This window comes from Pan paniscus, chromosome 9, assembly GCF_029289425.2.
Source record: "Pan paniscus chromosome 9, NHGRI_mPanPan1-v2.0_pri, whole genome shotgun sequence".
Lineage (NCBI taxonomy): Eukaryota > Metazoa > Chordata > Mammalia > Primates > Hominidae > Pan > Pan paniscus.
Genome location: NC_073258.2, coordinates 63,540,129 through 63,641,385, shown reverse-complemented (window position 1 = coordinate 63,641,385; position 101,257 = coordinate 63,540,129). Strand labels below are relative to the sequence as shown.

Below are 101,257 nucleotides of genomic sequence, written 5' to 3'. Positions count from 1 at the left end.
GACCCTGCAAAGCCCCTGCTCTTCTGACCCTCTGCTTGAGATAGTGAGGCAAAAAGTGTGTTAGTCAAGGCTTGGAACTCAGAGCTTTTTTTTTTTTTTTTCTGGAAACGGAGTTTCGCTTTTGTTGCGTAGGCTGGAGTGCAATGGCACGATCTCAGCGGCTCACTGCAACCTCTACCTCCCGAGTTCAGACGATTCTCCTGCCTCAGCCTCCCAAATAGCTGGTATTATAGGCGTGCGTCACCACGCCCTGTTAATTTTTGTATTATTAATAAAGATGGGATTTCACCATGTTGGCCAGGCTGGTCTCCAAATTCTGACCTCAGGTGATTCTCCCGCCTTGGCCTCCTCAAGTGCTGGGATTATAGGCGTGAGCCACCATGCCTGGCCAGAACTCAGAACTTCTTAAACTCTAACACCTGCTCCTCAAATCCTTAAACTCTATACACTGTGAGTTCCAGGCCAGAACCCTCAAGCCTGACTTAGCATGTGGAGAGGACTGGGACCTGCTGTTTCTGGCCACATGTGGTCAGTTACCTACCTGGTCACTGTGCAAAGACAAACTGTTCCGAGGGAAGATAAGCCATGTGGCTATTAGTACCATGAGGATGGCAGTGAATCGGAACAGCTCCTGCCAAATCCTGCACCCCAAACCCTGTGTTGGCTGTGCCTAGATCTGGGGGAGCCCTGGTCCTTGGGTGGCTGAACCTTCCAGCTGGGGCAGTGGCTGGGGAGCCTGCTCTGAGCTCACCCCTTGCCCAGGCTCCAGCTGGGATGACATGAGCACCTTTGGCCTGGCTCTGGCCTTTGAGAACGGAGCAGGAGAAAGAGCCTCTCCAGAGCCAGAAGCGGGAGGGTACTAAGGAGCCTGGAAGCCTCTCCTGGGTATTTGGACTACAAGGCCCTGGATCTGCTGGCCCCTCCTCCATGTATGGGATATGGTGGGTGCACATGTGGGTGCCAGGTTGTTGAGCCATGTTCAGTGCTCCTTGGGGAGCCCTGCCCATGTCCCCAGCTAGAGGTCTGGTGGCAATGGCAGGTGGGAGGGGTTGGGCCAGCAGCAGCCCCAGCCCATACTGCCAGAAGGCATTGGCTGAGGCCAGGTGCTCGCCCCCAGGTTCAGTGCTTGGTGTATTGTAATGAGCAGGAAGCTGGGGTGCAGTGTGCTGGCAGCTGGCTGGCTGCAAGTCCCAGCGTGGCCCAGAAAACAGGTTGGCGGCCTGTTCCGAGCCTATCCATCCGGCTGGGCTGCTGGGGGAGGACTAGTCGGGCCATGGGCTTGGGTCAGCTCCCGGGGCAAGCCGTAGAGGTCAGCTTCCTCCCTCCACCCTGAGTATCCAGCTCTTCTAGTGCTCAGGAAATAACTCTTGAGCAGAATAGGTTTTTCCTTAGGGGTTTGGTTCATTCTCTTCTGCCTTGGCAGCTCCTGGGGCTGACGCCTGCATTGATTGACCCAGGGACCTCCTAGGAGGAGCCTGGCAACTTCTGGACATTCCAGCCTTTCTGTACACCAGCCACAATGCCTAGGGCCTGTGAGCCTTTAGATGGCCTCAAAAATGGTCATGTATCTGCTGGCTGCAAAACACAAAAAGAAAATCTCAAAATTGTAATTAATGGATATTGATAACAATTTCAACGAGTAAACTGCATTTTAGTTCAACTATTATGTAGTTGTATGCAAATGTAATAAAGTTTAAATTATATGTACCAAATGCATAATCCGTTTTTAGGGTCAAAATTATTATTTTTATTATTTTTTGAGACAGAGTCTCGCTCTGTCACCCAGGCTGGAGTGCAGTGGCATGATGGCATGATCTCGGCTCACTGCAACCTCTGCCTCCCAGGTTCAAGCGATTCTCGTGCCTCAGCCCCCTGAGTAGCTGGGACTACAGGCATGCACCACCACACCTGGCTAATTTTTTGTATGTTTAGTAGAGATGGGGTTTCGCCATGTTGGCTAGGTTGGTCTTGAACTCCTGACCTCAAGTGACCCGCCCGCCTCAGCCTTCCAAAGTGCTGGGATTACAGGTGTGAGCCACCGTGCCCGGCCTATTATTATTTTCTGAGACAGGATCTTGTTCTGTCACCTAGGCTGGAGTGCAGTGGTGTGATCACGGCTCACTGTAGCCTCAAACTTCTGGGCTCAAGGGAACCTCCTGCCTCAATCTCTTGGGTAGCTGGGACTGCAGTTGTGTGCCACCACATCCGGCTAATTTTCTTTTTCTTTTCTTTTTTTTTTTTTTTGAGATGGAGTTTCACTCTTGTCATCCAGGTTGGAGTGCAGTGGTATGATCTCGGCTCACTTGTAACCTCCGCCTCCCAGGTTCTAGTGATTCTCCTGCCTCACCCTCCCAAGTAGCTGAGACTACAGGCAGGCGCCACCATGCTTGGCTAATTTTTTGTATTTTTAGTAGAGACGGGGTTTCACCATGTTGGCCAGGCTGGTCTTGAACTCCTGACCTCAGGTGATCAGCCCATCTTAGCCTCCCAAAGTGCTGGGATTATAGGCATGAGCCACCGTGCCTGGACACCTTTGATTTTTTTCATGCTGTGGGATATCCCTTTTCATGGATGTAATGTCATCTTTGCAGGGATATAATGTAATTTAATTTTCCAGTGCCTTATTGATGGACGTTTCAATTTTTTTTTTTTTTTCCAGTTTTTCTGCTGTTACAAACCACAGAGCAACGCGTGTGCCTCCTCCCGCCCTGGGGACTCTTTCTATGGGAGAGGTGCCTGGATTTAGAGGAGCGACCACTCTTCATTTGTAGGGACTCTCCCTAGCCTGGGAGCCCTTCAGCTCCCACTCCAGAGTGGTTGTTGGTGGTAATACGCCAGGCCTGGGGAAGCAGGAGTGGGAAGGTGTGAGAGGTGGGGGAGTGTGGTTGTCAACTGTTCTGATTTTCCACCAGGATCTTGGTCACTTTCCCAGTTGTCACTCGGCCCACAAACTAGGATGTGAGCAGCATATTGATAATCTGCAGAGATGTTCCCGTCTGCCCGGCATATGGATGTCCTTCTGGGCTGCGAAGTGGCATCCTGTGGGCAACTCCCCCCACAACAACCAGCTGTGAGCTGTGCCCAGGCACAGAGGGACCTGGCTTTCCCTGTTTCTGCAGATGGAGCCCAGGGTTTCAGGGAGGGAGGGGGCAGGCTGGGACCTGTTGGGGATCTGGGCACTTTCTCATGCTCCTTGAGCTGCAAGTCATAGAAGGAGTGGGGTGGGAGCTGGGAATGTACCTTCCCAAGGCCACTGGCAGAACCAGCAGGCCCTTTGCTCTGGGATGAGCTCCCTCTGAGGGGTGGGGACAGTAAAGCGGACCGAAGTCCCTGTTCTGCGGGATGGAAACTGGCTCCCCTCCATTGTACAGGCCAGCTCTGGGGATTTGGGCAGCAGATTTGGGGTTGACAGCAGAATGACATGATCACCAGTTGACCTTGGCCAGGATGCCAGCTTACTTTCTCGCTTACTTCTGCAGGTTCTTTGTTCTGCGGGTGAGTCACCCAGGTCCTGCCCTCCGTGCCTGTCTGCCCTCTCCCACTTTCCCTGCCCTGAGCTTGTTCCCACTTGTAGATTTGGCAGGTCACTGCCAAGGCCCCTCTGCCCCCAACATGGCCAGTGCCCTAAGGGTGGGTTGTACAGGGAGGAGCTGGCGTGGTCAGTAGACTTGAATCAGGGACAGCTCGGCTGCTGAAGGCTGAGGGGGCCTTGCAGGGCTGCAGGTGCCTTGTGCACACAGGGAGTGGGTAGAGAAGGCAACCAGGGGCTCCTTCAGGCCTTAATGCTCTGCAGCCCAGTGAGGCTGTGCCCAGAGAGTCTGGCGAGGCCCTGGTCTGCTCCCCCAGCCAATGGCCTGATGCTGTTCCATCTGGGCACCCTGTCACTTTTCGTTCATCAGGGAGTACAGGGTGATTCAGGGTCTCAAATGCAGGTGTTCACAAAATGAAATAGAACTTCCCTTTATCCCCGTGCTTCTTTTTATTTTTATAACAAATATACATCGTTATATTTTATTTTTATATTTATGTATTTTATATATATGTGACATCTACTACATGACAGAAAATATTTATGGCCAGGCAAGGTGGCTTACACCTATAATGCCAGCACTTTGGGAGGCTGAGGCAGGCGGATCACCTGAGGTCGAGAGTTGGAGACCAGTGTGACCAACATGGAGAAACCCCGTCTCTACTAAAAATACAAAATTAGCCGGGGGTGGTGGCGCATGCCTGTAATCCCAGCTACTCGGGAAGCTGAGGCAGGAGAATCGCTTGAACCGGGGAGGCGGAGGTTGTGGTGAGCCGAGATTGCACCATTGCACTCCAGCCTGGCAACAAGAGATAAACCCCGTCTCAAAAAAAAAAGAAAAAAAAAAGAAAAAAAAAAGAAAAAAATATTTATAATGTAACTAATATAGCTAAAATAAAATGTAATTTCAGTCTCAAGCCTTCATTCTGTTAAGGGGACAGAAACTTAATCTTGGTCATCTTGGGTTCTCCCTCCCTGGGGCTGTGCCTGACTTCCAGGGGGCTCGGCGTTGGCAGGATTTCTGGTGCTTGAGGTCACCTGTCAGCCTGTCTCTTGTCATTGGCTATCCGCCGTGCCATCTGCTCCTGTGTGTCCTTGGCACTGTTCGCATGTCTCCAGCTCGCTGGCTTTCTCTGCCACCTTGGAGCCACTCCTGGGTGCACAGGAGTCTTACTGCTCCCACGCTGTGCTGGGGCCTGGGAAGACTGCTGTGGCCTACCTGCCTCCGTGTAGCACACACACCCATTTCTTCTTCTTCTTCTCCTTCTCCTTCTTCAGACAGAGACTCACTCTGTCACCTAGGCTGGACTGCAGTGGTGCCAAATTGGCTCACTGCAACCTCCGCCTCCCGGGTTCAAGCGATTCTCCTGCCTCAGTCTCCCGAGTAGCTGGGATTACAGGCACATGCCACCATGCCTGGCTAATTTTTGTATTTTTAGTAGAGATGGGGTTTCACCATGTTGGCCAGGCTGGTCTCGAACTCCTGACCTCAAGTGATCCACCTGCCTCAGCCTCCCAAATTGTTGGGATTACAGGCGTGAGCCGCCATACCCAGCCTGTTCTTGGAGGGCTCTTCTCTCTGTTCTCAGACTCTTCAAACCCACTCAGGAGCTCTGCCACCTCACTAAGGCTTGGTCTCTCTGGTAGCTTACCTGGAGAATTGGACACCTGGGGAGGATCATTAAAATGATCCTCCTGAGTAGCTGGGACCACAGGCAAGTGCCACCATGCCCTGCTATTTAAAAAAAATTTTTCAGCCTGACCAACATAGTGAAACCCTATCTCTACTAAAAATACAAAACTTAGCCGGGTGTGGTGGCAGGTGCCTGTGATCCCAGCTACTCAGGAGGCTGAGGCAGGAGAATGGCGTGAACCCGGGAGGCGGAGCTTGCAGTGAGCCGAGATCGCGCCACTGCACTCCAGCCTGGGCGACAGAGCGAGACTCTGTCTCCAAAAAGAAATTTTTTTTTTTGTGGAGATGGGGGTCCCACTATGTTGCCCAGGTTGGTTTTGAACTCCTGGACTCAAGCAATCCTCCTGCTTTGGCCTCCCAAGGTGCTGGGATTACAGTCATGAGCACTGTGCCTGGCTGATTTATCCAATAGTTTTTATATTTACCTAACCAGATTTTGATATTTTGGTTATCATCTGATATAGTAATATTTTATGTAAATAATTATTGAGTAACGCCGGGTGTGGTGACTCACTCCTGTAATCCCAGCAATTTGGGAAGCCGAGGCGGGCGGATCACCTGATGTCGGGAGTTCAAGACCAGCCTGACCAACATGGAGAAACCCTGTCTCTACTAAAAATACAAAATTAGCCGGACATGGTGGCGCATGTCTGTAGTCCCAGCTACTCGGGAGGCTGAGGCAGGAGAATCGCTTGAACCCGGGAGGTGGAGGTTGTGGTGAGCTGAGATCATGCCATTGCACTCCAGCCTGGGCAACAACAGGGAGACTCTGTCTCAAACACAAAAACAAAAACAAACAAACAAAAATTCTCGAGTACCCAATAAGTAAATTTTTTTGAAACCAAAATGTCTATAAAATCTATAAAAGGTAAAATTTAGGCAATTACTAAATGGTACCATTGATGTGATGTTTTACTTTTTTGAGTTGTTCTTTAGTTCTAAAACAAATGCCATTGGGAAGGAATACATTTCAACTGTAAAGATATTAAAATACAGTAAAATATTTCCTGTATGAACGAAAATGTTCGCTTAACAAATATTATATCATACACTCTATCATTATTTTGAATGTGTTTTTTTTTTTTTTTTTTGAGACGGAGTCTCGCTCTGTCCCGCAGGCTGGAGTGCAGTGGCGCGATCTCGGCTCACTGCAGGCTCTGCCTCCCGGGCGCCCACCACCACGCCTGGCTAATTTTTTTGTATTTTTAGTAGAGACGGGGTTTCACCGTGTCAGCCAGGATGGTCTCGATCTCCTGACCTCATCATCCGCCCGTCTTGGCCTCCCAAAGTGCTGGGATTATAGGCATGAGCCACCACGCCCGGCCCATTATTTTGAATGTTAAGCCCACATAGAAACTCTAAGTGGTCTCATAGAAGAACAGAATTGGAGTCCAGGTGCGGTGGCTCACGCCTGTAATCCCAGCACTCTGGGAGGCTAAGGCGGGTGGGTCACTTGAGGTCAGGAGTTCGAGACCAGCCTGACCAACATGGCGAAATCCCGTCTCTACTAAAATTACAAAAATTAGCTGGGTGTGGTGGTGCACACCTGTAGTCCCAGCTTTTTGGGAAGCTGAGGCAGGAGAATTGCTTGAACCTGGGAGGCAAATGTTGCAGTGAGCTGAGATCATGCCACTAAACTCCAGCCTGGGTGACACAGGGAGACTCCGTCTCAAAAAAGAAAAAAAAAATAAAAAGGGACACAATTGAAGCAACTCAAGTTCTACTTCTTGGTCTTTGCAGTCACTGTGCTTTTGCTGCTTATGTTGAATCTGTTTACACACAGGCATGGGTAGCACCCAGGAGGAGTTGAGATGAGAACCAACTCTGAAGCCGCCTCCAAGGATTCTAGACCTTCATGAATTTACTCATGAAATGAGTTAGCTGGGCAAAAAAGTGAGTAGGCAAAATGATGGCATTGTACCCTATAAATATATAGAATTATTACTTGTCAATATAAACAAATAAATCTGTATTTTTAAAAGACAAATGAACCTGTTGGGGATCACCCGTATAAGTGGGAGTTCTGAGAAATAATTTCCATGTCAAATATAATGTCTACTTAAAAATAAGTAATAAACATGTTAATTTCTAGCTTGCATATATTATTATTATTATTTTGAGACAGGGTCTTGCTCGTCGCCTAGGCTGGAGTGCAGTGGCGTGATCATGGTTCACTGCAGCCTCAACCTCCAGGGCTCAAGCAATCCTCCCACCTCAGCCTCCCTAGTTGCTGGGACTACAGGCATGTGCCACCATGCCTGGCTTTTTTTTTTTTTTTTTTTTTTGGTAGAGACAGCGTTTTACCATGTTGCCCAGGCTGGTCTCAAACTCCTGGGGTCAAGCAATCCTCCCGCTTCAGCCTCCCAAAGTGCTGGGATTACAGGTGTGAGCCACTGCTCCCAGCCTTATCATTGTTTTTAAAGCCTTTTACAGAAGGTCACTGGTCTCAGCAGGGACCAACACTTAGTAACTCTTGCTCTTTACCTCCTGGCCACCCTGGGAATCCTTTTCTTGTCTGGGGGTGGGGTGGGGGTTCTGGAAGCCTGGCTCTTACACAAAACCAGCACCTGCAGGTCTTTCCATTCCTCCAAAGGACTGGGCTTTTGAACTGTACAGCCAGGAAAAGACTCCCTCTTCCTCTATCCTTTCCCTGGGGAAAGCAGCCTTTCCCTGGGGCTGCCTTGGCTTCCAGAATCAGGGGAAGCTCTAAGAGAAGAAAGAAAAATAAGGCCAGGCCTGGTGGCTCACGCCTGTAACCACAGCACATTGGGAGGGCTAGGCGGGAGGATCACCTGAGGTCAGGAGTTCAAGACCAGCCTGACCAACATAGTGAAATCCCATCTCTACCAAAAATACACAAAAAATTAGCCGGGCATGGTGGCGGGCGCCTGTAATCCTAGCTACTTGGGAGGCTGAGGCAGGAGAATCACCTGAACCCGGGAGGTGGAGGTTGCAGTGAGCTGAGACTGTGTCACTGCACTCCAACCTGGGCAACAAGAGCGAGTCGACTCCATCTCAGAAGAAAGAAAAAAAAAAAAAAAAAGAAAAAGAAAGGAAAATAAGAGGAAAGATACTATGGGTTAATGTTTCCAAAATTTGCCAGTGCAAGAGGAACGGCTTGGATGGTCTCGGCAGCTGCCTCTGGCTTGCCCCAAATCTGAACTCCTGGGAATTCTATCCTCTAGTCACTGCCCTGGAAGAAAGTAGGGAAGAGCTACTCCACCCTCTGCTCTGGAGAAGAGATCTCAGGCCTAGAGAGGAGCTGTAATTGATGGGAAGTCGCATAGAGAGTTAGGGGCAGAGCCAGAAATGGTATCAGGTCCTAGGGTCCTCACTCTAGGAGTCTTCCTGCTGTTCTGAGCTGCAGAGCATAGCTCTGTCCCTGCCGTTTATTGCTCAGCTGTAAATGCACGCAACATCTTACCAGCAAACACAGTTCAATGCATTTATGCTCTGAACTTGATGCAGCTGTGGGGCTTATAAAAGCTGAAAAACAAGCACTACTGGCTGCTATTTGCTTTCCTCTAAAATCACTTGTGGGTCTTTCCTGGGTGGATTCATAATGCCAGAAAATATGATAACTGGAGAACATGCATCCCCCAGCCCCAAGGGCTGGAAATGGAGATGCCCTGGTCAGGCAAGGGGCAAGTGTAAGCAACCTGTTCCCCAGGGTACTGGGAGGGGACTGGGCCTGGGTGAGGGGGCTACCTCTGGCTCAGCAGGGGATTCATGTCCAAGGTCAAGGTTGCCATCCACAGTGGCCCCATGAAGTCCGTTCTCCCGTAGCAACCACGGTGATCTTTTTTTGTTTATTTGTTTGTTTGGTTTTTTTTTTGAGACGGAGTCTCGCTCTGTCACCCAGACTGGAGTGCAGTGACACCATCTCGGCTCACTGCAAGCTCCGCCTCCCAGGTTCATGCCATTCTCCTGCCTCAGCCTCCCGAGTAGCTGGGACTACAGGCGCCCGCCACCACACTCGGCTAATTTTTTGTATTTTTAGCAGAGATGGGGTTTCACCTTGTTAGCCAGGATGGTCTTGATCTCCTGACCTCATGATCCGCCCACCTTGGCCTCCCAAAGTGCTGGGATTATAGGCGTGAGCCACCGTGCCCAGCCAGTGATCTTTTAAAAATGTAAATCAGGTCATGTCCCTTCTCTGTGTAAACTCTTCCTGGCTCCCCATAACACTTAGAATAAAACTCCAGACCTCATGTGACCTGTTCCCACCTGTCTCTCCAGCCTCATTTTGTGTCACTACCACCATATCCCTCTAGCACCCTGTGGCCACACTGGCCTCCTTACCTGCAGGGTACGGGACACCCTCAGAGCACCTCCGGCCTTCACTCTTGTTTCCCCTCTGCCTGCCCTCCCTCCTCCAGTTTATTTCCTGATTGCACCTTGTTCTCATCATAGGTAAGTCTTCTCTGATTACCGTGGGGCACCCTCCCCCACCCCCTGGGATCCCAGGGTCTGGCTTTCTTCCCTTCATCACCTTTGTCACCGTCTGAAATGATTTTGCTTCTGTGTTTCCTTGTGTAATTATCTACCTCTCCCTCTAGAATGTAAGCTGCATGCTCACCTTCGATTCTCCAGGGCCCAGCTACCTGGTAGGTGCTTATGAAATATTTATTGAATGGATGATGGGCTCTGAGCCTTTCACCCTACAGCCGCATTTCCGGGTGTTCTGGGAGCATCAGTGGGAAGGACGTGTCCAGTGCTCAGAGCAGTGTGTGGTACATACTAAATACTCAGCGTCCCACCGTGACAACAGCAGCGATAACCAACACCTCCATTCTGCCAGGCCCTGTGCTAAATGCAGTATCTCATTTAACCTTCGCAGTGATCCTCTGAGGTACTGCTCCTGTCCCCATTTTAAAGATGGAGAAACTGAGGCTTAGGAAGCTGCCCAAGGCCCTACAGTCAGCAAGGAGAGGAGCTAGGATTTAAACACCAGGAGGCTGCCCAAACCCACTGTCCATACCTGCCTGCTGAGTTCACTGTCCAAACCCACTGTCTACACCTGCCCTGCTGAGTCCATTGTCCAAACCCACTGTCTACACCCGCCCTGCTGAGTCCGTTGTCCAAACCCACTGTCTACACCCGCCCTGCTGAATCCACCATCCTCCAGCCCTACCTCACCTCTCCCCTCGCTTGCAGCACCGGTCCCTGCTGGTTGCCTTCCATTAAGCATCCTCATCTTGAGGCTGAGTCCTTCTTGCTGTTCATAGAACCTCTGTACACCCTGAGTCTCACAAACTGTTGCTGGGTGAAATGGAATTTAATTCTGGCCCTTCTTCCCCCCACCTGAAGCCCCTTCCGTTTTGGTTCCCTTCTTTTCTTTCTTTCTTTTTTTTTTTCTTGAGACAGGATCTCCCTATGTTGCCCAGGCTGGAGTGCAGTGGCGCAATCTCAGTTCACTGCAGCCTCTGCCTCCTGGGCTCAAGCGATCCTCCTGCCTCAGCCTCCTGAGTAGCTGGGACTACAGACATGCATCACCACGCCCAGCTACTTTTCGTAATTTTTTTGGTAGAGACGGGGTTTTACCATATTGATCAGGTTGGTCTTGAACATTTGAGCTCAAATGATCCACCTGTCTCGGCCTCCTAAAGTGCTGGGATTAACAGGCATAAGCCACCGTGCCTGGCCTTTTTTTAAAATTTTTATTTTAGAGACAGGGTCTTGCTCTGTCACACAGGCTGGGATGCAGTGGCTTGATCATAGCTCATTCACTCCTGAGCTCAAATGATCCACCCACTTTAGCCTTCTGAGTAGCTGGCACTGCAACAGCACCTCACCACCCCCAGCTGATTTTTTATTTTTTATAGAGACAGGGTCTTACTATGTTGCCCATGCTGGTTTTAAGTAATCCTTCCATCTCGGCTTCCCAAAGTGCTGGGATTACAGGCTTGAGCCACCGTCCCGGCCTTAGTCCCCTTTCTGAGGTGGTGATGGAGTTGACAGGGTGGTGACGGATGGGGTGGTAATATCATCCTTTCTTATATTATTCTTGCCAATAAAAATTGGCTTCATAGAATCAGATATAAAAGTTTTGAAGGAAAAGATCATGCCATGGGGGGACTGATAGAACTTTGACAAACAGAAAGCAGTTGCTGTAAATGTCATCTGAGCATTTTCATGAAATAACAGACTTCTCTGTAGTCTAAGCTGCTAAAGAGTAAGTTTTAAAATACGATCCTCATTAAAGTAATGAAGTCCTCTTTGTCTCTCTTTCTTTCCTTTGAAGGGTGGGACCTTAATGTGAAATGTTCAGGCCCTAAGGCGGGCACTTCTGGGACTCTGTCCCACAAGAGTCTACATAGTGCCAAGTATGTGGACGTTTGGAAGGATGCTGAACTTTCTGCTTTTTTTCTCTAAGCCTCAGAGGTCTTATCTGTAAATTGGGGCTGATGGAGGCCACCAGCCTCCACATCAGAGGGGTGGGCTGTCACAGCTTGTTAGGTGATGGGAAGAATCAAAGCTCCCAGAGGGTATGGACTGGTGTGGCTGAGGGGCTGGTGTGGGAAGACACTGTTGTGGGTTGGGCCCAGGGGCTTGGGGCTGCCTCAAGGGTCTCACAGTTGAATGGGGAGGCAGATGGACAAATCTGGCCATAGTTCATGGGAGGTCCCCTAAGAATTGCTCAGAGGAAAAAAAACACAACTTCTGGGAGAGTGCAGAAGGCTTCCTGGAGGAGGTGTCTTTGGGCTGGGTCTGGTGGGGGCTGGGATAGACCTCATGGGAGGAAGCAAGGTCAGAGCCGGGAGAAGCCAGGAGCCTCTGTCTGGTGCTTTTTCATCCCACACACATAAGAAGGCCCTACTATGCACCACGCCTGGTGCTAGCACTGGGCCACTGTCTAGAGGGGGAGACAGATGCTTACTGCAATGGTGACCGTTTCCAGGAAGGAGAGATTCAGGGGTGTTGGAGGGATCACCAGGTGAGGGGGTCGGAGGAGGTGGCCCTGAGTGAGCTGTATCGGTGTCTGAAGTGGGGAGGAAGAGCGCTGTGGGCAGAGGGAAGAGGGTGGAGCTCGGTGGTGGGAGGAAGCGGAGCACGTGGCACAGAGGCGCTGAGCACTCACAAGGCTGCGACCCCGGGGAAGGGCCAGACCATAGCTGTGAGTGCCAAAGAGGCGTTGAGGTTTCACTTGGGAGTCCATGGGACACTACGAAAGGCATGAAAGTGGGGTCAAAGGAGGCGGGGCTGGGGAGGTGAAGGCAGCGGTCATGGGAGGAGGAAGTGCCCCCAGGGACTGGAGAATGGGGTTTGTTGGGGGGTCAGAGGGAGGGGGACACAGCCAGGTGCCAGGGCCACAGTTCAATTCAGGGTCTTTTTGAACTCTGCGTGCTGAGCTCTCCTGGCCAGCAGCAGGCGGGTTAGGATTGGGGTGGAGTTTGCTTTCATTGTTATTTCTGCTTTGTGGCCATGGCTGTTGTTATGTTTGTTAAATGAATGTGAATGATCCCTCTGCCTGGGCTCATGGACTTGGATCCCACCCCACACGCACCCACGCAAGCCTGAGCCCTGCCACGGCCTCCCCTTGCTCCACACAGCCTGGCTCTGCCCTCAGCCCCACGGGCCTTCCTGTAGGCAGCAGCACCTTGTACACTGGGCCAGTGACTTGGGGGCCCCCAGGTGTGTACTCCTGTATCCCCCTGTTCTGTTCTCAGCTTCTCACCACCCCCACATTTGCTCCCTCCACCCCAACTCTCGTTCTCATGGAGCCCTGCCCTCTCTCTTCCTGCAGGCCCTGACCTGCTGGGGACCCTCCCGTAAGAGCTTCACCAGTGATTGGGAGCTGAGCTCTTGTCCTCAAAGGCAGGGGAGGGAGAGAGGGCAAGGGGACCCCAACCCTGTGAAGTCACTGGTGCAGATGGAGTTGCCCTGTAGGCTGTGGGGTTAGGAGGGGTGGTGGGCAGGGCTGGCTGTGTTTCCCAGGCCTCAGGGTGGGCTTGCCTCAACCAGGCACCTTCGCAGCCAGGGCTGAAGCACCTGTAATCCCGCCTTCCTCAGGACAAGTGAAGGATGCATCTAGGGATTCATTCTTTCATTTCACAGATATTTATTGCACATGGTGCCGGAGAATGGCTATGAGCAAGACAGAGGTGGTCTCTGTTCTCAAGGCAGCTACAGAGGGACAGCCACTCCCCCAGCCCCCAACTATGAGCTTCCCAGAACTGGCCTGAAGGTGCAGCTGCAATGATACGGGCTCACATCCTGGCATCCTCATTTGCTAGCGTGAAAATCGCATTTCTCCAAACCTTGGTTTTCTCATCTGAAAAACAGGCACAGCACCTAGTTTGCAGGACTGGGAAAGTTACAGAGGGTTAATGGCAATGCGGTTGGCCTTGGGCACTCCTTGTTCTGACCTCTGGAGTTCGGCTGCCCTGCGGTCTGGCCCTGGCTCTGTGGAGAGGCTTTCCCAGGCCGAGGGGCTCACCAGGCCTTCCCTAGTGAGGAGCTCTTTCTGCCAGAGCTGAGCTCATGGGCAGGGCGGGGCGCAGAGGCCACATATCAGCCAGCTGTCCTCCCTTTCCTGGGAGCTGGTCCAGAGACGAGGGGCAGGGCGTCTGGTTTTCATTGTGCGGCCGTCTCTAATTCCTCTGGCATCTGAGCTACTTTTCAGAAGGAGGGAGACGCACTTAACTGGTTGTGACCCAGCTTGGTGCTGAGGAAGAAGCCCTGGGCCTGGGATCAAGCAGAGTTGAACTCGAAGCCTGCCTCAGCCACTTACCTGCTGTGTGACGCGGGTAAGGCACTCCACAGCACTGAGTGTCAGGGGCCCCGATTGGAAAATAGCAATGATGATTTCTGCCCTGGCTACTCCACAAAGTAGAAATAGATGCAAACGTGTTTCATAAAACATAAAATATGAAGCTGGGGTTCTCCTCTGTGTTAATAGCATGGAGGGTTGGGGTTCTGCCCAGTGCCCAAGCCCTGCACAGAAATAGCCGCGCCCCTGCTGGTCCATGTGTCCAAAATGGTTAAAGCAACTTTGGGTCCATGGAACAGAGGTGCATTTCAGAAGCTGCTGGCTGGTGACCATGAGGAGGGCCAGGGCTCAGAAAAGGAACGGCTCACTCTGGTTGGTATGGTTAATAAAATAATAGCTAACATTTACCGACGGCTTATGAAGGGGCAGGCACACTTCTGAGAATTTTCCAGTTGTTAATCAATCCTCATAACAACCCTCTCAGAGAGGTTACTATTGTTCCCCCTGTGAGGACCTTTGAGGGAGGAAAGGCATTTCTGGAGAGGGAATTGGGTGTGCAAAGGCCTGGGGAGCCCCTCATATCCTGGGGGGCAGTGGGGGACCCGGCCTACAGCCAGGAGGGGCTGGCCTATGGGGCCTTGAAAGTCGGCCAAGGCGTTTAGACTGGATCCAGGCAGCAGGAGGAATCCCTGGAGCCCCCTGCGTGACCTCATTCTGGAGGATGGGTGGGATAGCGCTTCTGGGAGGGGCTGTGATGGACTGGCGTGGGTGGAGAGTTCAGGGAAGGAGGTGGGATTTCCTTATTCTTGGGTCTTCATCCTTGAGCACAGGCCCAGCTGCCACCCTAGTGGCCGCCACGGGCAGCCTCGATGCTGAGATGGGCTCAAAAGCCAGGCTGTGTGTGGTATGGGGTCTCAGAGCCCAGGCAGGGCCAGGGTGGCACCAAATGGCCTGCAGCTTAGTCCTGATGCTGCTTGTGCCCTAGCCCTCACAGGTAGCTCTCCAGGGGCCAACTGTACCCCATCCTGGGAGCTGACCCCAGGAAGGTCAGGGCAGTGCTGCCCGCTGGGTCCCAGAGGTGCCTGGAACATCTTGCTCACACCAACAGGACACTCATGCCTTCCCCATCTGAGCCCGCTGCAGGAAGACCCTGGCCAGGGGCTGGCTGAGTTGGGGAGGGGGCAGGAGGGCCGTAGCCATGTTGGTTAGAGACAGGAGCAGTGTTGGTACCCTTTCTCTCAAATAAAATGAAGCCCCTTGCCAGGGAGGCCACTGTAGAGCTGGCAGGAAGGAGGCTTCCTGTCCGAAGGAGCTGGTGCAGACACACCGGTGGGGCACCCTGCAGAACAACAGCAGAAGATCTGCAACCACACGAACTGGCTGCCTGTTCTCTACACGAGTCCAAGTGAGAACTCTGGGCTGGGAATGCTAAGGAGGCAAGTGTGGGGAGAATTCTCAGTTCTGCAGGGTGCCTTGCCCTGAGTCCTGACCCTTTGTGCTTGAGAGCAGTGGACAAATATGTTGGAAATTCTTTTTTTTTTGAGTTGGAGTTTTGTTCTTGTCACCCAGGCTGGAGTGCAGTGGCATGATCCTGGCTCACTTCAACCTCTGCCTCCCGGGTTCAAGCAATTCTCCTGCCTCAGTCTCCTGAGTAGCTGGGACTACAGGCATGTGCCACCACGCCCAGTTAATTTTGTATTTTAGTAGACACGGGGTTTTGCACCACCACGTCCAGCTAATTCTATATTTTTAGTAGACACGGGGTTTCACCATGTTGGCCAGGTTGGTCTTCAACTCCTAACCTCAGGTCATCTGCCTGTCTTGGCCTCCCAAAGAACTGAGATTACAGGCATGAGTCACTGCGCCTGGCCATATATTGGAATTTCTAGGGAAGACAGGGAAAGGGCTTGGGGAAAGTGATGGACTTTTAGTCATGAGGCATCCAGGGTGTGATATTTGTGCCAGAGCCAGAGATAAGACAACAAAGATGGCCCGGAAGATTGTGAGGCCTGACAGAGAAAGGGCAGATCTGGGGTGAGGTCACCGGGGAGACACTCCGGCCTGCAATGAGCCGCCGCGCCGCCGCTAGGGCGGAGTGGGCCCAGGGGAGGGGCAGGGAGCAGATGGGAGGAGGAAGGGAACTGGCCTTGGTGTTTCTTACTTTTAAAAAAGATGAAATACTTGGTGTCTGCAAAGAAAGTTGGGAGAATTTGGGGGTTCGAGCCCCCGGGGATCTTCACTGGGTAGCCAGGGAATGTGGTTCTATGCCCGAGGTAAATGTTCCTGGATTTGGTGTGAGTGGCCTCCACCTGGGGTAATTTGTAAACACTTCTGAAAGTGGCCCTTTGGCCAACAAGCACGTGGGGTAGCTCTGGCTCCTAGCTGTGTGGGAAAGGCTGAGGTGAGGGGAGCTGGGAAGGGAGCACACACGCTTTTTGTATGAGGGGAAGTGACCTGGGAAGAGGCCGCTGAGGAAGGGTGGGGGCAGGTCCTTTCCTGGTGGTGGCGCAGGGTGGACTTGCTCCCCACCTGCTCTTCTCCCTCCAAGTCACCCTTTGCCAAACTTCTGGGTGGGGCCTTGTGCTTTGGTACAACCCATATTTCCCTTTCCAAACCCTCCCCAGCCCACAGGCCAGCGCTGCATGGCTCCTGCGGTGGCAGGGTGTCGACATTTCTGTTTGAAATGGTTGGCCTGGCCCCCAGCGCCTGTGGCGGTGGTCAGCCAGGTGCTTCCCTCACTCAACGAGGGGCAGCCTGACAAGCAGAAGATGCGACGCCGAGGGGCCCGGGGCCCTAACTACCCAGCAAGCAGTGCCAGTAAGAAAGGTGCCGGATTTGAACAATTCTGCTAAAAAGACAATTTTTGAGAAAACTGGGGAAATTTGAATATTGACCAAATATTAGGTAAGGTGAACATTTCTTGGCAAGCAATGGTGGAGAGTGTTAACTGAAACATACATGGCATGGTCTCACTTTTGAAAAAATAATTATGCATATACACACCCAGAAAAAGATCTGCAAGAATATACAGTAAGATTTTAATAGTGATATTCACTGGCTGATAGGAAATTTTTCCCGTGTTTTTTTTTTTTTTGAGACGAAGTTTGATTCTTGTTGTCCAGGCTGGAGTGCAATGGCATGATCTTGGCTCACCACAGTCTCCACCTTCCGGGTTCAAGCGATTCTCATGCCTCAGCCTCTCCAGTAGCTGCGATTACAGGCATGCATCACCATGCCCGGCTAATTTTGTATTTTTAGTAGAGACGGGGTTTCTCCATGTTGGTCAGACTGGTCTCGAACCCTGACCTCAGGTGATCTGCCCGCTTCAGCCTCCCGAAGTGCTGGGATTACAAGCATGAGCCACCATGCCCAGCGTCCCCCATTTTTTGTTGTTTTTTTCTCACATGTGCTTTACATTTTTCATTATTCTTGGCCGGGCACGGTGGCTCACGCCTGTAATCCCAGCACTTTGGGAGGCCGAGGTGGGAGGATCACGAGGTCAAGAAATCAAGACTATCCTGATCAACATGGTGAAACTCCATCTCTACTAAAAATACAAAAATTAGCTGGGCGTGGTGGCGCGTGCCTGTGGTCCCAGCCACTCGGGAGGCTGAGGCAGGAGGAGACGGAGGTTGCAGTGAGCCAGGATCGCGCCACTGCACTCCAGCCTGGGTAACAGAGTGAGACTCCGTCTCAAAAAAAACAAACAAAAAAGTTTAATAACAAACTGCTGCCCTGCAAGGTGACAATCCAGGGCCAAGGCGGGCAGGCATGAGGCCGGTGGCTGCTGAGAGGAGCCTCAGTATTACAGAGACAGGACAGGAAGACTCAACCTCTTTTCTCCTTGGCTGCCTGCTGTGGATAAGAACTCTAACACTTATCTGAGTTCTGCACATGATCCAGAAAGTGCTGATAATTGCATAGCAAAAAAGTTAACTCTTGAGATGATCAGTGATTAAAAAAAAAAATCACCCCAGGCTGGTTTCCCCTATCAGCAGAGTCCATGGCTGGCCCCTACCTCTGTCACTGAAAATCCAACTTCATTTAAATAGTGGTTTGTAAAAATCCCAGAATTTTGAAAGCTAGAGCTGTCCATGTGTGCTGGTCTTTCTTGCTTTTCGCCTGGGGCCCTCTTGGGGCTGCCTCTAGATCTAGGAGCAGCAGCTTAGGGGTGAGAGCCGGAGGATTTGAAAATAGGGAAGGCTGAGTTAAACTTCACTTTAACCTGAGAGGGACAAGAGACTGGGGAAACTCCAATTTTTCTAGGCCTTATTTTCTCATCTTCCAAAAGGGTAGAATAATTCCTATGCCTCCTCCTGCATATTTTTAACTTCTCAGAAGAGATGTGCTATGGACGGCTGTGGCTCAGCTCTTTGTGGGGGTGTGGATGTGGGGTGGGGTGAGGTGGAAAGGCTGGTTTTGTTTAATGGCATTTACACTCTGGATGCAGCCACTAATGGGCACCCCCACCACCTCCCCCAACCTCCACTGTGTTCCAGGCCCATACTCCCACCCCCATTCCTAGGCCTGGTTCTGCCTCTGTCCTTCTGCCCATCCCCATTCCTCTCTGGGTCACGCCTACACCTATGCAAAAGGGAGAGGACACCTGCATTTTTTTTAGCCAGACAAGGTTGATGGGGCCACTTCCTTGTTCCCATGAAACAGCTACAAAGGCCGGGTGCGGTGGTGCTGTAATCCCAGCACTTTGGGGGGCCGAGGCGGGCGGATCACTTGTGTTCAGGAGTTCGAGACCAGCCTGTCCAACATGATGAAACCCTGTCTCTACTAAAAGTACAAAAAAATTAGGCAGGCATGGTGGCGGGCGCCTGTAATCCCAGCTACTCGGGAGGCTGAGGCAGGAGAATTGCTTGAATCTGGGAGGTGGAGGTTGCAGTGAGCTGAGATCGCGCCACTGCACTCCAGCCTGGGTGACAGAGCAAGACTCTGTCTCAAAAAAAAAAAAAAAAAAAAAAAAAAAAAAAAAAAAAAACAACAGCTACAAAATCCAAATGCAGTGATGGTTTTGTGCAAAGATGAAGGCTGATGGGAGGACTTCAGAGGAGCAGGTGGGGGGCGGGAAGAACAAGTGTCCCTTCCCAGCCTTCCCCACACACCATCACCTCTGACAACAGGACACTGAAGGGGACTAACGTGTGCCCCACTCCTTCCTTTGGTCTCAGAGTTTACAATCCCTCAAGCTAGAGAGGAAGAAGTCTAGGAATATTATTTGAGAAAAATGTGTATTATGCAACAGCTACGAGATCAAGGCCCTTCCTTACCCAGGACTCTTCTCTGCAGCCCAGCAGTGGGGCTGAGTCCTGACTGCAGCACCTCCTGCTTGGGGACACTTGGCCTTGGCTCAGGGCCCGTCTTGTGCTCCTTATTATCCCACCATTTTGGTGGGTGAGCCACATGACGATGTATCTGTCTTCCTGGCTGGAAGGAGCAAGTGGGGGCGGGGCCGGGCTGCCAGAGCTTGTTCACCGTGGGATCTGGCATCCAGCATCTGGCAGCGCCCAGGGCAGAGCGAGCTTCCACTGTTGATCTGGGTGGGTTCTTCGGGCCATTTGCTAGCGTTTGTGTTTTGGACAATTCTGCTCTAAAATAAATTGTAGTATTTGGACGAAAATGAAGGTCAGGAAGAGGAATGTTCTTTTGGTTCCAAATTTTCTAAGTAGACTGCTCTGATCCAGATAGAGTACCTTCCCTTTGGGCGGCTGAAGCCATGGATAGTTTATAGTTTGCTGCCCTCTTGTGGCACAGAAGTGATAAAAAGATTGTCTTCCCCTTTCAGATGCTGTCAGGCTCATTTCTCTGTTTGACAGTGAGCCATGGACAAGCTGTGGGGCAAAAGCAAGAACTGTACGTGGTCTCCATTTACAGAACTCCCAGGCTGGTGGAGGTGGCTTTTGGTACAACTCAGGTCTGAGGGCAAAAATACACACTTTGGCTTTGCACAAAGGGGCTGACGACCCCGTACGTACCCTAGCACCTGGGCTGCCCAGCTAAAGAGGTCAAGTGGCCACAAGCTGAGCCTACAGTAATCTTTAATACTAGAGTAAATTTCCTTGTGAACTGGAGAATTGGTAAGACAAGCTCAAAACCAGATCTTTCAACTGGCCTCCCTATCCCCCAGCTCCCTCCTTCCTTTTTTCTATCTCCTTAGCGATTGTTGTCTTCTCCAAAGGGTGTCCCCTTTCCAAACCCCAACATGATTCTGTTTTGCCTCCTGTTATGGGCTGAATTCTGTCCTCTCCCAAATTCACATGCTGAAGCCCTAACCCCCAGTACCTCAGCATGTGAGTGTATTTGGAGACAGGGCCTTTGAAGAGGTGATTAAGGTTAAATGAGGTCATTAGGGTGGACCTTAATCTAATATTATAATTTACATATTATATATAATATATATTATAAATTATAAATTATATATCATATATTTTTATATAATATATAATATATACAATATATGATATATAATATATAGTATATAATATAATATATAACAAATTATATATAATACATAAAATATATAATATATATTATATATAATTATATAATCATAATATATAATTATATTATATATCATATATTATATATAATAGTATATAATCATAATATATAATTATATTATATATCATATATTATATATAATAGTATATATATTTATATGTGATTTTTAATATATATGTATTATATGTTATATACTTTATTATATATAATATATATATGTAAATTATAATATATATTATATATTGTATAAATTATAATATAATATATAATAAATATACCATATTAGATATATTGTAACATATATTATATAATTTATATATTATAATATATAAATTATATCTAATATGGTGTCCTCATAAGAAGAGGGGATTAGGACATATAGAGACAGATGGCAGGGCTGTGCACGTACAGAGGAAAGACCATGTGAGGACACAGTGAGAAGATGGCCAGCTATTACACAAGCCACGGAGAGAGGCCTCGGGAGAAACCAACGCGGCCGACACCTTGATCTTGGACTTTTAGCCTCCAGAGCTGAGAAAATATTAATAAATTTCTGTTGGTTAAGTCACTTAGTCTGTGGAATCGTGTTGTGGCAATCCTCAACTAATACACCTCCTAATAAAATACTTGTTTCTAAAGGGGGAGTTGTTGCATGTTGAGGTTTTTACTGTGCACCTCTGTCTGGGGTGAATGCTGGCAAACTGCAGGAAGACTGCGCCATAAACCCTATCATGGTTTGTCTTCTTCCTTGACCCACTCAGAAAAAGTTCAGTTCTTCTGAAAAACTCATGAGTACTCCACAAGGCGGCACATATCACCCTCCACACCATCCTCATCTCCAGGTCTCTGTAGTACACCTGAGACCAAGCGGGGAGCTCGTGTACATTCTGGTCTTTGTCAACAGTGACTCCCAACCACACCCTTATTCTTTCAAAATATATTTTATTAGCGGCACATGGAATGTCAAGTTAAGCAAATTCTTTCCAGAGAGAAGGTGAGCCTGACAGACTAAAACGTTGAGCACGGATGATACAGCAGAAATAACATTTCCAGTGTAATGAGAGATAAAGAGGAATACTGTCCACCGAGGAAATGACTTTCTTCACCATGCTGACCACACTGCACAGCTCCCGATCCGGCTGGTGAGGATGGGGAGGTGGGAAGAATCTCAAAGCACTGGACAGGGTGAGGACTCAGGAAGTCACGGGGTCAGCCCTACAGCATCAGCTCCTCTCTGTTGTTGGAGAGGCCCTGAGCCCCATTACTCACTATACGAGGACCAGAGTGTCTTTGGCAGGTGGAGGCTGGCTTACGGGAGAACACCAAGTGAGGGGGCTCCTCTGTGAACCCAAGAAACTTCAAGGAACCCCACAGCGTCTCCCTTATGACCTCCCATCTCCAGATTAGGAAGCTATGGATTCCCAGAGGGTCCTTTGGAAGTATCTAGAAATGTCCAGGTAAGTCAGAGAAGAGCTGAACTTTCTTAGAAAAATCACTTTAGTCTCTCATACATGAAGAACATTTTCCTTAAAGGATTCTGGTTCTTTTCCCTGATGTTCTTGTGCAACGTTCTGAGGGTCACCTGGACTTCGACCACCACTGCTTCTACTGCTGCTGTGTCACTTTCAAACACCTCCACCTCCACCGGCCCCTCCCTTCCCACCTTCCAGCCCACAGTGTCTGCAGGCTGTGGGTCTCCCACATCTGTCATGTCAGGATCATGCTGCTGCTTTCTTTCTTCCCCCCCACCCCTTTTTTTTTTTTTTGATACAGGGCCTGGCTCTGTTGCCCAGGCTGGAGTGCAGTGGAGTAATCATGGCTCACCTCAGCTTTGACCTCCAGGGCTCAAGTAATCCTCCTAATACGGGCATTTCTCTCATCGCTTCAGAACCCGCCCCACAACCAAACATTCAGATGCTTATTAAGGCAACAAAACAAGTGACAGACGGGATAATTTTTCCAATTCTAGATCTAATTGATTAGGCTATGTCTCATGAGGAGACTGTACTTGACCTCTAAGCTAGCATCTGGAATACAATCTTCCAGCGGCTTAGGGAAGGTCGGTGATAGTAGTATCGTCAGGATCAATTCCGAAGTGCAGCTTGCCGTCCTTGGCGGCTGCCCAGGGCATGGAGGTGGAGGTCCACTTTGCCACCCAGTCTCCTGCTTTGCTAACCATGATGAGGCCACCTAAACCTTTAACCCTTGACTTCATATAACCCAACGATAGGTCCGCAGCCTCTTCTACCGTCTTTCCTGAAAACAAGGAAGGGTTGAGAAACAACACACATTACTGAAAGGAATCTCATGGGAAAATCACTTGCCATTTGAAATGCCAAAGTGAGCTAGCAAGGATTTTTGGTAAATGAACGCCTGAATGCTTAAAAGGAGGGTCCTCACCTCCTTGCCCTGAGACAGCGCCCTAGCATCAGCCCGAGCAGAGGGGTCTTCCCTCCCACATCCAGGCTCAATGTCTCTCTACTGCCCCCTTCTCCTGAGATGTGGAAGATAACAGTACTCAATGCTCTCCCATTCCAGACCTAAGGGAAGGCAGAGAGTCAAAACAAGGTGTTAACGGCCTGAAAGCAACATCTGTAGCCAACAGGAAAGGGTTTCCTACACTTCTCCATGTGCTTACTTATCAAATACCTTCTACGCACTTATCTTCACAAATTATTTTACTTGTCCTGTGGTCTGTGTACCTTGTTCTATGTGGAACAGGGTGAGTCTAGCCAGGTTCACCTTCAGGATGCTTTCCCCATGCCCTGTGGTTGAGACGGCTCCGATGTCATTGTCGGCATAACCTCCAGCTCCTGCTCAAAAAGGGTGATTGTTCTGAGCAGTAACAGTCAAGAAATTCAAATCCATATTAGAAGTCGGACACTACATGAAAGTTAAATCGCGAAGGGTGCTCAAGTACAGACAAAGGTCAGGTTAGCAGCCATGATCTGCGGAGGCAAAGGTGGACTAGAAAGCGTCATGTAGATGCCCCAGAATTTAGGAGGATAAAGGGAGCCTCAGAGGGGCAGGCCTGACCTTTCACAGAGCAGCTACAGCAGGACAGCATCTCCTTGGCCCCAAAGCATAGCCATTCCTTTTTGCTCAATGAAGCCACCCTCTCCCTGTCTCCTCCTCATGCCCCACACACTATGGAGGAAGAAACAGCATGACTGCATTATATGGATCTCTAGCAAGGCCATCATGTTCCAGTGATTTGGGGAAAACGATACCCACAACCTAACATCCATGCACACTGTCTAATGGAGGGCAGTTGTATTTGTTGAGGGTGGGCATAATTGGACCTGAGGGAACTATTCTGGGCTACCCACTTAAGTGGGGGTCTGGAGTGAAAGCTACTTTGATAAGATTTCTTCCTTATTTTGGGCTTGGATTAAGCAACCTTACAGCCTTCTCTGAGTCATTCTTGTATCTGTTCACACACAGCTACCAGCCTCAGAGTCCTTTAGCCTTGGAAGGATTCGCCTTTACCCTCCCACAGTTGATACAGAAGCACAGAAGATTGACATTTGCCTTACTTATTGATGCTGGACATGGGGCAAGGACTCAGGAGTTGAGATGCTGCATTGGATTGTCACAAGGCCCCAGAGGTTCTCAAAGGCAGATAATCCCTGGCTCTGGTTCTGGAGGGAGCTGACACTGGGCAGCCAATGAACTGCTGCAGTGGGAGGAGGCGCCTTTACTTTTTCTTATAAGCTTCTGCTGGGGAATTAACTGACCAGGTTCCATGGTGTCAATGTGCCCTAATATTTGGAAGCAGCCAAGTCTTTGCTTACTTTTCAGTTACTCTAGGACCACAGAAGGCCAGGTGTCTCCAAGGGTGGTCCTGGCACAGGCATCGGGCGTGTGAAGCTGTCCTCCCTGCCACATGCACTTCTCAGGACAAGTGCATTGCCTGAGGTGACCGCTGCTGAGCCTAGCACCCTCCCCCCTGACTGTCCAGGCAGGGGCCTGGCCAGTGGCAGTGCTCCTTGGGGAGGCTCCTCAGAAGGCCAGGCAGAGCACACCTGGTGCTCACAGCTGGACAAAGAGTTCTGAGAATTTAGCTTATGCCTTTTCTTGTCAAGATTTACCACTGTAACTCAAGCTTAAAATTAATTTCTAGGATCTAACCTGGAGTGGCCCTGTGGCCTGGTCTGAACGCAGCTGAAGCAAGCTGCACTACTGACCAGGCACAGTTTGGTGGGATTTTTGCCAAGGAGAAAGAAAGGTAGACTACTTCACATCTCTTGGGTGATATACCAAGGAGAAGAGGAGTTACCAAGCCTCTACTCTTTTTAAGGAAGCTTCCAGTGTCTCTGAGTTCATGACAGAAAAAGGGTATCAAGAATTGTCGAGAGTGTAGATTATTACTAAAGACTAGAGCAACACATTAAAAAGGGAAGGTAGGGCTAGTTTTCCTCTAAAAGAATAAGCTGCTTTTTAGGGCAGATGGAACAATTTAGCTGCTTCTCAAAACTTCAGTCACCTGCGGGGGTTCATGAGGATTCCTGCATGACAAGTGTGAAAGTCTGCACGGAGTGAAACATACAGCCCCCCAGCCCTGCCTCTCACCCACTCCTGGGAATGAGATGGCGTGCTTCCCCGTTAATGTAAACAACATCTCAATCTATAATGTGTCTGTAGAAGTATGTCACTTTCATGCTGCTCAGATCTAACAACTGCAGTCTCAGATTTCTCAGATTGCTAATCAGAGCCCATGTCTCCGGAGTAAGTCTTACTCAAGTAAGTCTGCAGATCCTGAAACTGTGGCTAAAGAGAAGACAGAATCACGACAGGGTAGACTGGGGGCAACGTTAGCATCCCTGTCTCCACTTCTCTCCCCAAGTTGTTCCAAAAAGGCATGCAATCTAGTAAAAACAGTGGCGCCAGATACAAACACCCTCTCAAGGCAGCACCCCGAACAACCCCTTCCAGCCCCATTGTCACTCCCAGACATCCTGGAGCTGCACCAAAAGCAGAAAGGGAACGCAGCAAGAAACGGAGAGGGGCAGGGAATAGAGAGTGAGGAAAGCCTGAGGGTGGGAGAAGAGGGGAAGGGGCAGGAGCCATCCCTTGGTCCTACCTAGACATGGTGAGTCCCCAACGCGGCCGACCATTTTATTAACGATACCGCCTGTGGAGGTTGCGTAGGCTACATTCCCTTTGCAGTCCAAGGCAACAGCACCCACGGTTCCCAAGTTTCTGCCAAAAATAAACAGAAAAAAAGTGACAGGCTGAAAATGAGAATGAACACCATAACCAACAATGTACCTTAAAACCACTTAAAGTTTCATGTTATATGTTGATGGGGCACCCATTTAATTCCAACATTCTAGAGAGAACCTGCTTGCTTCTCATTCTACGCCTGTCTTGGCCTCCCAAAGTTCTAGGATTACAGGCATAAGCCACCACACCCAGCCATGAATGTTTTGATATACATAGTGAAATTATGATTACAGTCAACTAGAATAACATACCTATCATCTCACAATTACCTTTCTTTATTTTTTTGTGGTAAGAGTACCTAAAATCTACTTTTTAAATTTTTTTGAGATGGAGTCTTGCTCTTTCACCCAGGCTGAAATGCAGTGGCGCCATCTCGGCTCACAGCAACCTCTGCCTCCCGGGTTTAAGGAATTCTCTGCTTCAGCCTCCCAAACAGCTGAGATTACAGGCGTGTGCCACCATGCCCAGCTAATTTTTCTGTATTCTTAGTAGAGATGAAGTTTCACCATCTTGGCCAGGCTGGTCTTGAACTCCTGACCTCATGATCTGCCTGCCTTGGCCTCCCAAAGTGCTGGGATTACAGGTGTGAGCCACTGCGCCCGGCCTTTTTTTTGTTTTTGAGACGGAGTCTTGCACTGTTGCCCAGGCTGGAGTGCAGGGGTGTGATCTTGGCTCACCGCAAGCTGACAAACTACCAATGATGACTTAACTTAGTTATTAGTGTGCATACCAGGGTCATTTGTTAATCGGCTGGTGATGGCAGATGAATGGCAAACACACACACACACACGCACACACGTGCACACACACACATGCACACACACAGACGCATTTAATAAGTTATGTATTTATTCCATTAAAATATTTTTTCTTGGCTTCATTCCAGGGAGTACTGATTTTTTTTTTTTTTTTTTTTGAGACCGACTCTTGTCCTGTCGCCCAGGCTGGAGTGCAGTGGTGTGATTTCGGCTCACTGCAACCGGGTTCTAGCAGTTCTCCTGCCTCAGCCTCCTGAGAAGCTGGGACTACAGGTGCACACTGCCACGCCTGGCTAATTTTTTGTATTTTTTAGTAGAGATGGGGTTTCACCATGTTGCCCAGGCTGGTCGTGAACTCCTGAGCTCAGGCAGTCCACCCACCTTGGCCTCCCAAAGTGCTGGGATTACAGGCGTGAGCCACCAAGCCCGGCCTGATGATGTTCTTATACTTAACGTGACTTCTATTGACAAAATGGCAAAAGACAAGCTTTCTTGAGTCAACATAGTTTTTAGCAAGTTTTTAATTTATTTTAATTTGGAGAAGCTTCCTTCTGCTGAAGCAGCAGCAACTGGAATTACCAACAAAATTCTCAAAACAGTACTTAGATTTAGAAATGAATACTGACTTTTACATTATCACACTCAAGTACTATATGGATTTGTGGGGAAACGAAAGAGAGATCAGGCTGTTACTGTGTCTATGTAGAAAGAAGTAGACATAAGAGACTCTATTTTGTTCTGTACTAAGAAAAATTCTTCTGCCTTGAGATGCTGTTAATCTGTAACCCTACCCCAACCCTGTGTCGCAGAGACGTGCTGTGTTGACTCAAGGTTTAATGGATTTAGGGCTATGCAGGCTGTGCTTTGTTAAAAAAGTGCTTGAAGGCAGTATGCTTGTTAAAAGTCATTACCATTCTCTAATTTCAAGTACCCAGGGACACAATACACTGCAGAAGGCTGCAGGGACCTCTGCCTAGGAAAGCCAGGTATTGTCCAAAGTTTCTCCCCATGTGATAGCCTGAGATATGGCCTTGTGGGAAGGGAAAGACCTGACCGTCCCCCAGCCCGACACCCCACCCATAAAGGGTCTGTGCTGAGGAGCATTAGTAAAAGAGGAAGGCCTCTTTGCAGTTGTGATAAGAGGAAGGCATCTGTCTCCTGCTTGTCCCTGGGCAATAGAATGTCTGGGTTTAAAACCCGATTGTATGTTCTATTTACTGAGATAGGAGAAAACAGCCTTAGGGCTGGAGGTGAGAGGTGCTAGCGACAATACTGCTCTTTAATGTTTGTATACATGCACATCAAGGCATAGCACCTTTCCTTAAACTTATTTATGACACAGAGACATTTGTTCACATGTTTTCCTGCTGACCCTCTCCTCTCTATTACCTTATTGTCCTGCCACATCCCCCTCTCCAGATGGTAGAGATAATGATCAGTAAATACTGAGGGAACTCAGAGACTGGTGCCGGTGGGGGTCCTCCGTATGCTGAGCACCGGTCCCCTGGGCCCACTTTTTTTTCTCTATACGTTGTCTCTGTCTCTCCTGCCTCAGCCTCCTGAGTAGCTGGGACTACAGGCACCCGCCACTGGGCCCGGCTAATTTTTTGTATTTTTAGTAGAGATGGGGTTTCACCCTGTTAGCCAGGATGGTCTCGATCTCCTGACCTCGTGATCCACCGGCCTCGGCCTCCCAAAGTGCGGGGATTACAGGCGTGACCCACCGCACCCAGCCTCTTATTTCTTTTCTCAGTCTCTCGTCCCACCTGATGAGAAACGCCCACAGGTGTAGAGGGGCTGGCCACCCCTTCATCTGGTGCCCAACGTGGGTGCTTTTCTCTAGGGTGAAGGTAAGCTAGAGCGTGGTCGTTGAGGACAAGTTGATGAGAGATTCCCGAGTACGTCTACAGTCAGCCTTGTGGTAAGCTTGTGCCCTCGGAAGAACCTAGGGTAACAATGGGGCAAACTGAAAGTAAATATGCCTCTTATCTCAGCTTTATTAAAATTCTTTTAAAAAGGGGGGAGTTAGAGTCTCTACAAAAAAATCTAATCACGCTATTTCAAACAATAGAACAATTCTGCCCATGGTTTCTAGAACAGGGAACTTTAGATCTAAAAGATTGGGAAAAAATTGGCAAGGAATTAAAACAAGCAAGTAGGGAGGGTAAAATCATCCCACTTACAGTATGGAATGATTGGGCCATTATTAAAGCAGCTAATTTAGAACTGTTTCAAACAGGAGAAGATAGCGTTTCAGTTTCTGATGCCCCTGAAAGCTGTGTAATAGATTGTGAAGAACAGGCAGGGATAGAATCCCAGAAAGGAATGGAAAGTTCAAAAGTTCACATTGTAAATATGTAGCAGAGTCTGTAATGGCTCGGTCAACGCAAAATGTTGACTACAATCAATTACAGGAGGTAATATATCCTGAAGCATTAGAATTAGAAGAAAAAGGTCCAGAATTAGCGGGGCCATTAGAGTCTAAACCATGATGGCCAACTCCTCTTCCAGCGGTTCAGATGCCTGTAACATTACAACCTCAAATGCAGGTTAGACAAGTACAAACCCCAAGAGAATATCAAATAGAGAAAGAGTCTCTGTCACGGCAACGCCAATCCAAATACAGTATCCACAATATCAGCCGGTAGAAAATAAGACCCAACCACCAGTAGCCTATCAATACTGGCCGCCAGCCGAACTTCAGTATCGGCCGCCCCCAGAAAATCAGTATGGACAGCCAGGAATGTTTCCAGCACCACAGGGCAGGGCGCTATATCCTCAGCCGCCCACTATAAGACTTTATCCTACAGCACCACCTAGTGGACAAGGTAGTGCATTACATAAAATTATTGATAAGGCAAGGAAACAAGGAGATATTGAGGCGTGGCAATTCCCAGTAATATTAGAACCGATGCCACCTGGAGAAGGGGCCCAAGAAGGAGCGCCTACCCTAGTTGGGGCCAGATATGAGTCCTTTTCTATAAAAATGTTAAAAGATATGAAAGAGGGAGTAAAACAGTATGGACCCAACTCCCCTTATATGAGAACATTATTAGGTCCTACTGCTCATGGACATAGACTCATTCCTTATGATTGGGAGATTTTGGCCAAATCATCACTCTCACCGTCTCAATTTTTACAATTTAAGAGTTGGTGGATTGATGGGGCACAAGAACAGGTCTGAAGAAATAGGGCTGCCAATCCTCCAGTTAACATAGATGCAGATCAACTATTAGGAAAAGGTCAAAATTGGAGCACTACTAATCAACAAGCAATAATGCAAAATGAGGCCATTGAGCAAGTTAGAGCTATCTGCCTTAGGGCCTGGGAAAAAAATCCAAGACCCAGGAACCACCTGCCCCTCATTCAATACAATAAGACAAGGCTCTAAAAAGCCCTACCCTGATTTTGTGGCAAGGCTCCGAGATGCTGCTCAAAAGTCAATTACCGATGAAAATGCCCGTAAGGTCATAGTGGAGTTGATGGCATATGGAAACGCCAATCCTGAGTGTCAATCAGCCACTAAGCCATTAAAAGGGAAGGTTCCCACAGGATCAGATGTAATCTCAGAGTACGTAAAAGCCTATGATGGAATTGGAGGAGCTATGCATAAAGCTATGCTTATGGCTCAAGCAATAATGGGAGTTGCTTTAGGAGGACAAGTTAGAACATTTGGGGGAAAATGTTATAATTGTGGTCAAATTGGTCATCTAAAAAAGAATTGCCCAGCCTCAAATAAACAAAATATAAATATTCAAGCTACAACAACAACAACAGATAAAGAGCCACCTGACTTATGTCCAAGATGTAAAAAAGAAAAACACTGGGCTAATCAATGTCATTCTAAATTTGACAGAAATGGGCAACTATTGTCAGGAAACAGCAAAGGGGCCAGCCTCAGGCCCTGCAACAAACTGGGGCATTCCCAGTTCAGCCCTTTGTTCCTCAGGGTTTTCAGGGACAACAACCCCCACTGTCACAAGTGCCTCAGGGAATGAGCCAGTTACCACAATACAACAATTGTCCCCTGCCACAAGCGGCAGTGTAGCAGTAGATTTATGTACTATACAAGCAGTCTCTCTGCTTTCAGGGGAGCCTCCACAAAAAATTCCCACAGGGGTATATGGCCCACTGCCTGAAGGGACTGTAGGACTAATCTTAGGAAGATCAAGTCTAAATCTAAAGGGAGTTCAAATTCATACTGGTGTGGTTGATTCAGACTACAAAGGTGAAATTCAATTGGTTATTAGCTCCTCAATTCCTTGCAGTGCCAGTCCAGGAGACAGGATTGCTCAGTTGTTACTCCTGCCTTATATTAAGGTTGGAAACAGTGAGACAAATAGAAAGGAGGGTTTGGAAGCACTGATCCGGCAGGAAAGGCTGCATATTGGGCAAGTCAGTTCTCAGAGAGCAGACCTGTGTGTAAGGCCATTATTCAAGGAAAACAGTTTGAAGGGTTAGTAGACACTGGAGCAGATGTCTCTATCATTGCTTTAAACCAGTGGCCAAAAAATTGGCCTAAATGAAAGGCTGTTACAGGACTTGTCGGCATAGGCACTCCTCAGAAGTGTATCAAAGTACTATTACATTGTTTAGGGCCAGATAATCAAGAAAGTACTGTTCAACCAATGATTACTTCAATGATTACTTCAACCAATGATTACTTCATCTGTGGGGTTGAGATTTATTACAACAACGGGGTGCGGAAATCACTATGCCTGCTCCATTATACAGCCTCAGGAGTCAAAAAATCATGACTAATATGGGATATATACCAGGAAAGGGACTAGGAAAAAATGAAAATGGCATTAAAGTTCCACTTGAGACTGAGAGAAATCAAGAAAGAAAAGGAATAGGGTATCCTTTTTAGGGGTGGCCACTGTAGAGTCTCCTAAACCCATTCCATTAACTTGGAAAACAGAAAAACCGGTATGGGTAAATCAGTGGCCGCTACCAAAACAAAAACTGGAGGCTTTACATTTATTAGCAAAGGAACAATTAGAAAAGGGACATATTGAGCCTTCATTCTCGCCTTGGAATTCTCCTGTGTTTGTAATTCAAAAAAAATCCGGCAGATGGCATAAGTTAACTGACTTAAGAGCCGTAAATGCCGTAATTCAACCCATGGGGCCTCTCCAACCCGGGTTGCCCTCTCTGGCCATGATCCCAAAAGACTGGCCTTTAATTATAATTGATCTGAAGGACTGCTTTTTTACCATCTCTCTGGCGGAGCAGGATTATGAAAAATTTGCCTTTACTATACCAGCCATAAATAATAAAGAACCAGCCACCAGATTTCAGTGGAAAGTGTTACCTCAGGGAATGCTTAATAGTCCAACTATTTGTCAAGCTCTTCAACCAGTTAGAGACAAGTTTTCAGACTGTTATATCATTCACTATGTTGATGATATTTTATGTGCTGCAGAAATGAGAGACAAATTAATTAACTGTTATACATTTCTGCAAGCAGAGGTTGCCAATGCAGGACTGGCAATAGCATCTGATAAGATTCAAACCTCTACTCCTTTTCATTATTTAGGGATGCAAATAGAATATAGAAAAATTAAGCTACAAAAAATAGAAATGAGAAAAGACACATTAAAAACATTAAATGACTTTCAAAAATTGCTGGGAGATATTAATTGGATTCGGCCAACTCTAGGCATTCCTACTTATGTCACGTCAAATTTGTTCTCTATCTTAAGAGGAGACCCAGATTTAAATAGTAAAAGAATATTCACTCCAGAGGCAACAAAAAAAATTAAATTAGTGTGTGGGGAAAAGCAAGAGAGATCAGATTGTTACTGTGTCTATGTAGAAAGAAGTAGACATAGGAGACTCCATTTTGTTCTGTACTAAGAAAAATTCTTCTGCCTTGAGATTCTGTTAATCTATAACCTTACCCCCAACCCCGTGCTCTCTGAAACATGTGCTGTGTCAACTCAGAGTTAAATGGATTAAGGGCGGTGCAAGATGTGCTTTGTTAAACAGATGCTTGAAGGCAGCACGCTCCTTAAGAGTCATCACCACTCCCTAATCTCAAGTACCCAGGGACACAAAAACTGTGGAAGGCCGCAGGGACCTCTGCCTAGGAAAGCCAGGTATTGTCCAAGGTTTCTCCCCATGTGATAGTCTGAAATATGGCCTCGTGGGAAGGGAAAGACCTGACCGTCCCCCAGCCCGACACCCGTAAAGGGTCTGTGCTGAGGAGGATTAGTAAAAGAGGAAGGAATGCCTCTTGCAGTTGAGACAAGAGGAAGGCATCTGTCTCCTGCCCGTCCCTGGGCAATGGAATGTCTCGGTATAAAACCCGATGGTACGTTCTATCTACTGAGATAGGGAAAAACCGCCTTAGGGCTGGAGGTGGGACATGCGGGCAGCAATACTGCTTTGTAAAGCATTGAGATGTTTATGTGGATGCACATCTAACAGCACAGCACTTAATCCTTTACCTTGTCTATGATGCAAAGACCTTTGTTCACGTGTTTGTCTGCTGACCCTCTCCCCACTATTGTCTTGTGACCCTGACACATCCCCCTCTTAGAGAAACACCCACAAATGATCAATAAATACTAAGGGAACTCAGAGGCTTATGGGATCCTCCATAGGGGATCCTCCATATGGGATCCTCCATATGCTGAACGCTGGTTCCCCGGGTCCCCTTCTTTCTTTCTCTATACTTTGTCTCTGTGTCTTTTTCTTTCCCAAGTCTCTCGTTCCACCTTACGAGAAACACTCACAGGTGTGTAGGGGCAACCCACCCCTACATTAGTGGAAGAAAAAATTCAATCAGCACAAATAAATAGAATAGATCCCTTAGCCCCACTCCAACTTTTGATTTTTGCTACTGCACATTCTCCAGCAGGCATCAATGTTCAAAATACTGATCTTGTGGAGTGGTCATTCCTTCCTCACAGTACAATTAAGACTTTTACATTGTACTTGGATCAAATAGTTACATTAATTGGTCAGGCAAAATTACGAATAATAAAATTGTGTGGAAATGACCCAGACAAAATAGTTGTTCCTTTAAACAAGGAACGAGTTAGACAAGCCTTTATCAATTCTGGTGCATGGCAGATTGGTCTTACTGATTTTGTGGGAATTACTGATAATCATTACCCCAAAACAAAAATCGTCCAGTTCTTAAAATTGACTACTTGGATTTTACCTAAAATTACGAGACACGAACCTTTAGAAAATGCTCTGACGGCGTTTACTGATGGTTCCAGCAATGGAAAGGCAGCTTACACAAGGCCAAAAGAGCAAGTAATCAAAACTCATTATCAATCGGCTCAAAGAGCTGAGTTGGTTGCAGTCATTACAGTGTTACAAGATTTTAATCAACCTATTAATATTGTATCAGATTCTGCATATGTAGTACAGGCTACAAGGGATGTTGAGACAGCTCTAATTAAATATAGCATGGATGATCAGTTAAACCAGCTGTTCAATTTATTACAACAAACTGTAAGAAAAAGAAATTTCCCATTTTACATTACTCATATTCGGGCACACACTAATTTACCAGGGCCTTTAACTAAAGCAAATGAACAAGCTGACTTACTGGTACCATCTGCATTCATAAAAGCACAAGAACTTCATGCTTTGACTCATATAAATGCAGCAGGATTAAAAAACAAATTTGACGTCACATGGAAACAGGCAAAAAATATTGTACAACATTGCACCCAGTGTCAAGTCCTACACCTGCCCACTCAAGAGGCAGGAGTTAATCCCAGAGGTCTATGTCCTAATGTGTTATGGCAAATGGATGTCACGCAGGTACCTTCATTTGGAAGATTATCATATGTTCATGTAACAGTTGATACTTATTCACATTTCATATGGGCAACCTGCAGACAGGAGAAAGTACTTCCCATGTTAAAAAACATTTATTATCGTTTTGCTGTAATGGGAGTTCCAGAAAAAATTAAAACTGACAATGGACCAGGATACTATAGTAAAGCTTTCCAAAAATTCTTAAATCAGTGGAAAATTACACATACAACAGGAATTCCCTATAATTCCCAAGGACAGGCCATAGTTGAAAGAACTAACAGAACACTCAAAACTCAATTAGTTAAACAAAACGAAGGGGGAGACAGTAAGGAGTGTACCACTCCTCAGATGCAACTTAATCTAGCACTCTATACTTTAAATTTTTTAAACATTTATAGAAATCAGACTACTACTTCTGCAGAACATCTTACTGGTAAAAAGAACAGCCCACATGAAGGAAAACTGATTTGGTGGAAAGACAACAAAAATAAGACATGGGAAACAGGGAAGGTGGTAACGTGGGGGAGAGGTTTTGCTTGTGTTTCACTAGGAGAAAATCAGCTTCCTGTTTGGATACCCACTAGACATTTAAAGTTCTGCAATGAACCCATCGGAGATGCAAAGAAAAGTGCCTCCGCGGAGACAGAAACACTGCAATCGAGCACCATCGACTCACATGATGAACAGAATGGTGATGTCAGAAGAACAGACGAAGTTGCCATCCACCAAGAAAGCGGAGCCACTGACTTGGGCACAATTAAAGAAGCTGACACAGTTAGCTAAAAAAAAAAAAAAAAAAGCCTTGAGAACACAAAGGTGACACAAACTCCAGAGAGTAGGCTGCTTGCAGCTTTTTTTTTTTTTTTTTGAGTTGGAGTCTTGCTCCATCACCAGGCTGGAGTGCAATGGTGCGATCTCAGCTCATGGCAACCTCCACTTCCCAGGTTCAAGCAATTCTCCTGTCTCAGCCTCCTGAGTAGCTGGGATTACAGGCACGTGCCACCACGCCCAGCTAATTTTTCTATTTTTAGTAGAGACGGGGTTTCACCATGTTGGTCAGGCTGGTCTTGATCTCGTGATCCACCCGCCTCGGCCTCCCAAAGTGCTGGGATTACAGGCATGAGCCACCATGCCTGGCCGCTTGCAGCTTTGATGATTTTATCAATGGTGGTAAGTCTCCCCATGCCTGCAGGAGCAGCTGCAGCTAATTATACCACTGGGCCTATGTGGCTTTCCCGCCCTTAATTTGGGCAGTCACATGGATGGATAATCCTACTGAAATATATGTTAATAACAGTGTATGGGTACCTGGCCCCACAGATGATCGTTGCCCTGCCAAACCTGAGGAAGAAGGAATGATGACAAATATTTCCACTGGGTATCGTTATCCTCCTACTTGCCTAGGGAGAGCACCAGGATGTTTATTTTTTATTTTTATTTTTTTTCAGTAGATAATGATGTCATTTATTTAAAATGTTTACTCCAAGAAATATATATATATATATATATAAAATAAGACAATTACAGCACTAAACCAGGCACCTTCGACCAAATCACAACCTCCTCTTTGATTCCCCTTCACACTAAGCCTCTTTCAAATTCTTTTTCCTGAGCTAGAAGACCAGTCAGATGCTCGCAGGGATGTGCCAAGCACGTTCCCAGCCGGGCAACTGTGTACCTTTCTCTAGGAGTGCACGGCACCCTTCCCTGACAATTCTTTGTTTTAAAGGATTTAACCCATTAGGAAGCCCATTTTTCAATCTAAGCCAGAATGAGGTGCGGGACAAGGCAGTCTTCACTTTGAAGGTCCCTTTCCTGCTCCAGTCCCTGGGCTAGGGTTCTAGAAGAGGCTGGCTGCCGGGTTTACATGAGGCCACGGAAGATCTAAGTCCAGCTCTGCCCAGGGCGGCTCCTGCAAAGGCTGGGACCTCAGGTGCTGCGTCCTCAACCCTCTTGGTGACCACGACTCAAAGGAGAGACCTCAAGGGTTCCAGGAGCACAGGTGCCTGGGCTGCGTTCCAGGAGAGACCTGTCCAGGGAAATGGATCAGGCTGTCGCATGGAAGCTTGAGTCAGAGATGGTGGTTTTGGGGTGATTTGGACAAATTAGGTTAGTTTAGCAAACTCTGAAGTGGCAGAAGCTTCTACCCTGGACTACTGACTGAACACAGATCAAGAGATGCGCGTGGCGTCAGACTAAGTCTTAGAGAGATGCAGGCCAGTCTCTTCCCACAGGGCCTTGGGACTGGCTGGACAGACACTGCTACATGCCCTCCAAGGGCAGGAGTCATGGTAAGGAGCGACTGGGGTGGAAAATAGGGAAAAAAGTAACAACAACTAGATCATTTTTGGCATTTTAACATGGAGACAGTGACAAGTGGTAACAATAGCTAAAGAAAAAACTTGAAGAGACCAATATTTAACTTTCCCATCCACCCAAATCTCACACTTAAGCTCTAGTGCCATCTCCCCCATAAGCACCACTGAACTAAATATCTATTTTAAAGCACCCAAACCAGTCCAGACCCTCTGGAAACCAAGAGCCCCAGCCCCAGCTGTTGCCTCTCTTGGGTCCAGGCAAGAGGAGGGTTCTGGGAAAGGCACCTCATAACTCACTCAGTGCAGTGCACACAGCGGCTAGCTTGGGCACGGGCACTTGACGGGGACACGGGTGGCAGTCACGGCATCCGTGCTGACATGTGAGGAAGGGGACTCTTTGGTAATCCCAACTATTTGGTACTAGAGCCAAGCAAACGTGACTAAAGGGAGCTGGGTCAGCAGAACGGTACCCCGAGTCTCAGCAACAGGATGGCCCGCACGAGGCAGGATCCAGGCAGGGGAGAAAAGGAGACCAAAGCACAAGGCGATCGAGGCTGGTACAGAAAGGGCTGATCCTTCTTGCAAGGACTGGAGAATGCATTTGACTGCTGGCTGATCAATCTCTAATTGGCGAGTGTGTGTGACAAGGCTCAGCCCTGGCTCCGCAGGGAGCCATGAAGCTGACTCAACTGATACAAATGTTCCCACCTCTGCCCCACCCCCAAGTCCCCATGGTTCCACAATCACCTGATTTTCATTTGGACTTCTTTAACAGCTAAAGTAGATATAAGTGGCTAAACACAGATCCCCAATCCCCCACCAGGGGGGACACAGCTGATTCTATAATGTTGCAGCCAGAAGGCTGTGGGTGTACAGGCAGCCAAGAGGAGAAACAGAACTGACACCGGCCTAGGCCGATCTGCAAGAAAAAGCGGGAAAGGAGTGACCCGGATGCTTCCGAAGCACGCGAGCATGATTTTGGATGGAGGTGGGCCGGCGACTTCGCCTAGCTGCTGCCGGTTCCTGTAAGGGACATTTTTTCTGAGTAAATGGTGGTTCCTCTTCCATGTAGCATCCACTTAGATCACGATGCTAATTATAACTGGAAAGGAGTGTTTTGGGGAGTGTATTCAGGAGAGGAAGAAAGAAAAAAAAAACACCTAGATTGCTCAAAGTTTCTGCCTCTTTGTAGGAATGGTAAGTCAACTACGAGCAAGTATTTTAATTCGACATTAAGAGGAAAAAAGGGTCTTTGGAAAGCAAACAGAAAAAAAGGTAGTTAACGTTGGATCGCTTGTAAAACGGAACCTCAGGGAGTCTAAATAAAAATGCACCTTCGGTCCACTTTTGCTTTTTTAAATTCCTTGTTTGACTTCCCGTCCCAGTGCACATGGAAATGACAGCTGCCATGAGAGGTGTGGAGTCGGAGGAGTCTCTGGGAGCATCAGAGGGTTTGGGGGCTGTATTCTGGCAGTTTCTTGATCTTTTCTTTCTCAGTTTCACTTTCATCTCTTGCTATCACCAAGGAGTGTGAGTAGCCCATGGCGACCGGCTCTGAGAAAATGCCATGTAGAGTCTTCACCTCCTGGGCTGCAGTGGAAGACTTGGGCTTGTGATCCCTGTAGCCCAATTCCCCAAAGGTCGGTGATGGGCCCCAGCTGATGGTGCTCTCATCGGCTGCCACAATGATGCTGCTCTTCCCACAAGCCAGGCTCCAGATTCTCCAGCTGCAGAGGTCCTGCACTGCTTCTGGGTACATGGTAGATTCATGGGAGGTGTTGGTGGCCCCCCAGAAAAACAGACCACCCACTTCACTGACGGCAAAGGAGCAGGTGTAACCAGCATAGATCTGGGAAGCCCCATGCCCAGGGAAGTCAAATAGCTTCACCAAGCGGGGGACCATCTCATCCTTCTGCTCTGTGTAGCCCAGCCAGCCATAGCCACTGAAGACCCAGGAGAAGACTCACTTCTGGGAGTCCAGGACCAGCATGTGGTTAGCGCCACAGGCCACGTCTCGCATAACCATATTTGGTACAGGCAGAATCTGTCTTTTGTCTTCTCAATGAAGATGGCCACTCGCCGGGGAACTAGTTTGCAGTCATATTCTATCTGCTGTGCCCGGGCAATGAACTTCCCAACTGAGTTGTGTCCCAGCTGACCATATTCAGGGCACCCAAAGGAATAGAGGTTTCCTTTGCAGTCCATTATCATACTGATTTTCAGCCTCACAGGCCATTTTGGTAATTGTCAGGCTGTTGTACATTATCTGCACAGGGCTGGGGACAGCGTCTGTCTAGTTGCCAAGGCCCAGCTGCCCCATCTTGTTTTCCCCAAACGCAAACACGGAGCCCGTTTCCGTCAAGGCCAAGGTGTGGTTCCACGCACACGCTGCACACAATCACTTCGTGGCTGAGACCCTCGGTGAGTCTGGGGGCTTCTACTCTCTTGGTGTCACCATGTCCCAGCTGCGCCTTCTCATTTCGACCCCAGCTCCACAGCTTTCCTTCTGTGGTGATGAGGAGGCTGTGTGCAGCACAGGAGCCCGAGACCACTGTCCGCACCCGGACTCCCGCCAGGCACCCATACCTATGGGGTCCCCACAAATTCTGACGGATATTGCCGTAAGCAGCTTCCTGTTTAGGAACTTTTTTTTTTTTTTTTTTTTTTTTTTGAGACGGAGTCTTGCTCTGTTGCCCAGGCTAGAGTGCAGTGGCGCGATCTCGGCTCACTGCAAGCTCCGCCTCCCGGGTTCACGCCATTCTCCTGCCTCAGCCTCCTGATTAGCTGGGACTACAGGAGCCCGCCACCACGCCCGGCTAATTTTTTTTGTATTTTTAGTAGAGACGGGGTTTCACCGTGTTAGCCAGGATGGTCTGGATCTCCTGACCTTGTGATCTGCCCGCCTCGGCCTCCCAAAGTGCTGGGATTACAAGCCTGAGCCACCGCTCCCGGCCTTGTTTAGGCACTTATTTTCGACCAATCAAGTCCCAGTTGGTTGCCCCCAAAATCAAAAGCTCCCCTTTGCACTTTGTGAGGAAGTCCCTGTGGCCTTCCGCAGTGTATTGTGTCCCTGGGTACTTGAGATTAGAGAATGGTGATGACTTTTACCAAGCATACTGCCTTCAAGCGCTTTTTTAACAAAGCACAGCCTGCACAGCCCTAAATCCATTAAACCTTGAGTAAACACAGCACGTCTCAAGTTTGACGTGCTTCTTGGTGTGCTCAGGTTCGGCGACCACCACAGCCGCACCGCCCACCTTGCCTGCTGCCACAGGCTGCGCCGCGCGCTTGCCCCTGCCGGGGGCCCCGTCGAGCTCCAGGCCGTCCTCGTCGCCGCTGCTGCTGCCACCACTGCTGCTACTGCAGCGCTCGGGAGGCTCGCGCTTCCGGCTGCGGGGCCGCCACGTTTCCTGGGCCCTGGCGTGGGCAGTGCCGTTGCCCGAGCTCAGCTCCTCCCAGGCCGCCACCGCCGCCTTCTTCCTGGGCATGGTTGCGGCTGGTTGGAGTGATGAGAAACCAGAGAGAAAAAAGGAAGAGAAGCAACTAAAAGACGGATCGGAGGGCTTTTTTTTTTTTTCCTGGCCCAGACGAGGGCTCCAGCCCACTCAGATACACTTAAAAATGCGCCAGGATGTTTAATGCTGCAATCCAAAATTGGTTGGTAGAAGTACCTACTGTCAGTACCACCAGTAGACTTACTTATCACATGGTAAACAGAATGTCACACAGGCCACAGGTAAATTATTTACAGGACTTTCCTTATCAAAGATCATTAAAATTTAGGCCTAAAGGAAAACCTTGCCCCAAGGAAATTCCCAAAGGATCAAAAGACACAGAAGTTTTAGTTTGGGAAGAATGTGTGGCCAATAGTGCGGCGATATTACAAAACGATGAATTCAGAACTATTACAGATTGGGCACCTTGAGGTCAATGCTACCACAATTGCACAGGACAAACTCAATTGTGTCCCAGTGCACAAGTGAGTCCAGCTGTTAATAGTGACTTAACAGAAAGTTTAGACAAACAGAAGCACACAAAATTACAGTCTTTCTACCCTTGGGAATGGGGAGAAAAAGGAATCTCTACTCCAAGACCAGAAATATTAAGTCCTGTTTCTGGTCCTGAACATCCAGAATTATGGAGGCTTACTGTGGCCTCATACTGCATTAGAATTTGGTCTGGAAATCAAACTACAGAAACAAGAGATCGTAAGCCATTTTATACTATCGACCTAAATTCCAGTCTAACAGTTCCTTTGCAAAGTTGTGTAAAGCCCTCTTATATGCTAGTGTTAGGAAATATAGTTACTAAACCAGACTCCCAAACTATAACCTGCGAAAACTGCAGATTGTTTACTTGCATTGATTCGACTTTTAATTGGCAGCACCATATTCTGCTAGTGAGAGCAAGAGAAGGCGTGTGGATCCCTGTGTCCATGGACCGACTGTGGGAGGCCTCACCATCCATCCATATTTTGACTGAAGTACTAAAAGCCATCTTAAATAGAGCCAAAAGATTCAATTTTACTTTAATTGCAGTGACTATGGGATTAATTGCAGTCACAGCTACGGCCGCTGTGGCAGGAGTTGCATTGTACTCTTCTGTTCAGACAGTAAACTTTGTTAACCATTGGCACAATAATTCTACAAGATTGTGGAATTCACAATCTGGTATTGATAAAAAATTGGCAAATCAAATTAATGATCTTAGACAAACTGTCATTTGGATGGAAGATAGGCTCATGAGCTTAGAACATCGTTTCCAGTTACAGTGTGACTGGAATACGTCAGACTTTTGTATTACACCCCGAGTTTATAATGAGTCTGAGCATCACTGGGACATGGTTAGACGCCACCCACAGGGAAGAGAAGATAATCTCACTTTAGACATTTCCAAATTAAAAGAGCAAATGTTCAAAGCATCAAAAGCCCATTTAAATTTGGTACCAGGAACTGAGGCAATCAGCAGTTGCTGATGGTCTCACAAATCTTAACCCTGTCACTTGGGTTAAGACCATCGGAAGTACTATTATTGTAAATTTCATATTAATCCTTGCGTGCCTGTTCTGTCTGTTGCTAGTCTGCAGGTGTACCCAGCAGCTCCGAAGAGACAGCGACCGTCGAGAACGAGCCATGATGATGATGGCAATTTTGTCAAAAAGAAAAGGGTTATGTGGGGAAAAGAGAGATCAGACTGTTACTGTGTCTATGTAGAAAGAAGTAGACATAAGAGACTCCATTTTGTTCTGTACTAAGAAATATTCTTCTGCCTTGAGATGCTGTTAATCTGTAACCCTAGCCCCAACCCTGTGTCGCAGAGACATGTGCTGTGTTGACTCAAGGTTTAATGGATTTATGGCTATACAGGATGTACTTTGTTAAAAAAAAAGTGCTTGAAGGCAGTATGCTTGTTAAAAGTCATCACCATTCTCTAATCTCAACTACCCAGGGACACAATACACTGCGGAAAGCCGCAGGGACCTCTGCCTAGCAAAGCCAGATATTGTCCAGGGTTTCTCCCCATGTGATAGCCTGAGATATGGCCTCGTGGGAAGGGAAAGACCTGACCGTCCCCCAGCCTGACACCCGTAAAGGGTCTGTGCTGAGGAGGATTAGTAAAAGAGGAAGGCCTCTTTGCAGTTGTGATAAGAGGAAGGCATCTGTCTCCTGCTCATCCCTGGAAGATGGAATGTAACACCCGATTGTATGTTCTATTTACTGAGATAGGAGAAAACAGCCTTAGGGCTAGAGCTGAGATGTGCTAGTGGCAATACTGCTCTTTAATGCACCAAGATGTTTGTATACGTGCACATCAAGGCACAGCACCTTTTCTTAACCTTGTTTATGACACAGAGACCTTTGCTCACATGTTTTCCTGCTGACCCTCTCCCCACTATTACCCTATTGTCCTGCCACATCCCCCTCTCCGAGATGGCAGAGATAATGATCAATAAATACTGAGGGAACTCAGAGACCAGTGCCAGCGTGGGTCCTCCGTATGCTGAGCGCCGGTCCCCTGGGCCCACTTTTCTTTCTCTATACTTTGTCTCTGTGTCTCTTTCTTTTCTCTGTCTCTTATCCCACCTGACGAGAAACACCCACAGGTGTGGAGGGGCAGGCCACCCCTTCAATCATTTCACAGTATCTACTGGAACTGATCATATGCACATTCCATGACTCAGCAATTATACACCTGTGTATCTGTCCATCAGAAATGTGGACAGGTGTTCACCAAAAAAGCATACACAAGTGTTCACAGCAGCAGTAGGTGTAAAACAGTAGTCCCCCCTTATTTGAAGGGGATACGCTCCAAGATCCTCAGTGGATGCCTGAAACCTCAGCTAGCACTGACCTCTATAAACACTATGTTTCCCCCTATACTGTATGTACATATCTATGATAAAGTTTAATTGATAAATTAGGCACAGTAAGAGATTAACAATAATAAAATAATACAATTAAAACAATATACTGTAGTAAAAGTTATGTGAATGTGGTCTCTTTCTCAAAACATCAGACCGCGGTTGAGTGTGGGTAACTGAAAGCACAGAAAGTGAAACCGCAGATAAGGGGAGCTACTGTAACCCTAAACTGGTTACAGTCTCAAACTCCTGACCTCAAGTAATCCACCTGCCAGAAAAAAAAAATTAAAAAAATTTTAAATTTATTTTTATTTGTTTATTTTTGAGACGGAGTCTCGCTCTGTTGCCCAGGCTGGAGTGCAGTGGCATGATCTCGGCTCACTGCAACCTCTGCCTCGTGGGTTCAAGCTATTCTCCTGCCTCAGCCTCTCGAGTAGCTGGGACTAAAGGCGTGTGCCACCATGCCCAGCTAGTTTTTGTATTTTTAGTAGAGATGGGATTTTACTATGTTGGCCAGGCTGGTCTCGAACTCCTGACCTTGTGATCCACCCGCCTTGGCCTCCCAAAGTGCTGGAATTACAGGTGTGAGCCACTGCACCTGGCCTATTTTATTTCACTTTTGAGATGGAGTTTTGCTCTTGTTGCCCAGGCTGGAGTGCAATGGTGTGATCTCAGCTCACCGCAACCTCCACCTCCTGGGTGCAAGTGATTCTCCTGCCTTAGCCTCCCAAGTAGGTGGAATTACAGGCATGCGCCACCACGCCCAACTAATTTTGTATTTTTAGTAGAGACAGGGTTTCACCATGTTGGTCAACTGGTCTCAAACTCCTGACCTCAAGTAATCCACCCACCTCAGCCTCCCAAACTGCTGGGATTACAGGTGTGAACCACTGCACCTGGCCCTAAAATCTCTTTTTTTTTTTGAGACAGAGTTTCACTCTGTCGCCCAGGCTGGAGTGCAGTGGCGTGATCTCGGTTCACTGCAAGCTCCTCCTCCTGGGTTCATGCCATTCTCCTGCCTCAGCCTCCCAAGCAGCTGGGACTACAGGCGCCTACCACCATGCCCGGCTAATTTTTTGCATTTTTAGTAGAGATGGGGTTTCACCGTGTTAGCCAGGATGGTCTTGATCTCTTGACCTCGTAATCCACCCGCCTCAGCCTCCCAAGTAGTTGGGATTACAGGCATGCGCCACCATGCCCGACTAATTTTGTATTTTTAGTAGAGACGGGGTTTCACCATGTTGGTCAGGCTGGTCTCAAACTCCTGGGCTCAAGTGATCCACCCGCCTCAGCCTCCCAAGCTGCTGGGATTACAGGCGTGGGGCACCGCGCCTGGCCCTAAAATCTTTTTATATGGCAAAAATACCATAGCAAAAGCAAAATAAAAACAGCAGATTTGGGTTTTTTAATTTTATTTACAGCAGAACATAACCTTAAGGCTCATAAGAAAGAGCCAGGTACAGTGGCTTGTGCCTGTAGTTCCTGCTACTCAAGAGGATGAGGTAGGAGGACCACTTGAGCCCAGGAGCTCAAGGCCAGCCTGAGCAACATAGAGAAATCCCATCTATCTGTAAAGAATGTTAAAAAAGTAAAAGAAAAAACAATGAGACTGATAAGAAAGGGAAAAAATAATTCAAAGGAAAAAATGAGTGTAGGACAAAACTAGGCAAATTTGTAAAAAGGAAAAACCCATAAACAAATGTAAAATGCTCAAACTCACTGTCAGAGGGAAGAGCAAATTAAAGGAACAGTGTTACCCTTTACCTGTTAGATAAGGAAGGAGGGTTCTCCCAGTCCCTGCTGGTGGCGGGCCCACCTCTAACATTTGCAAGGGGCCATGGCAACAATACAAATACAATTGGAGGCCCACATACCATATATTTAAGATTGGGAATTTATAAGTATGTTCTATCCTGTTACTGTGGTAAATGTATCTTGAAAAATCGGTATTTTTCTTGTATATATGTTTCACTGTATATAAGGTGAACTTTTTTTTTTTTTTTTGAGACAGTCTTGCTCTGTGGCCCAGGCTGGAGTGCAGTCGTGTGATCTCAGCTCACTGCAACTTCCATCTCCCAGGTTCAAGTGATTCTCCTGCCTCAGCCTCCTGAGTAGCTGGGATTAAGGGCATGCACCACCACTCCCGACTAATTTTTTGTATTTCAGTAGAGACGGGGTTTCACCATGTTGGCCCCAGGGTGGTCTTTAACTCCTGAGCTCAGGCAATCTGCCTGTCTTGGCCTCCCAAAGTTCTAGGATTACAGGCATAAGCCACCACACCCAGCCATGAATGTTTTCATATACATAGTGAAATTATGAATACAGTCAACCAAAATAACATACTTATCATCTCACAGTTACCTTTCTTTATTTTTTGTGGTAAGAGTACCTAAAATCTACTTTTTTTTGTTTTTTTTTGAGATGGAGTCTTGCTCTTTCGCCCAGGCTGAAGTACAGTGGCGTGATCTCAGCTCACAGCAACCTCTGCCTCCTGGGTTTAAGGAATTCTCTGCTTCAGCCTCTCGAACAGCTGAGATTACAGGTGCGTGCCACCACACCCAGCTAATTTTTCTGTATTTTTAGTAGAGATGAAGTTTCACCATCTTGGCCAGGCTGGTCTTGAACTCCTGACCTCGTGATCCGCCTGTCTTGGCCTCCCAAAGTGCTGGGATTACAGGTGTGAGCCACCGCGCCCAGCCTTTTTTTTCTTTTTGAGACAGAGTCTTGCACTGTTGCCCAGGCTGGAGTGCAGTGGCGTGATCTTGGCTCACTGCAACCTCTGCCTCCCAGGTTCAAGTGATTCCCCTGCCTCAGCCTCACGAGTAGCTGGGATTACAGGCGCCCACCACCATGCCCAGCTAATTTTTGTATATTTAGTAGAAATGGGGTTTCACCATGTTGGCCAGGCTGGTTTCAAACTCCTGATCTCAGGTGATCTGCCCACCTTGGCCTCCCAAAGTGCTGGGATTAGAGGCATGAGCCACTGCATCTGGCCTCTAAAATCTCCTCTTAGCAAATTTCCAGTACACAATATTATTAGCTATAGTCCTAATATTATACTTCTCCAGACATACGCATGCTACATAACAGTAATTTTGTACCCTCTGGCTTACACCTTCCCATTTCTCCCACTCCTGGTAACTACCATTCCATTCTTTGTTTCTATGTATTCAATGTTTCTTTTTTTTTTTTTTGAGATGGAGTTTTGCTCGTCGCCCAGGCTGCAGTGCAACAGCGTGGTCTCGGCTCACTGCAACCTCTGCCTCCTAGGTTCAAGCGATTCCACTGCCTCAGCCTTCCAAGTAGCTGGGATTACAGGCACCCACCACCACGCCCAGCTAATTTTTATATTTTTAGTAGATACGGGGTTTCGCCATGTTGGCCAGGCTGGTCTTGAACTCCTGACCTCAGGTGATCTGCCCGCCTCAGCCTCCCAAAGTGCTGAGATTACAGGCGTGAACCACCACTACTCCCAGCCTCAATGTTTCTTTTTGTTTCAGATTCCATATTTAAGTGAGATCATGTAGTATCTTTCTGTGACTGGCTTATTTCACTTAGTATCATGTTGCTGCAAATGGCAGGATCTCCTCCTTTTCTTACCAAGGAATTATATTCCACTGTATATATACATTATACTTTATCCATTCTTCATTGATGGACAGACACTGTAGTTGTTTCAATATCCTGGCTAATTTGAATAATGCTGCAATGAACATGGAAGTGCAGATATCTTTACTAAATGGTGATTTCATTTCCTTTGGGTATATGCCCGGAAGTGGGATTGCTGGGTTATAAGGTAGTTCTATTTTTAATTTCTTTAGGAACCTCCATACTATTTTATCTAGAAAAATATTAAAAAGCTATGGTTTTCACATGACCGAAAGCTGACAAACTACCAATGACGACTTAACTTAGTTATTATTGTGTATACCAGGGTCATTTGTTAATCGGCTGGTGATGGCAGATGAATGGCAAACACACACACATACACGCACACATGCACGCGCACACACACAGACACATTTAATAAATTATGTATTTATTCCATAAAAATATTTTTTCTTGGCTTCATTCCAGGGAGTACTGATTTTTTTTTTTTTTTTTTTTTGAGACGGACTCTTGCCCTGTCCCCCAGGCTGGAGTGCAGTGGTGTGATCTCAGCTCACTGCAACCTCTGCCTCCTGGGTTCTAGCAATTCTCCTGCCTCAGCCTCCCGAGAAGCTGGGACTACAGGTGCACACTGCCACGCCTGGCTGATTTCTTGTATTTTTTAGTAGAGACGTGGTTTCACCATGTTGCCCAGGCTGGTTGTGAAATCCTGAGCTCAGGCAATCCACCCACCTCGGCCTCCCAAAGTGCTGGGATTACAGGCGTGAGCCACCAAGCCCGGCCTGATGATGTTCTTATACTTAACGTGACTTCTATTGACAAAATGGCAAAAAAGACAATCTTTCTTGAGTCAACATAGTTTTTAGCAAGTTTCTAATTAATTTTAATTTAGAGAAGCTTCCTTCTGCTGAAGCAGCAGCAACTGGAATTACCAACAAAATTCTCAAAGCAGTACTTAGATTTAGAAATGAATACTGATTTTTACATTATCACACTCAAATACTATATGGATTTATATATAAATTGTGATTGCAGAGTGCATTAAAATTTTTAACTTGATCATATAAATCACAATCACTTATAGTCTTTTTATAATCTTTTAAACAGTATCTAGGTCTATGCAGATAAATTCTTTTAAGTTTTGATGCTGGTATATTCTGAAGAAAATCAAAAACAGGAGAATGTTATTCAATTTTGTTCAAATCTCTCTTCAGATGATACTATGCTCTGGTTTATACTGAACTGAAAAATAGTTTCTATAGAAACTGGTTTAGGGATTATCTCTCTATGAATTTTCTTCAAGCTAGGTAAATATTTTTGTTCCCTTGTTTCAATTTCCCTGGATTTTGTTGGAACATCATTTTTGTTGTATATCTCACATGCAGTTTTGATTTTGTTTCTATAAACTTAAAAAAAATTTAAATCGGCCAGGCATGGTGGTTCACGCCTGTAATCCCAGCACTTTGGGAGGCTGAGGTGGGCAGATCATCAGGTCAGGAGATCGAGACCATCCTGGCTAATATGGTGAAACCCCGTCTCTACTAAAAATACAAAAAATTAGCCGGGCGTGGTGGCGGGTGCCTGTAGTCCCAGCTACTCGGGAGGCTGAGGCAGGAGAATGGCATGCAGGAGAATGGCGTGAACCCTGGAGGCAGAGCTTGCATTGAGCCGAGATTGTGCTACTGCACTCCAGCCTGGGTGACACAGCAAGACTCTGTCTCAAAAAAAAAAAAAAAAAAAAAAATTAAATCCTTTAAAGGTGAAGTAGCCACATATATATATTTATATGGATGTGTGTGTGTGTGTATGTCAGATAAGCAAGTAGATACTCCCAGAAAAAAAAATTTAAATTTATATATATAAACTTATATATAATATATCATATATATATGATATATTATATATATATATTTTTGGTTACGGTTTTGTTAAATTTATTAATAGAAATCAGATTTATACTAAATAATACAAGTTCAAAATTAATTTCACTTTTTGTTAAAGTCCATGATTTGCTCTTTGAAGACTTTTTATGGTTTTGCTGAATTCTTCTTATCTAAATTCAATTTAATTACTTCAACAGCATTTCGTTGGTATTCTCATCGTGCACCTGAGACTTGTTATAGGGTGAAATATAAGTTTAGTCAAGATATTCCATCTTTGGGCATATCTAGAAGACACTGCATTTATTCCCTCTATTGTTCCAAAGCACCACCATTAGTGGCACAGTGGAGGTCATGCATCCTAGAAACAAATTTCAAATGATGGGCTGTATATGTCACATAGTATGCTTCTGGATTCTTAGCCAAGCTTCTTGCTTGTACATCTCTCATTTACCAACCACATTTGCTCCATTATCACAGGCTTGCCTTCAACAATCCTTGAAATTAGTGTCTAAAACAGAAAGTTTTCTTTCAATTTTTCACTTAATTCAAAAATCACACTTTAAGGAGGAGATATAAAGCCAATGAAACATGGAATGATTTAGACTTGTTTTTCTTCAAGCAGTAATGGTCCACTCATGGTACTATGAGTACCACGGTATACTCTAGTTGAACTGAGTAACTATTTTATTAAAAAATTTTGGGCTGGGCACGGTGGCTCACGCCTGTAATCCCAGTACTTTAGGGGGCTGAGGCAGGCAGATCACGAGGTCAGGAGTCTGAGACCAGCCTGGCCAACATGGTGAAACCCCGTCTCTACTAAAAATACAAAAAATTAGCCGGGCATGGTGGCATGCGCCTGTAGTCCCAGCTACTCGGGAGGCTGAGGCAGAAGAATCTCTTGAACCTGGGAGGCGGAGGTTGCAGTGAGCCGAGATTGTACCACTACACTCCAGCCTGTTGACAGAACAAGATTCTGTCTCAAAAAAAAAAAAAAAAAAAAAAAAAAAATTGGCCAGGTTTGGTGGCTCACCAAAGCACTTTGGAAGGCCAAGCAGGAGGGAAGATCCCTTGAGCTCAGGAGCTTAAGACGAGCCTGGGCAACATGGCAAGACCCCGTCTCTACTAAAAATAAAATTAGCCAGGCATGGTGCATGCCTGTAGTCCCACCTACTTGGGAGGCTGAGATGGGAGGATCACTTGAGCCTGGGAGAATCACTTGAGCCTGGGAGATTGAGGCTGCAGTGAGCTACGACTGTAACACTGCACTCGAGCCTGGGTGACAAAGTAAGACCTTGTCTCAAAAAAACAAAAAAACAAAACCCCACAAAACCAAAAAATTTATTGACAAAAAAATTTTTACAAATGATTTCATGTCTCACTTTATTCTCCATTAAACTCATAATCTGTTGGAATTCTCTATCCTAGGTAATGATCATTACTTTCATTATTTTTGTCTTAATTATATGTTTGGCATTTTACCAAATTTTGAAATCTCTTTTACTAAAACCTAGAAAATTTCCATTGTTTTTTGCACACACTATACTGACGGTGTCATGAAAAGAATGATTAGGCTTGGCTAAATATTGGACACATTGTATTATTCTTTCAAGAATATTACATCAGTATTTTATATTGTTTTCTGTTTCCGGTAAAATCAAGTGTTTATTCGGCCTCTTTCCCTCAATTCCTGTAACAGGATGTGTGTTTTATCGTGTGTGATTCTTCATGATTAGCAATTAAATCTTCCTTTAGTAAAGAAGGAGGTTGCCATGATTTCATCTGACTTGTTCAAACTGTGGATTTGGTGAGAATAATTTTCTTACTAATTTTAATTGTTTTGATTAATAAGTAGATCTTAATTGAACAAAACCTTTGTAATGTCTTGTTTGTGAATTTTATGTGGGTCACCCTGGAAGAAGACTGCTTACTTTTACTGCTTCCAGTGTTGGAAAATGCAAGCAGCCTGCTTCTTTGAAGATTTTTACTCTTTTTCATTTTTTCTTTTGTAAGCTCCACTTTATAGCATTCTTTTTCTACCAAAATCTTGACTTATACTCATTTTCAATAATCTAAGGGATTAAAAGTGAAATATAATTATATCCAAAGTATAAAAAAATGAGAATGTATTTTCATAAAAAAATAAAGAGCTAATCTAAAAAAAAAAAAAAAAAAAAAAAAAAAAAAGTTGGCCGGGCATGGTGGCTCATACCTATAATCCTAGCACTTTGGGAGGCCGAGGTGGGCAGATCACCTGAGGTCAGGAGTTCGAGACCAGCCTGGCCAACATGGTGAAACCCTCTCTCTACTAAAAATACAAAAATTACCCAGGCATGGTGGCGCACACCTGTAATACCAGCTACTCAGGAGGCTGAGGAGAATTGCTGGAACCTGGGAGGCAGAGGTTGCAGTGAGCCGAGATCGTGCCACTGCACTGCAGCCTGGGCAACACAGTGTGACTCTGTCTCAAAAACAAACAAAACCAAAAAAAAAAAGAAAAGCAAAAAACAAAAAAAAAGAAGTAATTTGCAGATATAATTTCCAAAAAGTTACAAAAGTAATTGTAAAATATACAAAATTTTTATTAATGTTAAAGTTAAAATATGAATTATAATTAGTAAATACAATACATAAAGGTTAAAATTACATGAAAGCTAAAAATTTTACCACTGTATTTTTGAAATTAACTGCATCTTTTAAATATTTTCATCAAAATAAAACCATTCATAATTCTAACAGTCAACGTCCATGTAGTTGCTAACACGGAGAGTTAGCAACTACAGGAGCTTTTTGTTTTTCTCTGTTATCAGTTTTTCTCACACAGGTTCTGTCTAGACCTGTGCTGTGCACTTACAGAAGCTGCAGCTCCATGTGGCTACTGAGTAGCTGCTAGCTAAATGTGGCTGTCCTCAGTGAGATGTACTGTAAGTGTAAAACACACCAGATTTTGAAGATTTAGTACAAAAAAAGAGCAAGACATCTTATAATTTCTTATATGCATTACATGTTGAAATATTTTGGATATATTTGGTTAAATAAAATATATTATTAATTTCACTTTTTTTTTTTGAGACAAAGTTTCGCTCTTGTTGCCCAGGCTGGAGTGCAATGGCGCGATCTTGGCTCACTGCAACCTCCGCCTCCCGGGTTCAAGCGATTCTCCTGCCTCAGCCTCCCGAGTAGCTGGGATTACAGGCACGCACCATCATGCCTGGCTAATTTTTTGTATCTTTAGTAGAGGCGGGGTTTCACCGTGTTGCCTAGGCTGGTCTTGAACTCCTGAGCTCAGGCAATCTGCCCGCCTCGGCCTCCCAAAGTGCTGGGATTACAGGTGTGAGCCACCGCACCCGGCCAAGGCCAATCTTTTAAAACAGACTCTGAACCTGAGGAACACATCAGAATTACCTGGGAACCCTTTTTATAATATACCTGTCTGGCTTCTCCACCTCAGATCTATTTAAATCTGATTCTTCTGGCGGGGTGGCCTAAACACGCATATTTTGAAAAAGCTCCCTAGGTGATACAAGGTATACCTCTGATTAAGTATCATTACTCTAAAAAGTATGCGGAGTCAATAGATTTAATTCCATTATAAACTCCCAGGCCATATTCACATTTTACTTTCAAATTTTGCTTTAAATAAGCAGTCCTTTATTTAGGATTTCAAAATCTGTAACAGAAAACTGTAATTCAGAAAATGACTAATTTGAATTTCTAAGAGTTGTGCTGATTTCTCTAAACTATGAAAGAGTACTTAAGTTTATAAGGTACACTAGATCACAGATAACCTGTTTAGTCTATTTAAGATAAACTGATCAAGAAGAATCCAGATAACTGATACATTAATACGTGAAATTCTTCTACTAAATCATGTCAGAGGCTGGGCTCGGTGGCTCACGCCTGTAATCCCTGCACTTTGGGAGGCCGAGGCAGGTGGATCACCTGAGGTCAGGAGTTTGAGACCAGCCTGGCCAACACGGCGAAACCCCGCCTCTACTAAAAAAAAAAAAAAAAAAAAAAATGAGCCGGGTGCAGTGGTGTGTGCCTGTAGTCCCAGCTACTCAGGAGGCTGAGGCAGGAGAACCGCTTGAGCCTGGGAGGCGGAGGCTGCAGTGAGCTGAGATCGCACCACTGTACTCCAGTCTGGGCAACAGAGAGAGACTCCGTCTCAAACAAAACAAAACAAAACAAAACAAAACAAAAGAATTGTAGATAACCAGGTATTTGCCAAACTTTCATATTTTAATAACTCCCAAATAATGTGAGCCACAGGTAAGACTTACTTTTGACAATCTGTTTTCTGAGCACCTTTTTCGTGCTTCTCTTTTTCCAGGCGCTTTTTGTTTCTCTCTGTCACCAGTTTTTCTCCAGGAATCTCTGGAACCCCCATAGCTGCTGCAAACTGCGCTGCGCCTTGGTCAGTCAGAAAGCAATGAGGTGTCTGAGCCAGAAAGAAAAGAGAAAATGATTGTTTTTTTGAAAATTTTAAATCTTTTTAACTGTTCCAACTGTGTTGAAATAATTACTTCTCTCTGGGTGCAAAGGATCAAAAATACAAATTCCAGTGGTTTGCTTTTCTGTATGCTGAAAAAAGCCTGACTGAGTTTTTGTATTAAAAAAGAAAAGACCCCAATTGATGGGACATGACTAGAGATGCGATGTACATATACGTTAAATTTAGAGAACTCAATCCATCTTTAACACATGCTATTAAATAGCTGGTCTGGTCAGTTTGTATGTGGTGTGAAGAAAATACAGGAAGATAAAGTAATCATTCACTGGTCAAGTGATTCCTAGTCAAAAATCGTGGCTGATTTGAGAAACTCAAATACATTGCATCTGTTTTGTATATATTTTTAGGAGAACAGTGATCTCAAGTATTTCTGCACAGTTGGAGCCCTTATAACTGCAGTATAACAATAACAATTCATTAGGAAAAGGCTGCTTTAGTCACATATACCTTTTCCATGACAAGCCGAGCAAGTTTAATGGGATTTGCTATACACCGGACTGCGGACACTGCTCCTGCAGACAGGTCTTTTCCATCCATGATACTAGCATCCATTTCAACCTCACCATTTGTGTTCAAGACAGACCCACAACCTAAAACCAAAAAGAAGTTGAAAAGCAAGAATTAAGAATTTACGCCCCATCCGGGAGGGAGGTGCGGGGGTCAGTCCCCCGCCCGGCCAGCCGCCCCGTCCGGGAGGTGAGGGGCGCCTCTGCCCGGCCGCCCCTACTGGGAAGTGAGGAGCCCCTCTGCCCGGCCACCACCCTGTCTGGGAGGTGTACCCAACAGCTCATTGAGAACGGGCCATGATGACAATGGCGGTTTTGTGGAATATAAAGGGGGGAAAGGTGGGGAAAAGATTGAGAAGTCGGATGGTTGCCGTGTCTGTGTAGAAGGAAGTAGAGACATGGGAGACTTTTCATCTTGTTCTGTACTAAGAAAAATTCTTCTGCCTTGGGATCCTGTTGATCTGTGACCTTACCCCCAACCCTGTGCTCTCTGAAACATGTGCTGTGTCCACTCAGGGTTAAATGGATTAAGGGCGGTGCAAGATGTGCTTTGTTAAACAAATGCTTGAAGGCAGCATGCTCGTTAAGAGTCATCACCACTCCCTAATCTCAAGTACCCAGGGACACAAACACTGCGGAAGGCCGCAGGGTCCTCTGCCTAGGAAAACCAGAGACCTTTGTTCACTTGTTTATCTGCTGACCTTCCCTCCACTATTGTCCTATGACCCTGCCAAATCCCCCTCTGCGAGAAACACCCAAGAATGATCAATGAAAAAAAAAAAAAAGAATTTAGAAATGGCTCCAGATTTTCCTCTAATTTGCCCCCTTTAATCCATCCTCTATTCCATTGCCAGAGGAACATTTTTTTTCAAGAGAGAAATCTTGGCCGGGCACAGCGGCTTATGCCTGTAATTCCAGCACTTTGGGAGGCCGAGGCGGGCAGATCATGAGGTCAGGAGATCGAGATCATCCTGGCTAACATGTGAAACCCCGTCTCTACTAAAAATCCAAAAAATTAGCCAGGCATGGTGGCCTGCACCTGTAGTCACAGCTACTCGGGAGGCTGAGGCAGGAAAATTGCTTGAACTTGGGAGGCGGAGGTTGCCGTGAGCCGAGATCGCACCACTGCACTCCAGCCTGGGCGACAGAGCGAGACTTCATCTCAAAAAAAAAAGAGAGAAATCTTGACTTGGAGGCTGGGTGTGGTGGCTCACGCCTGTAATCCCAGCACTTTGGGAGGCTGAGGCGGATCACTCGAGGTCAGAAGTTTGAGACCAGCTTGGCCAACATGGTGAAACTCTGTCTCTACTAAAAATATAAAAACTAGCCAGGCGTGGTGGTGCATGCCTGTAATCTCAGCTACTCGGGAGGCTGAGGCAGGAGAATCACTTGAACCCGGGAGGCGGAGGTTGCCATGAGCCAAGGGTGACAGAGTGAGATTCCGTTTCAAAAAAAAAAATAAAAGAAATCTGACTTGGCACTCCATGACCTACAAAATAAAAAAGTACAAAGCCCTTCCTAACCCGGCCTTTGACCTGCTTTTCCAGCTTCATTTTCTTTCCTTGGCTATATTTTACTGAAATAAAGTTTCCCTGAAGATAGTAGTCCCCTTATCCACAGCCTTGCTTCTGAGGTTTCAGTTATCCTCAGTCAACCATGGCCCCAAATTATTAAATGGAAAATTCCAGAAATAAACACTTCTAGCATCATCCCACTCTGTCCTTCAGAGGGACGTGATTCCTCCCTTTCTCCAGCATATCCGCACCGTATAGGTTACCTGCCTGTTAGTCACTTAGGAGCCGTCTCGAATACCAAGCAGATCAGCTGCAGTAGCACCTCTCAGTGCTTGCGTTCAAGAAACCCTTATTTTACTTAATAATGGTCTCGAAGCACAAGAGTAGTGATGCTGGCATACTGTTATAATTGTTCTCTTTTATTATCAGTTATTGTTATTAATTTCTTACTGCGGCTAATTAATATATTAAACTTTATCATATGTATGTATGAAAAAAAAACCAGTTGATATAAGGTTGAGTACCATTGGTGGTTTCAGGCACCCACTGGGGGTTTGAAACACATCCCCCATAGATAATGGAGGGCTACTGTATACTAGGAGCCCACGTGTCTCTGTGCCTTTGCACATGCTGTTGTTTTTACCACTAGCACCCTTTCTCTATATTTCTCTGCCCAGATAATGCCTACAAATCTAGCTATGCTTCTCAATCTCTTTGTGCTTGTTTCTTCATGTGTAAAATGAGTAAGAACATCAACCCATTTAATCCTTACAACCATCAATGAGGTAGGTATTGCATATTAAACACTTAGAATAATGTCTAGCATGTGTAGGCAAACAGTAAGTGTTTGCTGCCCTGATTACATGCCAGTTTAACAGGTGGGGAAACCAGAAAAGCAACTTTCCCAATATCAAATGTCTTCTGGGTAAAGAGCAAGGAATCAAATCCAGGGGTGTGGCTTAGACATCTACTTTCTTCTGCCAAAGAAGCTCACATCTTTTCCATCTGGCAATAATAAGGCATCCCCTTACACTGATCAGCGCAGGTTAGAGAAGACCTGATAAAAGATTTATATAAATAATATCCAAAGTCTTAAAACATAATATGCAAAATGTCTAGAATACAAGAGAAAGTCACTCATCATATGAAGAACCAAGAACATCTCAACCTAAGGAAAAAGAATTAACAGATGACAATACCAAGATGACACAGATGTTGGAATTATCTGACAGGAATTTTAAAGCAGCCATTAGCCAGGCATGGTGGCTCATACCTGTGCTTTGTAATCCCAGCACTTTGGGAGGCTGAGGCAAGAGGATCTCTTGAGGCCTAGTTCAAGACCAACCTGGACAACACAGCAAGACCCCATCTCTTAAAAAAAAATTAGCTGGGCATAGTAGCACACACCCAAAGGCCTAGCTACTTGGGAGGCTGAGGCAAGAGGATCACTTGAGCCAGGGGTTTGAGGTTGCAGTAAGCTGTGATCACACCACCGTACTCCAGCCTGGGTGACAGACTAAGACCCTGTCCCTTTAAAAAAAAAAAAAAGCATCATAAAAATGCTTCAATGAACTTGAAATAACTAAAAAAATTATAAAGTTTCAGCAAAGAAATATAAGATGTAAAGAAAAACCAAATGGAAGTTAGAGCTGAAAAATGTAATAATCAAAATAAGAAATCTCAATGGATGGGCTTAACAGCAGAACAGACAAGACAGAAGAATTACTGGACTAAGAAATCACTCAGTCTGAACAACAGAACAGGGCCTGGAAAAAACCAAAATGAACAGAGCCCAGCCAACCAGTGGGACCATAACAAAAGAGCTAACATTCAAGTCATTAGACTCCTACATGGGAGGAGAAAATGGGTGGGAATGAGAAGTATTCAAAAAAATAATGCCTGCAAATTCCTTGTATTTGGCAAAAAGCATAAATCTACCAATTTAAGAAGGTGAGCAAGCCCTAAATAGGACTAAACACAAAGACATTCACACTAAGACACATCATAACCAAACCACCACAAACTAAAGACAAAAAAACATTGAAAGTAGCAAGAGAGAAATGACACCTTACCTATAGGGGAGAAACCAGTTTTAATGACAAAGAATTTGTCACTAGAAACCACGGAGGCCAGAAGGAAGAAGAACAGCATTTTTCAAGTGCTGAAGAAAAGAACTATAAATTCAGAATTCTATATTCCACAAATATCCTTCAGGAATGAAGGAGAAACCAAGATACTCTCAGATTGTATTAGGAAGGTGCCAAAAAGGGGTAGGTTTCATTCTGAGGCTGCTGCTTTTTCTTTTTTTTGACACAGTTTCACTCCGTCGCCCAGGCTGGAGTGCCGTGGTGTGATATCGGCTCACTGCAACATCTGCCTCCTGGGTTGAAGTGATTCTTGTGCCTCAGCTTCCTGAGTAGCTGGGATTACAGGTGCGCCACCATACCCGGCTAATTTTTATATTTTTAGTAGAGACAGGTTTTCACCATGTTGGTCAGGCTGGTCTCAAACTCCTGACCTCAAGTGATCCACCCACCTCGGCCTCCCAAAGTGTTGGGATTACAGGCGTGAGCCACCGTGCCCAGCCTTGAGGCTTCCTCTCTTGGCTTGTAGGTGGTTACTATCTCCCTGTGTGCTCACTGCTCCATGACCTCTTCTTGTGCCCATGAGAGTGGGCAAGCTCTCTGGTGTCTCCTATAAGGACACTAATCCTATTGGTTCAGGACTCCATCCTTATGACCTCACTTAATTTTAATTACTTCCTTGGAGGCCCCATCTCCAAACACAGCCAGGTTAGGGCTTCAACACTTAAATTTTGAGGGGGACATAAACATTCAGTCCATAACACAGATAAGGGCAAATGGAAAGAATTTGTTGCCAGCAGGCCTAACCTAAAAGAATGGCTAAAAGAAGTTCTTGGCTGGGTGAGGTGGCTCATGCCTGTAATCTCAGCACTTTGGAGGCCAAGGTAAGAGAAGTGCTTGAGCCCAGGAGTTTGAGACCACCATGGGCAACACAGGGAGACCCTGTCTCTACAAAAGAATAAAAAATTAGCTGGGTGTGGTGGTGCTCACCTGCAGTTCCAGCTTTACTCGGGAGGCTGAGGTGGGAGGATCACTTGAGCCTAGGAAGTCAAGGCTGCAAAGCTCTGATTGTGCCACTGCACTCCAGTCTGGGTGTCAGAGTAAAATTAATACCTTGCCCCCACCCCCACCAAAAAAAAGGATTTTTTTTTTTTTTTGGAGATGAGTTTCACCCTTGTCGCCTAGGCTGGAGTGCAGTGACACGATCTCTACTCACTGCAACCTCCGCCTCCCAGGTTCAAGTGATTCTCCTGCCTCAGCTTCCTGAGCAGCTGGGATTACAGGCGCCCGCCACCACGCCCAGCTAATTTTTGTATTTTTAGTAGGGACGGCTTTTCACCATGTTGGCCAGGCTGGTCTCGAACTCCTGACTTCAGGTGATCCACCTGTCTCGGCCTCCCAAAGTGCTGGGATTACATGCTTGAGCCACCAGGCTCAGCCAAAAAGGAATCTTGGAACATTGGGAAGGAAGAAAGAATAAAGAAAGGAGAAAAAATTGGTAAATATAATAGACTTTCCTTCTCCTCTTGAATTTTCCAAATTATGTTTGCCAGTTAAAGCAAAATGGTAACATTGTCTGAAGTGGTTCTCAATGTACATAGCGGAAATATTTAAGACAATTATATGATCAGCAGGGGAGGGTAAAGGGACTGTAAAGAAAGGTAAGGTCTCTAGGGTCCGCTTAAATGGTAAAATGTTAACATTTTTAGATTGTGATAAGTTACATGTGTTTATCCATGTACAGCATAATATCTAGAGCAAATAGCTAAAAAATCTATATAAAGAGATACACTCAAAAATACTACAGCTAAAACAAAATGAAATTCTAAAAAATGCTCAAACAACCCATAGGAAAGCAAGAAAAAGAAAGCAAAAACAACAAACAGAACACTAGACATACAATAGCAGGTTTAAATCTCAACATATCAGTAATTATATAACATGTAAATCTTCTAAATATACTAATTAGAAGACAGATATAGGCAAAGCGGATAATTTTATTTTTCTTTTTTGAGACAGAGTCTTGCTCTGTTGCCCAGGCTGGAGAGCAGTGGTATGATCTCGGCTCACTGCAACCTACGTCTCATGGGTTCAAGCAATTCTCCTGCCTCAGCCTCCTGAGTAGCTGGGACTATAGGCATGTGCCACCACGCCCGGCTAATTTTTGTATTTTTAGTAGAGATGAGGTTTCACCATGTTGGCCAGGCTGGTTTTGAACTCCTGGCCTCAAGTGATCCATCTGCCTTGGCCTCCCAAAGTGCCGGCATTACAGGCGTGAGCCACTGTGCCTGGCCTGGATAAAAAGTTTGACCAAACTATATGGGGTCTACCATTTGCCCCAGAAATCACATTCCTGGGCATTTATCCCAGAGGTATGGACATTTACGTTCATATAAAAACGTGTTCATGAATGTTCATAGCAGCTTTATTTGTAATAGTCCCAAACTAGAAACAACCAAAATATCCTTTCCCGGGTGAATGTTTAAATAAACTGTGGTACAACTATACTAGAGAATACTACTCAGCAATAAAGAAATAAATTATATGGGCAACAACTTAGATGGATCTCAAGGGCAAAAATGCTGAATGAGAAAAGCCATTTCCAGAAGGTCACATACTGTATGATTCTGTCAGAGACGTTTGAACCAGAGCAACTGCATCTTGAATAGGAGCTGAGTAAAATAAGGCTGAAACCTGCTGGGTGGCAGGCATTCCCAGATGGTTAAGGCATTCTAAGTCACAGGATGAGACACAAGGTCAGCACAAGATACAGGTCGTAAAGACCTTGCTGATAAAACAGGTTACAGTAAAGAAGCCAGCCAAACCCCACCAAACCCAAGATGGCCACGAGAGTGACCTCTGGTCGTCCTCACTGCTCCACTCCCACCAGCGCCGTGACAGCTTACAAACGCCATGACAACGTCAGGAAGTTCCCCTATGTGGTCTAAAAAGGGGAGGCATGAATAATCCACCCCTTGTTTAGCAGATCATCAAGAAATAACCATAAAAATGGGCAACCAGTAGCCCTCGGGGCTGCTCTATGGAGTAGCCATGCTTTATTCCTTTACTTTCCTAATAAACTTGCTTTCATTTTACTCTACGGACTCGTCCTGAAGTCCTTCTTCCGTGAGATCCAAGAACCTTCTCTTGGGGTCTGGATCGGGACCCCTGTCTGGTAACAACTCCATTTACAGAACATTCTCAAAATAATAGTAATAAGAAAGAGATAGTGATTGCTAGTTGTTAGGGAGGATGTCATACTGTGATTTACAAGGAGAAACACATAGAGCTGTCCCTCAGTATCCGTGGGGAATTGGATGTGGGACCCCTGGAAACATTGAAACTGCCTTCGCAAAAATTATTTCAGTGAGAAAATTATGGCAGTGAAAGAGATCTGAGCTAACATACCACCCCATCTTGCCTTTCCCTTAATTATTCCTGGGCTATTGGGCAGAGCTAACTTTGAGAGACATTTAGGCTATAGTTAAAAGGATAACAGGCCTTGCCCCAAACGCAACTGCTTTTGTAAAGTGAATGAAAGTTCATCTAGGCTGGGCACGGTGGCTCATGCCGGTAATCCCAGAACTCTGGGAGGCTGAGGTGAGAGGATCACGAGGTCAGGAGTTCGAGACCAGCCTGGCCAACATGGTGAAACCCCGTCTCTACTAAAAATACAAAAATTAGTTGGGCGTGGTGGTGCATGCCTGTAATCCCAGCGACTCAGGAGGCTGAGGCAGCAGAATCACTTGAACCTAGGAGGTGGAGGTTGCAGTGAGCCGAGATCGTGCCACTGCACTCCAGCCTGGGCGACAGAGTGAGACTCCATCTCAAAAAACAAAAAAAACCACAAAAAACCAAAAAAGTTCATCAAGCTGGGGGAGGAGAGGAACCTGATTCTAATGAGGTGTAGACACAGACTGCCAACCATTCCTTTGGGTACCACCACTACTGCAGATTGGCCTTTTGCGATATCTTTTCAGATTTTTATCCATGTCTGACATGCATGGCTCCACCTGGACCTGCCAACCATCTCCCCTGTGGCCTCGCCCAGAAACAATTCAGTGCACAGGAGGACAGTTTTAACCCTTTTACATTTCTTTTTTTTTTTTCTTTGAGGAGGAGTCTCGCTCTGTCACCCAGGCTGGAGTGCAGTGGCACGATCTTGGCTCACTGCAACCTCCATCTCCCAGGTTCAAGTGATTCTCCTGCCTCAGCCTCCTGAGTAGCTGGGATTACTGGCTTGAGACACCACGCCCAGCTAATTTTTGTATTTTTAGTAGAGACAGCGTTTCGCATGTTGGCCAGGCTGGTCTCGATCTCCTGACCTCAGGTGATCCACCTGCCTCGGTCTCCCAAAGTGCTGGGATTACAGGCGTGAGTCACCACGCCCGGCCATGACCCCCTTTCATTTCATCTCTGCCCCAATCAGCAGCAAGCCTTGCCAGTCACACCCCTTTCCCTAAACTGCTTTTGAAAAACCCCTAACCCAGGAGCTTTGGAAGAGATGATGAGTACTAACTCCATCTCCCACATGGTGTGGCTGGCCATGTGGTCTATTAAATTTTTTCCTTACTACAATGCCATGATCTTTATTTGTGTAGCAGGCAAGAAAAACCCCTTGGGCAGTTACAACATCAAAATCCATGGATGCTCAAGTCCTCTATGTGAAATGGCATAGTATTTGCATATAATCAATGCACATCCTCCTGTATACTTTAAATCATCTCTAAATCACTTATGATACCTGAGATACAATGTCTACATCACTTATGATACCTGATACAATGTCTACCATATCAGTTTATTAGTGTGGATTCAATGTAGTACTTCGTGTGAGGCAAGTTTTGCATTTTGGAACTTAAAATTTTGCAAAGGCAATTTTTTTATTTTTTAGATGGAGCCTCATTCTGTCGCCCAGGCTGGAGTGCAGTGGGGTGATCTTGGCTCACTACAACCTCTGCCTCCTGGGTTCAAGCAATTCTCCTGTCTCGGCCTCCCAAGTAGCTGGGACTACAGGAGCCACCATGCCCGGCTAATTTTTGTATTTTTAGTTTCACCATATTGGTCAGGCTGGTCTTGAACTCCTGACCTCATGTGACCCACCCACCTTAGCCTCCCAAAGTGCTGAGATTACGGGCATGAGCCAACACACCTGGCTTGCAAAGGCAGTCTTACACATTTTTTTTTTCCCCCAAATATTTTCAACCTAAGATTGGGTAAATTCACAGATGTGGAAGGCCTGGACACAAAGTTTGGTCTTCCTGTTTCCTGACACACAGCTCCTAAAATACTTGGAAGCGCCAAAGTGGTAAGTTATCTTTTTGTATGCCAATGAGATGACTGATGGTTAGGGGCTAGATAGCCTCAAAATGGGGAGCCGGTTGCCAGAGAACCAATCGTGTAATTAGAAGGCCTGAACTTTCAGTCTCACCCCTCTATCTCCGAGGAAGGGGAGAGAGACAGAAATTAGCAAACATGGCTTCTTACGTTTGTTACTCAGTCTCACAGAAGCCTCCATAAAAACCTGTAAGGGCTGATGATGGGAGAGCTTTTGGATTGCTAGATATGTGAAGGTGCCAGGAGGGTGGTGTGCTGAAGAGGGCAGGGAAGGTCCACACCCCTTCTTCCATACCTTGCCCTACGCATCTCTTCATCTCCCTGTCTGTATCCTCCATTATATCCATTATTCATATAATAAACTGGTAAATATATTTCTCTGAGTTCTGTGAGCTGCCCTAGCAAATTAACTGAACTCGAGGAGGTAGTCATGGGAACCCCAATTTATAGCTGGTTGGTCGGAAGTAGAAGTGACAAGCTACTACTCAAGATTGGCATCTGAAGTGGGAAGCAGTCTTACGGGACTGAGCCCTGAACCTGTGGGATTGGACTCTGACCCCAGAGAGACAGCGTCAGAACTGAACTGACCTCACCCTATGCAACTCTTCATCTGTATCCTTTATCATAGGAGTCCCCAACCCCCAGGTACTGGTACTGGTCTGTGGCCTGTTAGGAACTGGGCCCCACAGCAGGAGGTGAGTGGCAGGCGCGTGAGCATTACTACCTGAGCTCCGCCTCCTGTCAGATCAGCAGCAGCATTAGATTCTCATAGGAGTGTGAACCCTGTTGTGAACTGTGCCTGCGAGAGTCTCTGTGGAAACACTGTCTTCCATGAAACTGGTCCCTGGTGCCAAAAAGGTTGGGGACCACGGCTTTATCATATTCTTTATAATAAATTGGTAAACATAAATGTTTTCCTGAGTTCTATGAGCCATCATAGCAAATTATCAAGCCTGAGGAGGGGGTCATGGTAACCCTTGATTTGTAGCCACATTGGACAGAAGTGTGCATAACCAGGGGACTTGCAATATGCCTTTTCAACAATTGGTGCTGGGCCACGGGTGGTGGCTCACGTCTGTTATCCCAGTACTTTGGGAGGCTGAGGCTGGTGGATCACTTGAGGTCAGGAGTTCAAGGCCAGTCTGGCCAACATGGTGAAACCTTGTCTCCTCTAAAAATACAAAAATTAGCCAGGCATGGTGGTGGGCACCTGTAATCCCAGCTACTCGGGAGGCTGAGGCAGGAGAATTACTTGTACTCAGGAGGTGGAGGTTGCAGTGAGCCAAGATCACGCCACTGCACTCCAGGAAAAAAAGCAAAAAACAAAAAACAACCCTGAGTTCCTCAAAAATCTAAGAATACAGCTACCATGTGATATAGCAATCCCACTGCCGGCTACACACCCAAGAGAAAGGAAATCAGTATATGGAGGAGTTATTTGCACTCCTTGCTTGCTGCAGCATTGTTCACAATAGCCAAGATTCGGAAGCTACCTAGATGTTCATCAACAGATGAATAAAGAAATGATACATATACACAATGGAGTACTACTCAGCCATAAAAAAGAATGAGATTCTGTCATTTGCAACAACATGGATGGAACTGGAGGTCATTATGGTAAGTGAAGTAAGTCAGGCACAAAAAGAAAACCTTCACATGTTCTCACTTATTTGTGGGAGCTAAAAGTCAAAGCAATTGAACTCATGAAGATAGAGAGTAAAAAGATGGTTAGCAGAGGCTGGGAGATAGTGGGGGTGGGGCAGAAGGGGGGATAAGTAATGGGTACAAAAAATAGAATGAATAAGAGTTAGTATTTGATAGCACAACAGTGACTATAGTCGATAATTTAGCTATACATCTTAAAATAACTAAAAGAATATAATTGTTTATAACACAAAGGATAAATGCTTGAAGGGATGAATATCCCATTTACCCTGATTATTATGCATTGCATGTCTGTATCACAATATCTCACGTACTCCCATAAGTAAATACACCTACTATGTAGCCACAAAAAAAAAAAAACCAAAAATGGAATCTTGATATATACCTTGCATCGTATACAAAAATTTATTCAAAGTGAATCACAGACCTAAAACTTCTAGAAGACAACATAAGAAAAAATTTTGCAGTGCTGGGTTAGGCAAATATTAAGATACAACACAAAAAGCATGACTGGTTTAAAAAAAAACTGATAAACTGGACTTCTGCAAAGTTGAGAACTTCTGCTTTTTGCAATAAAATATTGAGAAAGAAAAGACAAACCACAGACTGAAAGAAAATATCTGCAGATTTTTCTGCATTGACACATCTGATAAAAGCTGTATCTAGAATATATAAACAACTCTTAAAACTCAATAGTAAGAAACAACACCAACAAAAAAATCAGCAAGACTTTGATACTTCACTGAAGAAATATGAACGACAGGCCAAGCGCAGTGGCTCACACCTGTAATCCCAGCCCTTTAGGAGGCTGAGGTGTGTGGATCACGAGGTCAGGAGTTCAAGATCAGCTTGGCCAACATGATGAAACCCCATGTCTACTAAAAATACAAAAATTAGCTGGGTGTGGGGTCACATGCCCTGTAATCCTAGCTACTCAGGAGGTGGAGGTTGCGGTGAGCTGAGATCGTGCCATTTCTCTCCAGCCTGGGCAGCAAGAGTGAGACTCCATCTCAAAAAGAAAAAAAAAAAAAAAAAAAAAAGAAATGAATGACAAAAAAGCACATGAAAAGATGTTAAATATCACTTCCCATTTAGGGAAATGCAAATCAACATCATAAGATTCCACTATATGCCTACTAGAATGGCCAAAATAAAAAATGCTGACACTAGTTAGTGCTGGTGAAGATGTGGATTAAGTGGAACTTTTTTTTTTTTTTTTTTGTGGAGCTGGAGTCTTGCTCTGTTGCCCAGACTGGAGTGCAGTGGCGCCATCTTGGCTCACTACAACCTCTGCCTCCCAGGTTCAAGTGATTCTCCTGCCTCAGCATCCCGAGTGGCTGGGACTACAGGCGTGTGCCACTATGCCTGGCTAATTTTTGTATTTTTGGTAGAGACAGGGTTTCACTATGTTGGCCAGGCTGGTCTCAAACCCCTGACCTTGTGATCCACCCATGTTGGCCTCCCAAAGTGCTGGGATTACAGGCATGAGCTGCGCCCAGCCTGTAAGTGGAACTTTCATACATTGCTAGTGGGAATGTTAAAGTCTGGCAGTTCCTTTTTCTTTCTTTTTTTTTTTTTTTTGAGACAGGGTCTCACTCTGTCACCCAGGCTGGAGTGCAGTGGCACGATCTCAGCTCACTGCGACCTCTACCTCCCAGGTTCAAGAGATTCTCCTGCCTCAGCTTCCCGAGCAGCTGGGACCACAGGTGCCCACCACTGCACTTGGCTAATTTTTGTATTTTTAGCAGAGACAGGGTTTCACCATGTTGGCCAGGCTGGTCTTGAACTTCTGACCTCAGGTAATCCGCCTGCCTCGGCCTCCCAAAGTGCTGGGAGTATAGGAGTGAGCCACCGCGCCCGGCCAGTAGTTTCTACTGAAGTTAAATTCTTGCCATAAGCCAGCAGTCCCACTCCCAGGTACTCACCTAAGGGAGATAAAAACTTATGTTCACATAAACACCCATATGCAAATGTTTACAGTGATTTTATTTATAATGGCCCCAAATGGAACATGTCCTTTAGCTATTACATGGTTAAACCAACTGTGGTATATTCATACAATGGAATACTACTCAATAAAAAGGGAAAAACTACTGATATCCACGTCTACACGGGTAACACTTTAATGTATTTTGTTAACCAAAGAATCCAGACTAAGGCTACACATTGTGTGATTCCATTTATGACTTTTTTTTTTTTTGGAGACAGAGTCTCTCTTTGCTGCTCAGGCAGGAGTGCAGTGGCATAATCTTGAGCCACTGCAACCTCCCCCTTCTGGGTTCAAGTGATTCTCATGCCTCAGCCTCCTGAGTAGCTGGGATTGCAGGTGTGCCATACCGTGCCTGGCTAAGTTTTGTATATTTAGCAGAGACAGCATTTTGCCATATTGGACAGGCTGCTCTTGAACTCCTAGTCTCAAATGATCCACCCGCCTCGGCCTCCAAAAGTGCTGCCATTTATGTGTAAAAAGTGAAGTGGAGGTTCCTCTTCAAAGACTTTGCTCCCTAATTAGGAATAAACAGTAACTTCTCTTAGAAGCAAAATTTATTCAAAGACCTGTGCTAACATTCTTAAATATCTGCTAGCCATAATAAACAAATCACTGTACTTTACGTTCTTAGCTCCCACAATTTAGCCTAAATATTTGCCCTGGAAGGCTTATACTGGTCCAAGCAAGCATTAGGTCACAGCCTGTTCCTCTTCCTTATTTAAAGGTGTTTTTACCTATCTCAGCATCCCACAAGTTACTTCCTCCTTCCTTTGTTCTCCTCTACCTTTGCCTCTTTTACAAAATTCTAAGTTGCGAGCCAATCGAAACAAATAGAAAATGTAAGGTCCCGTTTCAGCCAATAGAAACCGGACACAGCAGTAGGGTAAATGCGTCAGGTTATAAATAACCCTGTCTCCTTTGTTCAGTATACTCTTGGGACAAAACTGCTGACAAGTGTACCCTTTCTACAAAAAATAAAAACGGCCTTACTAAATAAAATAAATTAATGTTCGAATACTATTTCTTTACACACCAAAAAACAAACATTTCAAACATATGACATCCTGGAAATGACAAAACTACAGGAATAGTAAACAGATTAGTTGTTGCCAGGGGCTGGGAGTGAATGGAGGCGTGGACTCAAAGGGATGTGGGAGAGTAATGTAACTGGTTTATATCTTGATTGTGGTGGCAGTTACATGACTATATATATGTCTCTGTCATGGAACTGTATACTAAAAAGGGGATCTTACTATATGCAAATTACACCAACAAACCAACACCAAACCCATTAAAATTGTATGGTATTAGGCTAGTAGATTCTAAACCTGGTTGTATCTCAGAATCACCTGGGAATCTTCAAAACAAAGAAATGAATACCAATTCCTAGACCCCACTACAGATTTTTACCTTATTGATTCTACATTGTAAGTCCAGAAAGAGACTGGATAAATGAAAAAAATCCTGTTTTCAGCCGGGCGTGGTGGCTCACGCCTGTAATCCCAGCACTTTGGGAGGCTGAGGTGGGCGGATCATGAAGTCAGGAGATCCAAGACCATCCTGGCTAACACAGTGAAACCCCGTCTCTACTAAAAATACTAAAAATTAGCTGGTCCTGGTGGTGGGTGCCTATAGTCCCAGCTACTCGAGAGGCTGAGGCAGGAGAATCGCTTGAACCTGAGAGGTGGAGCTTGCAGTGAGCCGAAACTGTGCCACTGCACTCCAGCCTGGGTGACAGAGCGAGACTCAGTCTCAAAAAAAAAAAAAAAAAAAAAAAAAAAAAAAAAAAAATCCTGTTATCTCAAAGATTCTCTAATAGCTTGTAAATTGAATTGTAGAGAGAATATCTCAAGTGCTGTGTAAATATCGTTGAGCTCCAGTGAAAGCAAATGGTCATTTGGTTGCCAATCTAAGTAAGTTTTTAAAGAATATTCCTAGCATTCAAATTTAAAAGTTCAATCTTTACAGTGTTGGTATCTAAAAATCAACCACTTTTCAATAAACTATTATGAAACAAGCTTTAAAGTCAAATGCATACTGAAACAGGAATAGAATGTAAACAAACATAATGTTTTTACAAATGTTCAGGCAAGTTGTGTCATGAATGCTAATTACTGCCACTGAACTCAATACCTATTGGGAGTCAGCTTTTTGTATGAAGTTCCCAAACAGTTATTTATTCTAGAGGATTATAGCAGAGGATGCTGGGAATATTGCTTGCCGGTACTGACCTTGGCTGGGAAAAGCCGAGGTCCACAGTACGCTGTTAAAAAGTCCCACCTTTCCCCCCATAATCTTTGCTTTCCCTCTTTTCAGCTCTACTCTTTTCTTCCTCAATATGCGGAATAGACGACATTTGAAAGATGAGAGGGCAGACGTTGAGAAGGAAGGCCTCTGGATACAGAGCAAAAAAATGAGAACTAGCTGCTCCAATTCCCTAATCTGTGCTTCCCAATGCATGCAGATGACAAATTGTTAGAATAAGAGATGGTCGGAAACCAGAATGACCCATTTCAAATGAAGGTCCTGTGTAAATAAGTGAGGGTTTGACAGCCCAGGGGGTGCTGAGTGCTAAGAAGCATAAGGTTTAACAAGTCACCCACAGAAAGAGCTGGCTGCTCCCTCTGCTGGCAAAGTCAGTGCCTATCTGGTAAATTCTGGCTCTACAAATGGAGCCATGAAAGCACACTATTAGGTCTCATTTTAAATTCAGATGAACTTAATTTTCAGAGACAGAGTCTCACTCTGTCACCCAGGCTGGAGTGCAGTGGCGCAGTCTTGGCTCACTGCAGCCTTGACCTCCTGGGGCTCAAGGAATCTTCCTACCTCAGCTTCCTGAGTAGCGGCGGCTACAGGCTTGTGCCACCACGCTCAGCTGATTTTTGTATTTTTTTTTTTGTAGAGATGGGGTTTTGCCATGTTGCCTAGCCTGGCATTGAACTCCTGAGCTCAAGTGATCCGCCCACCTCAGCTTTCCAAAGTGCTGGGATTACAGGCGTGAGCCACTGCACCGGTCTCAGGAAGAATTACACAATTTTTCACAAGTGTTAAAGAGTGCTGCGTAAAGGGGACAGAACAAAGAGTAAATATTTGATGATTAATTAAGATTTCCTGAAATTCTTTTCCCTGACAGATGGGTGGTATAATTCCAGGAAGTATTTCAATCTCTAGCCTAGATCTTAGGTTTGCCATTTTAAAACAAAGAGATGAATGTCTTCCAGCAAGTTAATCTTTTTGTGCCTTAGTCTGATCTGAGAAATGAGGATAATAATTATGCCTAACTTATACCTAACTCATTTAACTCAACTGAGTTTAAGTGATTAACTCATAAGTGAATCATTTAATGTTCATTATGAGTTAACTTGAGTTAGTTTAACACAAGTTAACCAACTTAAGAGAGTTACATGATCAACTCATTTAATGTTCAGATTCAATAAATCAAGCAAATTTCTTAGACCACTGCCTGATACATGGTACTCATATTAGCTATAATGATTAGTATTCCAAAAAAGGGTGGACTGAGTGAAAGAAGCGAAACACAAAGGAATACACTCTGCACTCCAAAGTTAACCTGAAAACTTTGGAACCTTGTCGGGGGAGGTAGGACATGCCTCATTATTCCCTCCTCCCTTTTGGAATTCAGGCCCAGCTGACCAGCACTAACATTAAAACAGATCTTAAGACTGACAAAGCAGACTTTGTAGCAATAAGATACCAAATTCCAGCGGGACTCTAGTATGACATCACATGACAGCAAGCCCTGAAAGTGAAGTATTTTACCCCAAATTACGTTTCTTCGCCATATCTTGAAATAGTCCTGCAAAGCTAAAGCTATCTCTTGTGGGGAAAATCTACATCCTGAAGAGAATCCCCTTCCTTTTCTAGGCCTTTTTCCTGATTCAGGAGAGAATCAACTCTTATAAGAAACATTTACAATTTATTCTCTCAATAGACTGCTACCTGGAGACTTCCTCTGCCTAAGGGAAATCTTGGTCTCCTCAACCCCTTATCTTAATGCAGACATTCCCTTCTTTTTTCAGTTTTTTTTTTTTTTTTGAGATAGTCTCGCTCTGTCGCCCAGGCTGGAGTGATCTCGGCTCACTGCAACCTCTGCCTCTCAGGTTCAAGCTATTCTCCTGCCTCGGCCTCCCGAGTAGCTGGGGTTACAGGCTCCTAGCACCACGCCTGGCTTTTTTTTTTTTCTTTTGTATTTTTAGTAGAGATGGCTTTTCACCTGTTAGCCAGGCTGGTCTCGAACTCCTGACCTCAGGTGATCCACCCGCCTTGGCCTCCCAAAGTGCTGGGATTACAGGCGTGAGCCACCGTGCTAAACCGCCTTCTATTAATTCTATCTGCAGCCACAAGTCCTTATATAATCCAGACATTCCCTTCTGTGGATTCCAGGTGTTTGGACAAAACTTTAAATCAATTGTTCATCAGAAAATCTTTGAATCTTAACTATGACCTGGAAACCACTCGCCCTCCCCCAGTAGTCTCACCTCTCCAGATGGAACCAATGTATGTCTTGTATGTATTGATTGACATCTTATGTCTCTCCAGAAGCACACATTCTCAGGATTTCCCAAGAGCTGTATCAGAGGCCATTAGTCACTCATATTTGCCTCAGTATAAATCTCTACAAATATTTTAGCGTTTGACTCTTTTCAGTACAGGTAGAAAAATTAAATATTCTTTTTTTACATACTTAGTTTCACCCCAAAGCTCATTAGATTCCCTAACACTATGTAGGTTCTATTTATTCTGAAGAAGGAGCTTGACCTGACTCACATTATTTACTAGCTGAAAGGGACATTTACCTGCGTTGAACTCGGGATCGTCTTCCAGGGCGACGACAGCTCCCTCTACGGCATCCACGGCGCTCCCGCCCTCCCGGAGGATGCCGTAGCCCACGGTGGCGGCTCTGACCATGCCCTGGTGCACTCGCTCCTTCCGATCCTTGGAGATGGGACCGGCTCCGCCGCCGTGGACCACTACGATGGGATTCATGTCGGCGGATCCTAGGCAGCAGGAAGGCGAAAGCGTCGTCCAAAACCAGCCCAGGGAAGCCGCGCGGGTACAAGGTCCTCGGGAGACCCTGTGGGGACAATGCCCAGTCTCTGTTCTGAACGGCTGGGTTCGCAGCTGGGGGTGGGTAGGGGCGGCTCGGTCGAGCTTGGTACGAAAAGCCCAGGGGCCCGGCGCCCTCCCGCGTTCCTCTCCGCCCCCGGCCCGGACCTGCTGGGGTCTCAGTTTCCCCGGGGACGTTAACCCGCGCCCACCGCCGCCCGCCTCCAAGCCCCGGCGCCGAAGGAGGATGTCTATTTCGCTTTCGGGAAAATGTCTATTTTCGTTTATTTCATTCGCCCTCCCGCGTCTCGGGCGGCTGCTCCGGGAGGGCCGCCGACTTACCCAGGGCACCGCAGGACGCGGACGCCGAGACCTCAAGCTGGGTCGAGCCAGCCCCGCAGCCGCCCGGTACCGCCGCTCCCCGACGCCGGCTCGAAACCGCTCAGCCCGCAACCGCTCTGGTCACAACGGTTCTGCGCCTGCGCACGAGGGCGGGACCGCCGCACGGCCCAGTTCCCATAAAGCCCCGAAGGCCGGATGGCGCGCACCTGTCTCACTCCTCTCAAGAGTCTACGCTCTTGGCCGGCCCGAGCTTCCTAGTGGCACGCGGGGAACCTCCTGCTCCTGACCAGGCTAGGGGCTGGGTGGTTGGGTTGGTGGCGAGAAGCGTGAAGTGGCATGCCACGATTTTGTAATTGCAGATTGAAAAGCAACGCTAGGCTGTGCGCAGTGGCTCATGCCTTGTAATCCCAGCACTTTGAGAGGCCGAGGCGGACGGATCACTTGAGGTCGGGAGTTGGAGACCAGCCTGACCAACACGGAGAAACCCTGTCCCTACTAAAAACACAAAATTAGCTGGGCGTGGTGGCGCATGCCTGTAATCCCAGCTACTCTGGAGGCTAAGGCACGAGAATCGTTTGAACCTGGGAGGCGGAGGTTGCGGTGAGTGGAAATCGCGCCATTGCACTCCAGCCTGGGCAACAAGAGTGAAACTCCGAATCAAAAGAAAAAAAAAATATACTGGGACAATGGGCATAAACAGGGACAGATCCAGGCAAACTGTGATTGATCTCCTGTGGATAGGAGAGTCCTTTCCCTTCTTGTTTACCCACAACTAATAACGTATTTTACCACTCTTGGGAATTCCCTTTACTCCTGTTTTACCTTCATTTCCTGCCTTAAGGCCCAGTTTAAATGAACCCCTCCTGCAAAGCCTTCTCCCTGGCACCCCACTAAGGATCAGTCATTCCCTTTCTAGTGACCTATTGTTAGAGATTACCACAAATTTATTGGCTTCAAACAACACACATTATCTTACAGTTCTGGTGGTCAGAAATTCAAACTGGGTCTGCAGGGTTGAGTTCCTTCGGGAAGCTCCAGAAGAGAATCTGTCTTTTCTTGCTTCTACAAGCTGCCTGTATCCTTGGCTCATGGCCTCATCCTCCATTGCCAAAGCCAGCAGCCTAGCATCTTTAACTCTCTCTCCCTCTGGCCTCTGTTTCTGCTGTTTCACTTCTCTCTCTGTTTCACTTCTCTCTCTGTCACCATCATCACGATTTTCTTCTCTGACTCTGACTCTCCTGCCTCCTTCTTAAAGGAAGTCCCTTGGGATGACATTGGGCCCACCCAGATAACCCAGGATAATCTCCCTTTCTTACAATTTCTATTCTCATCTGCAAAGTCCCTTTTGCCACGTGAGGAGTGTTCACAGGTGGAGATTCGGATGTGACACCTTTGAGAGCCGTTATTCTGTCTCCCACACTCACCTCTTGGAAGAGGGTTATTTTAGCACGTCTCAACTGGTCGTGAGCCTAGTTGTGTCATCATAATACAGCTCACCATCATTTGGTTTCAGCTATTTATAGGAACCTGAACCCTACCCTATGCCTAGCCCTAACTCAAACCCCATCTCTACTGTTTTTCCTGATTGATCTGGAATTCAGTGATCTGGCTGAGGCTGGGGAAGGTGGCTGGTGGCCCAAGCGGGTAGAGTGTTGGTTTCCATTTGATCCTCCCATCTCAGCCTCATGCGTTTATCTACTTCTCTGATGGGCTTCGTATTCCCCATCCCAATCCAAAGTCTCTTAGATAAATTCTCTAGAAAATAAACTTCTGGTCTTTGAGGAGGAAAGAGGAAGCATCTTTTTGTCTGGCTCTGTGAGATAGGAGAAGGAATCTGGCTAACTCCTCTGTAGACGATGTTCCATCAACAATCATTTTATGGATTAAGGATTGTATTCAACTGTCCCTGACGAAACGTGACCACAGTGGTTTAACCAGATAACTGTTGATTTGAAAACAACAATAACAACAACAACAACAACAACAACAAGACATCTAGTGGTTGCTGCCCAGGCTGGTGCAGCAGCTCCAAGGTGACACAGATGTCCCATCTCCTTCTCTTCCCTTCAGCATGTGGCTTTCACATTTATGGTGCTCCTAGGCACCTTGATCACTATTGGGGCAGAAGGAATGGGGAAGGGCAAAGGGAAGAAGGCTTTTGCCAGCTCCCCTTTGTTCCTTTAATTCAGGAAAGCTCTCTAGCTTTCCTAGAAGTCCTCCAAGTGGACTTTTATTGGCCAGAACTGGATTGGGGGGCTGCCCCTAGTGGCAAGAGAGTCTGAGTTTTTATTTTAGCAGGGTACATCATGGCCCTGGATAAAATCAAGGTCTCTTGGCAAGAAGGAAGGGTGACAGGCTATTGGAGAGACAACTGGGAACACCTGCCACTCCTGCCTCCCCATCTTTGAGATTCCTGTGTGTCTAAGCCCTGAGTCTCTCAAGCGTTCTCCAGAACAAATGGATTCACCTCTCAAGTAGATTACAACTTCCTTTAATCTGCCATTTGTTATTCATCTTCCAAAGTGACCTTTTTTACCTGCCATTGTCATCTCTCCCATTCTTCCTGTCTTTGTGGGTAGTATTCTTTTTAAGATTGTTTACTATCATTTTAGAGGGATTTTTGAAGGGAGGAGTAACCCATCTGTGTGACTAGGGAGGTTGACTAGAGCCCCAAGGAAGTGATTCTAACTACAGTGGCTCTGGATGTTCTAGGAGGAGAAGGGTTGGGTTAGGGAATGCCAGAGTTGGGGAGAGGAGGTGGGACCAGAAAAAGAGGGACTGGGTAGGGACTGGGCATTTCTGGGTCAGAAATGAAGGAGGCATATTAGAGAGATTGACGAAGAAGAAATGGGGGTGGGAGGGAGGAAGAGAAGAAAAAAAGAAAGAAGCAACTAACATTTCCTTCCTTTCCTTCCCTTCCTTCCCTTTCTTTCCTTTCTTTCTTTCTTCTTTGAGACGGAGTCTTGCTCTGTTGCCCAGGCTGGAGTATAGTGGTGCGATCTTGGCTGACTATAATCTCCATCTCCCGAGGCTCAGACATGATTCTCCTGCTTCAGCCACCCAAGTATCTGGGATTACAGGCATGCACCACCACGCCCAGCTAATTTTTGTATTTTTAGTAGGGATGGGATTTCAACATCTTGGCTACGCTGGTCTCGAACTCCTGACCTCAAGCGATTTGCCCACCTTGGCCTCCCAAAGTGCTGGGATTACAGGTGTGAGCCACTACACCTGGCCGCAACTAACATTTTCTGAAGGTCCAATGGGGAACTGGCAGGCTGCCTTTACTACGTTCTTACTGCCTAGCAGCTTCCCATCCCCACCAGTCTCAGCTACATGAGGAAAAGGCTTTTGGCTGACCCCACTGGGGGCAGGATGGGAATCTGTGAGACTCCCTCCAAATTCTAGAATGTGTAAAAGTATCTTGAGCCTGCCACCTTCCTATCTTGAGCTTCGCTTTCAAACAAGAAGCGGGACACATACGTTTCAACTCTGAGATCCCTGAGCTTATTTAGGAGATTTAGTACCCATGAATTTGTTCAGGAACGGGGCCTGAGGCTGTTTTTAGGAAGCCCACGTCAGCATTTTGTGCACTAGCACTTCTTTCTAACTTTCTTCTCCTCTCTGACCACAGAATTGTAATTCAGTTAGTGATATGGGATGGGGGCAGGGAAGTGCTGGGTAGAGAAGGGCATGGTCCCTGGCTAGGGCTCCACCCCTGGGCCTGTGCCCATGGACCTAGGTGAGGACAGGCACTCCTGCCTTCAGGCCCAAATGTTGCATTTTCCAAGACCACTCTGGCCCACCATGCCCCCATCCTGTGCCCATAAAAACCTCGAGACCCAGCTGCGCGCCGTGGCTCACATCTGAAATCCCAGCACTTTGGGAGGCCGAGGCGGGTGGATCATGAGGTCAGGAGATCGAGACCATCCTGGCTACCACGGTGAAACTCTGTCTCTACTAAAAAGACAAAAAATTAGCCGGGGGTGGTGGCACGTGCCTGTAATCCCAGCTACTCAGGAGGCTGAGGCAGGAGGATGCTTGAACCCGGGAGGTGGAGGTTGCAGTGAGCAGAGATCACGCCAATGCACTCCAGCCTGAATGACAGAGAGAGACTCCATCTCAAAAACAAAACAAAACAAAACAAAACAAAAAAACACCTCAAGATCGTAGGGGGCAGGCACACAAGCGGCTGGACGCCGAGAGGAGCACGTTGGTGGAAGAGCACATTGACAGGTGCCAACAGATGCCGGCAGGCCATCGAGCAGTGGAGCCATGGTGGAGTTTGGCCAGGGCAGTCGGAGGAGAGCCTGGCCACTGGGCAGCCCGGCTCGGCAGGGAAAACCACCTTTCCACTCCATCCCCCTTCTGGCCTCGCTGAGAGCTACTCCTCAATAAAAAACCTTGCACTCATTCTCTAAGCCCATGTGTGATCCGATACTTCTGGTACACCAAGGCAGGAACCCAGGGATACAGAAAGCCCTCTGTCCTTGTGATAAGGCAGAAGGTCTAATAGAGGTGATTAACACAAGCTGCCTGTGGATGGCAAAACTAAAAGAGCACCCTGTAACACACGCCCACTGGGGCTTCGGGAGCTGTAAGCATTCACCCCAGGTGCTGCCGAGGGGTCAGAGCCCCACAACCTGCCCATCTGTATGCTTCCCCTAGAGGTTTGAGCAGTGGGGCACTGATGAAGCGAGCCACTCCCCCTGTTGCATGCCCTGCAAGGGGGATAAGGAACTTTTCCCGTTTCATTAGGGTGGAACATGTATGGGTGCTTGAATTTGGATTCCTATAAATATTTTGATTTATATCTGGGCTGTCTCTTTTAAACTCAAAATCAATGGCTGGGCATAGTGGTTCATGCCTGTAATCCCAGCACTTTGGGAAACAGAGGCAGGTGGATTTCCTGACCTCAGGAGTTCAAGACCAGCCTGGGCAACCTGGCAAAACCCCATCTCTACCAAAAACACAAAAAAATTAGCCAGACGTGGTGGCATACACCTGTAATTCCAGCTATTCAGGAGGCTGAGGTGGGAGGATTGCTTGAGTCTGGGAGGTAGAGGTTGCATGAGCTGAGATCACACCACTGGGCTCCAACCTGGGTGACAGAGTTGGACCCTGTCTCAAAAACAAAACAAAACAAAAAAACCACACACACAAAACTGAAGTCTGGAAGTCTCATTGGGAGGAGAGTCATGATATGAAGAGAAATACAGGAGAGAGGAAAAGCACATAATTTTATTCCATTGCATATAGTTAAAAAATGAAATGGCACAAAATAATTTAAAATGAAAGGTATAGTCTTCTCTCCCCCATCACCACTCCCTACTCCCCCCACCTCCCAATGCTGGCATTTCTACCTAGGGGCAGCCACTTTACAACTTTTGGTTATATCTTCTGGGAGATTGCACCACATCTCTCTCTCTCTCTCTTTTTTTACTTTATTAAAATACTGAATTTTATTTCACATGTATGTTTTTGTCTCCCCACCATTTCCATGTCTGACCACCGCTACTACTTAGTCCTATCATAACATTCCATACCTACTTAAAACCAAGCAAAGGGTGGAGTTCCATCTTTAAAAACTAAACAGACATTTTCAACAACACATTCTTGGCAATGGAACCTGGACAACATTTATCAAACACGGTAGGGAAAGTTCTCACTCTGCATTACAAAAAGGACAGCCAGATATCAACTGTTACCAAAATGAAATAAGATGGAAAATTTTTAACAAACTGTTTAGACTATTTTCTTAAAGAGACTTCCTCCACTGTCAGAGATCTTGAATAGCCTCCTGGTCAGTCATCCGGAAGCAGTTCTTCACATAATTGATGAACTTGGCTTCCACTTTGGGAAGAGAACCACCTTTTTCTATCCTTGCTTGCATGTTTGCTTTAACGTCTTCTACAGAACTAGGTCCTTTTGGTATTTTAGGAGTTTTTTCCTGTTTTTTGAAGGATTCTTGTCCTTTTGATCTTGGTGTTGATGATGGTTTTGAGTCTTTTCCATTCTGATTTGACTTTTGTGCATTTTTGGCTGGAGTATCTCGTATAGATTGCTTCACTGGTGCTTTTTCTTTGGTTTCCTTATCATCAAAATCATCATTATCATCATCTTCATCATCATCATCATCTTCATAATCATCATCTTCATCGGCAGCAAGTTTTACTTTTTTCTGTGGAACCTTGCTACCACCTCCAGGGGCTGATCGCTTTCCAGATACACTTAAGAGTTTCACATCCTCCTCCTCTTCATCTTTTCTTGCATCTTCCTCCACAGCTACTAAGTGCTGTCCACTAATATGCCCTAGCCCTGAGCCACACGTCAACCATAAGACACTGGTGGTGTTATTTCAAAGCCCCCAAGGGAAACCATTGGCTGTATAGACATTTTCAAAGTTGCCAGTGTTACTTTAATTGGACTGCCTTTGTAATTCATTGCCTCTGCTTCAACAGTGTGCAATTCATCCTTTGCACCAGCCCCTAAACTGACCATTCTTAAAGATAGCTGGTGCTTATCTTCATCATTATCCACCTTAAAGTGATCATCTTTGTCGGCCTTTAAGTTCACAACTGAAAAGATAGTTCTGGGGTCTCAGGGGGCTCATATCCATGTCCATCGAATCTTCCATCGGGTGGTGGCACGCACTTAGGTGGGAGAGAAGGTGGATGGAGATAAACGACCACTGCTCAAGAGAACAGCCACACAGGATGGAATGACACCAGGGAAAAGCTGCACCACATCTTTTACAGATAAATGTATACACCCACAATTCCCTGATTTAACATTACTTACTGACTTCTTGGTTGGCTAGATGCAGATTGGCTCATTTACTGCTTCTCCTTTTCTGCTTTATTCTTTTTTTTTTTTTTTTTTGAGACAGAATCTTGCTGTGTCACCAAGGCTGGAGTGCAGTGGCACGATCTTGGCTCACTGCAACCTCCTCCTCCTGGGTTCAAGCGATTCTTCTGCCTCAGCCTCCCTGTAGCTGCTTTGGGAGGCCTCAGCACCTCAGTGCCTGTAGCTAATTTTTGTATTTTTAGTAGAGACGGGGTTTCACCGTGTTAGCCAGGATTGTCTCAATCTCCTGACCACATGATCCACCCGCCTTGGCCTCCCACAGTGCTGGGATTACAGGCATGAGCCACTGTGCCCGGCCTATCATTGGAAATTTAAGTAATAAACTTACTCTTAATTTCTAGTTCTATCAACTAGAAACAATATCTCTTGCCTTTCCACATTGTAAGAGCAGGATGTTGGTGTCGTTTCCTTCCCTTCATTTCTTTCCCCTTTATATGGAACTCTTTCCTCCTTGGATATGGAACTACTGTACAGTTAAGTCTTATGTGATTGGGCCATAGGTGGACTCTAGAAGTCAGAGATAAATAACTTGTGTTTGCACTATTGAGACTGTGTAAAATGCATGCACTGCAGATTCAGATCATCCATGATGATGTTAGTTTTTGTTGGGCGTAGTGTTTCCCCATCCCTGGGTTCTGTTCATTTTTTTTCTTTTTTAAAAAATTTCTTTCTTTTCACCTGGTTCTTTGTAAGTGTGCAATGTTTCTTTTCTTCTTTCATTATCTGCCTTATCAGATCTTTAATTTTTTTTTTTTTTTGAGACAAGGTTTGGCTCTATCACCCAGACTGGAGCACAGTGGCGTGATCACGGCTCACTGCAACCTCCGCCTCCTGGGTTCAAGCCATCCTCCCACCCCAGCCTCCTGAGTACCTGGGACTACAGGTGCACACCATCACACCCGGCTAATTTTTGTGTTTTTTGTAGAGATAGAGTTTTGCCATGCTGCCCCGGCTGGTCTTGAACTCGTGAGCTCAAAGCAATCTGCCCGCCTTGGCCTCCCAAAGCAGATCTTTAATTTGTTGCCATTCCCGAGTGTAGTAGAAAATGGCCAGGGTCCTCTCCTTTCCTTGGATTCCTTCTCTTTTCTTTCCATGTTCATATTATTGATTGTTCCCCAGGTCTGTTGACTACTCTCTCCTGAAGACCTCTCCTCATTTTTCTTAAGAGTTGGATCCAGCACCTTCTGGATTGGTTCTCCAGCTTGAAGAGGGCATATGGAGGGATTTCTCAGCTTCCACAACCACGTGAGCCCATTCCCATAATAAATCTCTTATGTATCTATGTATGTATCCTATTGGTTCTGTTTCTCTGGGAACCCTGACTAACACATGAATTTTTTTTTTTTTTTTTTTTTTTTTTTGAGAGGGAGTCCCACTCTGTGGCCCAGGCCAGAGTGCAGTGGTGTGATCTTGGCTCACTGCAACCTCTGCCTCCTGGGCTCAAGCCATTCTCCTGCCTCAGCCTCCTGAGTAGCTGGGGTTACAGGTACATGCCACCATTCCCGGCTAATTTTTGTATTTTTAGTAGAGATGGGGGTTTCACCTTGTTGGTCAGGCTGATCTTGAACTCCTGACTTTGTGATCTATCCGCTTTGGTCTCCCAAAGTGCTGGGATTACAGGTGTGAGCCACCGTGCCCAGCCAACACATGAATCTTACATTTTTGATTTACTTCATCATTTTGCTGGAGAATGTCCTCAAGTGACTCCCTAACAGAATAATTGTTCTATGCTTTAGCACATGCCTGAGCATGTGGTAATTTTGTTCGAAAGGCTTCTATAATTTCTGACTATCTCTAGAATAAAACTCATATAAAAAAGGAGCGCTCAGAGCCCTCCTAGGTTTAGCCTTAAGTACCTTTCCATACTTTTCTTCCATTGCCTCCCTCTCCCCTCTGTGTACTTTATGTTCTTGCCACACTGATTTGACATCCATTCTTCTGAGGGACCATGTGTGGCTTCTCCTCTAGGCCTTTACTTTGCTGGGAACCGCTTTCTCCCAAGATCATAGTTCATCTGTTCCAAGAGGCCTAACTCAGTTCCTACTGAGTCAAAATCATAGCTCCTTTAGCGCTTTTTTCAGTACTTCCTTCCTTCCTTTTTTTTTTTTTTTTTTGAGATGGAGTTTCGCTTTTGTTGCCCAGGCTGGAGTGCAGTGGCACAATCTTGGATCGCTGCAACCTCCGCCTCCCAGGTTCAAGCCATTCTCCTGCCTCAGCCTCTTGAGTAGCTGGGACTACAGGCGCCTGCCACCATGCCTGGCTAATTTTTATAGTTTTAATAGAGATGGGGTTTCACTATGTTGGGCAGGCTGGTCTGGAACTCCTGACCTCAGGTGATCCATGCGTCTCAGCCTCCCAAGTGCTGGAATTACAGGCATGAGCCACCGTGCCTGGCCCAGCACTTTCCACATAACTGTTGTTATAGACTTCACTAGTCATTCTTTTGTTGTTGTTATTGTGAAGCATTATTTATTAACAATGACATTTCTATATAGCTTGGACTATAAATCCTCACACTTTGTGCCTGGCAATAATTAGTATGAAACAAATGACAACATGTGCAAAAGGAGACTTTCTATCATTCTGTCTACACTGATTATATAGGATTCTCTAAAGAATTATTTTAAAAAAGCTTCTTTAATCATATAAAACATTAAGTGTAATAAAGTAATTCATATGAATTCAAATTTTCTTTTTTTTCTCTGTCTCTGTCTTTTTTTTTTTTTTTTGAGATGGAGTCTTACTCTGTCGCCCAGGCTGGAGTGCAGTGGCGCCATCTCGGCTCACTGCAACCTCCGCCTCCTGGGTTCAAGTGATTCTCCTGCCTCAGCCTCCTGAGTAGCTGAGATTACAGGCCCCTGCCACCACACCCAACTAATTTTTGTATTTTTTAGCGGAGACAGAGTTTCGCCATGTTGGCCAGGCTGGTCTTGAACTCCTTATCTCAGGTGATCCGCCCGCCTCGGCCTCTGCCCGCCTTGGCCTCCCAAAGTGTTGGGATTACAGGCGTGAGCTGCTGCGCCCGGCCCAAATTTTCTTGATAATGATGGTTCTCTTCCAGAGAACTGTCACTTTTCATTCGCCTATTTTGCTATGATGTTGCCTGTGCTGTTTTCTTCAGAAAAACGTGCTTGGATTAAGTGAAGAACTGAAGGGGTGGCCTGCCCCTCCACACCTGCTGGTGTTTCTCATCGGGTGGAATGAAAGACTTGAGAAAAGAAAGAGACACAGAGACAAAGTATAGAGAAAGAAAAGTGGGCCCAGGGAACTGGCACTCAGCATGCGGAGGACCCGCGCTGGCACCAGTCTCTGAGTTCCCTTAGTATTTATTGATCATTATTGGGCATTTCTTGGAGAGGGGAATGTGGCAGGACAATAGGGTAATAGTGGAGAGAAGGTCAGCAGGAAAACCTGTGAACAAATGTCTCTGCATCATGAACAAGGTAAAGAAAAAAGTGCTGTGCTTTTGATGTGCATATACATAAACATCTCAATGCCTTAAAGAGCAGTATTGCTGCCAGCATGTGCCAACTCCAGCCGTAAGGCGGTTTTCTCCTATCTCAGTAGATGGAATATACAATTGGGTTTTATACCGAGACATTCCATTGCCCAGGGACGAGCTGGAGACAGATGCCTTCCTCTTGTCTCAACTGCAAAGAGGCCTTCCTCTTTTACTAATCCTCCTCAGCACAGATGCTTTACAGGTGTCAGGCTGGGGGACGGTCAGGTCTTTCCCTTCCCATGAGGCCATATTTCAGACTATCACGTGGAAAGAAACCTTGGACAATACCTGGCCTTCCTAGGCAGAGGTCCCTGTGGCCTTCCGCAGTGTATTGTGTCCCTGGGTACTTGAGATTAGGGAGTGATGATGACTCTTAACAAGCGTGCTGCCTTCAAGCATTTGTTTAACAAAGCACACCCTGCACAGCCCTTAATCCATTTAACCTTGAGTTGACACAGCACATGTTTCAGGGAGCACAGGGTTGGGGGTAGGGTTACAGATTAACAGCATCTCAAGGCAGAAGAATTTTTCTTAGTACAGAACAAAATGGAGTCTCTTATGTCTACTTCTTTCTCCATAGACACAGTAACAGTCTCATCTCTCTTTTCCCCACAAAGAACCTTCTAAGTAAAATTCTCAAAGTACTTAATATATTTAAAAAATCATGTTCAGATTTTAAAGGGCTAGTTCTAATGTACCTTTTTTGTTTTTAACTTTTATTTTAAGTTCAGGGGTACAAGTGCAGGTTTGTCACACAAGTAAACTTGTGTCATAGGGGTTTGTTGTACAGATTATCTCATCACCTAGTTCTCAAACCTTTTACTAGTCATTTTTGTTTTAGAGATAATTTCATAAACATCTGACTTCCTGACTTACCCCACTTAGTTCCTGGAGGATGATTAATATCAGTTTTAATATTAGTCTTGAGTATCATACCAAGAGGTTTTGTAGCAGGACGAGCCGCAGACAAAACCTCTTAGATACTGAGTAGTAGAAGGAAGGGTTTTATTCAGCTGGGAGCATCGGCAAGCTACTGCCTTAAAATCTCAGCTCCCCAATGCACAATTTCTGTCCCTTTTAAGGGCTCACAACACTAAAGATTTCACATGAAAGGGTCGTGATTGATTTGAGCAAGCAGGTGGTACATGACAGGGGCTGCATGCACCGGTGGTCAGAGGGAAAGAGAACAGGGCAGGGAGTGTCACAGTGTTCTTCTATACAATGTCTGGAATCTATGAATAACATCAGTTTCTAAGTTGTGAGTTGATTTTTAACTACTGGGTTTAGGCCAGGCAGGCCCAGGCCTGGTTTTGGGCCTGGCGCCGGGCTGCCTGTCTTTGGTTTTACTTCCTTGTCATTTTTTCTTAAAACAGGTACTGAGTATAAAACAGTATAAAACAATATGAGAGGGTCTCTCTCTTCCCTCAGTTTGAGTTGATTGTATAGAGAGGTTTTCACCTAGAGTTTGGTGCCCCCAAAACTCCAGGTCAAAGGGCAGTGAAGAGTCACACCAAGTGTGAAGTGAGAGGGCCAGGGATGGAATTCTGTCCTTCCTTCTCCAAGCCTTGTGCTCTCCCTGTCCCTAAATGATTTGACATCCTCTGCAGTTTCATATTGTAACTCACAATTTTTTTTGGAAAGAACTAAGATGTAAGTAATAAATCAGTTCCTGTTTGTTCTAGTAATTTATTACCAACCCTATACTATGGATTTGTAAATACTTATATCTTTTTATCTATCTACTCTCTATAACTGTTTCCTCATCCTAGACTGCAGGTTCTCCTTGGCAGAGATTGTGTCTGAAGCCCATAAGACACAATCCTCTTGGGCACAGGAGTTTTGCCAAGCAGCTTCTCAATAGCTTATGCTGTGGCTAACCCTGATGATGAAAAGGCAATATGGTGATAGCAAGATTTGAATCTCTGTTCTTTTCTGATGGGATAAACGAAACAGCCAAAGAGACTTCTTTTAGAGCACCATCATTTCTTAGCGTCTTCACCAGGGGTCAGTGAGATGAAGCAGCCGCCCTCCAAGGCGGCCTCAGCCATCCTGACACCTCCAATGCGGAGGTGTGGGGTGCAGATACAGCGCTCTGGCCCCAAGGAGGCGCTGTTTCCCCAGGGATCGGCTGGCGGAGGCTTTGCAATGATGAAGTTGACCTGTGGTGGGAGCCTCCTCCGTCTGTGGCCACCCTTCTTTGATACAAATAGTGTGCGCCCTGCGTAATGTCCTGGGTGACCTGTAATTTCCTCTTCTCACTCAGTAGTATATCTTGGACACCATTCTGTCTCAGCGCTATCGGTGGTTGTTTAGATTGTTTGCGATCTTAGCAAATGTAAACATATTTGTGATGGTCATGACGGTACCCACATTGCCCGGAGCCGGGGCTGTTTATAGAAATCACTCTTCATCTAGCCATAGGAGGCAGTCTTCACCTTCTCAGAAGGAGAACTGACTTACCTGGCTCTGGAAGTGGGCAGCGGGCTAGAGGGCACGTAAAGCTTTGCCTCTTCTTGGCTCTCCCAGTGGCTGGCGTGCCTTCAGGGTTAAGTCTTTTCCTCCTGCGACCTCTGGGGTATAATCATCTGCAATTGTTAGAGCACTGCTGAAGGTAGGTAAGAGAGTTATTCTCATTTTCCACGTGCATGCATCCTCTGCTCTGCCCTCTGCACGTTTTTTTTTTGTTTGTTTGTTTTGTTTTTTGTTTTTTTTGACGGAGTTTCACTCTTGTCGCTCAGGCTGGAGTGCAATGGCGTGATCTCGGCTCACTGCAACCTTCGCCTCCTGGGTTCAAGTGATTCTCCTGCCTCAGCCTCCCGAGTAGCTGGGATTACAGGCGCCCGCCACCACGCCCAGATATTTTTTGTATTTTTAGTAAAGACAGGATTTCACCAGGTTGGCCAGGCTGGTCTCGAACTCCTGACCTTGTGATCCACCCGCCTCGGCCTCCCAAAGTGCTGGGATTACAGGCGTGAGCCACCGCGCCCGGCCCTGGATTTTATATTTTTAAATGGTTAAAAAAATCAAAAGAAGAACAGTACTTTCTGACACATGGAAATTATGTGAAATCAAATTTCAGGGTTCAGAAATAAAGTCTTGGGAAACAAACATATTTATATGAAAGGAAATCCAGGATGGAAATGGCTATGTCAGAGGCATCTAAAAAGTTGGTGGGTGGGTAGGAAGAGTTGGACCCAGGCCTATACACACCCAGACAGAATGTCACCTGTGGAACTGGGCCAAACTGTAAACATCCTGAAGAAGCAGGTACACCTATTTATATTGGGCCTGGTCACAAATCTCCTGGGGAGAGAGCTGTGCCAACATAAGCTGATCATCAGCTAGAGACATTCTAAGCTGTCAATCAATCACCATTAATCATAGACCATGCTAAGTTGTCCCACTTGTGTAAATTTACAGTAAACCTCTAAAACTCCTGCTCAACCTCACTTGGAGGGAACATGATTTAGCTGCTTGCTAGATTTGTGTCTCCCGCATTGCAATTCCTCTCTTGTTTGCTGCCCTGCAGTTTTTTTTTTTTTTTTTTGGTTGGGGGAGACGGAGTCTCGCTTTGTCCTCAGGCTGGAGTGCAGTGGCGTGATCTAGGCTCACTGCAATCTCTGCCTCCTGGGTTCAAGTGATTTCCCTGCCTTAGCCTCTTGAGTAGCTGGGACTACAGGCGCGCACCACCATGCCCAGCTAATTTTTTGTATTTTAGTAGAGACAGGGTTTCACCATGTTGGCCAGGATGGTCTCGATCTCCTGACCTCATGATCCACCCGCCTCAGCCTCCCAAATTGTTGGGATTACAGGCATGAGCCACCATGTGCAGCCCTTATTTCTCATTAGTTGACACTCATTTGTTTGTTACATATTGTCTCTGGCTGCTTTCACCCTAGAGTGGCAGGGTTGAGTAGCTGGAACAGACGATGGTGGCCTACAAAGCCTCACATATTTTCTTCCTGGCCCATTGCAGAAAGTTTGTTGATCCTGAGTTAGGCGATTGACACTTTTCTTTCTTCTACACTTATTAGCCTTTCCAGAAGTATGTGTAATGAGAGGAGGATTCTCTCCTTTGCATGTTGGTCTAGCTAGTTGATTAGCTATTTGATCTAGCTAATGGTGTAGCTAATTAGAGATGGCAGGTAGTTAACAAACATTTTACTTAGATTATCATTTAGACCTCCATTACTGTAGAGCTGTGTAGAGCAGTGTATTAGTTGGGGTTCTCTAGAGAGACAGAACCAATAGGAGATTATATATAACTATATGTTTGTATAAATATATAGGGGGATTTGTTAGGGGAATTGGCTTATGTGAGGATGGAGGCTGAGAAGTCCCATGGCAGGCCAGCTGCAAGCTGGAGAACCAGGGAAGCCTGAAGCGTGTCTCAGTCCAAGCCCAAAGGCCTGAGAACCAGACAAGTTGATATTGTGAAATGGAAGTCTGAGGCTGAAGGCCTGAGAAACTGGGAGGCAGCTGATGTATGTTCCAGAGTCCAAAGGCCAGAGAACCTGAAGTTCCTATTGCCTAGGGCAGGAGAAGAAGGGTGTCCCAGCTCCAGCAGAGAGACAGCAAGAGCAAATTCACCCTTTGTCTGCCTTTCTGTTCTATGTGGGCCCTCAGCTGATTGGGCCCACACTGGGTGAGGGCGGATCTTCCCAGTGATTCAAATGCCAACCTCTTCTGAATACACCCTCACAGACACACCCACAGATAGTGGTTTACCAGCTATCTGGGTATCCCTTAATCCAGTCAAGCTGACACCTGAAATTAACCTTCACAAGCAGGGAAAGCTTAAAATGAAGCCTGAGTGTTCCATTCCTGTGCATCTTAGGGTCAAGGGCCCGTGCTGAAATTCCTGTGCCGAGTGTCTGCCTGGGGTGACCCTGGCAGCCTCACTTGCTTCTTCTGAGCTGGACTAACATTGTTATCCTCCCTATGCTCAAATAAATCTAGACCATTCTCTTCCAGGAGCCACTCTAGAATATGTTCCTTTCAATTGATTAATGAGAAGAAATAATGTATGTGAAAGTACTTTATGAGATGTAGAATAGAATAATATATTGGACATGATTGTTATTTTATAAAATAGTCTTGGCTGAGTTCATTTAATTTGCCTGACACACCCTGGAGCAGCCTTTCCAGCCGCCAGCTGATGTCTTCCTCCAGGTTATCCTGGGCTCCTTCTCTGCTGCTCGTGTTGGGTTGTGCCCTTTGGACAAAGAAGGGTGTGCTTGCTGACCCAGAGCTGCCTTTCCTCGTTGGCATTCCTGTTGTTTTATTTTTGTTTTTGTTTGTGTTTCTTTGTGAGATGGAATTTTGCTCTTGTTGCCCAGGCTGGAGTGCAATGGTGCGATCTCGGCTTAACTGCAACCTCTGCCTCCCGGGTTCAAGCAATTCTCCCACCTCAGCTTCCCAAGTAGCTGGGATTACTGGCATGTGCCACCATGTCCAGCTGATTTTGTATTTTTAGTAGCGATGGGGTTTCACCATGTTGGTCAGGCTGGTCTCGAACTCCTGACTTCAGGTGATCCACCCGCCTTGGCCTCCCAAATGTTTTACTTTTGTTAACCGAGGTCATCCTCTTTTTCTGATGGCAAACCCAGCTTCATCCTGCCAAGGTACGGTGACCCAAGGAGTTGCTGTGCCTTTGGGAAAAGTGGGGAGGGGATGCAACAGAAGCTGGAGTGTCAGCAACAGAATCCCAGGCTCCTCCCCTCCTATAGGCAGGTTAACTGCAGAGCCTCCGGGAGCACGTCCAAGTATCCCGGAGGAGTCATCCTATATACCCTTTTTGGTTTTGGATTTTCTCATCACTGCTCCAGGCAATTCTGCCCGTCACTCCTTTTGTCAAGTTTACCCAGGGCTGATAACCACAGGTCCCTGACTCGAAAGCCAGAACCATCAGCTTTCAGTGGGAGCTATAAAGGTCAGTGTTGCCTTAGCCTCAGATGAACAGACACTCTCCTCAGAAGCACGGGCAAGTGGGAGTTTCACACTGGCCTGTTTTATACGTGGGCAGCTGAGGCTTTGTGCATAAATTCAGGAATTTGCATGATCCCTATGCCCATTGTTTTTTTGAGACCCCAAATTTATAATGACTTCATATCACAAGGCAATGCCTTGATAGGCTCTAGAGAATCTGCCAACTGCATTATCTTCTCTCCAAAAACCTCTTCTCTCCCTGTGTCCCCATCCCACCACCCACTCACTCCTCACCCCACTCCATTCCTGCCACCAGCACACTTGTCATCCAAACTCTTCCCTCCAAGGTCAACCTGTCTGCTCAAACATTACATTTAAACAATTTTTTTTTTTTGAGACTGTCGCCCAGGCTGGAATGCAGTGGTGCGATCTTGGCTCACTGCAACCTCCGCCTCCTGGGTTCAAGCGATTCTCCCGCCTTAGCCTCCCGAGTAGCTTGAACTACAGACACCCACCACTACACCCGGCTAATTTTTGTATTTTTAGTAGAGATGGGGTTTTTCATGTTGGCCAGGCTGATCTCGAACTCCTGACCTCAAGTGATCCATCTGCCTTGGCCTCCCAAAGTGCTGGGATTATAGGTGTGAGCCACCGTGCCTGGCTACATTTAAACAATTTTATAGGAAAAAATAATAATAATCTGATTAAAAGTGGGTCAAAGATCTGAATAGGCATTTCTCAAAAGAAGACATACAAATGGCAAACAGGCAAATGAAAAGGTGCTCAACATCATTGATCATCCAAGAAATACAAATCAAAACTACAATGAAATATCACCTCACCTTAGTTAAGATGGCTTTTATCCAAAAGACAGGCAATAACAAATGCTGGGGAGGATGTGGAGAAAAGAGAACCCTTGTACACTGTTGGTGGGAATGCAAATTAGTACAACCACTATGGAGAACAGTTTGGAGGTTCCTCAAAAAACTAAAAATAGAGCTACCATACGATCCAGCAATCCCATTGCTAAGTGTATACCCAAGAGAAAGGAAATCAGGATTTTGAAGAGATATCTAACTCCAAGGTTTACTGCAGCACCATTCACAATAGCCAAGATTTGTTAGCAACCTAAGTGTCTATCAAAGATAAATGGATAAAGTGTGGTACATATACACAAGGGAGTATTATCCAGCCATAAAAAGAATGAGATCCTGCCATTTGCAACAACATAGGTGGAACTAGAGGTCATTATGTTAAGTGAAACAAGCCGGGCACTGAAAGACAAACTTTGCATGTTCTCACTTAATTATGGAAGCTAAAAATTAAAACGATTGAACTCATAATGATAGAGAGTAGGTCGGACGCGGTGGCTCACACCTGTAATCCCAGCACTTTGGGAGGCCGAGGCAGGTGGATCATGAGGTCAGGAGATTGAGTCCATCCAGGCCAACATGGTGAAACTCTGTCTCTACTAAAAATACAAAAATTAACTGGGTGTGGTGGTGTGTACCTGTAATCCCAGCTACTCTGGAGGCTGAGGCAGGAGAATTACTTGAACTTGGGAGGCAGTGATTGCAGTGAGCTGAGATTGTGCCACTGCACTCCAGCCTGGCGAAAGAGTGAGACTCCATCTCAAAAGCAAAAAAAAAAAAAAAAAAAAAAAAAGAAAAGAAAAGATAGAGAGTAGAAGGATGGTTGCAAGAGACTGGGGAGGGTAGTGGGGGGTGGTGGTGGGAGGAAGTGGGGATGGTTAATGGGTACAAAAAATAGTTAGAAAGAATAAATAAGACCTAGTATTTGATAGCCCAACAGAGTGACTATAGTCAATAATTCAATTGTACATTTAAAAATAATTAAAGAGTATAATGGGATTGTTTATAACACAAAGGGTAAATGCTTGAGGTGATGGATTCCCCATTTACACTGATGTGATTATTATACATTGTATGCCTGTATTAAAATATCTCATGTAACTCATAAATTATATATATACCTACTGTGTACCCACAAAAATTAAAAATAAAAAATTTTAAAAAGGCACTACATTTAAAATACACTTTGTAATTCTTGTCTTGCTTGGTCTCATAATAGCATTTGAATCTTTTTACCGCTCTGTCCTCCAAATTTCCTCTTCCTTTCTCTGTGGCCTCTCACTGTCTTAGGCCTCTTCCTCCCTCCTTCTCTGGATCTTCCTTCTCAGTTTCCATTATGAGCCCCACCTGACCTATTGGGCGTTTTTCAGGGCTCCAGCCTAGACTGGCTTTTTTTTTCTTTCTTTTAACTCTAATCTTTCTCCCTAGACCCACTACTTCCCTGGCTTCAGTTGTTATCTGTACACTGACAACTCCCAGGTATTTACCTGTAGTCAGACCTTTTATCTCACTTGCAAATCCACATATATCACTTGTTCCTTAATATCTTTTCCATTCATTCCATGGCTATTGAGCTTCCATTATGTTCCAGGCCATGTTTTAAGTACTTACAGGACATCATTGAACAAGACAGGGTTGGTCCCCCCACCTACATGGACCAGCTTACATTCTGGATAAAATTAGGGTGTCAACAGACAGACACAAACGAGTGTACGGGATAATTTCAGAGAGCAAAAGGCATTCGAAGAAAATAAAACAGGGTGATAGGATATGAATACCTCTTATAGTTAGGAAAGCTCTTTCTGACGAGAGGACGTTTAGGTTTAAATGTGAATAGTAAGAAAGAATCAGCTGTGCAAAATCCAGAGGGAGGTCTGTCCAGGCAAGGAGGAGCAGGCTTGGTGTGCTCAAGAAAGAGAGAGAAGGTTGCTGTGGGTGGACCACAGTAAGAGAGAGAGAAACATGAGATGAGGCTGTGCTAGTCAGTAAGGTCCACCACCCCGAAAGCCTTGGTAAGGAGTGTGGCTTCGTGGCCGGGCACGGTGGCTCATGCCTGTAATCCCAGCACTTTGGGAGGCCGAGGCGGGCAGATCACGAGGTTGGGAGTTTGAGACCAGCCTGACCAACATAGTGAAACCCCGTCTGTACTAAAAATACAAAAATTAGCCGGGCATCATTGTGTGTGCCTGTAATCCCAGCTACTCAGGAGGCTGAGGCAGGAGAATCACTTGAACCTGGGAGGCAGAGGTTGCAGTGAGCCAAGATCACGCCACTGCACCCCAGCCTGGGCAACAAAGCCAGACTCTGTCTCAGAAAAAAAAAAAAAAAAAAAAGGTGTGGCTTCTATACTAAGTGGTGTGGCTTCCATCTTAAATGTGGCTTCCACTGCCAAGCCACTGGAAGGTTCTATGGAACAATTTTTTTTTGAGATTGAGTCTTGCTCTGTCACCCATGCTGGAGTGTAGTGGCATGATCTCGGCTCACTGCAGCCTCCATCTCCCGGGTTCAAGTGATTCTCCTGCCTCAGCCTCTGAGTAGCTGGGATTACAGGAACGCACCACCACACCTGGCTAATTTTTGTGTTTTTAGTGCAGATGAGGTTTCACCATGTTGGCCAGGCTGGTTTTGAACTCCTGACCTCAGGTGATCCACCTGCCTCGGCCTCCCAAAGAGGGATTACAGGTGTTAGCCACCGCGTCCAGCCTCTATGGAACAATTTAAATGATCACTTTGGCTTCTCTGATGTCCTCTAGGCATCTCAAGCTCAGCATATCCCAAGCCAAACTTAATATCCTTCCTCCAAACCTTTTCTGTCTCCAGGATTCCCCACCTCATAAACAGCACCGTCATGTTCCCAGTTGCTAAGTCGGAATTTCTGGTTTTTCTTTACCCACTCGCATGTCCATTCTTCTATCATGTTTATTTTACTTCATCTTTTATGTCTAGGTTTCTGGGAAAGGATATAGCAGTCCCTTCAGGCCAGGATAGGTCCCTGTAAGATGCGCTCATAGAACCCCTATTTCTCCCTTGGAGAATCTTCCCCAGCTGAAATTAGTAACTGTGTAGCTGGAGTCTATGATTTCTCTCCCCTGCTGCATTGTCAGCTGTGTGGCTCTCCGGCTGTCTTGTGTATCCATGGGGCCTGGCACAGGCAGGGGTGGATTTTGATTCACCTCCTGAAGATGCATCCATTTTGACTTTTTTGTTTTGTTTTTTGAGATGGAGTCTCTGTCACCCAGGCTGGAGCGCAGTGACATGATCGTGGCTCACTGCAACCTCTGCCTCCCAGGTTCAAGCGATTCTTTTGACTCAGCCTCCTGAGTAGCTGGGATTATAGGCATGCGCCGGCACGCTCAGCTAGTTTTTGTATATTTAGTAGAGATGGCGTTTCCCCATGTTGGTCAGGCTGGTCTGGAACTCCTGACCTCCAGTGATCTGCTTGCCTCAGCCTCCCAAAGTGCTGGGATTCCAGGCGTGAGCCACTGCGCCCAGCCTCATTTTGACTTTTGTTTCTCTCACTCACTCGATATTCACTTTCTCCTGCATGTCTCCTGTGGACACAGACTTTTGTTCAGATCCCATCTTCCTTTCGGTTCTGCACCTCATCTATTCCCAGACTGGAGGCTGCAGGAGGCGACCCCCCATGTGGCACATTATAGGCATCATACCATGGACCTCACATGGGCCCTGTCTTTTGGGAGCTGCCTCTCTAAAAGTGACCACACAGAATGTTGCAAAGTGCTAATCCCTAGGTTAATGGACCACATCTTTGAAGGACACAAGTACCCCCCAAACACAAAGGCCATGAAACTGTGAACTCCAGGAGGACAGGGGCCTTATCCGATCCGTCTTCTTCACTGTTATAGCCTCAGAGTTCAGTATAGAATCTGGCCATAGTGGACAGTGTTCATTGACTGGAAAAAGGCAGAAATACTTTACATGAAAACTAAGGCGGCCATGGCTTTGACATTGTGGCAGTTACAAGCTGTTCATTGGAAAGAATACTGAAAACAAAGGTCACACCTGCGACTTTACCTCTGTCTTGTTTTTCTTTATGATTTATGATCTAGAGCTTTTATGATGCTCGCCAGGCTTTGCAAAACAATTTGAATAATTGTTTTAAAAAATTTGAACACCTCCTTAACAGTAAGCAAAATCAAACTACCTGAGGCTGCAAAAGAAGCATCCATCAAGATAATTAGGGTTTCTAATTTATAAGCAGGGAGCTCTTTCTACTAAATGGATGAACGGTAGGCACTAAATAATTTTCCATGATGCCAGATGCTTTCCGATGATCATAGGGCACTGTTCATCCTAATTACTTTCCAGTATACTACTACCAACAATTCATCAACGAGCATTTGTCAAATATTAATAGCATGCCCAACCCTGGGATTTGTAGACATTGTGGAGGATACAAAAGGAATATGACATTTCTGCAAGACACTTTCAGTCTAGTGTGGGTTGCAAGTATATGTGCCCAAATGTATGAGGTTGGGAAGAATTGGCGAGTGCAGTGGTTCTAGATCTTTGTTCTGACTTCACAGGGTTCACATGGGCCACAGGTCCCCATCAGGAAGATTCTGTTACACACAGTGGTCCTCACTAAGCATCTGGAAAGAATGGGGAGAAGAGGGCTCCCTGCAGTCATAATTATAACGGTAATTTACTGTTTACTAAGGGCCAGAAACTGTGATAGGTAGTTTCCAGGCACATCTCAGCTGATCCTTACAACAACTATATGAAGTATGTATTATTTCCTCTATTTTACAAATGAGGAAATCAAGATTAGATAGGTTGAGTAACTTGTTCATGGTGACACAGCAAGGGTCTGGGATCAAGAGTCAATGGATGTCTGAGCCTGTGCTTTTCACCACAGCTCAAATTGCCCCTGTCAACTTCTTAACATCTCCTTAGGGGAGCAAGCTGCCTCTCCCAAAACCTTCCCAGTAAAGAGTCTGTAGACCAGAAAATTAAGGGAACTCAGCATGGAAAGATCATGTTGAGGTGTGAGAGTTTTTTGATAAGGAGGCTCCATAGATTATTCTTGAAGGGATCTGCAATTTTTCTGGCAGAGGGAGAGAGAGATTCAAGGAGAGGGTGTGAAGACAAGACCAAAGACCAGTATGACCAAAGTCCAGCCCCTCACCCTGGGGAGCTCCATGTGCTGCCCTTACTGTGCCAAGAAGCCATCAGTGACCCCGTTAGTGGGATGTGAGCTGCAGAACCTTGCCCTCCGGGTGCATGAAAGGCCCCTGCCTCTGCAGCTTTCCAACTGCAGTGCTCGTGGTGGGACCAGGTACCAGCAACCAAGAGAATGTCAAGGGGCTCCCAACACTCTGCTGCTGGGCCAGTCTCCAAGAGGATCTGCGAAGGTTTCTGCTGGAGGGAAAGGGCTGGGGTTGGAGAAACTTCTACTGTGTCCTTGCCTTACTTTGCAAGCCAGCCACAAACAGCTCTGTGCTTGGGTCAGAAACATCAAGGGAATGGCTAAGATCTGTGGAAACAGCTTCACCTGAAATACCAATGCAGGTGTAACCAGAATATTCAAATTCTGTTAAAGGAAAAATATCCATAGGTGGCCTGAGCACAGTGTCCTGTGTCTCCTTTGGTCACTGCCTTTTCCATCTGAAGCTGGTTACTCTTGATCTTTCCAGATTGAATATTCCCACCCAAAGTATTAATAAATGGAGATAGCACCAGAAACACCTGGGTGTATACATTTGTGTATGTGCATGTGTGCGTGTGTGTATGTGTGTGTGTGGTGTGTATCTATATACTATTGAGTATATAGATATAAAACTGTAATAATATATTACTGTTTATACATAACAATAATTATGTATTAATTATGTAATAATTTAGTTATATTTGTATGATAGATTATTATATACATAACTAGCTATGTATATATAGTTATGTAATTATAATGATATATAATAATATAATATATAACTATATATCTTTATATATAATGTATTATTATACTAATAGTTATACTAATAGTATAACTAATAATTATGTATATAATAATCTATCATACAAATACATTATTACATAATTAATATATAATTATTTTTATGTATACACAGTAATATATTATCACTCATATATACTCAGTATGTATACTATAGTGTACATACCATTATATATACTAATAGTATAGTATATATAATATATAGTATAGCATGTATATATAGGATATATATAGTATCTATAGTTACATTGGCAACAGCCCCCAGTTGGTCTCCCACTTCCTCACTCTTGCCAGAAGACTCTTTTCCAAGTCATGTTTCCCTTTGATTTCCTTGACAGAAATGCTCCTTAGTAAGTGTAACAAGTTGCAAAAATTTAACCTAGATCACAACTTAGAAATATAGAAAAAGTATAATTAAAAATCTTTTTATTGTAACTTGTCTGGCCTTCCTCCTAAGTCCCCTACCTACTAGTTACAAAAAACAAAACAAAACAAAACATTTCACTAAATGCCCAATCCAGTTAAAAACTTAGGATCTGATTAGCAAATCACCTTTAGGAAGGGTTCACCCTCTTTTGGATAAAATTGTTCTACTTTCAGCTGGCCTGCACCCTGCCCCGCTTCTCTCTCTGAGATGCTGTCCCACGTGTGGGAGGGGTGGGGTATGGTTTGCATGACCTCACCTGGTGAAGATGAGCTGGGTGGCCTGAGGACAGTGTCCTGTGCCTTCTTTGGTCACTGTTTTTTCCTTCTGAAGCTGGTTACTCTTGGCCTTCCCAGGATGACTATTCCCAGAAGTTTGTATTTTTGTTGAGGTATAAAGTAAAATCATTCATGTTTCAAGGTTAGTGGGAGGGACTCAGCCAATTAGCTACCAAGGGGACTTAGCCAACCACCTAGCAATCAATATGATTTTGCTTGTATGGTAAATAAAAATTTAGGGTCAAAAGACATAACCCTTGTGAATATCATCTCTGTAAATTAGGTTGGGAAAACTTCGGTAGAGGACTGTCCTGCTTGGGATTAGTTTGTGATGATTCTTTTCCTTGGCAAGAAAAGCTCTAGGTTTTTGCAGCGCATCCTGGTATAGAAAACCACCTTGAAACCACTGCCACCGAAGGTAACTGTATTAGGCTCCTGGCAGGAGAGAGCACACTCAGATCGAGGAGAAATACGTAGGGGGACTCTTTACAAAGGTGTGGGCAGGAGGTAGGAAGCACAAGGGATAGAACAGTACCCTAGGACTAGAGTGACAGGGCTCTGTGACCACTCCTAGCCCTGAAGATATAAGGGAAATAAGCAGTTACCAGAACCTGGGGACAGAAAGAGCTCTGCAGAGGATGCTGCTTGATATGAGCTGTGGCCTTTGGTCAAGGGATGCTGCCACCTTACAAGGGGGGAGGTGGGGGAATAAAGACTTGATCTCTTTCTCCTCTCTCCCTCATCTCTCTCTCTCTTTCTGTCTGCCTGTCTGTCTGTCTGTCTCTCTCTTTTTTGAGACAGAGTAATGCTCTGTTGCTCAGGCTGGAGTACAGTGGCACGATCTTGGCTCACCGCAACCTCTGTCTCCTGGGTTCAAGCAATTCTCCCTGCCTCAGCCTCCCAAGCAGCTGAGATTACAGGCACACCCACCACCCAGGCTAATTTTTGTATTTTTAGTAGAGACTAGGTTTTGCCATGTTGGTCAGGCTGGTCTCAAACTCCTGGACCTCAGGTGATCCGCCTGCGTTGGCCTCCCAAAGTGCTGGTATTACAGGTGTGAGCCATCGGGCCCAGGCTCTCTCCCTTATCTCTTGCCAGTGCTTCTCATTGGCCAAATCCAATTGGAATCCAGAGGGCAAAGGGGTCTGTCTTTGTAGAACACGCAGGTTAGCCCACCAGGTCCTGGAGCAAGATAGAGAATTATAAATAAATAAATGATGATAGGTGGGGTGGGTACCAATGCAAGACCTCCATCACAGTAGCCATCCTTGGAAACACAGAAGTAGGGAAGGAGGCCCCGTGCATCTGAGGAGAGGACTATGATAAGACTCTATGTATTTTGAGGGCTTAAATGATAAATGATTTCATTCTGGGGTGGGGGGCTGGTTACTGAGGAGGCAAGAAGGGTAGTTCTGGGTTCATGAGGTGGGAGGTGCTAGTCTTATTCTGGGCTGGCCTGGAAGGTAGAGTGTAGGGATTGGAAAGAATTAGTTGCCTTGAATTAAGACTTAACAGCCAGGCTGGATGTGGTGGCTCGTGTGTGTAATCCCAGCACTCTGGGAGGCTGAAGTGGGTGGATTGCTTGAGCCAGGAGTTTGAGATGAGGCTGGGCAACATGATGAGACCCCGTCTCTACAAAAAATACAAAAATTAGCCAGGTGTGGTGGCACACGCCTGTTGTCCCAGCTACTTGGAAGGCTGAGGTGGGAGAATCACCTGAGCCCGGTGAGGTTGAGGCTGCAGTGAGTTATGATTGTGCCACTGCACTCCAGCCGGGATGACAGAATGAGACTCTATCTACAAAAAAAGAAAAGAAAAGAAATGAAACGAAAAGAAAAGAATTAAGGTCTTGCGATTGAGCATAAAATGGGGAGTTACCCTGCCCCGAAAATGCTATCAAGGGCTACATGCCTCCTTCTATAGTACCAGCCGGAGCAGAGAACCCAGCACGCTGTGGCACTTCTTCAGAGCAGAGCACACAGCCCGCTGTGGCACTTCCTTGTAATGTCCTTTTTTTTTTTTTTTTGATACGAAGTCTCGCTCTTGTCCCCCAGGTTGGAGTGCGATGGTGCGATCTTGGCTCACTGTAACTTCTGCCTCCCGGGTTCAAGCGATTCTCTTGCCTCAGCCTTCCAAGTAGCTGGGATTACAGGCACCTGCCACCACGCCCGGCTAATTTTTGTATTTTTAGTAGAGACGGAGTGTTCACCATGTTGACCTGGTTGGTCTCGAACTCCTGACTTCAGTTGATCTGCCCGCCTCGGCCTCCTAAAGTGCTGGGATTACAGGTGTGAGCAACCACGCCCAGCCCCGCAGGAGAGGCTCCACTTGATCTTGACCGGAGGAGTTCCAGCCACGGCGGGGATGCCGAGCAGTCTCCTGACCAGCAGGTGGTGCTGTGGCGCAGCGGCAGAGAGCACCGCGGGCCGGTCCTGTTGAGTGTCTCTGGGGCTGCCTCATGTTTGTGGGTGACAGAGGCAGAGGAACTTCAACCTGAAAGCCCTGGACTTCATTGCCACACACGGAGTGGGATGCCCATTTCCTGAAGATTAACTTTCACGGGGAAAAAGCTACTGCAGCCGGTGGCCAGGACTTGGCCGGAGACTCAGATGAGCTACTGTGTGGTGAATGTGTAACTCTCCAGGACAACTTCTGCTCTGCTGGCAGCCCTCACCCACCCGGCCCAGGCAGCGCATCTGGATGGGAAATGTGCCCCTTGCTCTCCCTCTCTTTCTCCTTGTCCCTTCCCAGAACATGGACATGATGACTGGAGCTCTGGCATTCTTAGAATATGAGGCCACCTTGAGTATTGAAACCATAAACTGAGTAGGGTAAAATTCAGACACAGAAAAAAGAGCCTGGAGCCTGGGAAATTGATTATTGTGGAGTCAGTGTACCAACTTTACACTGCTTACTCCCAGATTTCTTTTAAATAAAAGAAGAGAAACCGGCTGGGTGCGGTGGCTCACGCCTGAAATCCCAGCACTTTGGGAGGCCGAAGCAGGTGGATCACCTGAGGTTGGGAGTTTGAGACCAGCCTGGCCAACATGGTGAAACCCCGTCTCTATTAAAAATACAAAGTTAGCCAAGCATGGTGGCGTGTGCCTGCAATACCAGCTACTCTGGAGGCTGAGGCAGGAGAATGGCTTGAACCCTGGAGGTGGAGGTTGCAGTGAGCCGAGATCGCACGATTGGACTCCAGCCTGGGCAACAAGGGCGAAACTCCGTCTCAAACAAAACAAAACAAAACAAAACAACCAAAAAAGAAACCACCATCTTGTTTATGTCAGTCATTTGGGTGTTATTTGTAGCCAAACATATTTCTAACTAATACACGTAGCCTGATACGGTTTGGATCTGTGTCCCAACCCAAATCTCATATTGAAATGTAATCCCCAGTGCTGAAGGTGGGGCCTGGTAGGAGGTGATTGGATCATAGGGGTGGTTTCTCATGGTTTAACGTCATTTCCCCTTGGTGCTGTTGTCACAATAGTGAGTTCTCGTGAGATCTAGTCATTTAAAAGTGTGTGGCCCCTCCCCCCAACTTGGTCCTGCTCTTGCCATGTAAGATGCCTGTTCCCACTTTGGCTTCCGCCACGTCTAAAAGCTCCCTGAAACCTCGAAGCAGATGCCACCAGCTTCCTGTGCAGCCTGCAGAACTGTAAGTCAATTAAACCTCTTTCCTTTATAAATTACCCAGTCTCAGGTATTTCTTTACAGCAGTGTGAAAATGGACTAATACACAGCCTAATACAACTTGCCACACAAAACCTTTCTGTGGACAGAATCTTAAAGAAAGAACTTCAGTAAGAAGAGAAATAAAACCAGAATGCTGATATGAGAGGTGTGGGAAAGCAAATATTTTAGTAAAGTTTATTGTTTTCCAAGAAAACAAGAACTAATAAAAGAGAAAGTGAACTGAGACAAGCAGGGATTAATTTTAGATGTCGTAAAATGGTGAGGATGGAGGTATAACGTAGGAGTGATTGAAGGGAGGTGAGACTGAGCTAGTTCACTTATTTTATTTGGGGAACAACACAGGTACTAATAAGTTAAAGGATTGATGGAAAAATTATACCTATATATAGGTCAGTAAGTAAGGGACAATCACCAGAACAGCAAAAATAGAATGCATAACTTTTGAACCAGCAGAATGAAATTAGTCCATAGTAGGAACATTTAAAAAGTGCTGGAAGTAGAAAATGTAAAGTGGCAGAATTAAACTCTAATGTAAGCAAGAAAGTTAGAAAAAAGTATAGGAAACAGAAAACAAAATGAGGTGAGAGAAAGGTGCTCAACACCACTGATCATCAGAGAAATGCAAATCAAAAGCTGCAATGAGATATCATCTCATCCCAGTTAAAATGGCTTATATCTAGAAGACAGACAATAACAAATGCTGGAGGGGATGTGGAGAAAAGGAGACCCTCATACACTGTAGGCATGAGTGTAAATTAGCACAACTATTATGGAGAAGAGTTTGACGGTTCCTCAAAAAATTAAAAATAGAGCTACTATATGATTCAGCAATCCCACTTCTAAGTATATACCCAAAAGAAAGGAATTGTTATATTGAAAAGATACCTGCACTCCCATGTTTGTTGCAGCACTGTTCACAATACCCAAGATTTGGAAGCAACCTAAGTGTTCATCAACAGAAGAATGGACAAAGAAAATGTGGTACATATACACAATGTAGTACTATTTAACCATTAAAAAGATGAGATCCTGTCATTTGCAACAACATAGATGAAATTGGATATCGTTACATTAAGTAAAATAAACCAGGCACAAAAAGACAAATATTTCATGTTGTCACTTATTTGTGGGATTTAAAATCAAAACAATTGAACTAATGGAGATAAGAGAGTAGAAGGAATGGTAGTAGAGGAGCGGGTGGGGGGAAGTGAGGATGGTTAATGGGTACAAAACAATAGAAAGAATGAATAAGACCTACTATTTGATAGCACACAGGGTGACCATAGTCAATAATAATTTAACCGAACTTAAAAATAACTAAAATAGGCTGGGCACGGTGGCTCACGCCTGTAATCCCAGCACTTTGGGAGGCTGAGGCAGGTGGATCATGAGGTCAGGAGATTGAGACCATCCTGGCTAACACAGTGAAACCCCATCTCTACTAAAAATACAAAAAATTAGCCGGGCGTGGTGGCAGGCGCCTGTAGTCCCAGCTACTGGGGAGGCTGAGGGACGAGAATGGTGTGAACCCAGGAGATGGAGTTTGCAGTGAGCTGAGATGGCGCCACTGCACTCCAGCCTGGGTGACAGAGCGAGACTCCATCTCAAAACAAACAAACAAACAAACAAAAAAACTAAAATAGTATAATTGGATTGTTTGTAACACAAAGGATAAGCACTTGAGAGGATAAATACCCCATTTTCCTTTATGTGATTATTATGAATTGGATGCCTATATCAAAACATCTAATGTGTCCTATAAATATATATACCTACTATGTACCCACAAAAATAAAAAACCAAAAATAAAGTGAGAGAAATAAGCACTAATGTAACAGTAATGAAAATAAATATAAATGGGTTAAACTCATCCTTTCAAATGGCAGAGACTCTGAGAATAAATAATAAAACCTGGTAATCTCTTGTTTATAAGAAACATTGAAAACAAAAGAATATGGAAAGTTTTGGGATATGACATCAATGTAAAAAATCAGTAGTATTTCTATACACCAATAATGTCCAAACTGAGAGTTAAATCAAGAATGCAATCCCAGGGCAGGCACAGTGGCTCATGCCTGTAACCCCAGCACTTTGGGAGGCCTTGGCAATGATTTAAAGAAGTCTCCAAAAGCAATTGCAAAAAACAAAAATAGACAAGTAGGACCTAATTAAACTAAAAAGCTTCTGCACAGCAAAAGACTATCAACAAAGTAAACAGACAACCTACAGAATGGGAGAAAATATTTGCATACTATGCATCTGACAAAGGTCTAATATCCAGCATCTATAAGGATAAGGAACTATAAGGAACTA

General features: G+C 45.8%; 2 protein-coding genes and 2 pseudogenes across 4 annotated transcripts; all 4 read right to left on the bottom strand.

Annotated features, from left to right (window-relative positions):
• Positions 1-21,367: 21,367 nt before the first annotated feature.
• ASRGL1 (asparaginase and isoaspartyl peptidase 1) lies at positions 21,368-71,887 on the bottom strand. Of its 3 annotated transcripts, none has more exons than XM_003828480.5 (7): positions 71,398-71,887; positions 70,806-71,083; positions 53,340-53,482; positions 52,663-52,820; positions 25,529-25,647; positions 23,148-23,258; positions 21,368-22,701 (listed from the first exon to the last, which is right to left on the bottom strand). In XM_003828480.5, exons 2-7 carry the CDS (start codon positions 70,993-70,995, stop codon positions 22,496-22,498), a joined length of 927 nt encoding a protein of 308 aa, XP_003828528.3. In that variant the 5' UTR covers positions 70,996-71,083; positions 71,398-71,887; the 3' UTR covers positions 21,368-22,495. The 3 variants fall into 3 exon arrangements, with proteins under 3 accessions (XP_003828528.3, XP_003828527.3, XP_054950385.1); XM_003828479.6 differs by having other exon boundaries at positions 70,806-71,006; positions 71,398-71,605; XM_055094410.2 differs by lacking the exon at positions 21,368-22,701 and adding an exon at positions 22,846-22,985.
• On the bottom strand, positions 37,974-39,219 carry LOC134731235 (protein RCC2-like; annotated as a pseudogene).
• LOC100988320 (protein RCC2-like) lies at positions 39,219-40,460 on the bottom strand. Its single transcript, XM_063608513.1, has one exon. It carries the CDS (start codon positions 40,015-40,017, stop codon positions 39,664-39,666), a length of 354 nt encoding a protein of 117 aa, XP_063464583.1. The 5' UTR covers positions 40,018-40,460; the 3' UTR covers positions 39,219-39,663.
• Positions 71,888-74,312: 2,425 nt separating the features above from the next.
• LOC129393368 (nucleophosmin-like) lies at positions 74,313-79,914 on the bottom strand (annotated as a pseudogene).
• Between the last annotated feature and the right edge of the window lie 21,343 nt (positions 79,915-101,257).

Coding starts and splice junctions, on each gene's coding strand:
- LOC100988320 (XM_063608513.1), bottom strand. CDS start 40,017: ATGCCCAGGAAGAAGGCGGCGGTGGCGGCCTGGGAGGAGCTGAGCTCG.
- ASRGL1 (XM_003828480.5), bottom strand. CDS start 70,995: ATGAATCCCATCGTAGTGGTCCACGGCGGCGGAGCCGGTCCCATCTCC. Junction 23,259..25,528: donor TGGGGACTCACCATGTCTAG/GTAGGACCAAGG, acceptor CTTTTTGAGCAG/GAGCTGGAGGTTATGCCGAC. Junction 22,702..23,147: donor CCTGTTCCACATAGAACAAG/GTACACAGACCA, acceptor CCTTGTTTTCAG/GAAAGACGGTAGAAGAGGCT.